Source organism: Lontra canadensis, unplaced genomic scaffold (genome assembly GCF_010015895.1).
Source record: "Lontra canadensis isolate GAN:19392208 unplaced genomic scaffold, GSC_riverotter_1.0 scaffold1, whole genome shotgun sequence".
Classification (NCBI taxonomy): domain Eukaryota; kingdom Metazoa; phylum Chordata; class Mammalia; order Carnivora; family Mustelidae; genus Lontra; species Lontra canadensis.
The window spans coordinates 129,102,676-129,246,854 of NW_022630995.1; positions in this window are offsets into that span (position 1 = coordinate 129,102,676).

Sequence of the window (144,179 nt, forward strand, 5' to 3'; positions counted from 1 at the left end):
TCACCTGAATTTTTTTAAAGATTTTTATTTATTTATTTATTTATTTGACCCAGAGAGAGAGAGATCACAAGTAGGAAGAGAGGTAGGCAGAGAGAGAGAGGGAAGAAGTCTCCCCGCTGAGCAGAGAGCCCAATATGGACCTTGATCCCAGGACCCTGGGATCATGACCTGAGCCGAAGGCAGAGGCATAACCCACTGAGCCACCCAGGTGCCGTGTGCGTCTGAATTTTTTGTAATCATAGAAGTGCATTTTTAGGGGCCACCTAAGTAGCTCAGTTGGGTAAACGCCACACTCTTAATTTTGACTCAAGTCATGATCTCAGGGTCATGGGACTGAGCCCTAAGTCAGGCTCTGCAGTCAGCAGAACCTGCTCATCCGCCTGATGCATGCATTCTCTCACTCAAATAAATAAATCTTTAAAAAAAAAATAAAGAAGTGCACTTTTAGGATATATCACTAGAAGTCACATAAGTTGAAAGTTTGGTGGATATAATTTCATCCACATTTTAAAAGTATTCTATAAAAGACTTTTTTTTTTGTATATCAAGTGTGCTACATTGAAATAAATTAAAGAGCTACTATAATTCTTTTAAAAGCAGTGTTATTTCTATTTGAAAAATTTTGCTAAGTATTTTCAAGAAAATCTTCTTAAGAATGACAATGATTCTAATTTCTAGATATAAAAATTGGTATTTCAACATCAACCAAACAATGATGTGGCTATATTTAGAAATGCATCAGAACTCATAAAACAGGTTTGTTGTTTTGACCATGTACCACACATTTTTTGCTTTCCAAGAAAAAAAAAAATGTGACAATGAATGCTTTTGGCTATTTTAAATCTAAGTGTTATTCCTCTATGCTTCTGCCTCATTAAAACTAGAACATGTTAAAAAGGTGATGACCTCACAGTTTTGCAAGTTATTTTTTATGAGCTTGACTCTTTCTTAGTAGAACAGAAAAGCTATTCATTTCTCATCTATTCATCTTTCTCATTGGAAATATTTTCAGCAAGTTGACAAGGGGGAAAAGTGTAAGGAAAGAGAGGTTTTTAATTTTCTCACCATTCTTCTAATCTAGTACTTCTTCTCAATTCCAATTAGAAAGCTATATTCTCAGTCAAAAAGAATGACACACAAACTCTGAGGTGTAGAATTAATACAGATTAGTAGGAATTAAAGTCTACAATTGTAAAGAAGTTTTAAGAGAAAACCCATTCTTCTAAATTAGTTCAAGTCTATTTCAAAAATTACATCACATTATCCTTAAAAAGAAGGTGCAAATTATATCTATGACTAAATCTGGGTTTATTACTTTTTAGACAAAAGGTAAAAAAATATATATATGAGCAGTAAAGATACTACCAGTTCTTTAAGAAAACATGAGGAGAATTGGTATTGGGGTAAATATAAGTGTTTCAAACTGGAACAAGAAGTTTGAAATTACTTCTGTAGAAATTAAGAACATTACTTTATTGAAAAAGTAAAAGGTCTGTTGAGTGATGAATAAAATGTTAGGTAATTGGGTAATAACATAATTACAAGCATTTGTTAGGTAGTTTGTTTGCTTTTATAACAGTCCAGTTGAGAGAAATAGATATGTGGCTATATATACTTAAGGTTTATGTCACAATAACTAAAGATTCAGATGTCTAGGTTATTGACAAATAGGTGAACATGTAACTTAAAAACAGAGCATATTAGATGCTATTTTAAAGAATTTTTTTTACATTTTTCCATTCCCTGTTTATTCATTTATTTTTAAAAGTTGACATAGAATTGACATATAACTTTGTATTAGTTTCAGGTGTACAACATATATATATATATATATATATATATATATAGTGAAATAATTAACACATTAAGTCTAGGATTATTTTTTAAGATGAATATATAAAGGTCTCTTAAAAAGCATTACCTGATAAAAACAGTATGATACTGACACAAAAAATAGATAAAGACAATGGAACAGAATGGAGAGTCCAGAAGTAGATCCGTGCTTTTATGGTCAATTCATCTACAACAAAGGAGGCAAGAATATACAAAAGGGAAAAAGATAGTTTCTTTGACAAATGCTGGGAACACTGGACAGCTACATGCAAAAGGATGAAACTGGACAACTTTTTTACATTTTACACAAAAATAAACTCAAAATGGATGAAAGACCTAATATGAGACCTAAAACCGTAAAATGCCTAGAAGAAAACACAGGCAGTATTCTCTTTGACATTAGCCATAGAAACATATTTCTAGATGTGTCTCCTTTGGCAAGGGAAACAAAAGCAAAATTAAACTATTGGAACTACATCAAAATAAAAAGCTTTTGCACAGCATAAGAAATGATCAGTAAGACAAAAAAAATCTACTGAATGAGAGAAGGTATCAAGTAAAGGGTTAATATCCAAAATATAGAAAAACTTATACAACTCAAGACCAAAATGGAACATAAACCAATTAAAACAAAGCATAGAACATGAATAGATTTTTTTTTCCAAAAAGATATACAGATGGCCAATAGACACATGAAAAGATGCTCAACATCATTCATCATCAGGGAAATGTGGATTAAAATAACAGTAAGATATCACCTCACACCTGTTAGAATCACTAAAATAATAATTAAAAAAAAAAAAAACAAGGAACAACAGGGGTTGGTGAGAATATGGAGAAAAAGGAACCCTTGTGCATTGTTGGCGCAGATCTAAACTGGTGCAGTCACTGTGAAAAACAGTATGGAGCTTCCTCAAAAAGTGAAAAATAGAACTGCCCTATGATTTGGTAATTGCATTACTGGGTATTTACCCAAAGATTACAAAACCAGCAATTCAAAGGGATAAATGCACCCCTATATTTACTGCAGCATTACTTATAATACCCAAATTATGGAAGTAGACCAAATGTCCATCCATATATGGATGAATAAAGAATAAGTGGTTTATATATAATGGAATATTAGCCAGCCATAAAATAATGAAATCTTGTTATTTGTAGTGACATGGATGGACATAATGGGTATAATGTTAAGTGAAATAAGTCAGTCAGAGAAAGACGAATACCATATGATTTCACTTATATGTGGGATTTAAGAAACAGATGAACAAAGAAAAAAGGAGACAAACAAAAAACCACATTCTTAAATATAGAAAACAAACTGGTGGTTACCAGAAGGGAGGTGGGTGGGAGGATGGGTGAAACAGGTAAAGGGAATTAAAGTACATTTATCATGATGAGCACTGAGTAATGTATAGAATTGTTGAATCACTACATTGTACACCTGATACTAATATACTGTTATATATTAATTATATTTGAATAAAACAAACAAATGAACAAACAAAATAAAAGGATTATCTGATCCTTCAAAGAAATACAACAATCCCTTGGTGCCAATGATTGTTTATTCTTCTGATCCATTATAAAGTATTAACTTATTTTAGCTTTGACATTTTTGAAAAGGGAAATATACAATTTAATAATAATAATTAGATAATTAAGTACCCCACTTTTGATAATAGATAAGCAAGTTAGAAAGAAAGTCATCAAATAAGTGGAAGACTTTAGTAGCACTATAAGCCAGCTAGACTTAAATTTATAGACCACTGGACTTAGAAAAAACAGAAAATAAATTCTTCCCAAATTCACATGAAATATTCTCAAAAATAAACTAGATTGTTAAGCCTTTGAAAGACCACATGAAATTGAAATTATGTACATCATAAAAAGTATGTTCTCTAACCAGAATAGAATTAAATTAGAAACAAATCATAATTTTTTTTTGAGTTTCAAAGTACATGGTCCTAGCTAATCAATGCGTCAAAAAGAAATCACAAAAGAAAATAGAAAATATTTTCACATGAATGTTAAGGACAACATGTCATAAAAAAATTATAGGATGTAACTAAAACAGTGGTTAGAGGGAAATTTGTAGCTGTAAACACTGACATTTAAAAAAAAAAGATAGACCGAAAATCAATAATCTAAGATTTCACCTTAACAAACTAGAAAAAGAGAAACAAATTAAAGGAAGGGGATAGTAAATATTAGAGTAGAAATAAAAGAAAACCAGAAGAGAAAAACGATAAAATTAAACATCATAATTTGCCACCTCCCGATGGCGCATGGGAGAAGAATGAGGCACAAACAAGTCAGCTGCAAGAGATGGGCGGAGAGGGCAACAGTAGAAAAGACTGTCGCCCCAAACAACTCCTCAGTCTCATATTTATTAGAAAGTGAGTAACAATCAACAAAGCCAGGGTAGATTACACATTTACCATGAGTCTTATACATATGTAAGAAGAAAGGCAAAACATGTCTGGTCATATAGTACATGACCTATAGTGAGCAAGCCCAAATGAAAGGATTTTCTGACTAACTGCTGATGCTCTCTGGGGAAGGGGAGATAATGGAAAAATGAAGCAGGTGGCATTCGTACTGAGTGCGCCGGGAATCCCCAGCTGCTGGGCTTTAAGGACGTCTATCGTCCTCTCCTCCAGAGGCGTGTTGCCAGTACATGTTTTTCTTAAGGCTATATCTAAGCATGCTTGGTAACTAGTATAATTTCTCATAGGTTGTATTTTAACCTTAGTTCTGAGGTATGGTTACAACAACTAAAGTTTGTTCTTTGAAAATAAAGAGTTGACAAAGTTTTAACTGGATTCACTGAGAAGAAAACAGAGATTGAGAGAGGGCATTCTCTGTGAAATTAAAAAGGGTTATAAGAGAATACTATGAACAATTAATTGTATGTTTCCATACTAAACAATCCACATGAAATGGACAAATTCCTAGATGATGAAAACTGACAAAGAAGATGTTAAAAAAAATCTGAGATAGAATTAATAATCAAAAAACTTCTCACAAATAAAATCCAGGCCCAGATGGCTTCACTGGTGATTTCTACAAAATATTTAAAGAGGGTCAAGCAAGATAGTATGAGAATGACTGAAGAGAGGAGCAAAGGGAGAAGGACAAGCAGAATCTGAAACCAGGCTCCATCTCATGACCTTGAGATCATGACCTGAGCCAAAACCAAGAGTCAGACACTTAACCAACTGAGCCCCCCAGGTGCCAAAACAATCTTTTAAAGAACAAAATAAGTGGGCCCATAGTTCTTTATATCAAAACTTACTATAAAGCTATGGTAATAAAGCAGAGAGGTTCTGGATTAAGAACAGAAATGTAGAAATATAGGACATAAAACAAATGAACAGGAAAAAAGGAGACAGACCAAAAAACAGACTCTTAACTATAGAGAACAAACTGATGGTTACTAGAGGGGAAGCAAGCAGGAAGATGGGTGAAATAGGTGATGGGAATTATTGAATACTGCATAATGTGTAGAATTGTTGGATCACTATATTGTACACCTGAAATATATACATATGCATTTATATGTGTGTGTATATATATACATATATATATGAATTATGGCTTTAAAATATAAATAAATAAATTAGACTCTTTAAAAGTTGAAGGGGATAAAAAAGAGTAGAAATATACATCAGTGAAGCAGTACTGAAAGCCAAGAGGGAAATGCTTAAAATAACTGTCGTCAATTTTTGACTATCAGGATATCAGGTATCAGGGTGATTTCATTGTGGAAAGAATAGTCTGTTCAATGAATGGTGCTGGACAACTACGTATCAATACACATGACCCCCCACCCCCGACCAAAACAACTAGACCCACACCCACATTTTAGGCCAAATGTAAAACTTAACTCAAAATACATAATATATCTAATTGTAGAAGCTAAACTACTAACTTAGAAGAAAACAGAAATAAGTTATCATGACCTCGGATTGTATAACAGTATCTTAGACAGGAAACCAAACATGCTAGCAACAAATAAATAGGTCAATTCAACTCCTTCAAAATTAAAACTTTTGTAATTCACAGGACAAATGGAAGTGAAAATATAGCAAATTAAATGAGTGAAAGTACTCACAAATCATATCTCTGATAAGGTGCCAGTATCTAAAATATATAATGAATACTTCAAACTCAACAGTAAAAAGCTAAGTCAAACATGGGCAAAAAGTTAAAGTAGACACTTCTTCAAAGAAGACAGACAAATAACTTATACAAACATGAAAGGATGCTCAACGTAATTAGTCATTAGAGAAATGTAAAGCAAAATATCAATGAGATACCACTTAACCACAAATGAAGATTTTTTAAAAAGGAGGGGGCCGAGCAACAAGTGTTGTGGAAGATGTGGACAACTAGAACCCTCATACAGCTGAAAAATAAGCTAACTACAGTATTACCATATAAATATATAATATATAACCAAGAGAATTAAATTATGCACTTAGGCAAAAATTTGTACACAAAATTAAAATCAGCAGTATTTTAATGACCTAAAAATAAAATCAGATAAAATATTAATAACTGATGAATAAATTTAAAAATTTGTATAGCTCTATGAAAAAATATCATTTGACAATAAAAAGAAATTAAGGATGGACTTATTCTAGAACAAGAATGGATATTGAAAATACTGTGCTAAGTGAAAGGAACCTATAATGAAAAACAAAATATTATGCAATTACATTTATAGGTATATCTAGTATACAAAACCCAAGACAAGAAAATAATAGTAATGAGGAGCTAGGAGAAGGGGTAATGGGGACAGGCTGCTCTTATGTACAAGGTTTCTTTGCAGATGGATGACATGTTCTGATATTAGACAGTGAATACATTCAAAACCACTAAATTGTACACTTTACAAAGACAAACTTTATAATATGCAATTGTATCACAATAAAGCTGTTAGAAAAAAAGAAAAGCTATAGTCAAAGAACTTCTGATGTTAGGAAATGAAGTCAATTTGGAAAATAAAGCAAATTTTAACTGCTTATGTGAATAAATTTTTCACAAAGTAGCAAAAATAAAGTTAACACCAGTTTCCTCATTTTGAGCAGAAAATTTGAATCATAGTCATCTATGTAAGACAATGATCAAACTTTTTTCCTTGTTTTCTAATGCCCTTTACTGTTTTATTTAAAGCTGTTTACACGAGGATTTTGTTACTGCTAATGAGTGTTTTGCTCATATTGATCTTTCTGAGATGGTATTTTATTTGACATATTAAAGGCCTTATGCAGTCTTCATGCTCCCAGGGTTGTTGTAATGTAGGCTTGAGAGCCCAAGCAACTTTTATGAATCTCTTTTTGTTTCCTTTTCTTTGTCTGATATAATGTGAATTATGCTTATTAGTGAATTGCATGTATACATGAATTCTTATTAGGCTACAAATTTTGGCATTAGTTATAATTTATTAAAGATTTTTTAAAGGTTATTCAGTTTAAAAGCATAGATGTTTATTTAACCGTTCTGAAGGAATAAAACAAATCAGTGGTACAAATGTATATGCACAAATCACCTAAATTTCTGTGATTAAAAGTTCTTTTTATCTTTAGATATTTTTTAAATGTAATACACTTATTGTTATGTGTTGATGCAATGCTTGAATGGGGATATTTTCTTCAATTCAAAACAGAAAAGTTAATTTTTGGAACCTATTTGATAGTTAATATACAATAAATGCCCATAAAATAAGTGTCCAACAAGAAGTAAAAAATTTCTGCATGCATTGATAATCGTCAAATTTTAGTCTTCATTTGGCACTTCATGTCATTAACACCACCATTTACCTTTGCTACTAGATATGCCCCCAAGATATTGTGCTATAGAAAAATCAAACATTTTTAACTATAAGCAGTGATCATCTTGGCCTGCCCATCTCCCCATGCCTCCTATCCCAAACCATCTGTTCATTCATCTACTCACAAAATAACATATCACGTGTGTTGGCACAAAGGTTCCTAGTCTTTTCTGGGTGATCGTTACATTTGAAAAATAAAAAATTTTATGGAAATTTCTCCAGAAAGAGTAAGTTTATGCATTCACACACACACACACACACGCACACACACACAGGCATACCAGAGTACCTTCATTTGGCTCTTCCATAGACCTAGATTACAAACCATAATCCAATCTTCTGTAATCCCCTCCTTTTTTATTTCCCATATCCATTCTTTTATAAGCCAAATCAATTCTGCCCCTAAAATCTCTCATATTCCCCCATTTTGTGTTGTTTTAGGTCTTGCCTACATTATTAACTTTTTTTATTATTTTGACTATGTACTAATCCCCTAATTGATTTTTTTGCTTTTTATCTCAGTCTTTTCCAATCATTGTTCATATTACAGCCAACTAATATTTTAATGTAATAATCAGAAAACATCACTGCATTTATGCATAAGGCTGCCCATTATGTTTACCTGATTAAAAAAAAAAAAAAACAAGATATTTTTTCAGTCTCCTTATGCACTTTCATTTCCTAAAATTGCCTTCCACAAAGTTCATATTAAACTCCTTAAGCCATTTTATTTTTACCATGTTTGGGCTTTTTTTTTTTTTTTTAAATTCTAATTTCAGCATTAACGTAATGCTGAAAAAAAGTTGGTCATTGTTTAAATGATCATGAGAAATGGTATTAAAGTAGAACTCTTAGTAACCTTAACCTGTTTAGATCTACAATTGTGATTAAAAATTTCAGAGAAGGGGCACCTGGGTGGCTCAGTGGGTTAAAGCCTCTGCCTTCGGCTCAGGTCAGGGTCCCTGGGATTGAACCCCGCGTTGGGCTCTTTGCTCAGCGGGGAGCCTGCTTCCCTTCCTCTCTCTCTGCCTGCTTCTGCCTACTTGTGATCTCTGTCTGTCAAATAAATAAAATCTTTTAAAAAAAATTCAGAGAAAACAGTATGCTACTCACTGTTTTCTTAGAACCCATTTTTATTGAACTTCTACTTTGTGCTTGGCACTGCTTTTGGCACTAGGTGCATCAGTGAAGAGCACAGAAAAAATACCTTCCTCAGTGGAATGTAGATTCTAGTACAAATAAGGAACAAATAAACAAAAGAAATATGTAAAGTCTATAGCAACCCAGGTTGTACAATGTGTTATTAAGAACAAAAATATGACAAGAGAGGGAGATAGAGAATATTTGTAGAGTGAGATTTGTTGTGTTTAAAATACTGTAGCCATGAAAGCAATACTGAGGACATGATGTTTGAACAAAGAACCGAAGAAGGAGAATAAGTAAACTATCTATATGTCCTGAAGTAAATTGTTCCTGGCAGAAGAATATCAAATAAAAAGATAGAGTACACTTGGTTGTTGCAGAAAGAACAAAGAAGCAAGTGTGCATAGAAAGAGTGGCTAAAGTAGCAGAAATAAATTAAGGTGTGGGAGAATTTATTGAAGCCTTGTAGTTCACTGTGATAACACTGTTTTGTTTTTTTTTTTTTTTTTGCCAAAAATGAGTGGATAATGTCCATGGCTCTGAGAAAGTGAAAATCAGTACTACTAGGAATTGATCTTTCCTTTCCTATTGTATCAACAAAGTTTCTAAAAGAACAGAGTCAAGAGCTGATCACAGTTATAAGACAGTTAAGTTTGTGTTAGATGTGATTGCTTTCTTACCAGCCTCAAATAATTTTTCCTGTTTTTGGAACAAAGATTACCAAGATACCCAATTGCTGAATCATGCTGCTTATTAACAGTATCTAAGTTGAAACAGATCCTTGCTTCCCAAATTCTTCCTTAGAATCTTACAAGGTCCTCTCTGTAAACCCTATTTTAGACTCCCCAGACTTCCTCTGATGTGCATTTTATCTTGATGACTCCAAGCTAAGTAAATCTAACACTGACTACAAGTATATTACTGGTGGGATTAGATAGTTTTGAGCACAGAGTGATAGTATTATGATTTAGATTTTACAGATCATCTGGCTGTTGTGTTAAGAAGAGATTGCAGTTGGGGCACTTGGGTGATGCCCTCAGTTAAGTGCCTGAGAATTGGTTTCAGCTCAGGTCATGATCTCAGGGTTATGATCTCAGGGTTGTGAGATTGAGCCCCATGTGGAGCTCTAGGCTGGACATGGAACCTTCTTAAGATTCTCTCTCTTCCCCTTCCTCTGCCCCTTCCTCCCTGCATTCTCTCTTTCTCTCTGTTGAAAATAAATGAATAAATCTCAAAAAATAAAAGAGAGAGAGAGAGAGAGAGTAGACTGCAGTAGTACAAGGCAGACAAAGGTAAACCAATTACAAAGCTAATATAAAAATGCAAAGGAGAGGAAATATGGGTTTGACTATGATGTTAGCATAGACATGATGGAATGTTGTTGCATAGTGAATGTATTTGAGAGAACAGACAGTGTTTCCTGACAGATTGCATATGAACATACAGAAAGAAGACTCAAAGATGACTTCAAAAATTGGGCATAAGTTGCTGGTAAAAAAATATTGTTATTTATATAAATTAAGAAGAGTGAAGGACAAGAAGATTTGGAGGGGAGTTTTGCTTCAGACATGGTAAATTTGAGGTTACCTCCCCTCTGGTAACAATCAGTTTGTTCTCTATATTTGAGGGCCTGTTTCTTGGTTTGCCTCTTTTTTTTTTTTTCCTCCCCCACTGTTTGTTTCTTTTGTTCTTAAATTTCACATATGAGTGAAAGTATATGGTATTTGTCTTTCTCTAACTTATTTTACTTAACATAATACTCCCTAGCTCCATCCACAACTTTGCAAATGGCAAGCTTTCATTCTATTTTATGGCTGAGTAATATTCCATTATATGTATATATGCATACTACAACTTCTTTATCCATTCACCAGTTGATGGACATTTGGGTTCTTTCCATAATTTGGCTATTGTAAGTAATGCTGCTATAAACAGTGCACTTAAGTCCCATCAAATTAGTATTTTTGTATTCTTTGAGTAAATACCTAGTAGTTCAATAGCTAGAAGATAGGCGAGTTTAATTTTTGAGGAATCTCCATAATGTTTTCTAGAGTGGCTTCATCAGTTTGCATTCCCACCAACACTGAAAGGGTTCCCCTTTCTCTGTATCCTTGCCAACATCTCTTCTTTCTTGTGTTGTTAATTTTAGCCATTCTAACAGTTGTGAGGTGATACCTTATTACAGTTTTGATTTGTATTTCTCTGATGATGAGTGATCTTGAGAATCTTTTCCTGTGTCTGTTGGCCATCTGTATGTCTTCTTTGGGGAAATGTCTATCTATCCTTTCCACCCATTTTTAAATTGGATTATCTGTTTCTTTGGGTGTTGAGTCTGGTAAGTTCTTTATAGATTTTGGATACTAATCTTTTATAAGATATGTCATTTGCAAATATCTTCTTCTATTCTGTAGGTTGCCTTTTAGGTTTGTTGATTATTTCCTCTCTGTGCAGAGACTTTTTATTTTGATGTAGTCCCGATAGTTTAATTTTGTTTTTGTTTCCCTTGCCTCAGGAGACATACCTAGTAAAAAGCTGCTATGGCTAATGTCAAAGAGGTTGCTGTCTGTGTTCTCTTTCAGGATGTTAATGGTTTCCTGCCTCAGGTTTAGGTCTTTAATCCATAAATGGTCCATTTTCATTCTCTTGTCTATTGCTGTCCAGTTTTCCCAACATCATTTATTGAAAAGACTCTTTTTTTCCATTGGATATTCTTTCTTCCTTTGTCAAAGATTAATTGACCATATAGTTGTGGTGATGCATACACTTTTAGGATAAAATAAAATAAAATAACATCAAAAAACTTGATTGCATATAGTTTTGCATGGTTATGCAACTTATGTACAAACCTCATACATTATTTAAATATTTTAGAATGTAATCTAAGCTTTAAATTGAGCATATGAAGAAAGGAATTAGTATTCAGTCTCTGCCTCTCATATAGCGGGGTTGTAATTTTTATTCCATTCAAACCTCTAACAACATGGATATAATTATTTGCATTTAATTATTTAAAAATAAGGAATCCAAGTTTCATAAAATGTAAGCTATTTTTTTCAAGGTCAACTTACTAATAAGAGTCAAAACAAAGATTTAAATCAAAATCAGTCCAATTGAAATTCCCTTTACCTTTCATGAAGGGCCTGCTTCAACTTCAATTTTTTAAAGCGTAAGTGTATTGTGAATGGCCAATTCATAAACCTAGGATTTGGGACAGCATAGGGTGGGGGGGAAGGACTGTGGTCCACATCCTTTAAGAAACTGGCTTAAGAACTGGTTCAGTTAGGAGGCATTTAACTGGGTGATTATCCAGTTTGGTTAAATGTGGGTAATATCAAATAAAATAAAACATTGTCCCTGGTCTTAAAGAAAGAACAATCTAGAAGGGAGAAACCTCATAACTCAACAATAGACAATGTGGAACATAGAGATATGAGTAAAATTCTACTCTGGAATAAGAAACAAATAATTAAGTGAATCTCCAAAGCAGTGGTGAGATTCAGAGAATACATGATTTTATTAAATGTTTACAAATCATCCAGATAAGGAAATGGAAACAGAGTCATTACAGTCAGAAGGAATACCATGTGTAAAGACAAGTATGGAAGCATTTGATGGAAGGTCCTACTTGGACAGGTGTGTTTGAAAAGGCTGTAGCATGCATAACTATGAGGACAAGTGGGCCAAGATGCTTGAGATACACATGGGCTGGATAATTAATGGCTAGGGTCCTAAGCAAGAGGCTATAAATACATACTTAAATTTTCTGTGCAATTGAGCTTTGGAGAATGAGAATATGGTATATTTAGAACTACAGGGTTATAAAAAGCTGACTCTTAAGCAAATTCTGCATCAAGAGCAGAGTCTTAAATGATTTATTGAGATGTCATTCTCTAAATTTTTCTGCAACTTCTGCTTGTTATTTCCAAACACATTTATGGAGCAGTTCTTGTACTGAGAACGGGTAAGTTATTCTAGTAAAACAAACTTGGGTTATTGGTTACATTGTGTGTGGATAAGATTTGGTTAACAATCAGATCAATATTTAGAATTACAATTATTATTTCAATTTCAACCAATTCTTACATTTATTTTTATAAAATTTTAGGGACAATGATTTTTTAAAGGAAAAGAATTGCTAGTTTTTTTTTTCAGCTGTTTTCCATATTATTTTGTTCTGAGGAAGAATTTCATATTTTATACATGTATTTAGGTATGATTAGAAGAGAGAATATCATATGTAGTTTTTTATAGAAAATCACATAATACTGATATTAGAGCATTCATTAGATCACCTATAAACCAAACAACTTTTAAATGAAGAAGTGGAGACAAAGTGTTATGGGAAGGGCTCAAGATCCCAAGAAGTTTAGTGAAAAATCCAGGTCTGGAACACAGATTTTCACAACTTTATGGTAATGGTTCTCCCCACTATACCTTAGTTTTTATTCCTGGGTTTCCTATTCCAGATACTGTTTTTCAGGGAATAAGTAAGATTTCAATAGAGTCATAAGTCAAAGACGGGTACTGATGAGGAAAAATTCTATGCTACAGAAAGCAACAAAGTTCAAATGCTTAGAATTTTATTATAGTCAGTTTCAAAGTATTCTTGTTAAAAAGAGGAAAAAATAAGATGAAATCAGAGATTGAGATCAAACCATATGATACTGTTAAGTATAAGAAACAAACTGAGAGTTGCTGGAGGGGAGGTGGCTGGGGGGATTGGGGTAACAAGGTGATGGGCATTAAAGAGGGCATATGATATAATGAGCACTGGGTATCATAATCAATTGATAAATTACTTGAATCTATATCTGAAACCAATAATAAACTATATGTTAACCAAGTGAATTTAAACAAATTAAGCTTATTTAAAAATACTTGAAAAGATACTATGAAATGATAAAATAAGTATGTTTATCTTCTTTCTATATAGAAGACTATTTTAACAGATTTTTATAGACAGAGGGTTGTTATTTGGTTAATTTTGGTAGTGCAATCTCAGAAGATTCAGAGTTTATTTAGTTTGCCCAAAATGTTGACTGATAATCTAAACAAATGAGATACATCAGATTTGCCTAGAGACACCATAAATTGATTTGCATTTCTCAAGATATTTAGAATTTTATTTTTAGTTGCAGAAAACCTTAGAAATATGTGGAAATTTTAATATAAAGGCTATGACCATCTTTAAATTGTTTTTCCTTCTTTAAATATTTGAGAAATGATTTGAATAAATAATATTTAACTAAAATAATTACAAAATCATGTTCATGTGCTCACTTTGGCAGCACATATACAAAATTATTTTCACCCTGTGAAGGAGTTTTAAAATAATACTAAATGAGGGGCGCCTGGGTGGCTCAGAGGGTTAGGCCTCTGCCTTCGGCTCAGGTCATGATCTCAGGGTCCTGGGATCGAGCCCCACATCAGGCTCTCTGCTCACCAGGGAGCCTGCTTCTCCCTCTCTCTGCCTACTTGTGATTTCTGTCAAATAAATAAATAAAATCTTAAAAAAAAATACTAAATGAATATCTTTAAAAGATGGATTAAAATATGTATCTTTTTTTGCCTTTGAAAAGAGCATCATTTTATAATTGCAGTTATTCAAACTTATCATTAACAATGTTTTTATTTTCTTTCTTCAAAAATATGAATCATTTGTACATGTATTTAAGAATTATTCTTATATAATAACAATGAAAATATAGAAAGGGAAATTAGAAAATCAATACCATTTACTATAGCACCAAGAAGCATAAGATACCTGGGAATAAACCTAACCAAAGAGGTAAAGGATCTGTACTTAAGGAACCAAAGAACACTCATGAAATAAATTGAAGAAGACAAAAAAAGATGGAAGACCATTTGATGTTCATGGATCAGAAGAATAAACATTGTTGTCTATACTGCCCAGAACAATCTACACTTTCAATACCATCCCAATCAAAATTCCACCGGCATTTTTCAAGGAGCTGGAGCAAACAATCCTAAAATTTGTATGGAACCAGAAGAGACCCTGAATTGCTATGGAAATACTGAAAAAGCAAAACAAAACTGGGAGCATCACATTGTCTGATTTCAAGGTTTACTACATAGCTGTGATCACCAAGACAACACGGTGCTGGCATAAAAACAGACACATAGACCAGTGGAACAGAGTAGAGAGCCCAGATATGTACCCTCAATTCTATGGTCAACTAATCTTCGACAAAGCAGGAAAAAATATTCAGTGGAAAAAAGATAGTCTCTTCAAAAAATGGTGCTGGGAAAGTTGGACAGCTACATGTAGAAGAATGACCATTCTCTTACACCATACACAAAGATAAACTCAAGATGTACAAAAGACCTCAATGTGAGGCAGGAATTTATCAAAATCCTAGAGGAGAACATAGGCAGTAACCTCTTTGACATTGGCCATAGCAAATTCTTTCAAGGTATGTTTCCAAAGGCAAAGGAAACAAAAGTGAAAATGAACTTTCAGTACTTCATCAAGATCAAAAGCTTCTGCACAGCAAAGGAAATAGTCAACAAAACAAAGAGGCAACCCATGGAATGGGAGAAGATATTTGCAAATGACACTACAGACAAATGGTTGATATTCAAGATCTATAAAGAACTCCTCAAACTCAGCACACACAAAACAGATAAACATGTCAAAAAATGGGCAGAAGACATGAACAGACACTTTTCCAAAGAAGACATACAAATGGCTAATAGACACATGACAAAATGTTCATCATCATTAGCCATCAGGGAGATTCATATCAAAACCACATTGAGATACCACCTTACACTAGTTAGAATGGCCAAAATTAACAAGACAGTAAACAACATGTGTTGGAGATGGTGTGGAGAAAGGGGAACCCTCTTACACTTTAGGTGGGAATGCAAGTTGGTGCAGTCACTTTGGAAAAGTGTGGAGATTCTTCAAAAACTTAAAAATAGAGCTACCCTATGACCCCACATTTGCACTACTGAGAATTTACCCCAAAGATAGAGATGTAGTGAAAAGAAGGGCCACCTGTACCCCAATGCTCAAAGCAGAAATGGGCACAGTTGCCAAACTGTGGAAAGAACCAAGATGCCCTTCAACGGACGAATAGATAAAGAAGATATGGGCCATATAAGCAATGGAGTATTATGCCTCCATCAGAAAGGGTGAATACCCAACTTTTATATCAACATGGATGGGACTAGAAGAGATTATGCTGAGTGAAATAAGTTAGAAATAAGTGCTGAGTGAAATAAGTTAGAAATAAGTGCTGAGTGAAATAAGCAGAAAGAGTCAAGTATCATATGGTTTCACTTACTTGTGGAACATAAGGAATAACATGATGGACATTGGGAGATAGACAGTAGAAGTGAGTTGGGGGAAACTGGAGGGAGAGACAAACCATGAGGGACTGTGGGCTCTGAGAAACAAACTGAGTATTTTGGAGGGGAGGGGGCTTGGGAGAGCCTGGTGGTGGGTATTATGGAGGGCACACATTGCATGGACTACTGGGTGTGGTACATAAACAATGAATTTTGGAACACTGAAAAGAAATAAAATAAAATAAAAATAGAAAAAAATATTTTAAAATATTTTTTGTGAAAATAATATACAAAATTTTATATACAAATATATAAAATGACCTCCCTGAAAAAGATGTGGGTAAAGGGTAAAGGTTAATCTAAGTAACTTTCAGTATGATCAAAATTTCTTAAGACTGAAATAAGCACTATGCTTTAGTTGATATAGTGGTTTTCCACAGGGATTCAGGTTCACAATTCTGCTACTATTATAGATATATACTGGAATTGAAAAACCATGAAAATGGATGCTGAATAGTGGAAGCCAGATTTCTCATTGTTGGATTGCAAAACTTCAAGGGGAAAAAAGGAGTGGAAGATAGAATAATCTAGTTGGTAACAGATTTGAGCTAGAGATATCAACATGAATTTATGTTTAGCTTAATATAGATACAAATGAGTACACATAGACATATTTATAGATAAGCATATACACCCAGGTAAGTATTTGCATACATATTTTTGTTCTATTTTCTGAGAAAGTGTGAAAGCAATAACACTTCTAGAGCAACAAACACATATAGCACACAGAATTGGTTTCTAATACCATTCCCCAACAAAAGGAACTAGGGATCCTTGAGGAATGGCTGATTTTAGGACAAAGTAAAAAATGTACAAGATGATCCAGAAGCCCCTCATAGTACCAGCAAGCAAAAATATGATAAAAAACACACAGTTTAGTCCAACTGATATAATTAGATAAATAAGTAAGTATGGGATAAAAGGCATATGTCTCATACAGAATTCCACAGGATTTATATAGATACTCTGCTCTCAAGATAGAGAAGTATAACTCCCCACTCCCTAATGGTTGACTTTGCATAGTGACTTTCTTCTAAAGTTTCTATAGGGGAAAAAAGAGTGAGTAATTACAATGAAGAAACTTTGTAAACACTGCAAAACTATGTGATCAAAGTCAACATCAACAGTAAAAATCATGTTCAAAGTATGTATCCTTGATATGATGCAATGAAAATGGCACTTTATCTGTGTTCTTTCTCAAACTCTAAAACTTCCCACTGATTAGGAAACCAGATGTTAGGACTGATCCCAGAACCCTGGGATCATGACCTGAGCTGAAGGCAGATGCTCAAGTGACTGAGCCACATAGGCACCTCCATAACTTCAATCTAACCATTAAAAATACATCAGACATTCCACAAAATATCTGACCAGCATACCTCAAGAAGGTCCAGGTCATCAGAAATAGGAAAAGTCTGATAAACTGGCACAGTTAAGAGAAGCCCAGGGAAACATAACTAAAGCAAAAAGATATTAGAGAAGAGCAAGGAAAATATTTTAATTTATAAATTATAATTAATATAATTACAATATTAATTCACACTAAGACAGATATAACATTGTGATGTAAGATTTAATATCAGAAGAGACTGAGAATGAAATATATGGAAACTCTTTATACCATCTTCACATTTTTCTGTAAACTTAAAATAACCCTAACACAAAAGTTTTATTAAAAAATATGATGGTCTAGCAACCTAAAATACTGTTAGACTTATAGATAATAAGCATAGTTTATTTAAATAATAATGATGATTATATTAATGATAGTGTTGAAATATTTTTATGTGCCAGCCACAGTTGTAATTTAAATATCATGTTTCATTTTGTTTAATTCTGTGAAATAGTTTAAGTACAGTTTTATGTAGACATTTATGGTAATGTCTTATTTGATATAGTGTTAAGTTTTTCTCAAGACTTTTGTCTTTACCTCTCTCTACTTTCACCTCAGAAAAACTGAGCAATATCACCGAATCCCCAGGGATTCAATCATCAACTATATCTGATGATATTATTTTAGCATCTAACCCTTTCCTGAATCGCCCATGGAACTTTTCATTACCCCAAATCTCAAGGTTTCCTGGCAAAACAACAACAACAAAACCAACAACCACAAACTAAAATCAAACTAATTTCTTCCTTCCATATCTCCTGCCCCAACTCTTTTTAGAATCTCCTAACATGTATGAACATTGCCTTCCACATAATCTACAAACTTTTGCATCAAGTTTACTTCCTCCATCTTTCTCCCTCCACATAAACCACACTCATTTTATCACTGTTGAGTGTTTAGATAAGCTATTTCATGATACTGCTGTTTCAGCCACCATTTTGTTTAGTCGAGTGGCCTGCAAGGACCATGAACTAATACTAGCCCTTCATGCAAGCATATCCTCTGGATAACACCCCACAGAATCACAAGCAAATGCAAGCTTCTGATAGGACTTCCTCAATAGCCCTTGTGATCAACAGTCTCCCCTGCCTCCCAACGCCTTCTGCTTATGTTCCCCTTGGATAATGGAGCTTATGAAAACGACACTTTTATTGGTTTGAATTGACTAATCTGGCTTTAGCCTGGGAACCCCGAAACACTCCAACCATGGATCCTTATAAAAGCATATGCCCCAAGTTCTGTCTGCCTCCTTCTCTCTCTCTCTCTCTCTGCCTTCTGCCTTGACCATACATGTGGCCCCTTGAAGCATGCAGTGTTCTTTCTCCAGGACCTGTGAGTAATAAACTTCAGTTCCTCTTGTGGTCATTTAATAAACATCTAGCACCATGTTCTCCACTTAGTAAGTGTTAGTTTAACAAATTCATAACAGTAATTAAAGCCCATCTTCAGTTTTATTTTCACCTTTCTCCAGTCTTTGGCAGTCCTTTCTTAGCTCAAGTCTATGCATTCTCACCCTCCATAGGCCCAACATACAGGTTTCTGAAACAAAAATTAGCAACCTAGTGGATATCTTGATTAAAACTTTTTTTATTTCCCCAATGCCTTAAATACAAATGCCTTAGCATGTCTTATTAGCTGCATTCAATTTCTTTAAAAAAAAAAAAAAATCCTTGGTAGGACTCTATTATGGGCTGAATTGTTCCCCACCTCCCAAACATATATTCAAGTCCTAACCCCAGTCCCTATGAATGTGATGAATGTGACATCTTTGCAAATAAGGTCTTTGCAAATGTAATCAAATTAAGATGAAGTCATACTAGGTTAGGTTGGGCCTTAAATCTAATGACTGGTGTCCTTAAAAGGAAAAACAAATTTGAACACAGAAACAGAGTGTTTTTTTTTTTTTTTAAGATTTTATTTATTCATTAGAGAGAGAAAGACAGAGAGAGACCACACAAGCAGGGGGAGGGGCAGAGAGAGCGGTAAGCAGACTCCCCACTGACGTGAGAGCTCAGTGTGGAGCTCTGTCCCAGAACCTGGAGATCATGACCTGAGCCGAAGGCAAACGCTTAACCATCTGAGCCACACAGGCACCCCAAAACAGAGTGTTTTAAGCCATTCAGTTAGTGTCACTTTGTTAAGGCAGCCCTAGGAAGCTAATACAAATTTCTTCCTATTCCCAAGGCATACTATGTGTTTTAATGTCATTGATTCTGGTTCCCTGATAAATGTCACTCTATATTCCCCACAGCATAACTCAGTTTTTAACCCTGGAAAGTTTCTGTGACTTTTTTAGATGGAATTATTTGCTTGTATCTGTGTTTCTTTGAAAGTATTTACAACAGGGCACTTCAGTGGCTCAGTTGGTTAAGCACCTGATTTCAGCTCAGGTCATGAACTCAGGGTCCTGGGATTGAGCACCATATCAGGCTCTCTGCGAGGTAGAGAGTCTGTTTCTCCCTCTTTCTTCACCCCTCCCCCATGATCACCCTCTCTCTCAAATAAATAAAATCTTTAAAAAATAAAATAATCAAAGAACATTTACTTGTTTATATATTTCATTGTTAAACTGTCACCTTCTTAAGGGAATATTTCATTCCTAGCACTTAGCTAAATATCTAGTACAATATAACTATCCAATAAATTGTATTAAATGACTCAATGAATGGCATTTTCCATGTGTTTTCATTAGCATTATCTGAACTGATCATATATATATATATATATAGAGAGAGAGAGAGAGAGATACTTAGCATTTTGAAGTATTCATGTATAATTAAATAATATGTTCTAAAAGATTAAGTGCAATTTTATAAAATAGTATAGTCAACAATATTTATTAAGTATTATTTAATATTTAAGATTCAATATAATATTTAGAACATTCACTACATTCATCTCACTAAAATTGATGGATTTTTATAATAAATTTCTAAATACTTTTCTCTGTTTAAATGTGAAGTGACATATGTTTGTTTCCTTGAATAATATTGTACTTCTTGGAATTATCAAGGGAAGTAAAAAAGCTTTCCAATCTAAATAAGATACATTTACATATAACTGTTAGCAGATGTTAAAGGAAGCCACAGAAAGACAACTGCACTTCGTTACCAATTTAATAATCTTTCCTGCTCTAGCTGAAGGAGGAAATAAATGATCCCATGAGGGAGTTACCTGAAGTATTAATATTTTAAGTGCTTACTTTAAATTATCTAGATATATGCTTGGGGCACGAGGGTGGCTCAGTTGTTAAGCATCTGCCTTTGGCTTAGATACATGCTTTATTCTGTATCACATTAAACAATCATCACAAGTTTAGACAGAATCCAAATATGTTAGGAAAATCACACACAAAAGGAAATATAGTTTACCATTGATATAAAGAGGGAAAAATTATATAAACAATTTAGTTTATGTCATGTTTCTCATCTAAATAATAATGAGAAAAAGAATGAAAGTAATAGAACAGGGACACAATTTGTCAAATATTTCATCAACAAGAATAGAAAGTGATACAAGGACATTCTGTAAGATAATCAACCAAATGTCAGATATGGGAGGAGCATTGCTAGTCTCTGCTGAGATATACAATTGATTGTTCAGGACTCTGCAGGGAACTGCTCAGCACAAGAGGAATACAAATAAGATCTTCCCATAGTTCAGACATGTACAAGTTCCTCTCTCACATAAAAGGAGAAGCTGTGAATTGAAAGAGGTCTTTAAGTTTGTGATTTCATTCTCTGCCTGATAAAACAAAATGGGGAAGTATCCTCAGCATTGGACGGGGTAAACGAAGTGGTAACAGTGGGTGGTGGTTAAAGAATAAATTAGAATGACGAGAGGTGTTGGTAAACAGTGCCCAATAGGGATTACCAGAATTTTAGTAAAATAAAGAGAAATTGGAAGAAAATACAGAGCTCTAATGTGAGTCTGATGTTTACAAAGCCAGTTGTCTTCCTCTAGTCAAAAAGTAGGAAGTGTAAAGAAGAGACCCCCCCCCAAAAAAGAAAAAAATTGGTACTGCCCTGAACATGTGTAAAGCATATGAAGAAATAGGAAGATGGTAATTCTCTTGGTGCATTTAAGATAGCAATGTCCTCTCAATGCCAGGGTAAAACTTATAATGGAAGGTGATTTGGACTGTTGGAAAAGCTCTGTGATGCAGTGAAGCAGCCTGAGTTCATGAATGTCACTAACAAACAACATTCTGCACACACGTGGGAACTTTTATTTCTCTCAACAATGTTAAATAATATTAGAGCAGTTGAGAAAAGTGTATTTTCAACTATAAAGTTTTTGACTCCCATATGCACATTCCCTCTATATATAAGATTTTAGTAGAAAAAAATATTTGGATTAGTCCAGAATTTAAACATTAATTCTATTATTAACTGGCTGTGGCCCTAGTAAATTCTTCTGATTTTGTAAAACTTCATGTCTTCATTTATAAAAGGGCACTACCACAGAAGCCAAAATGTGGAAGGAGCCAAGATGCCCTTCAACAGACAAATGGATAAAGAAGATGTGGTCCATATACACAATGGAATGTTACTCAGCAATCAGAAAGGATGAATACCCAACTTTTGCGTCAATATGGATGGGATTATGTTAAGTGAAATAAGTCAAACAGAGAAAGCCAATTATCATATGGTTTCACTTATTTGTGGAACATAAGGAATAGCACGGAGAACATTAGGAGAAGGGAGAAATGAAAGGGGAGAAATCAGAGTGGGAGATGAACTGTGAGAGACTATGGACTTTAGAAGGGAGGGACGTGGGGAATGTTGTGAGCCTGGTGATGGTACTAAGGAAGGCACGGATTGCATGGAGCACTGGGTGTTATATGCAAACAGTGAATCATAGAACACTACATCATAATCTAATGATCTACTATATGTTGACTAACATAACACATTAAAAATTTTAATAAAAAATAAATAAAAGCACATTAAATCCCTGCTTCATACCTACATTTGCCAGACAGTATCATGCCTGGCCTGTTGCTAGCACTCAAAATATACAAGATTCCTTTACAGGGCTACTTAATTCATGAGGGTGTATAGCTCCATCCTGTGAGCAACAGATCCTTCCAATATTCAGAATTTATTCAGTATATTTGGTCATATTCAAAGATCATTACATAATCTAATAGATGAAAAATAATATATATATATATATATATATGGGTATATGTGTGTGTATATTTAGCTTATATATGCATATGTGTTGAGTGTGTGTGCATGTGTGTGTGTATGAAGAGAAAGGAAAAGAAAGAGACAGAGAGAAAGAAGAGAAGGGTGTTAATACCAAGAGCCCAAACCAGACTCACTGAGGCTAGTTGTAAGGTCACTAGGTTGGGAAAAAGCAAGTTTCACTTAAGTATGGTACTGCTTGGATACTTGAAAATTATGGAGTTTGACCTGGAATGGCTTCACATATATGTAGTTTATCTTGTCAATTTATCTTTTTCTTTCAAGTTCTGCGCATCTGATTTGGATTAAAAAGTTACTTTGGGGGTGCCTGGGTGGCTCAGTGGGTTAAAGCCTCTGCCTTCTGCTGGGGTCATTGTCCCAGGGTCCTGGGATCAAGCCCTGCTTTGGGCTCTCTGCTCAGCAGGGAGCCTGCTTCCTCCTCTCTCTCTGTCTGCTTCTCTGCCTGCTTGTGATCTCCATCTGTCAAATAAATAAAATCTTCAAAAAAAAAAAGTGACTTTGGTTGTTTCTATTTAGAAATAAGCTGTTATTTAATATAGCATCATAGATACTTGTCATGAAAACTGAGGAAAGCAATAAAAGGTAGGTGGGCAAGCCAACATGCTATGGTGGTAAAGACCACAGAACTCAAAGGCAGACAAATCTGGTTTCAAGCAATATCTCTGGTGTTTAAGAACATTATAACCTTGGGTATTTTAACTATCTTCCCTGCAACAGTTTTCTTATTTGTAAAACGTGGAAATTAATAGTAACAATATCAGAGTTGTTGTAAGAATTAAATATGGAAAAGCTTAAATATTAAAAATGATATTTTCTATTCTATACAAGTTTAGCACTGTTGACACATTGCAAGTGTTCCATAATTATAATTAGTATTTCCATTAATAGTTTAGTAATAATGATTCTAATACAGAAAATGCATTATACTTATTAATGACAAGAAAATAAGCAACTTTTCTGAACAAAAGAGTAAGAAAAGAGTCTTTGTATATATTTCAAGAAGCAGTTAGGTATGGATGGTACACAATGTTTAGATATGCATTGATTCTGAATAGGTAGGTGAAAACTTACCTGAAACTTAATTATTTTTAAATATTTTATTGATTTTCAAGAGGAACTTAACATTAACCAAAGTTTATTGTAAAATTATAAGAATTAGTATCTAATTTGCATATTCTTATTTTTTATTTTTAACTGCTAAATAATTACTCTGGAGTGCTATTATTGGAAATTTAGGTCACTACCAATTTTAATTATAAAATCAAATGAAAGAATATATTACATTGACACTATCAACTTCATCAAGTGTAGGCCACCCAGGCTTCATCATTTTATTTTCCTAATTCTATTTTATTAAAATATTGCTGTTTGTGCTTCTTGTCATGATTCTTTACATTAAACTCACAAAGTCTTTATATATTTTGATGGTTTTCATAAAATTAGAATTTAGATGTTTCATTATATTTTATCTTACTGTATGTGTATATTTCTAATTTTATCTTTATCACATTCATATTTTCCTTTGGGTTATTTTCAATTCTACTTGAAAAATCACAGTAGCCCACTATGTTTATTTAATGCTTCTTTTTAAAGATCATTTATAAGTGAATTCGCTCTCAAGAATTCTCACTTTTAGAGTCTCAAACATTGCCACATCACATTTGCATTTATATTATCTTCTAAGTTTTCTGTTTTTGTGCTTTTAATTCCTCCTTTGAGTCAAATGTTATATAAAATAGTATTTTTTATTTTTCTTTTTACTGATTTCTTATTTGGCATAGAGATTAAATACTGTATCTTGAAAAAATTAAAATTTTTGATTTCTTGACTTTCTTTGATTTCTTCCTCATTTTTTGAGGATTTTATAATATATTTTTCTACATAAGTCATAAGATACTGAATGTGTTATTCCTTGAATTGTGATATGAATTATAGACATTGAATGCACCCTACTCATTTCAATTTTAATTTATTCAATTTTATCTATAAAATATGGTTAATGAGGGGCACCTGGGGTCTCAGTGCATTAAGCCTCTGTCTTCAGCTCAGGTCATGATGTCAGGGTCCTGGGATTGAGCCCCGTATCAGGCTCTCTGCTCAGCGGGGAGCCTGCTTCCCCTCCTCTCTCTCTGCCTGCCTCTCTGCCTACTTGTGATCTCTCTGTCAAATAAATAAATAAAATCTTAAAAAAATATATATGTTTAATGAAAAAAAAAAGCCTTTCCATAAAATTTGAATTTTAAATAGTTTTTAAATATTTTTGTGCTGTTGTTATTTATAATTTTTATTAGTACCCCTTATATTCTGGAAACCCTTTGATGTTGAGGACCATGTTAATTTTTTTTTTTTAAGATTTATTTATTTATTTGAGAGAGAGAGAGAGAAGGCACAAGTGGAGGGGAGAGGTAGAGGCAGAGGGAGAAGAGGAATCCCTACCAAGCAGGAAACCCAACATGGGGCTTCATCCAAGGACCCCAGGATCATGACCTAGCTGAAGCAGATGCTTAACCAACTGAGCCACCCAGGCGCTCCAAGGACTATGTTAATTCCTTATTTTTACTTAGCACTGTACTAGACATAAACTCTCATTAAGTGTATGTTGAATAATTGGATATGCATTTTAAGGTTTAAGTAGCATGATTACTTCTTTTTGAATTTTCAAATTTAAATTTAAAGAAAAAAGAGCAAATAACGCCAGTGCAAACACTACATAACAATTTCTAAACTCACATATCTCATAATTAAGAAATTCCTAAATATAATTTATGTTATTTTGTTTACAGAAAAAGCACTAAATAAATAAGGCCATCAATCCAAAATCATGAAAAGGAAATGGGAACTAAAGAAGAAGAAGGAGGAGGAGGAGAAGAAAAATATAATATAGAGTTGGTCAGTTATAATCCTTTTATTTTCCTTTTCTATAAATTTCATAAAAATAAAACCTTTACTTTTAATCTTTCTATGTATTTACATATAAGTGACTCATTTTATTTTTTTAATTTTTTTTAAAGATTTTATTTATTTATTTGACAGACAGAGATCACAAGTAGGCAGAGAGGCAGGCTGAGAGAGAGGGGGGAAGCAGGCTCCCTGCTGAGCAGAGAGCCCGATGCGGGGCTTGATCCAAGGACTCTGAGAATATGATCTGAGCTGAAGGCAGAGGCTTAACCCACTGAGCCACCCAGGTGCCCCATAAGTGACTCATTTGAAATGAGATATTAAGATGATTCCGTTTCATAACTTTATTAAACTTCAAGTTTCATATAGTCCAAATCTCCTCACAGTTCCAAAGATGCAGTTTATTAGGTCCCTGAAAGGAATATATATTGGAAATTTTAAGTGTGCTATCATATGTGCATTCAGCATTATAATTCACTTACTCCTTACCACTAATGTACACATAAATATAATAACCAGCTTATATTTGAATCTAGACTAGCATGCTCCTCTTCTCTAGTTTGACAGCATCTTTATGTGAACTGGAACTTTCTCCTAATACAAGGTGAGAGGTGACTGGGACTTGGAACACTTTTTCTCAGCTTCCTGTATCTCAAAAAATATTATGATGCCAAGTTGTATTCACCATGTCATTTGAGCTTAGAGGTTTTTTTATTTTTATTTTTATTTTTATTTTTTTAAAGATTTTATTTATTTATTTGACAGACAGAGATCACAAGTAGGCAGAGAGGTAGGCAGAGAGAAAGGGAGAAGCAGGCTCCCCGCTGAGCAGAGAGCCTGATGCGGGGCTCCATACCAGGACTCTGGGATCATGACCTGAGCCGAAGGCAGAGGCTTAACCCACTGAGCCACTCAGGCACCCCGAGCTTAGAGGTTTTTTTATAAGAAATTATGGATTGCATGTGTGTGCATTTTGAGAGGTCTGAGTGTATATGTGTGTATTCAGTCTTTATTTCTTTTGTCAGTTTTAGTTATACTTGTTTATCTAGGAATGTGCTCATTACATTTATATTGCTCAAATTTATCCCAGATTGCTTTTTATAGAACTTCTTTATTAATATTATAATAGCTATAGGTTCTATTGTAACTTTTTAAATACTAGTTTCATTTATGAATTAGTTTATGTATACCTTCTCTATACATTTCCTGATGTGTTCCTATGGTTGCATCAATTTTATTAGTCTCAAAAACCAATTTTGGTTTAAAAACTGTAGTATGCTTCTGTCTACAGTATGTCTACCAACTACATACAGTTATTTTTTTCCACACTATTCCCATTTTGCTATTATTTCACTCTTTCCACACTTTTCCTAGTTTGCTCTTTATTTTCAGACCATAAAGACCAAACTTACGATTGCTGGGGAGGGGTATATAGGCACTTAGCCAAAGTGGGTGAAGCATAGATAGGGATACAGGCTGCCAGTTATAGAATGAATAAACCATGAGAATAAAGGCACAATATAAGGAACACAGTTAACAATACTGTAATAGCAATGCAATGGGACAGATGGTAGCTACACTTGTGGTGAACACAGCATAATGTATAAATATGTCAAATTACTAAGTTGTACACCTTAAATTAATGTAATATTGTGAGCCAACTATACTCAAATAAAAAATTTTTAAGAACAAAAAAGAGGTGCCTAGGAGGCTCAGTCATTTCCACGTCAGACTTAATTTCAGATCAGGTCATATTTTCAGGGTCCTAAGAACCAATCCCACATCAGGCTCCATGCTGGGCATGAAGCCTGATTAAGATTCTCTCTCCCTCTCCCTCTGCCCCTCCCCCTGCATATGCACACTCTCTCTCTCTTAAAGAAACAAAACAAAACAAACAAAAAAAACACAAAAAGAAAAATAATATTTTTCTAAATTTTTAAGAAGAATGCTTAGCTCATTGATTTTGTCATATTTTCTATTATATGCTTTAAAGAGATTATCTTTCCAAAGCTTTATTTAGCAACAACAGTCAAGTTTTAACATAAAATATTTTTATCAACATTCACTTCAAAGTATTATTTATTATCCGTAATTTGTTCTTTGACCCATGAAATATGTAGAAGTATATTGCTTAATTTCCAAGTATCATGTTCCCTAGTTTTATTTTTGCTACTCACTTCTAGCTTAATTCTACTTCATAGATCCACTCTGTATGCTTTATGTCCTTTGAAATTGGTTGAGAAAATAAACTTGGGGAAATAAAATTCAAAGGAAACAATATGATTGATTTTGACTTCTTAACAGAAGAAAACATGGTAGAACATTTTTAAAACGCTATAAGAAAATAAGCTATCATCTCAGAACTCTAATTCCAGTGAAACTATCCTTCAGACAAACAAACAAAATTCATCAGTAATAGACCTACATCAGAATAGATCCACCAGTAAATTGTAGAGAAAGCACAGCAGGTAGAAAAAAATACTCAGTGACTTGTAGAGTGCCTGATGCATTTGTAAGGTGCATGTTTTCCAACCCTTCATGGTTGTGCCTTTGTCTGGTATTTGCAAGAATAGTAGCTAGGGCCTCCTTTTCTCTTAGGCAGTCCCTGATCTACTTCTGGCCAAGGGTTGTGAGCAGAAAGCATGTATGTCACTTGCTGGACAAAACACTTATTTGATAGATAATAACACCTTATTAGCATGCATGCATTTATGTATTTATATATGTATGCATATACATATGTATGTATTTTCAAACTATTGAAAAAATTGAGATGGTATCTTGTCCCTCAGCTTATATATGAATGATTTTGCTGAGTAGAACTTTCCATAATGTTGTTTCACAGTTTTGACTATCATATCATTTGCTAAAAATTGCTGATTTTTTTTCTTAAATTAATCTAGAAGATTCACATAAGAAATGTAATCAGTGGTTTCTGGTTTCTGTTTCCTTTAACAACTATCATCAGTGATTTAAATTTTTCTCTGTTTTCAAGATATAGAATTTTTCAGTGATACAAACTTAATAGTCTGCATTTTTCTACGTTCCCTTTCTTTTTAAAAAATGTTGCATTTCTCAGTGATACATGCTTAATAGTCTTTTCTCTACAATTTTTAATGGCCTGTTTCTTTTATTTTGCTGTTCCTAAAAGAATGGATCTCACGGGAGGTGATGTTGAAGACATGTTCAAATCGCTCACTTAATGACTGAGGGAAAACAATTCAGATTTAATGGTTACATAGTGGCTGCATAGAGCTTGAGCTATGCCTTTTGGAATAATGAGACCAGGATATTGAAAAAGACTTTTTGTTGTGCTTATATGCCTGGAACCTCTGGCAGTTCCACAAGTAAACCTAGCTTGTTCTGTAGAATAATTATGATTGTTTTGGAATACGAAACAAATTAAGCTGTATTCCTCATTTCTCTTTTATTTTTTTCCTTTGCTTATATCAGTTAGGCTTTATTCCAAGAAACAAACCTATTCTAGGCATTTTAAACTGAAATACATTTAATCCAGGGATTTAACAAAATCATTGGAAAGGCTAATGGGAATTAGAAGGTCATTGCTGAAGCTATTGATTTAGGGAGAAGAAAACCAGGATCTGCCACAGAACCTGCAGTTGTCTTCCACGTCCACAGAGATGTTGACTAGAATAGGGAGACACCTATGTCCTCATAGGCTTTTCTTGCTAGACAAAAACAAAACACCAGTAAGGTGGCATCAGCTTTCCTTCTGCTTCATCAATCTGTTGAGTTCATAAAATTAGTAAAAATTAGTTTGCATCTAGAACATCCAGCAAGAGAGTGTGGAAAATTCTAGTTTTTAGCATCACCTTTTCTGTAGAGCAAGGCACATAGGAGACACTGAGAGCTAACCAAAAACATCTAACATGATCAAAAGCTTCAGTTTTAATGGGAAATACTTTCATTTTCAAGACTGTTAGTTTTTTTTCCCTGCACTTTAAGGAAAACCCATACTTGAGGGTGATGATTTCTCTATTTTCTTAATATTGACTAATATCTTGCCTGGAGTACACACTGCACTTTGATCTAATTGCTATGTGCATTCTTATTATACCTTGGTTGCAATATCATTGACTATATGCCCCTCTTAAGTCAAAGGTTAAGATTAATTTTATGTTTTGATTTCTACGTAGTACAGTTAACAATCTTCTTACAAACGACCATTATTCTGAGTTTAAATGCAGTTATGAGAATTCAGTCTTATTCTTAATTTGACTAAATAGTCCTCCTTTTCATGGTATTATTGAATTTTCTCTGAAAATCCAAGAGGTATTTTTATGAACACTAAACAGAAGATCTAGGTGCTTCATTGTTTTACTGTACTCTTTTCCTTAAAATTCATTTTGCTGGTTTTGCAGCAACTAGTAGAATAACCCCATGGATTTGATAGCTAAAGATATGGAAAGACAGTACTTCATTTGGGGAAGAAATTAGCCCATCATGCTGGATAAAGATAAAGATCACCTCAAAGAGACTATATTGCTAACTGAGCCCTATGACTTTTCCAGATATTTAGAAAATTTGTCTCTATCCCAGCCTTCTAAGGATTAGTTTTGATCTAAGTAGAAAGCCCTCACTAATAGAAAGTGGCACAGGTTCAGGCTTCAGTTCCCTACATAGTAACACCTCACTTTAGCCTGTAGTCAAAGTTCTATTATTTTTTGCTGTTTTCATGAGTTCTGAGACAAGCACTGTGGTAAGAGGCTAACTTTTAATTTACTTTACTAATTTATAATTGCTGCATGATCATACATTGTTGAATAATATCTCATTAGGATATTTCCCACATGGGTTGTATTATAATATTATTAGAAAGGGAAAAATGAAAGAAATAATCATCTTCCTCATCTTATAGCAGAATATGCAATGAATATTATTGGGAACACTTCATTTTACTTGTTATATTTCATTTATACATTCCTTATCACGTTAGGGTTTTTTTTTTTTTTTGGTTGTTTTTTTTGGCTTTCTATCCTACACTAATGATAAATGTCAAGAAAAGTTAGTAATGGAAGTCTGGTAATGACTATGAATGCACATATCAACCTGAGCAAAAAATAATGTGAAGTGACTGACTTAGGATTGTAATGAGGATGGTATAATTTAATACTATTTTCTCGCCTTGTTAAAAGAGATGGATTTTGTACCATACTTAACTTATTATAATTTTTGTCATAAAAATGATTCACTGAATAGGAGTGCCTAAAATCATACCTTGTTTTTGAATTATTCTTCTATTGCATGCTGTCCCATCTTCAAATTTAAAATAAAATGCCTGGTTGATCTGCAAATAATTCTATGTCATTCTGATAATTGAGAATAAATTTCCCAGGCATATAATTTCAACTTAAATATTTGCCATAAATTTTTTTCATGCTTTTTAAAAATTATATTTGATTTAAATGACCTGAAGTATAGTTTTCTACCTAATTTTCTAAATCTATTCTAAATTACATACATCTAGATAACTATAATTTAGCAGAAGTTGCATATATGTTGTATTATTGTATTATTTATATTTTGCCATTTTTGTGTTTGACAGAGGATGTCTTATGATTTTTGATATTTTGAAAGCTGACAGATTTTATTCATTTACTCATTCAAGATATTACAGAGGAGAATTGGTAAGTACAAGGCTTTGAAAAAAGTACTAGCAAGGCTATGAAGACAATTTTGACATATATCCTGCCCTAAAGGAATTTATAGTTCAGAAAAGAACTTACAGCTGAGTAGAACAGTTTAAGTAAGCTTTATGTATATGGATTGATAAAATACCTTTGCAAGTGGTATGATTACCAAACTATTGTTTAAAAAATTCCCACAGCTTTCCTAATTTTTAATATTTGAATACACGCCCCAAATATATTTCAGAATTATTATAAATTTAATTCAAATGTATAACAAACATAAACTTGAAAATATAAAAATTATAAATTCATAAAAGTCATGACTTTCTCCCTTAGTACATCATTTCTTTTCTTAAGCAAATAATGTGCTTTCTAATAATTTTCAGTCTCACACTCAACCTAATTTTCTCTTTAGTGTTCAAACAAACAAATTTTAATTTTTTATAATGATTTTTTTTTCCTGACTCTGAAAATGACAGTTTGCCAAGTATAAGGAAATATGAAAAGCAGTATGTTCTCTTAAAATGCATTACATTGTCCTCTAATCTATTTTTTTATAGCCTTTAGTGTTCTCCTTCTTGCACCCACATGCACCACAACCACCAATATACAAATTCAAATAAGAGAAAGTAACACGTCAGTGGGATAAAAAGGTTTAGCATCACTAGTCAGGAAGAAAAATCAAGCAACTAAAATAGCTGAATGGGCCTTGATGGCTACGAGAGTAGGCTGAAACTGCACCCTCTAGACCTCTGATCACACAGAACTGCCTGTGCTTGATGCTGAGTGAAGATAAAATATTTCTTCAGAAAGAAATCACCTTGGTCTATTAAATGAATAGTGCTAGTCTTTACCATTTTGATCATAAAAAATCAGGAAAGTGAAGGGAACTAATCTTATGAGCACTGACAGTCCAGCCTTATTAAAAATTTTAAGATTCAAACACTGAGTCCACCGTAATGTCCTTGAAACTGATCAATCCATAGTAACCCTTCTTTGTGGATGGAGAAATGATATGGCAAGAGACATAAAATATCTTTTTTGTCTGGGTACAATTATTCAGCACCCATATTTGTTAGCTTAGCAGAGCAGGCCTATACCAAGTCTTCTAAATCTATTGAGAAAAAGATTTCACATTGTACGAGAAAGTACATTATTGTGAATGCTGTAGGAGAACTGATTTGGAAATAGTGCTGGGTTTTCCATTCCAGTTTAATACCACTATGCTCCTTGTAATGTAGATGCATACTAATTCTTAAAGAGTTGTTAACTGAAGGTAATAATAATAAGGCTAAAATAAAAATTGCGTTTCCAGTTGATGATATTCTTCCAGCAACTTAACACCCTAAGAAGTTTATGTGAATAGTGCTCACTTGTCAGAAATCAGGTATTTCATTTTCCCCTGTCAAAATTTGATTGTCCACTCCAGCATCCATCTCCAAAGACCATTTATTTAGTAACCTTGAACATTTTTAATCTTGTTGAGTACATCACACATTGAAAGTGGAAATCAGGAAGATGAATAATAGGCAAAAACTCACTGAAGCTGATAGGAATCATTTATTTAACAGCATGATATTATATTCACATCCTGATAGGACATATGAGATTCTAGTGGATGACTTTAAGTCAAAGTTTAGGAAAACTGACAATTGCCAAGCCCAAGGACCTTCTCAAACTTGTACATATTTTCTCCAAATAGTTGATCTTTCTTCTTTGGAAATGTATAGACAATCCATTCTTCCCAGTAATGTCAGAGTATGGAGTATTACACAGAAATAACAAACAATAATATGAAGTATTAAAGATTGTGTGTGATAATGTTCTTCCAAAGTAAGCAATGTGGGATATGAGGTTTGTACATATATCCATTTTACAATAGTATTTTCTGCCAAAATTCCACACTATTTTTCTTCTTTTTTCATGTTTTTATTGCTACTTTGTCTAGAGAGCATTATAATTTATATTATAAAATGTGGATTATAAAAAGAAAAATGAGAAAATTTTATATATAATTTACGGTTATTTCCATTGTAAATTTGTTTTGTAACATTTATAGAGTTGAATTATTTAGTCCCATTTATTTAATAATACAGAAGCACATGACGGTCTCATTTAAAATATCAAATTTTGTTTTTATAATCTGAAGAACAAATGAACACAAAATAGGTAAACATTTATAATTGATATGTAGTTAAGTCAAAAGAAATGAACAATTAAAAGATTTAAATATTTGAACTATTTTACACAATTCCTCATAAATTAGCTAGATTTGTGGGGGAAGGTTTATAAGTGCAACTATTTTTTTCCCTTGTTTCAATTGTTTTTAGATTTTCCAATGTCTTTCTTGTTTTTTATTGGTTTTTGTTTGTTTGTTTGTTTGTTTTTTAAAGGATTTTATTTACTTATTTGATAGACAGAGATCACAAGTAGGCAGAGAGGCAGGCAGAGAGAGAGGACGAAGCAGGCTCCCTGCTGAGCAGAGAGCCTGATGTGGGGCTGGATCCAAGGACCCTGGGATCATGAGCTGAACCTAGGGCAGAGGCTTTAACCCACTGAACCACCCAGACACCCCTGTTTATTGTTTTTTATTTTGTACAGTTATAAATTATATAACATGGTAACATGGGTTATTATTTTTAAACATTCTCATTTAAATTTGTATTTTATGTTGAGCACATGATTCATACTTTGTAATCAGAAAGGTTTCTCTCTCTCTCTCTTTTTTCCCTACCCTAATTTTCAAATGCATAAAGTGGAACAAGTTCTTCTTTTTCCCTTGGGTAAAGACTCATGCCCCTTCTCTGACTAGTCATGATTAATACACAAAGTAGTTTATAAAATCTTGAAGACATAAATATGGATCTGATTCAATATCTAGGTCCAGTCACACTTACTATTCAAAATTGCAACCTTATGTAGAACTGGAGCTACTCTTGCTCATGCAACAGGAGTTTGCCTCAGCAAGAAAATTCTAGATGACTTCTTTGGTCTATCTACTTTCTTTCCTGAATCACTCCTCTCAGTGGATTCTCATAGTCTCTCTGAACTCTCTGCAATGAAGCAGGGGAAAATGGAAAGATAAGGGGGAACTAAGATGTTCTTAATTGGTTATTTCATAAACCTACTCATAGTCTTTGGATTTGACAGAAAAACAAAGTTGACACTTTCTTTCAAAAGGTTTGTTTCTAAAGCAAGTCAGCAATCTCTTTCTGTTTGGCTTCCGGCACCACTTCATTGTTTCTTTGGTAATGTACTTCACCCAGAAACTATGTTAAGATTCCAAGGTCACTTAGGGTTAGGGTTAGGGTTAGGTTAGGGTTAGGGTTAGGGAAAAAAAAAAAAAGATTCCAAGGTCACTCTAGTGAACCTCTTTGGTACAATTTTAAACAATTCTACCTAGAATTTCATAGGAAATCTATCTTGTAGAAAATACCCAATTTTTTAAAAAACATTCTTTCTATGGATAAGCTGTAAGAGTGCTGTCCAACACACATAAATTTCATCTAAAAACTACTGAAATAATAGTCACTGGACTTTGATTTTAAGATTTGCGTGGTTGGAGTCTGTGATGCTTAATTTTACATGTCAATTTAGTTAATCCATGGCGCCCAGATTTCTTGTCAAACATCAGGATAGATCATTCAAAGGAGAGGGTTCTGGGAAAATGGATTAAGGAGCACTGGGAATGAATCTGTATGTATCTCCACCTGACAGCAATTGTAAGACAGGATCTACCTGTAGTAACTATATTAGAAATCTCGAGTATAGTCAAGGCTTGCAACTTTCAAGGAAAGGTGTGGAATGAAACCTATAGGTAATTTCAGTTCTGGCATAGTAAAATCCACCAATCTGCTACCCCTCTGTTCTACAGCAGGCAGAACTGTGTGTTCTTAGAGTATCCTGCAATCAGCCTTAGGGAGTCAGGGTGGACTAAAAGGATTCTGTCTTTAAATACTGGGATTTATGCTTTGATTGTTGATTGCTGCTTCTGATCTTGGAGGTGCAAAAACTGCAGATAACCATTGTTGTTGAACCTCACCCAGTGTTGCCATCCCCTCTCCCTCTGGCTGAAGTGACTTCCAAGGGATTTAAAGAATCACCACCCTTTTTGTCAATTCCTCCACTTTTTTTTTTTTTCTTTTGAGAGCCAGACATTAAAGATGTGGACATTCAAAAGCAACTACTTATACAGGAGAAACTAGGAAGTCACCACAAATGACCAGGAAAAGGGGCAGGCTCAGGTTTCCTGACTTGTCACATTATTATAGTCAAATATATACTTCTCAACAAAAATCATAAGGCATAAAAAGAAATAAAGTTTAACCTATTCAAAAATAAGTGAGCAACAGAAAAACAGAAATTGCCTGTAGAAGAATTTATAGCAGATCAATATATAAGACAAAGACTAAAAGAAAGTGCCTGAATAGAGTCTTAAAAGATCAAATAACTAAAGGAAGAAGTGGAAAATTTGAAGAAAATGATCTCTGAAATGGAAATATCAGAAAGAGATAGAAACCCTAAAAAGAATCCCCCCAAATTCCAGATCTTTAAAGTACAATAACTGAAATTAAAAAAAAAAATCATTAGAGGATTCAAAAGCAGATTTTAAATGGCAGAAAAAGAATCAGCAAACTTGAAGATAGGACAGTAAAAAATTGAGCTTGAAAACAGGAAAAGACTGAAGTGAAAATAGTGAATATATCCTAGGGGACTTGTGCATCAAACCAATCAATATATGCATGCATTATAAGAGTCCTAGAAGAAGAAGAGAGGAAAAGACATAGCAAATACTTAATGAATCAATGGCTGAAAACTTTTCTAGTTTGATTAAAAACATGAAAATAAACATTCAACAAACTCAATGAATTCCAAGTAAGATGAACTCAAAGAGACCGACATCAAGACACACTGTAATCAAAATTTTGCAAGCCAAAGAAAGTTTCAAGAGACTCTTGAAAGCACCAAGACAGAATGGACTCATGACATAGAGGAGATCCTCAAAACAACAATTAGCAGTTTGTTCATCAGAAACTTTGGAAGGCAGAAGCAGTCACCTGATATGTGCAGAGTGCTAAAGGAATAAAACTGCCAACTAAGAACCTATATCTGGAAAAACTGTCCTAAAGTGAGGGAGAAAATACATTATCAGATTAAGAAAAAAAAAAAAAAAAGAATAAAAAGAAAGAAAAAAAAAAAAGAAAAGACATTCTCAGATAAACATAAGCTGAGGGAATCTGTTACTATTAGACTCCTTGCAAGAAATGCAAGGAAATTTGCATTAAAGGGAATCCCCCTGGTTGAAATGAAGGGTCATTAGACAGTAACCTGAAGTCTAATGAAGAAATAAAAATCTCAGTAAAGGTATAAGCATGGACAATTATAAAAGCTAGTATTTCATTATAAGGTTTCACTTATTAGTGGAGAACAAGGAATAACACAGAAGACATTGGGAGATGGAGAAGGGAAGTGAGTTGGGGGAAATCGGAGGTGGAGACAAATCACGAGAGTCTGTGGATCTGAGAAACAAGTTGAGAGTTTGGAGGCAGGTAGTGGGGAGTGGGATGAGCCTGGTGGTGGGTATTAAGGAGGGCACAGTATTGCATGGAGCATTGGGTGTGGTGCATAAACAATGAATTTTGGAACACTGAAAAAAATAAAATAAAAAAAATTAAAAAGCTAGTATTATTTATTTAACATTATTTTTTAAATTTAAATCCAATTAATAACATATAGTATATTATTAGTTTCAGAGGTATGGTTCAGTGATTCATCAATATTATATAATATCGAGTGCTCATAATATCATGTTTTCTGTAATCCATCATCCCTTACCCTCCCCTCCAGCAACCCTTAGTTTGTTTCCTATGATTAAGAGTCTCCTATGGTTTGTCTCCTTCTCTGATTTTATCTTATTTTATTTTTCTCTCCTTTCCCTATGATCCTGTTTTGTTTCTTAAATTCCACATATAAGTGAGATCATATGATAATTGTCTTTCTATTTTTGACTTATTTCCCTTAGCAAAATACCCTCTAGTTTCAACCACATCATTGCAAATGGCAAGATTTCATTTTTTGATGGTTGAGTAGTATTCCCTTGTGTATATATACCACATCTTCTTTATCTATTCATCTCTTCATGGACATCTGAGCTCTTTCCATAGTTTCGCTATTGTGGACATTGCTGCTATAAACATTGGAGTGCAAGTGCCCCTTCAGATTACTAAATTTTTATCTTTGGGGTCAATACCTAGTAGTGCAACTGCTGGGTTGTAGTATAGCTCTATTTTTAAGTTTTTGAGGAAACTTCATACTGTTTTTCAGAGTGGCTGAACTAACTTGCCTTCCCACCAACAGTGTAAGAGGGTTCCCCTTTCTTCTAAAAGCTAGTATTATAACAGCTCTGCCACTCTACTTTTTGATTTCTACATTATGTAAGAAACAAACACATTAAAGAATAATTAGTCTAAAAGCTGGTATTACTGCAACTTTGGTTTATAAATTTACATTTTGCTTTCTACATAACTTAAGAGGCTAATGTTTTAAAAGAATCATTACTTTATACTTTAGAACACACAATGTATAAAGGATGGAATTTTGTAATATCAATAACTTGAGGAGTGGAGATGGAGCTATGAAAGAACAGAGTTTTTGCATATTATTGAAATTAAGCTGGTATAAATCTAAAATGGAGTGTTACAACTTGAGAATGTTAAGTGTATTCTCTATGGTAACTACAAAGATAACAGCTATAGAATATACACACAAAGAAATGAGAAACTATATTAAATATAACATTAAAAATCAACAAAGGGAGGAGTGAAGATGGTGGAGAAGTAGCAGGAGATCAGCTAGATAGCTTATCAAACTATTCTGAACATTTACAAATCCAACAGGAGATCAAAGAGAAGAAGAACGGCAATTCTAGAAACAGAAAATTGACCACTTTCTGAAAGGTAGGACCAGAGGAGAAGTGAATCCAAAGTGACAGGAAGATAGACATGGGAGGAGGGACTGGCTCCCGGCAAGTGGTGGAGCAACTGAGCACAAAATCAGAACTTTTAAAAGTCTTCTCCACTGAGGGACATCACACCAGAGGCTAAGTGGGGCTGGAGCTCTCAGAGGGACAGCGTGGTCTCAGGTCCTGTAGGGTCACTGAAGGATCAGGGGTGTCTGAGTATCACAGAGCTCACAGGTATTAGAGCAGGGAAGCCAGCTACAGAGAAGGAGCCAAGGAGTGAGCTCTCAGCTCAGGGTTACCTCAAACTGTGATCTGTGCCACAGTCAGACCAATTCTCTTTGAGCAGGGACCCCACAAGTGGCAGATCAGGGGAGACCTCCCTGGAAGAGCACAGTGATCTGCTGGGTTTGGAGACTCCAGGCAGGGCTGTGTGCCAGAGACAGAGACACTTGGTCAAGGACGGGTGAGCTTGGCATGCAGTCCAAGGCCAGGGAGACAGGAGTGCTTGAGCGCTTTTCTCCGAGGGTGCACTGAGGAATGGGGTGCTGAGTTCTTGGCTCCTCTGGGCCAGATATTGGGAGGCTGCCATTTTCATTCCCATCCTCCAGAATTCTATGGAAAGTGTTCAGGGAACAAAACTCCCAAGGGTGAACCTGAATAGATAACTTAGCCCGGCCCCTGGCAAGGGTGGTGCAATTCCGCCTAGGGCAAAGACACTTGAGAATCACTACAACAGGCCCCTCCATAAGATCAGAAAGAAATCTGGCCCAGACCAAGCTTACTTATCAAGGAAAATGACAGAATTCCAAGGGAGGAGTAGTAAAGCATGGAATTCATGGCATTCTCTCCATGATTCTTCAGTTTTGCAAAGTTAATTACTTTTTAAATTTTATTTTTTTTCTTCTTCTATTTTTTTAACTTTTACTCTTTCCTCTTTTAATGTTTTTTAACTAGTTTATCTTAACAATAACTTTCATAAAAAAATCTTTTAAGCCTTCATTATTATAGTCATATTTTATCCCTCATTGTATCTAACTTTATTTTCTGTATACACATAGGATCTTTTCTTCTAAAAAATTTTGGGATACAACTTCTTCTAATAGATCAAGATATACTCTAAATCTAGCACGGGGCTTTGTTCTACTTCTAGTCTCCAGCCTCAGCAAATTCTCTCCACATTCTTTTTCTTCCTTTTCCCTACCAACTCATCTTATCAACTCCTTTTTAAATTTTTTTTAATTTTCATCTTTATAGTCATATTCCATCTCTTCATTGTGTTTACCCTTATTTTATATGTATAATTAAATATATATTTAGTATTAAATTATTATTATATCATTATATTATAATTATATATATTATATATATTATATTATTATAATTATATCCAATATATATATTATATATACTATATATATAATTATAATTATATTATTATTAAATTATATTGTATTATTGAATTATTATAATTTCCCTAATTTGCAAAGGGAACAAGCATCAAAATCCACGAGGCACAGAGAACCCCCTCAAAATCAATAAGAATAGGTCCACAACCCATCATCTAATGCTAAAATTTCCAAGTCTTAATGACAAAGAGATAATCTTGAAAGCAGCTCAGGAAAAGATGTCTGTAACATACAATGGTAAAAATATAAGATTGGCAGCATACTATTCCACAGAGACCTGGCAGGACAGAAAGAACTGGCATGATATATTCAGAGCACTAAATGAGAAAAACATGCAGCCAAGAATACTATATCCAGCCAGGTTATCACTGAAAATAGAAGGAGAGAGAAAAAGCTTCCAGGACAAACAAAAACTAAAAGAAATTGCAAACACCAAACCAGCTCTATAGGAAATATTGAAAGGAGTCCTCTAAGCAAAGAGAGAGCCTAAAAGTAGTAGACCAGAAAGGAATAGAGACAATATACAGTAACAATAACCTTATAGGCAATACAATGGCACTAAATTCATATCTCTCAATAGTTACCTTGAATGTAAATGGGCTCAATGCCCCAAATGAAAGATACAGGGTATCAGAATGGATAAAAAACCAAATCCATTCAATATGCTGACTATAAAAAACTAATTTTAGACCCAAAGTCACCTCCATATTTAAAGTGAGGGGGTGCAAAACAATTTACCATGCCAGTGGACATTTAAAGAAAGCCAGGGTGGCAATCCTTATATTAGATAAATTGGATATTAAGCCAAAGACTATAAAGAGTCAAAGGGTTTGTCCTACAAGAAGATCTAACAATTTTAAATATCTATGCCCCTAACATGGGAGCAGCCAACTATATAAAACACTTAATAACAAAATCAAAGAAACACATTGACGATAATACAATAATAGTAGGGGAATTTAACACTCCCCTCACTGAAAAGGACAGATCATCTAAGGACAGATCAACAAGGAAATAAAGGCCTTAAATGATACACTGGACCAGACAGACATCACAGATATATTCAGAACATTTCATCCCAAAGCCACAGAACACACGTTATTCTCTAGTGCATATGGAACATTCTCCAGAATAGATCACATCTTGGGTCATAAATCAGGTATCAATTGGTACCAAAATTTTGGGATCATTCCCTGCATATTTTCAGACCACAGTTCTCTGAAGCTAGAACTCAATCACAAGACGAAAGTTGGAAAGAACCCAAATACATGGAGGTTAGAGAGCATCCTAATAAAGAATGAATGAGTCAACCAGGAAATTAAAGAAGAATTGAAAAAATTCGTGGAAACAAATGATAATGAAAACACAACTGTTCAAAATCTGAGGGACACAGCAAAGGCACTCCTGAGAGGAAAATATATGGGGATACAAGCCTTTCTCAAGAAACAAGAAAGGTCTCAAATACACACCCTAACCCTCTACCTAAAGGAGCTGGAGAAAGAACAGCAAAGAAAGCCTCAACTCAGCAGGAGAGGAGAAATCATAAAGATCAGAACAGAAATCAATGAAATAGAAACCAAAAAAAACAGTAGAACAAATCAATGAAACTAGGAGCTGGTCTTTGAAAGAATTAATAAGATTGATAAAGCCCTGGCCAGACATATCAAAAAGAAAAGAGAAAGGGCCTAAATAAATAAAATCATGAATGAAAGAGGAGAGATCACAACTAACACCAAAGAAATACAATTATAAGAACATATTATAAGCAACTATACGCTAGTAAATTTGACAATCTGGAAGAAATGGATGCATTTCTAGAAACATATGAACTGCCAAAACTGAACCAGGAAGAAATAGAAAACCTGAACAGACCCATAACCAGAAAGGAGATTGAAGCAGTCATCTAAAATTTCCTAACAAACAAGAGCTCAGGGCCAGATGGCTTCCCAGAGGAATTCTACCAAACATTTAAAGAAGAACTAATTCCTATTCATCTAAAACTCTTCCAAAAAATAGAAATGGAAGGAAAACTTCGAAACTCATTTTATGGGGCCAGCATTACCTTGATCCCAAAACCAGACAAAAACCCCACCAGAAAAGAGAATTATAGACCAATATCCTTGATGAACACAGATGCGAAAATTCTCACCAAAATACTAGCCAATAGGATCCAACAGCACATTAAAAGGATTATTCACCACGACCAAGTGGGATTTATTCCATGCCTGTAAGTTTGGTTCAACATCTGCAAATCAATCGATGTGATACAATACATTAATAAAAGAAAGAACAAAACCATATGATATTCTCAATAGATGCTGAAAAAGCATTTGACAAAGTATATCATCCTTTCTTGACCAAAACTCTTCAAAGTGTAGGGATAGAGGGTATGTACCTAAATACCATCAAAACCATCTATGAAAAACCCACAGAAATATCATTCTCAATGGAGAAAAACTGAGAGCTTTTCCACTAAGGTCAGGATCACGGCAAGGATGTCCATTTACACGACTGCTATTCAACACAGTACTAGAAGTCCTAGTCTTAGCAATCAAGAAACAAAAATAAATAAAAAGCATCCAAATTAGCAAAGAAGAAGTCAAACTATCATTCTTCACAGGTGATATGATACTTTATGTAGAAAACCGAAAAGACTCCACTCCAAGTCTGCTAGAACTCAAACAGGAATTCAGCAAACTGTCAGGATATGAACTCAATGTACAGAAGTCAGTTGCATTTCTGTACACCAACAGCCAGAAAGAAGAAAGAGAAATTAAGGAGTCAACCCCATTTATAATTGCACCCAAAACCATAAGGTACCTAGGAATAAACCTAGCCAAAGAGGCAAATAATTTGTATTCAGAAAACTATAAAGTACTCATGAAAGAGATTGAGGAAGACACAAAGAAATGGAGAAATGTTCCATGCTCATGGATTGGAAGAACAAATATTGTGAAAATGTTTATGCTACCTAAAGCAATCTACACATTAAGTGCAATCCCTATCAAAATACCATCCTTCTTTTTTTCAAAGAAATGGAATAAATAATCCTAAAATTTATATGGAACCAAAAAAGACCCTGAATAGCCAGAGGAATGTTGAAAAAGAAAGCCAAAGTTGGTGGCATCACAATTCCAGACTTCAAGCTCTATTACAAAGCAACACAGTATGGTACTGGCACAAAAACAGACACATAGATCAATGGAACAGAATAGAAAGCCCAGAAATAGACCTTCAACTCTATGGTCAACTAACCTTTGACAAAGCAGGAAAGAATGTCCATTGGAAAAAAGACAGTCTCTTCAACAAATGGTGCTGGGAAAATTGGACAACCACATATAGAAAAATGCAACTGGACCATTTCCTTACACCACACACAAAAATAGACTCAAAATGAATGAGGGACCTCAATGTGAGAAAGGAATCCATCAAAATCCTTGAGGAGAACACAGGCAGCAACCTCTTTGACCTCAGCCACACCAACTTCTTTCTAGGAACATTGCCAAAGGCAAGGGAAGCAAGGGCAAAAATGATTTATTGGGACTTCATCAAGATCGAAAGCTTTTGCACAGCAAAGGAAACAGTTAACAAAACCAAAAGACAACTGACAGAATGGGAGAAGATATTTGCAAACAACATATCAGATAAAGGGCTAGTATCCAAAATCTATAAAGAACTTAACAAATTCAACCCTCAGAGAATAAATAATCCAATCAAATAGGCAGAAGACATGAACAGACATTTTTGCAAAGAAGACATCCAGATGGCCAACAGACACATGAAAAAGTGCTGAACATCATTTGGCATCAGAGAAATACAAATCAAAACCACAGTGATAAACCACCTTCCACTAGTAAGAATGGCAAAAATTAACAAGTCAGGAAATGACAGATTTTCGTGAGGATGCAGAGAAAGGGGAACCATCGTACACTGTTGGTGGGAATGCATGCTGGTGCAACCACTCTGGAAAATAGCATGGAGTTTGCTCAAAAAGTTGAAAATAGAGCTATCCTATGACCCAGGGATCACCCTACTGTGTATTTACCCTAAAGATACAAATGTAGTGATCTGAAGGGGCACATGCACCCGAATGTTTATTGCAGCAATGTCCATGATAGCCAAATTATGGAAAGAACCTAGACGTCCATGAACAGATGAATGGATAAAGAAGATGTTGTGTATATATACAATGGAATACTATGCAGCCATTAAAGAAATGAAATCTTGCCATTTGTGAGGACATGGATGGAACTAGAGGGTATTATGCTAGTGAAATAGGTTAATCAGAGAAAGAAAATTATATGATTTCCCTGATATGTGGAAGTTGAGAGGCAATGTGGGTGTTTGGGGTGGGGGTAGGAAAGGAATGAATGAATCAAGATGGGATTGGGAGGGAGACAAACCATAAGAGACTCTTAATTTCACAAAACAAACTGAGGCTTGCCAGGAGGAGGAGGGTAGGGAGAGGGTGGCTGGGTTATGAACATTGGGGAAGATATGTGCTATGGTGAGTGCTGTGAAGTGCAAACCTGGTGATTCACAGACCTGTACCCCTGGGGCTAATACATTATATGTTAATAAAAGAAAATCAACTAAGAACAGATGAAGACAGTAATGTCAGATATAAGGGACAAAAATTGTCAAAGACATGTGGAAAACAAGTAACAAAAGGATAGAAGTACCTCCTTATTAGAAGTAACTTTAAATATAAATGGATTAAACTCTCCAATCAAAACAGAATGGATAAAAAAAATATGATCCAATTACATGCTGCCTGTAAGAGACTCACATTAGATACAAACAAAAAATAGAATGAAAGTGAAAGAATGGAAAAAAGATATCCACATAAGTAATAACCAAAAGAGAGCAAGAATGGCTATACCAAAATCAGACAAAATAGACTTCGAATCAAAAAAGTTTATAAGAAAAAGAAGGATATTATATGTTAATAAAATGTTGAATATAGCAAGAAGTTATAATAATTACAAATATTTATGCATCTAATAATAGATCATCAAAATATATGAAGATAGAATTGAAGGGAGAAACAAGCACTATTACAATAACATTTGGAGAATTCAATTCCCCATTCTCAGTAATGGATGCTACAACCAGACAGAAGATAAATAAGGAAACATAGAACTTGATCAACATAATGAACTAGCTGAGTCTAATAGACATATACAGAATATTCTACCCAACAACCACAGCATACACATTATTCTCTAGGGCACATGGGACAGTTTCTAGAATAGACCATATGTTGGGTCACACATCAAGTATCAATAGATTTCAGAAAAAGGTATAAAAAATATCTCCTCTGAGCACAGTGGGATGATGTTAGAAATCAAGAACAAAAAGAAAGCTGGAAAATTCACAAATTTTTTGAACTGAAGCAACACTGCTTCATTGTATGTCCGTGCATCCTATGTCAAGGATCAGTTGACTATGTTTATTAAAATCTACTTAGGAGATCTCTGTTCTGTTCCACTGACCTATTTCTCTATAGTTCTCCAATACCACAGTATCAATTGCTGTAGGTTTATAGTAAATCTTGAATTTGTGTGGCATGAATCCTCCAACTTTGTTTTTCTTCAATATTGTATTAGTTATACTGAGTATTTTACCTCTCAATATAAACTTCAAAATCAGTTGTTAACATCAATAAAACTTTCTGGGATTTGGGAATTGTGTTCAATTACATATCAAACTGAGAGGAGCTGACATCTTAACAATATTGACCCTCTCTCTACATGAACATGGAATATCTCTCCCTTTACTTTGTTACTTAAGTTTGTTCATTAGACTTTTGTAGTTGGGTCTGTACAATCGTATACATGTTTTATTAGGTTTATACCTATATATTTAACCTTCCTGGGTATTAATATAAATGGTATTATGTTTAAATTCAAATTCTACCTCTCCATTATTAAAGTGTAGGAATGCAATTGACTTTTATGTATTAACCTTGTATCCTGTAAACTTGCTGCAACTACTTATTAATTTCAAGAGTTCTTTTGTCATTTTTTTTTCTACATAGATGATCATGTTATCTGCAAACAAAAATATTTTTGGTCTTCCTTCACAATCTATATATTTCTTATTTCCTTTTCTTGCCTCATTGCATTAGCAGGGATTACCACTGATTTTGATTTTGGTTTTTGTTTCATTCACAAGGTTATTGGATTCACAATAATATATGATATTTAATCACTTTTATATTGATAACTGCTTATTTAAAGGGTATATGATTAAAGGGGTTTAACAGTGAGGTATCATCTCAATCTAATGTCAGGTGCATTAGATTCATCCCATGTTTTTCAACCTCAATTCAAAAATAAAGCTGTATCTTTCATCCATCCACCATATTTTAGACTGCATATCTGGGATGTGTGAGCTATCCTTAGCAGATAAATAGCTTTACATTCCTCAAGAAAATGAGAGATACAAACTGACTATTACTGTCTATTTACAAATGATCTCATGAAAGCAGATAAATTTTCAGGAATTTTAAAGCTGATTATTTAACATAACAATTATTAAAATTTGTTTTTAACATTTTAACATTACAATTGTACTGTTTTTTAGGCAATGGGACTATAGCAAAACCTATGGGGTGGAAGATTCTGCATTAAACTTGAAGTAATGTAGAGCCCCATAAATGTTATATTCCTATCCCTAAAAACTTTTGAAAATCTACTTGACATGAAAAAAAAAAAAAAAAAACCCTACATGAACATATAATTAAATGATGTCAAAAAGAAAGAGGAATACTCAAGACTCATCACTTCCTTTTTTAATCATTAATAGCTGTTTACTCTCACTGAAGTAATTGAACTTTAAGTGCTTGAGGTCATGTATACATATATACATATATATTATGTCAGTAAGTTGAAGATAGTATAAAATGGAGTGCCACTGTGTATTATTTCATAACTTCTCATTTGGTAGCTTGAAATTGATTATAGTATGAGTATTTACATCATGGGAAGCACTAAAAATAGGGTTTTGTTGTGTGGTGGGGTAATCTTTAATTTACTAGTACACTAAGCCCATTGTGTTTGTCTTTTACATCTTGCTTATACCTTTTTTTTTTTTCAAATTTTAAGGTGAACTCAGATTTTACAATATACATAAGCCAATTTTAAAAGATAATAGATTGACAGATATAATTAAAATTACTCTTGAAAGTGGAAATTTAAAGTATATGTTAGATATAATTCACCAGTCCTTAAAGCTGGGCTTGCAAAAGCATGAAGGCACATATATATTGTGGTACAGCTGCAAGTAAATTTTTAAAAAATCAATATCTAGATTCTCACCTTTTAAATGTATAATTTCCAACAAGTGATCTGTCAGAAAACATGCCATGATTTATGTCTATTTGCTCCCTCCTCTTTCGCAGTAGGCATTCGCCACTTTTCAGAAGAGATGTGTCCCTCTCTGTCACCTAACTACTTGGTAAAATGCATTTTCCTTGTCAAAACTTCCAGATTACACTAATGGCAATCTCCCTTGTGAAAGAATACTTGAATTTTAAGGAAGGATTTGTGCCAAGAGTGTGATTTATTTATTCAGGCTACCACCTCAAGGTAAGGATTACATTACAATGAGATTACTAAAGTCCTACAGTTGTCTAGAGCATGGCTATTAGCAGGCTTATCTGGAAAGAAAAGGAGTTCTGATTTTTTCCTCATGACAGAAAGTAGACTAACTTGGCTGGTTTGTTTGGCAATGAAGGTTTACTTTGCCAATTAAGTAACTCTGTGATATTATCTATAAATTCAATAAGATAAATCTGCAGCTTCACAATATCAAGGAAAATATATTTAATGTGCATACACAATACAAGGTATGCTAGAAGAAAATCCTTTGCAACTATTTAAATTTATAATGAAAAATAATAGATGTCAATTTAAAAATGTATGAGGTGCTTCATAGCATTACAAAATTATTTTAAGGTGTTAGTAGAAAAACATTTGAAGATCAATATTATAATACACGTTGAACATTGTATAAAAATGAATATTTTGGGGGTGCCTGGGAGGCTCAGTGGGTAAAGCCTCTGCCTTCAGCTCAGATCATCATCTCAGGGCTCTGGGATTGAGCCCCACATCAGACTCTCTGCTCAGCAGAGAGCCTGCTTCCCCCTCTCTCTCTGCCTGCCTCTCTGCCTACTTGTGATCTCTCTCTGTCAAATAAATAAATAAAATCTTTAAAAAATTAATATTTTGATGGTTGATATAATTGTCTCCAAATATAAAATTGTATTATTCATCTCAGATGAAAACGTATATATCCAGAGTATTATCATTATCTACTAGCAATAGTTCTAATTTTCTATGACAGTTCCAAAAAATTAGTTAATACCTCCAATACCACATCTATAAAACTGGTACAATAATATTTATTTACTGACCCAGGATCCTTTGAAAATTACAATTATTTTTTAGACTTTTGATTAATTAATGTATTTGATTTTTCAAAAAATCAAAATGAACTTTCTCTGTGACAGAAATCATACCAGCTTTTGAGATTTGAAAATTAGTCTTTAAAAAAAAAGTCATTTGGTACTCATGGTAGGTCACATTCTCATTAAACATCAGGCTACATGCCTCCTTAATATATTAGGGGTCAAGTCAATTGAAAAACAAAACAAAACAAAACAAAAAAAACCCTCCACCTGGTCTTGCCGTATTTGGGAAATCAGGGTAGTATCATTCCTTCTAAAGACTCACACAAGCTTAGACCCCAGCACTTTTAAAGAGGTTCTGACTGATTAATATTTTTCATTGTGGAGTCTTGCCTTGGAAACATAGAAATGACACCCTCCAGGTTGAATAAGTATACGGTAATTAACAGATATGTTATAAAATAATTCAAACACAAAAACCAATGAGGTCATTTACTTCCCCCAAATTCTCTAAAAATAACTTCTGAATGTCTGAATCTGACAGATACATATTAATATTAAATAAACAACACACAGCTGACAATTACTTAGATCATAACTACTTTTTATGACTCCAAATATGCACATATTCATCAGTTCTCAAATGTACTTTAGAAATTATTACTCCACTTTTCCCCCCAAATCCTAAGGAATTGTGCTCAAAGTAATAAACTAAAAGTGCATATACTGTTTTGCTGATACCCACATGCATTGTTTAATATATATTTCTAAGAAAATATTTATGATCAGTACTTAAAATTAGAACAAATATACATTTATGCAACCAGTGTTTTCATGAGTAGCAATGCATTTACAAATTTTGAAATATATCAGTGACTTAGAGAACTATCTTACTATACAATTTACAATGCTTTCTGAACATTTCTTAGAGAAAGGAGGAACACAGAGAAGAAAGAAAGCTATTGGTAAAAGGTTCCCACATAACATTAAAAGGCTTTACAAAAGAAAACTTCATAAAATTTTTTTCAAAGTTGCTACTTCATTCTGGGTGACTTCACAGCAATAGGTTTCACTAGATTTTATAATGTTTCCCTGGAAATGTCTTTACTTAGATTGAGTGCTATGGATTTCTTTTGCAGATAGGCATTTAATGTTCCATTTAAGACATAAACAGAATACAGTATGCCTTGGGATACTGTATTTGGGATTTGTGAACATTTTGTTTGTTGCTGTTTTTGCAGCGTAGTAACTCCAACTTGTGTATACTAAGTTGTCATTTTAGGGCTGTTGTTTTGTGGGAGATTTTGATATTATATACTTGTAAGATTCTTGTTGCTAAAGAATAAAGAATAGGAAACTTTTGCTTTTACACTCCTTTTTTAGTTTATTAGTAGCATCTTAAAAAGTAATGGAAGAGTCTTATCATGGTCAGAATCATGAAAAATTATCTGTAAATAGCAATTTGTTAAAATATATCTTTTAACCATTCTAGGGGAACGTTATGCTGAGAGATGTAGGATATACTGGTTCTGTTCTTTGAGTAGGAAGAAATAATTCAAAAAGAAAACAAATGTGAAAAAAATACGTTATTTGAATGATTCATTAATTTCCCTTTAAATAATAATACTGCTCTTTGTTGAGCTATAATCTGACATTTTACTATTTTATGCACAGAAATGTGCTCCTATTCATGTCATTAAATAGGAATTTAAATTGCAGCAATATTATTAAGAGGAATATATCCATTATCCATTTTACTATGTTTTATGATATACAAAGACACTGGAGTATACTACTCACTGAGATAATGACAAGATATTTTGCTGTGTGGAATTTTAATGAATAAAATGGCATTTACATTGGTTATTTATCTACTCTTTTATTTAAGGATAGTATGCTTGTAGTAGTGACCAAGGACTAACACTTTAATCACTTTATACAGACCTAGTGAAGGCATTGGCAGGTTAACAGGATAAATCAGAGCTCTTACATCAGTCTCTATCTCACTTCTAAAGAGATTGCTGCAATGTTTGTGACAAATCAAAGATGGGTCCCATACATGCACGTTTGCTTCAGATCTTAAACCACGTCAATACAAAACCTGACACTGACTTTTAATAGCTATGAGTTTTTGAGCATATTACCTGGGCAACTAACTTTATGTAATTGATATTTATAGAATGCGACATCAAATAATCACAGAATGCACATTTTTTCAACTGTATATCAACCATTCTTTAAGATAGAAACCACATGCTATACCATTAGATAAACCTGAATAAATTTTACAAGATTGAGATCTCACAGAGCATATTTTCTGATCACAACATAATTAAATTAAAAATCACAATAAAAGGGCACATGGGTGGCTCAGCCAGTTAAGCATCCAACTCTTGATTTTGGTTCAGGTTATGATCTCAGGGTTGTGAGGCCAAGCCCTGTGTCTAGCTCCACACTGGGCACAGAGCCTGCTTAAGTCTCTCTCTCTGACTCTCCTTCTGTCATTCCTCTCCCCACCACACTACAAATAATTAACTAATTAATTAAAATTTAAAAATAATAATAATCACATTAAGAGATCTAGAAAATCCACAATTATTTGAAAATTAACCACATACTTTATATAAATCAAATGCCAAAGAAGAAAAACACAAGGAAAAATAGAAATCACTTCAAGTTGAACAGAATTTTAAACACAAAGATAAAAATTTATAGAATGCAGTAGAAAAGGAGGAGCAAGATGGTGGAAGAGTAGGAGACTCCTAGTTGTCATCAGGTCCCAGGAGTCCAGCTAGATAGCTACCAAACCATTCTGAATCCTACAAACTCAACAGAAGATTAAAGAGAAGAAGAGCAGCACTTCTAGGAACAGAAAACTGACCACTTTCTGGAAGATAGGACATGAGAGAAGTGAATCTGAGGGAAGATAGATCATGAGGGGATGGGCTGGCTCCCTGCAAGTGGTAGAGCAGCAGAGCACAAAATCAGAACTTTTGGAAGTCTGCTCCACTTAGGGACATCACTCCAGAGGTAAGCCGGGGAAAGAGCCCTTGTGGGGACAGTGTGGTCTCAAGCTCCTTGGGGTCACAGAACGACTGGGGATGGGGTGATTGGGTGGCTCAGTGGGTTAAGCCTCTGCATTCAGCTCAGGTCATGATCTCAGGGTCCTGGGATTAAGCCCTGCGTCAGACTCTGCTCAGCAGGGAGCCTGCTTCCCCCTCTCTTCCTGCCTGCCTCTCTGCTTACTTACGATCTCTCTCTGTCAAATAAAATAAATGAAAATATTAAAGAAAGAAAGACTGAGAGTGTCTGAGCATAGCAGAGATCCCAAGTATTAGAGAAGGGAATCCAGATGCAAGATGGAGCCAAGGAGTGGGCTCTTAGCTTGGGGATGCCATGAACTGTGATCCCCAGCACAGCTGAGCCACTAATCTTTGAATGGGGACCCTACAAGAGGCAGATCCAGGGAGATTTACCTTCCTCCCCGCAAAGGGAGTGGCATGGGAGTGCACAGCAGGTATACACTCGGTTTGGAGACTCCAAACGCACCTGTGTGCCAGAGATAGAAATACTCAGTTATAGGCTTGGAGAGCACAGAGTGCAGCCAGAGATCAGGGAGAGAGGAATGATGGACTCCTTTTCTCTGAGGGTTTATTGAGGAGTGAGGCCCCAAGCTCTCAGCTCCTTTGGGGCTGGAGACTGAGAGGCCTCCATATTCATTCCTGTCCTCCAAAGCTGCACAGAAAGTATTTGGGGAACAAAAGCCCCCAAGAGCAAAACTGGGCAGATTACTTAGCCTGGTCTCTGGCAAGGAAAGAGCAATTCCACCCTGGGCAAAGACATTTGGGAATCACTGCAACAGGTTCCTTCCCCAGAAGATCAATAAGAACATCCAGCCCAAACCAACTACACTGATCAATGAGAATCGCAAACCATCAGAGCTATGGGAATATAGCACATAGAATTTATGTCTTTTACCCCATGATTCTTTAGTCTTTCAAAGTTAAATTTTTTAAACATTATTTTTTCTTATTCTATTTTTAAAATTTTTTTCTTTCCTATTTTAAAGTTTTTAAATATTTTATCAAAACCTTTTTAAAAATTTTTTTAATTTTCATTGTTATAGCCATATTCTATCCCTTCATTGTATTTAACCTTATTTTTTGTATACATACAGGTTTCTCTTTAAAATTTTGGGATACAGTTTCTTCTAACAGATCAAAATATATTCTACGTCTAGCACATGGCTATGTTCTAGTCTCCCCTCTGATCACATTCTTTTCTCATTTTTTTTTTAACTTTTCAACCAACTTCTTATCAATTCCTTTTTTAGAATCTTTTCAAATTTTGATCTTTATGGCCATATTCCATTCTTTCATCATGTTTACAATTCTTTTCATGTGTGTGTGTATATGTATATGTGTGTGTGTGTGTGTGTGTGTGTGTGTGTTTCTTTAAGATTTTGGGAGGTAGTTTCGTCTGACATACCAAAATACACCCCAAATCAAGTGTATGGATCTGTTCTATTCACAGTCTAATATATATACATATATATCTATATATCTCCCCCCTCCTAGTTTTGGGTCTCTTCTGATTTGGTTAGTGTATATTTTTCTGGGGTCATTGCTATGCTTTTAGTATTTAGTTCTCTCATTCATCTATTCTTTTCTGGATAAAATGACAAGGCAGAAAAACTCATCTCAAAAAAAAAAAAAAAGAACAAGAGGTCATAACAATGGCTATGGACCTAATCAATATAGACATTAGTATGAGAGTTCAGAATGATAGTTATCAAGGTTCTAGCTGGGCTGGATAAAATCATGGAAGATACTAGAGAATCTCTTTCTGGAGAAAAAAGAAATCCATCTTTGGGGAAATAAAAGAATTAAAATCTAACCAAGCTGAAATGTTTAAAAAAGCTATTAAAGAGGTGCAATCAAAATTGAGACTCTTACTGCTAGGATAAATGAGGGAGACATGAGAATTAGTGGTACAGAAGATTAAATGATGGAGAATAAAGAAGCTGAGAAAAAGAGAGATAAAGAGTTTCTGGATCATAAGGGTAGAATTTGAGAGATAAATGATACCATAAGACCAAACAATATTAGAATAACTAGGATCCCAGAAGAAGAAGAAAGAGAAAGAGGGGCAGAAGGTATATTGGAACAAATTATAGTAGAGAATTTTACTAATTTGGCGAATGGAACAAACATCAAAATCCAGGAGGCACAGAGAAGCCCCTTCAAAATCAATAAAAATAGCTCAACACCCCATCATCTAATAGTAAAACTTACAAGTCTCAGTGACGAAGAGAAAATCCTGAAAGAAGCTCAGGATGAGAGGTCTGTAACATACAATGGTAGAAATAATTGATTGGCAATAGACCTATCTAGAGATCTGGCAGGCCAGAAAGGACTGATATGATACATTCAGAGCACTAAATGAGGAAAACATACAGCCAAGAATACTATATCCAGCTAGGCTGTCACTGAGATAGAAGGAGAGATAAAAAGCTTCCAGGACAAAAGGAAACTAAAGAATTTGCAAACACCAAGCCATCCCTATGTCATATATTGAAAGGGGCCCACTAAGCAAAGAGAGAGCCTAAAAGTAACAGACCAGAAAGGAACAGAGACAATATACAGTAACAGTCACCTTACAAGCAAAACAATGGCACTAAATTCATATCGTTCAGTAGTTACCCTGAATGTAAATGGGCTAAATGCCCTAATCAAAAGACACAGGGCTTCAGAAAGGATAAAAGAACAGGACCCATCCATTTACTGTCTACAAGAAACTCATTTTAGACCCACAGATACCTCCAGATTTAAAGTGAGGGGGTGGAAAACAATTTGCCATGCCAGTGGACATGAAAAGCAAGCTGGGGTGGCAGTCTTTATACCTGATAAATTAGATGTTAAGCCAAAGACTCTAATAAGAGATGAAGAAGGACACTATATCATACCTAAAGGGTCTGTCCAAAAAGAAGCTCTAACAATTTTAAATATCTATGCCCCTAACATGGGAGCAGTCAATTATATAAACCATTAACAACAAAATCAAAGAAACACATGGCCAATAGTACAATGATAGTAGGGGACTTTAACACCCCCCTTAATGAAATGGACAGATCATCTAAACAAAAGATCAACAAGGAAATAAAGGCTTTATATGCCATCTCAAAGCAACAGAATACATATTCTTCTCTAGTGCACATGGAACATTCTCCAGAATAGATCACATCCTGGGCCACAAATCAGGTCTCAACTGGTACCAAAAGATTGGGATCATTCCCTGCATATTTTCAGACCACAGTGCTTTGAGACTAGAACTCAACCACAAGAGGGAAGTTGGAAAGAAGTCAAATACATGGAGGCTAAAGAGCATCCTACTAACGAATGACTGGGTCAACCAGGAAATTAAAGAAGAATTGAAAAAAATCATAGAAACAAATGAAAATGAAAGGACAACTGTAGAAAATCCTTGGGACACAGCAAAAATGGTCCTGAGAGGAAAGTACCTAGCATTACAGGCTTTTATCAAGAAAACAAGAAAGGTCTCAAGGATGCAACCTAACCCTATAACTAAAGGAGCTAGAGAGAGAACAGCAGAGAAAGCCTAAATCCAGCAGGAGAAGAGAAATCATAAAGATCAGAACAGAAATCAATGAAATAGAAAGCAAAAGAACAGTAGAACAGATCAATGAAACTAGAAGCTGGTTTCTGAAAGAATTAATAAGACTGATAAACTCCTGGCCAGGCTTCTCAAAAAGAGAAGAGAAAGGACCCAAATAAATAAAATCATGAGTGAAAGAGGAAGATCACAACCAACACCAAAAAAATACAAATAATTATAAGAACATATTATGAGCAACAATATGCCAAGAAATTAGACAATCTGGAGGACATGGATGCATTCATAGAGATTTATAAACTACCAAAACTGAACCAGGAAGAAGTAGAAAACCTTAACAGACCCATAACCAGTAAGGAGTTTTAAGCAGTCATCATAAATCTCCAAACAAACAAGAGCCCAGGGCTAGATGGCTTCCCACGGGAATTCTACCACATATTTAAAGAAGAATTAGTACTTATTCTCCTGAAACTGTTCCCCCCCCAAAAAAAAAATAAAAATAGAAATGGCAGGAAAACTTCCAAACTCATTTTATGAGGTCAGCATTACCTTGATCCCAAAACCAGACAAAACCCCATCAAAAAAGAGAATTACAGACCAATATCTTTGATGAACATGGATGCAAAAATTCTCACCAAAATATTAGCCAATAGGATCCAAGAGTACTTTAAAAGGATTGTTCACCATGACCAGGTGGGATTTCCTGGGCTGCAAGGTTGGTTCTACATCCATAAATCAATGTGATACAATACATTAATAAGAGAAAGAAGAAGAACCACATGATACTCTCAATAGATCCTGAAAAAGCATTTGACAAAGTGCAGCATGCTTTCTTGATCAAAACTCTTCACAGTGTAGGGATAAAGGGTACACACTTTAATGTCCTCACAGCCACCTATGAAAAACCCACAGTGAATATTGTTCTCAATGGAAGAAAAACTGAGAGCTTTTCCTCTAAGGTCAGGAACATGTCAGGGATGTCCACTATCTCCACTGATATTCAACATAGTACTAGAAGTCCTAGCCTCAGCAATCAGACAACAAAAAGAAATAAAGGTCATCCAAATTGCAAAGAAGAAGTTAAACTATCACTCTTTCCAGGTGATATGATTCTGTATGTAGAAAACCCAAAAGACTCCACTCCAAAACTGCTAGAACTCATACAGAAATTCAGCAAAATGTCATGATATAAAATTAATGCACAGAAGTCAGTTGCATTTCTATACACCAACAACAAGACAGAAGAAAGAGAAATTAAGGAGTCAATCCCATTTACAATTGCACCCCAAACCACCAAGATACCTAGGGATAAACCTAACCAAAGAGGCAAAGAATCTGAACTCAGAATACTTAAAGGAATCATGAAAGAAATTGAGGAAGACACAAAGAAATGGAAAAATGTCCCATGCTCATGGATTGGAAAAACAAATATTGTGAAAATGTTTATGCTATCTAAAGTAATCTACACATTTAATGCAATTCCTATCAAAATACCATCCTTTTTTTTTTTTCAAAGAAATAGAATAAATAATCCTAAAATTTATATGGAACCAAAAAAGACCCTGAATAGCCAGAGGAATGTTGAGAAAGAAAACCAAAGTTGGTGACATCACAATTTCAGACTTCAAGCTCTGTTACAAAGCAACATAGTATGGTACTGGCACAAAAACAGACACATAGATCAAAGGAACAGAATAGAAAGCCCAGAAATATACCCTCAACTCTATGGTCAACTAATCTTTGACAAAGCAGGAAAGAATGTCCATTGGAAAAAAGACAGTCTCTTCAACAAATGGTGTTGGGAAAATTGGACAACCACATGCAGAAGAATGAAACCAGACCCTTTCCTTACACCACACACAAAAATAGACTCAAAATGGATGAAAGACCTCAATGTGAAACAGGGATCCATCAAAATCCTTGGGGAGAACACAGGCAGCAACCTCTTTGACCTTAGCTGCAGCAACTTCTTCCTAGAAACAGTGCCAGAGGCAAGGGAAGCAAGGGCAAAAATGAACTATTGGGACTTCATCAAGACTAAAAGCTTTTGCACAGTAAAGGAAACAGTCAACCAAACCAAAAGACAACTGACAGAATGGGAGAAGATATTTGCAAATGACATATCAGGTAAAGGGCTAGTATCCAAAATCTATAAAGAACTTAACAAATTCAACCCTCAGAGAACAAATAATCCAATCAAATAGGCAGAAGACATGATCAGATATTTATTTTTATTTTTTTAAGATTTTATTTATTTATTTGACAGAGATCACAAGTAGGCAGAGAGGCAGGCAGAGAGAGAGAAGAGGAAGCAGGCTCCGCCCAGAGCAGAGAACCCAATGTGGGGCCCAATCCCAAGACCCTGGGATCATGACCGGAGCTAAAGGCAGAGGCTTTAACCCACTGAACCACCCAGGCGTCCCTGAACAGACATTTCTGCAAAGACATCCAGATGGCCAACAGACACATGAAAAAGTGTTAAACATCACTTGACATCAGGGAAATACAAATCAAAACCACAGTGAGATACCACCTCACACCAGTCAGAATGGCTAAAATTAACAGGTCAGGAAACCACAAGATGTTGGCGAGGATGCAGAGAAAGGAGAATCCTCCTGTGCTGTTGGTGGGAATGCAAGCTGGTGAAGCTAATCCAGAAAAACAGTATGGAAGTTCCTCAAAAAGTTGAAAATAGAGCTACCCTATGACCCAGCAATCACGCTACTGGATATTTACCCTAAAGAAACAAATGTAGTGATCCAAAAGGGCACATGCACCCAAATGCTTATAGCAACAATGTCTACAATAGCCAAACTATGGAAAGAGCCTAGATGTCCACCAACAGATGAATGGATAAAGAAGATGTTGTATATACATACAATGGAATACTATGTAGGTATCAAAAGAAAAAAAAAGAAATCTTGCCATTTGCAAGCACGTGGATGGAACTAGAGGATATTATGCTGAGCAAAATAAGTCAGTCAGATAAAGACAATTATCATGATCTCTCTGATATGAGGAATTTGAGAGGCAGGGCAGTGGCTTTTGGGGGGTAAGGGTGAAAAAATGAAACAAGATAGGGCCGGGGAGGGAGACAAACCATAAAAGACTCTTAATCTCTGGAAACAAACTGAGGGTTGCTGGGGGTTTTGGGGGAGGGATAGGATGGCTGAATTATGGACATTGGGGAAGATATGGGTTATGGTGAGTGCTGTGAATTGTGTAAGACTGATGATTCACAGACCTGTACCCCTGAAGCAAACAATACATTATATGTTAGTAAAATAAATAAATAAATAAATAAATAAATAAATAAAGCTTTTTAAAAAAAAATGCAGTAGAATAGTGTTCAAAGGAAAATTCTTAGCTACAAATGAAATTCTTATATTAGGAAAAAAATGATTAAAATTAATGAAATAATCCTTGAAAGGAGGGAAAAGGAATAACTTAAGTCCAGAGAAGTTAGAGGAAAGAAAATAAAGATAAGAGCTGAAATCAATGAAATATAAAAGGGAAAAATGATGGGAAAATTAATAAAGCAAAAGGTGGTTCTTTAGAAGAGATGAATACAACTCATAAACTTTAAAAAGACTTATCAAGAAATTAAGAAAAAAACATTTCAATATCAAGAATGAAAAAAGAAATTTTACTAGAGACACTATATGCAAGTCAAGGATAAGAAGAGAACCTAAGAAAAATTTCATTCCAATATAAACCACTTAGATGAAATAGGAAATTTCCTTGAAAGACAAACTTATCAAAACTAACAAAGGAAGAAATTGAACTAGCCATATTTTAAAGAAATTCAATTTGTAAATTAAAAGCAAACAATTGAAAACCAAGCCAGAGAGAAAGGAAGACTTCTTGAAGAAAAGTCAAAGCCCAGATGTCTTCACTGGTCGGTTTTATATATGTATGGAAAAATGAATAATTATTTCCCACAGAATCTTTGAATAATAAAGGAGAAAGAAATAATTTCTTATTTGAAAAGGCTGAACCTGAAAATAGCATGAACTTGACCAGGACACCAAAAGGAACAAACTGCCTGTCAAATTCCTTATAAAGAAAGAGGTCAATGCCTAATAACATATTAGCAAGGGAAATCTGGCAATATATAAGGAGATAGACATCATGAGCCAGTGGGGTTTATCTCTGGATTGAAAGCTTATTTTAGCTTAGGAAGACAGTGTAATTTACCAGTTTAACAAAACTGAAAAATCATGTGATTTTACTACCCAATTAATATGAAGCTATTAGCAAACTAGGAACAAATATTTATCCTCAATCTGATTTAAAAAATCTATTAAAAAATTAAACTGAAATAAATCAAAGCTAATAGTAAGATGTTAAAATATAGAATGCTTTCTCCCTAAAAGGCAAAGGAATATTATCACCACTTCTATTACACATTGCACTGGAATCCAACCAATAAAATATGATGAAACAAACAAACAGAAATATATTTAAAATGTTTTTTTTATGGGTGTCTGCATGGCTCATTTGATTGAGCAGAGCCCCACTCAGCAAGAAGTCTGCTTATCCCTCTGCCCCTCCCCCCTCTGAAATAAATTAACTCTTAAAAAAATAAAATGCATTTTTTTTTTTCATAGAGACTATAAACTATAGAGTACAAACAGAGGGTTGCTGGAGGGGAGGTGGGTGGGGGGTATGGGCTCAATATGTGAAGGGTATTAAGGAAAGCACTTGTAAGAAGCACTGGGTGTTATATATAAGTGATGCATCACTAAATTCCGCTCCTGAACCAATATTACAGTATATTATAACTAACTAGAATTTAAATAAAAACTTGAAACAAAAAGAGCTTCCAAGACTGGCAAGGTTTACAACAATATGTGACCACCACGCCTGCACTACAAGAAATATTAAGTGGGGTTCTATAAAAGAAGAAAGAACCCAAGAGTGTCACAGAACAGAAATTTTCAGAGACAATCTATAGAAACAAGGACTTCACAGGCAACATGATGTTAATACAAACGTATCTTTCAATAACCACACTCAATGTGAATGGCCTAAATGCTCCCATAAAATGGCACAGGGTTGCAGATTTGATAAAACAATAGGACCCATCCATATGTTGTCTACAAGAGACCCATTTTGAACCTAAGGATATATCCAGACTGAAAGTAAAAGGATGTGAAAGTGAAGCATCTTTTTATGCCAATGGACCTCAAAATAAAGCTGGGGTAGAAATTCTCATATCAGATAAATTAGATTTTAAACTAAAGACTGTAGTCAGAGATAAAGAAGGACACTACATCATTCTTAAAGGGTCTATCAACTAAGAAGATCTAACAATTGTACATATTTATGCCCCCCAAACAGGAGCAGCCAACTACATTAGACAACATGTTTTTTAAAGATTTTATTTATTTATTTGACAGAGAGAGATCACAAGTATGTAGAGAGACAGGCAGAGAGAGAGAGAGAGAGGAGGAAGCAGGCTCCCTGCTGAGCAGAAAGCCTGATGCGGGACTCGATCCCAGGACCCTGAAATTATGAACTGAGCTGAAGGCTTGACCCACTGAGCCACCCAGACGCCCCCTATAAGACAACTTTGAATGAAGATAAAGAGTCATATTGATATGAGTACATTAATAATAGGGGATCTTAACATGCCACTGTCAGTAATAGATCATCCAAGCAGAAAATCAATAAAGAAACATAGAGCACTTAATGACACATTGGATCAGAAGGACCTCATAGATTATATACAGAACATTCCACCCTAAAACAACAGAATACTCATTCTTCTCAAATGCACATGGAACTTTCTCTAGAATAGACCACATACTGGGTCACACATCAGGGCTCAGCTGATACCAAAAGACTGAGATTATTCCCTGCATGTTTTCAGACCACAGTGCTTTAAAACTGGAACTCCACCACAAGAAAAAGTTTGGAAGGAATTCAAACACTTGGAAGCTAAAGACCACCCTGGTTAAGAATGTTTGGATCAACCCAAAATTCAAAGAAGGACTTAAACAACTCATGGAAACCAATGAGAATTGAAGACACTTCGGTCCAAAACCTATGGGATACAGCAAAGGCGGTCCTAAAGGGGAAATACTTAGCCACCCAAGCCTCCGTCAAAAAAATTGAAAAATCCAAAATACACCAACTCTCTTAACACCTTAAAGAACTGGAGAATCAACAACAAATTAAGCCAACCCCACACACAAGAAGGGAAATAATCAAGATTAGAGCAGAGATCAATGAGATAGAAGCTAGAGATACATTAGAACACATTAACGAAACTAGAAGTTGGTTCTTGAAAGAATCAATAAGATCGATAAACTACTGGCCAAACTAATCCAAAAGAAAAGATAGATGTCCCAAATTAATAAAATTATAAATGAAAAGGGAGAAACACAACTAACACCAAGGAAATAGAAACAATCATCAGAAACTATTATCAACAGTTATATGCCAATAAGTTAAGCAACCTAGATGAAATGGATATATTCCTGGAAACCTATAAACTTTCAAAACTGAATTCAGGAAGAAACTGAAAACCTGAATGGACCAATATTTAGTAATGAGATTGAAACAGTGATCAAAAACGTCCCAAAAAACAAGAGCCCAGGACCTGATGGATTCCCTGGAGAATTCTACCAAACATTCAAAGAAGAAATAATACCTATTCTCCTGAAGCTGTTTCAAAAAATAGAAACAGAAGGAAAAGTTCCAGACTCTTTTTTTTTTTTTTTTTTCTGACAGAGATCACAAGAGGCAGGCAGAGAGAGAGGGGAAGCAGTCTCCCCGATGAGCAGCTTAGGGCTCCTATGCGGGGCTCGATCCTAGGACCCTGAGATCATGACCTGAGCCAAAGGCAGAGGCTTAACCCACTGAGCCACCCAGGGGCCCTGAAGCTTTTGATCTTGATGAAGTCCCAAAAGTTCATTTTCACTTTTGTTTCATTGTCTTTGGAGACATACCTTAAAAGAAATTTCTGTGGCCAGTGTCGAAGAGATTATTGCCTATATTATCCTCTAGGATTTTAATAGATTCCTGCCTCACGTTGAGGTCTTTTATCCATCTTGAGTTTGTCTTTCTGTATGGTGTAAGAGAATGGTCGAGTTTCATTCTTCTACATGTAGCTGTCCAATTTTCCAAGCACTATTTATTGAAGAGACTGTATTTTTTCCACTGTATATTTTTTCCTGCTTTGTCGAAGATTATTTGACCATAGAGTTGAGAGTCCATATCTGGGCTCTCTACTCTGTTCCACTGGTCTATGTGTCTGTTTTTGTGCCAGTACCATGCTGTCTTGATGATCACAGCTTTGTAGTAATCACACAACATGATGCCCCCAATTTTGTTTTACTTTTTCAACATTTCCTTAGCAATTTAAAGTCTCTTCTGGTTCCATACAAATTTTAGGATTGTTGGTTGTAGCTCTTTGAAAAGTTCCAGTGGAATTTTAATGAGAATGACATTGAAAGTATAGATTGCTCTAGGCAGTATAAACATTTTAACAATGTTAATTCTTCTGATCCATGAGCATGGAATGGTCTTCCATCTTTTTGTGTCTTCTTCAATTTCTTTTATGAATGTTCTCTAGTTCCTCGAGTACAGATCCTTTACCTCTTTGGTTAGGTTTATTCCCAGGTACCTTATAGTTCTTGGTGCTATAGTAAATGGAATTGATTCTCTAATTTCCCTTCAGGTATTCTCATTGTTACCATATAAGAAAGCAACTGATTTCTGCACATTGATTTTGTATCCTGCCACATTATTGAATTGCTATATGAGTTCTAACAGTTTGGGCGTGGAGTCTTTTGGGTTTTCCATATAAAGTATCAGGTACCTGTGAAGAGAGAGAGTTTGACTTCTTCTTTGCCAATTTGGATACCTTTTATTTCTCTTTGTTATCTGACTGTTGTTGCTAGGACTTCTAGTACTATGTTGAACAACAGTGGTGAGAGTGGACATCCTTGTCATGTTCCTGATCTCAAAGGGAAGGCTGTCAGCTTTTCCCCACTGAGGATGATATTCACTCTGGGTTTTTCATAGATAGATTTTATGAAGTTGAGAAATGTTCCTTCTATCCCTATACTTTGAATCATTTTAATCAGAAATGGATGCTGTATCTTGTCAAATGCTTTTCTCCATCAATAGAGAGGACCATGTGGTTCTTTTCTCTTCTCTTATTGATTTGTTCTATCACCTTGATTGATTTGCAAACGTTGAACCACTCTTAAATCCCATGGGTAAATCCCACCTGGTCATGGTGCATAATCTTTTAATGTACTGTTGGATCCTATTAGCTGGAATATTGTTGAGAATTTTAGCATCCATATTCATCAGGGATATTGCTCTGAAATTTCCTTTTTGTTGGGGTCTTTGCCTGGTTTGGGATCAGGATAAATCTGGCTTCATAAAAAGAGTCTGGGGGCACCGGGGTGGCTCAGTGGGTTAAAGCCTCTGCCTTCAGCTCAGGTCATGATCTCAGGGTCCTGAGATCAAGACCAACATTGGGCTCTCCACTCAAAAGGGAGCCTGCTTCCCCCTCTCTCTCTGCCTGCCTCTCTGCCGCTTATGATCTCTCTCTCTCTCTCTGTCAAATTAAAAAAAAAAAATCAAAACTTCTGCACTGCAAAGGAAACAATCAACAAAACAAAGAGGCAACCCATGGAATGGGAGAAGATATTTGCAAATGACAATACAGACAAACTGCTGATATCCAAGATCTATACAGAACTCCTCAAACTCAACAAACACAGAACAGATAATCATGTCAAAAAAAAAAAAATGGGCAGAAGATATGAACAGACATTTCTCCAAAGAAGACATACAAATGGTTAAGAGACACATGAAAAAATGTTCATCATCATTAGCCATCAGGGAGATTCAAATCAAAACCACATTGAGATACCAGCTTACACCAGTTAGAATGGTCAAAATCAACAAAACAATGAACAATAAGTGTTGGAGAGAATGTGGAGAAAGGGAAACTCTCTTACACTGTTGGTGGGAATGCAAGTTGGTGTAGTCACTTTGGAAAACAGTGTGGAATTCTTCAAAAAGTTAAAAATGGAGCTACCCTATGACCCTGCAATTGCACTACTGAGAATTTACCTCAAAGATACAGATGTAGGGAAAAGAAGGGCCATCTATACCGCAATGTTCAAAGCAGAAGTGGTCACAGTTGCCAAACTGTGGATAGAACAAGATGCCCTTCAATGGACGAATGGATAAAGGAGATATGGTCCATATATACAACGGAGTATTATGTCCCCATCAGAAAAGATGAATACCCAACTTTTATATCAACATGAATGGGACCAGAAGAGATTATGCTGAGTGAAATAAGTCAAGCAGAGAGAATCAATTGTCATATGGTTTCACTTGCTTGTGGAGCATAAGGAATAACACGGAGGACATTGGGAGATGGAGAGAAGTGAGTTGGTGGAAATTGGAGGGGGAGACAAATCATGAGAGACTGTGGACTCTGAGAAACAAATTGAGGTTTTGGAAGGGAGAAGGGTGGGGGGTTGGGTGAGCCTGGTGGTGGGTATTATGGAGGGCACGTATTGCATGGAGCAGTGGGTGTGGTGCATAAACAATGAATTTTGGAACACTGAAAAATTTTAAATAAAATAAAATTAAAGAAAAAGAAATGGTATTATAATAAAACAAAAAACACTGAAACAAAAAATAAAAATAAAAATATGAAAAGATAATTCTAAAAATTAAAGAAAATTTACCTAAATTAAATAATTTTTCTAGGCAGCAGAACATAAGATCAATATACAAACATCAACAAAAATATGACAATAATATAAATTTTGTGTGTATAAACAACAAATCTTAAATTCAATTTAAAATAATGCTATTTATTACAGCAATCAATATAACATAATATGGGGGTGTCTGGGTGGCTCAGTAGGTTAATCATCTGCCTTGGGCTTGGGTCATGATCCCAGGGTGCTGGGATGGAGTCCTCCATGGAGCTCCCTGCTCAGTGGGGAGCCTGCTTCTCCCTCTTCCTCTATGGATCCTCCTGCTTGTGTGCCATCTGTCATTAAATAAATAAAAACTCTTTAAAAAAATCACACATAAGGGGCACTTGGGTGGCTCAGTGGGTTAAAGCCTCTGCCTTCGGCTCAGGTCATGATCCCAGGGTCCTGGGATCGAGCCCCACATTGGGCTCCCTGCTCAGCAGGGAACCTGCTTCCTTCTCTCTCTCTCTGCCTGCCTCTCTGACTACTTGTGATCTCTGTCAAACAAATAAATAAAAAATCTTTAAGAGAAAAAAAAAAAATCACACATAAAACACATAATATAATTATGAATAAATGTATCAAAATATGTTGTTACAGACCTCTACATTGAACACTGTTGAGATTCTGAACACTGTTGAGAAAAATATAAGACCTTAAAAAGTTATATATACTCATAAATAAGACTGTGAAGTCTAGTTAAGATGTTAATTCCCCCAAAATTTATCTATAGATTCAACAAAACCCTGACCATATCCCCACAGATTTTTTTTTTTCTTTTCCGGAGGTAGAAATTAATAAGATGACTATAAAATTTATAACATAATACAAATACCTAATATAATCACAAAGGAAGAAAAAAATTGAATAAAACATAAATACAATATAACTGTAAAGGTAGATAAACTTATTAAGAAATTACAATAAATAAAACAGTGTAATTTAGCAAAAACATAGACATATAGGTCAATAGAACAAAACAGAATGGCCAAAATAACATTACATATTGAAAGCCAAAGATTTTTGTTAAAAGTTACAAGACCAGGGGCGCCTGGGTGGCTCAGTGGGTTAAAGCCTCTGCCTTCAGCTCAGGTCATGATCCCAGGGTCCTGGGATCGAGCCCCGCATCGAGCCCCGCATCGGGCTCCCTGCTCAGCAGGGAGCCTGCTTCCTCCTCTCTCTCTACCTGCCTCTCTGCCTACTTGTGATCTCTGTCTGTCAAATAAATAAATAAAATCTTAAAAAAAAAAAAAAAAACCCTTCAGATTTAAAAAAAAAAAAGTTACAAGACCATTAAACAACAATAAAAATGGAAATCAAACACAACAACAACAGCAAAAATCTGTTGGAGAAAAAGGATGAGTGTGTGAAACATATACTGTAATTTTTACCTTTTGTTATACACAAAATTGATTCAAGATGGATCATCAAATTAATAATAAAACCAAAACTATAAAGATTCTAGTACAAGACTTAAAAAATACTTTTCTGGGTGCCTGGGTGGCTCAGTCAATTTATCATCTGCCTTTGGTCAGGTCATGATCCCAGAGTCCCAAGATAGAGTCCAAGGATTGAATCCCAGGATCGAGTCCATCACCGGTGTCCCTAACCAGCTTCAAATCTGCTTCTCCCTCTGACCTTCCCCCTTCTTGAGCTCTCTCTCTCTCTCAGTCTCTCAAATAAATAAAATCTTTTAAAAAATAAAAGAAAATACTTTTCTAACTTTGGGGTAAGGTTAAAAATTTTTTAGATTTTTTAGGGTGAACATGAAAAGCACTACCATAAAATAAAGAATATTACAAAATTTACTTTATTTTAACTAAAAACTTCTTGTCATCAGAAGACATTAAGTAAAAATATTTATAATTTTATATTTATAAGAAATATGTATTTGGTCTGTCTCTATTCCTGGCAAAGAGCTGCTAAAATCTTGGAATTTCCTCTGATTAGAGCAATAAAATTTACTTTTGCTATGTTAATGAGGTGACTCCTGGTAATGGCCTATGGAGAGGGGAACCAACTGAATAATTAGAATAATTAGATGGGGCACCTGGGTGGTTCAGTTGGTTAAGCATCTGCCTTGGGCTTAGGTCATGATCTTAAAGTCCTGGGATTGAGTCCCACCTCAGGCTCCCTGCTCAGTGGGGAGTCTGCTTCTCCCTATCTCTCTGCCCCTCCCCTCTGCTTGTGTGCACTTATTCTCTCTCAAATAAATAAACAAAATCTTTAAAAATATAGAATAATTACAATATTGGAACTTTAAGGGGCACCTGGGTGGCTCAGTCAGATAGGTGTACAACTCTTGATTTTGGCTCAGATCATGATCTCAGGGCCCTGGATCAAGCCCTGCATCCAGCTCCCCACTCAGCTGGAAGTGTGCTTGAGATTCTCCCTCTTCCTCTCCCTCTGTAATAAATAAATAATAAATATTATTATTATTATTATTATTATTTATAATAAATAAATATTTTTATAAATTTTTTTTCAAAAAGAATATTGAAACATTCTTTTTTTTTTTAAAGATTTATTTATTTATTTATTTATTTGATAGAGAGATCACAAGCAGGCAGAGAGGCAGGCAGAGAGAGAGGAGGAAGCAGGCTCCCTGCTGAGCAGAGAGCCCGATGCGGGGCTTGATCCCAGGACTCCGAGATCATGACCTGAGCCGAAGGCAGCGGCTTAACCCACTGAGCCACCCAGGCGCCCCAAGAATATTGAAACTTTCAATCCCACATCCAACCTCCTGGGAGGGGAAAGGAGCTAGAATTGAGCTCAATTACCAATGGCCAGTGATTTAACCAATCATGCCTATGTAATGAAGTTTCCATCAAAACCCAAGAGGATGATGTCTAGAGGGCTTCCAGGTTAGTGAACATGTGAAAGTTCAGGGTAAGTGGCACAGGCTCAGAGAGCATGGAAGCTCTGCACTCTTTCCCTATACCTTACCCTATGCATCTCTTCTATCTTGCTGTTCCTAAGTTTTATCCTTTTGTGATAAACCAGTAATATAGTAAGTAAAACGTCTCTCTGCATTCTGTGAGCCACTGTCACAAATTAATGGAACTCAAGAAGGGGGTCACTGGAACCTCTAATCTATAGTCAGTTGGTCAGAAGCACAGGTGACAACCTGGACTTGCAATTGGGATCTGAAGTTTCAAGGTGGGTTAGTCTTGTAGGATTGAACACTTAACCTGTGGGATCTAACACTATATCTCCAGGTAGATAATATCAGAATTGAGTTGAATTGTAGGACACCTATCTGATATCAGAAGAGTTATGAATGTGGTAGTAGTGTGAGAGAGTAAAGAAACACATATAGGAGGAGGATCAAGTTTTTCTAAATAATATATAATCAAAATATACAAAATTTTTAGATATTATTTGTATAATAAAAATAGAAGATAATATTTTAAAATGGAAAAAAGTAGATAATTTATGAAAGATTTGATAAAGACATATTGAAAGTGATAAATATCATTGATCATTGGGCAAATGACTACTAAAATTTTAAGTATAAAATCACTCCAACTAGTGTGGCTAAAATTAGAAATACTGACATCAGGAGTTGGTGGTAGGCATGTAGAGAAACTGAACTCTGATACACTGTAAAGAAATATCAAGTGGTCCAATCACTTTGGAAAACTGTTAGGTACATTCTCATACAATAAAACTTGAACCTTCCCTATACTCTAGCAATTCTACTCCTAGGTATTTACTGCAGAGAAATGAAAATATATGTCCACAAAAGACTCATAGAAAAATGTTTACAGCAGCTTAATTCCTAAAAGCCCCAATCTGGAAACAACTCTAATGCTTTTAAAGAGGAAAATGGATAAGTAAATTTTAGTATATTCATATAATGAAATTCTACACAGAATCAAAAGGAATGAACTACTAATAAATAAAATGCAGGGGCAAGTCTCAAAAATATTATACTGAATGAAAGAAACTAGACCTAAAGAATACATATTGTAGGGGTGCCTGGGTGGCTCAGTGGGTTAGGCCTCTGCCGTCAGCTCGGTCACGATCTCAGAGTCCTGGGATCGAGTCCTGCATCTGGCTCTCTGCTAGGCAGGGAGCCTGCTTCCTCCTCCCTCTCTCTCTCTCTGCCTGCCGCTCTGCCTACTTGTGATCTCTCTCTGTCAAATAAATAAAATCTTAAAAAAAAAAAGAATATATATTGTATTATTTCTATTTATAAGGAATAACAGGTAAAATTATTTGCAGTAATAGAAATCAGACTAATGATTTTCCATGGAAGATGGGGATTGATTAGAAGGGGGTGCAAGTGAGTGATGTAAGTTGATAGACATGTTATACATGTTGACTGGAGTATTATTTATTCATAGACCCAAACTTACCGAATTATTCACTTAATATCTGTGCCTTTCATTATATGCAAATTATACCTCAAAAAAAAAATAGGAAAGGGTGCAAATACTTGGAGAAAAAGATAGGAATTCAGTCAAAATAGATCTCCATGGCTATATACACTATACTGTTATGCAAATTTAATAATTTTATCCTACTACATTGATAAATTACAATTGATACCCCTTCCCAAGTTATTAGATAAAAATAGTCCCCTTGCATAGACTTAATAGAGAAGATTCTTCTTTTTAGGTGACATAACTAATTCTAAGGTGCACTTTGACCCTGCTAGTACTTCTTCAAACATGATTTTATGCAGAAAATGATCTGTACAGTTTTATGCTGTAGCCCTGGACCAAGAAAAGGTCAAGTTCTCATTAGAGATGAGTTTAGGGCCAAGAAAGATTATTGAGCAGAGGTGTAGCCTAACAATATTGTAGAGGAGATGGGCAGCTTGGAATAAGGGAGGTGATTTGGGGACTAAAGTAGGATATTGGCAGTGGGAAGGGAAAATGAGATACAAATGCATTATGAAATGTGCTAGAACTTAGAGAATGGTGCTACATGGTCAGGGTGGGGATGGGGACAGCACGAACAAACACGACAGGTTAAGGCTTACTCTAGGGCTGTCACGAAGAGTAGCACTTCTAAGGCATTAGTGTATGTTCAAGCATCACAGGAAATCTGTTCTCTGTCTTGATGAGTATCTTTTCTCTGTTGGATGTTCTTTGAAAGTTGGGAAATAAAGAATATAGCTGGTGTCTGCCTTGAAGTATTAATAGTCTAGTGAAGTGATAATTAGATAACTCTCCAAATAAATGTTATTATATAATAAAACTTTATAGGAAATTATCTTAGAAGCCCAGATAAAGAGCTGGTTAACCTGACTACTAGGACACAATCATTGACTTCAGTCTTAATACATTAAAGGGAATTCTGCCAGGAGGAATACATTGTAGACAAAAAAAAAAAAAAATCAACACATATTAAATCATGTATACACAAATAAGTATGAGAACAGGTAAAGATTCAGTTTAATTTTAGTGTTGAATATATATGTTAGGGAATGATGCAAGAGGTTTTGTAAGTGTAGATTGAAGTTGCAAGAATAAGGCCACTTTATTCTGCATGCTGGATTTTGACAACTGGTTACTCTAGGGCTGAATTTTAACTGCAGATATTTTAATGTATTACAAAATGTGTTTAACAATTTCTGATTTAGTTATCAACAGACATTGAGGAATTTCTCACAAAAACCAAAACACCAATCTTATCTTGAAAAATCAAAAGATCTAGCAACACTATTCTTTTCACAGTTTTGCATCAGGAGCTGAATAATGCTTACTCTTTTAAGGTAAAGTGTGCATTCCTTGCTCTCTATTACATTTATGTTACTAGCTGGGCATTTATCTGTATTTATGTCAGTTTTCCTCTCTGCACCTGATAGGTAGTTAAGCACGTTAGATAGATTGCTTAGTAAACAGATGCATTAAAGTAGATTAGTGACAATATCATGAGTGCAATAACCTAGTTAAGATCCAATGCAGTCTTGTGATAAGGCCATGACAAATGGAATGGATGGAGCAAGGGGACCCCAGAGATATATGTGATGCAGAATAAATAGAATATGGTATCTGATGAGTAAAGAGAGATTGCTGAGCAAGGGCTCATTCACAGTATCTAGAGTAGAAAGGATAACTTTGGTTAGGTTGATGCTACAAATAAACATACTTTCCATGTAAATTAGACATTCTGCCATTAAATATATGCTATAAGTCTTAACAATCCTGGGAGAAGAGAATAGATAGCATCAGAAAGTAAAGAGGAAATAACAGTATCACAAAAATGAAAGATGTGAGGTTCTTACCACCAAAAACCTACCTCTTAGATTCTCCTTTAGGGCACAAACTTGGAAATGGTGATTTTAGAAATGGAAAAATATTCGGGGACTACAAGTCTGCTTCCTCCCCCATAGCTAGAAGAGATTACAAAGCCTATGGAGGAGCACTAGTGTTGGCCGTGCTAAAAATCCTATATTAGATAAACATAAGTATAATATTGATTAAGGTTTTCCATGACCTGTATCTGTAAGATCCAGGTTGCCTTTCTGTGAGGATGTAAAGATGGTGTCTTGCAAATGTCTTGGTGGCCTTGTAAATGTCTGGGACAGAAAGAAGAAGCTTCAATGAGGGGGTCTACTTTGACTAAGGAAGGCATAATGGTCTTCTACCATGGGTGTAACATAGAACCCCAAAGCTGTTACATGGAACAAGTTATATCTAGCAACTCTCAGTTCAAAGATGATCACAGACAAAACACCTCTTAGACAACACAAATTCCTCTACAATCAGCACAGATGTCTTCTTCTTTCCCTTGCCACAAGAATAAATACCTCATATACTCTTTTGACATTTTGGGAATAGGGGAGATGGAAGGGGGATAGTAAGCAAACTGACATTTAAAAGACCCTGAGCTACATCAGTGAAGTCTATTTATTTATTTTTAAATTAAAAAAAATTTGTTTAAAGATTTTAGTTATTTATTTGAGAAAGTGCAAGAGAGCATGTGATGGGGGAAAGCAGAGGGAAAAGGAGAAGCAGACTTCCTGCTGAGCAGGGAGGCCATTGTAGGCTCAATTTCAGGCCATGGGACCATAAAGACCTGAGCCAAAGGCAGACACTAAACCAACTGAGCCACCCAGGTGCCCGTAAGTCAGTCTATTTAAAATAAGAAATGCAAAAGAAAGAATTGACACTTAAAATTAATTAAAAAGCAACAAATATTTATGTATTATTTTTGTTTTTTCTACAATTACCTAGGTGGGGGATTGGAAGGGTGACGTGTAAGAGAAAACATTAGTTGCAGAAATGAACAAAGCTGTAATTTTTCGTACATCTCTAAGATAGAATGTACATCTTTAATCCACAGGCAAATAGGTTGATAATAATGCTACATATTTACTGGATGCTTACTATATTCCAGAAACAGCCTAAGTAAATTATATTTATAAACTAATTTACTCCTTTTAGGAGGAAAAAACATTTGAAATACATCTTGTCATTAACATTGTTTATGAATAAAACAACAAAGCAAAAAGAAAGTGAGTAACTTGTTAACACATAGCTATTAAATAGCAGAGCTAAGGTCTTAACTATTAGCAACTGAAATTGAATGCCTTCCTTATTATTCACTAGTAGTTTATTCCTCTAAGACAGTGAACATAATAGGAATACCAATTTATAAGGTACAAGAAATGGGTCTGGTTTTTACTGATTGTACAAAAGGGAATGTATATCAAACCCTGAAGAAAAAACCATAGAAAATGGATTTGAAAAATATTTTCTTCATTAGACTATAAATGTGTCTGAGCAATAAAGATATAAATATAGGAAAGCAGAAGGATTTCCTTTCCTTGCCTCTGTTTTGGATGACAGACAATCTCCTATTAAGAGTTATCAGATCATATAGAATAATACTCATGAATAACTAACAACAACACTCATGTAAAGCAGTAATATGTTTGCATGTTTGTTCTAAAAGAAATTACATAAATAAATAATATCCCTTCAAAAAATTAATGAGCAACATTAATGAGCAACAGGTTTTATAGGAAAACACTGATTTAGACATTGGGAAAATATGGTATCTTTTACAGTCATATGTATTGTTTTGTTACCCAATAGATAAAGTAATATAAAAACTTAGAATCATGAAATGTTAGTACTAGGATAGACTTTAGAGAGCATGGAGTCCCATTTTACTATTCATTCTAAGACAAGATAAGTTTAGGCCTTAAAAATGAAAAAAGTAAACCTGACTCAGAATACTCAGAGGGAATTTGGCCAAGTAATTAAAAACTAAACAAGGAACTGAGAGACATCCAAATGTAGTAAGAAAAATGCATTCTCACTCAGATTTACAGTGTATGGAGGAAGAGGTAGGTTTTGTTTTGGTTGCTTGGTTTGTTTTAGGAATGAAATATGAGATCTATTTGCCTTATCTTTTAAGGCAGAACAATGGCCTGAAACACTCCCCAATTAGTCAGCATTCTCAATTCACATAACCCAGCATAACCTCAAACATCCAAGACAAAAATATGAGTGAGTTAAAACCTGAAACTTTCTATCCCTGGTTGTATATGTGCATGTGTGTGTTCCTAAAAATCTGATAAGTTTTCAATAGGTTTCCAAGACACACAGCACTAAACTGAGAAACCCTTAAGGACCACAAAAAAATATTTCAAAGAGAATTTCGGGACAAAGTACTAAGCATTGTACTCTAATTATTTTTACTTTGACTTTCATAATTCTGCTTTCTTTCTTTCTTTCTTTCTTTCTTTCTTTCTTTCTTTCTTTCTTTTCTTTCTTTCTTTTTAAGATTTTATTTATTTATTGACAGAGAGAGAGCAGCAGAGGTAGAGGGGCAAGCAGGCTCCCAGCCTGAGTAGAGAGCTCAAGGTGGGACTTGACCCAAGGACCCTGGGATCATGACCCAACCTGAAGGCAGAGACTCAACTGACTGAACCACCCAGGCATCCCTCATTCTGCTTTCTTAACTCAGTTTTCTGTCAGTTAAGCATCATGTTTTCTGTTTGCACATGTTTTTTGTTGGGGAAAGAGCAGAAAGTGTGAGTAGATGACAGAAAGTTTTGTATCCTCACTGCCACCCCTACCTGAAATCACAGCAGTTTCAAGTTTGTGTAATTTTACGTTTATGCTTTTCTATAATATTTAATTAAAAAAAAAGATTTCATAGAGTTAAAAATTTCAGAAAAAATCTAATTGAGACAGTGGCATTCAACCAGCAACTTGAATTTTCATCACTATTTACCCAATGCTTTATATCTGCCTATTTGGTTTTTATAGAACCAAATCTGTCTTACATCTCAAGTAAGTGTCTTAAAAATAAGACACACGAGTGCCCTGGTGGCTCAGTTGGCTGAGCGACTGCCTTCAGATCAGGTCATGATCTTGGAGTCCCAGGGTCAAATCCCACATCTGGCTCCCTGCTCAGTGGGGAGCCTGCTTCTCCCTCTGACCCTTCCCCTTCTCATGCTCTCTCTCTCTCTCTCTCATTCTCTCTCTCAAATACATAAATAAAATCTTTAAAAAAAAAAAGAAAGGAAGAAAAAAAAAAGACACATATGCTCTCTCTGTCTCTCTCTGTCTCTCTCTCACACACATACATACACACACACAAACACTAAGCACATTTTACCATTCAGGGACGTCTGAAGATTTCCAATTTCTACTTCTATGAAATACAAAGGAAATGTTTTTCTTTCATTATTCTACTCTGTAGTTTTTTCCTACTTCATACTTCAAATTTAATATTACCTTTCAGTATGGGAAGTCTTTTAAAAATTAGTGAAGGGGCACCTGGCTGGCTCAATCATTAGAGCATGCCACTCTTGATCTCAAGGTTGTGAGTTTGAACCCTACACTGGGTATAGAGATTACTTTAAAAAAATACAGAGTTTTAGTTTGTTTGTTTATTTTGCTAGCACTTTAAAGTTAGGTAAGTGATTCTTAGGATAATTATTTACAAAAATATATGGTAAAATTAAGCTCATGTGTGAGCTCCAGTGAATTCAAAGGCACAGAATATGTCAGTCCAAGTGGTTGCCTGGAAAATTATTGATTTACTGTGAAATAAGCAGGTATTTTCCTAGCTGACAAATCACTTCAGAGTTGCAACAAGTGTTATTATATGCCATGGCATTGTGTTGTCTTTTACAAACATTATACAATTAAAGAAAAACAGAAAAATCTTAGAAGGTAGATGCATCTATATCATATTCATTCTGTATAGGAGAAAACTGAAGCCCAGGAAAGTTAAATAAATTGTCTAAGTCCTCTAGTTAGGGAAGGCAGGGCCAGAATTCCAAATGGATCTAATTCCAGTATAGTAGAATATAATATAACTTATGCTCTCTCTGCCACCCAATCAGTTTTCAAAAGAAATGCACACTAGTTCCAAAAACCAAAAGAAGTGAGTAAGAAGGAAAGTCTTTCTGCTCATGATGTTGTAATTCTTCATTATGGGTTCTTTTCAACCAGCTATTGCATGCTCTGCTTTTATGGTAAATAACATTTCTTTAAACAGAGGAGATACCTCATTCTGTTTATATCTAAAATTAAAATTAATCTAAAATTAATCAAGAAAAATTAGGAAGCATTCAGGAAAAAATCTGAGCAAATGACTTTGAATGCACTCTAAAAAACTTAAGAAACAGAAATTGACAGATTTTTGTCACTATTTGTAAAGGAATGCACAAAAAATGGCCTAATCATTATAATGCATAATTGTTTTATTAATAAATTTGTAATGTTGCAGTTAAGCATAAACAGTCCATGAATTATGGAAGATTTCCTAGGCATATTGGTCAGAGAGGAAAATAAATTTAGAAGATGCTGAAAATAATATTGATTAGAAAAAAGTGTTGTGGCAGAGGAGAAGAATGTAAAAAGAAGATAGTGACCCCAAAGTAAATGAATTAGTATTACGCTTCTTCCTTGCAACTTTGGAGAAAGGTGTGAGGGCATGTATGTTTATGGAAGAACAAACGTAAGACACTGTCTATGTTGACAAAACTTGAGCTACAAGAAACAAAGCAGTGAGGGTGATTTTTATAAAGCTAAAATTTATTGGGCATTTAGTGTGTGCCAAGGTCTATGTCAGGCTCCTTATTTGGCTCTTTATTGATTAAGAGGACTAGAGTTCAAAATAAATGAAAGACACTGTTTGGGGGATCAAAACTGCTATCATTTGAATTCAAGAGAAAAATCAGTTGTTAAAAAATATTATATTTATATTATGTTAATATCTAAAAATAATACATTTAATCTATACTTAATATCTAATATTATGTCATGTGAGAAATATATTTGTCTATTACATGTAACATTATATAAGTATAATATATAAAATATCCTAATAATAGCAACCTACCTGTGCAGAAGTTTTGTGTGCTTATTCTACACCAGGCATGGAATTTAAAGCCTCAGAACTATAAATACATTATTTAACACTTAAGAATTACTCCACGAAGATGGGTTTTACTTATTTCTCTGTTACCTATGAGTCAAATAAAGCCTATTAGAAAACTTAAGTAATTCACCCAGCTCATTGCCATGTCTCCAACTAACCTATAAACACAGCTAAGTGAATGATCATCTATTTTACTTTGGGACCATTTCTGCAAGGTACTTTTTTTTTCTTCAAAGAATTTCATGTCCCTCAGTTCTCAGTCACCTGAATACATTTTTAAAGAACCTAACAGTTTTAAAGCAACCGTAATTAAGTTTCAATTTTTAATTAGAAAATAACCAATGCCTATTACACAGAGTAATATTTATCTAACAATCACTATCACATTACAACAAAGCAGTACCTCCGTATGCAAGTTATAGTCTTCCCATGACAGAAATGAAAGTAACTCTGGTAGATTATGAACAAGAAATGTTTGGAAAGTGGGAGGGAGGGGGATTATCAATGACAGTGAAAAATGGGGTGTAGGTTTGATTTAATGTTCTATTCTTACATGAGATTCTAATTTTAAGCTAAGGAGCTAATTATTTGTACAGCACAGTAAAATAAAACAATTTTTCTTTTAACAATTTTTCAAACCAATAGCAAAAGGTAGCAATTAGAATTATTTTAAAGATTTTCTTTTTAATTTATTCACTTTAGAGATAGAAAGAGAGAGGGCAAGAGAGCGCATGAGAGAGCAGAAAGAGCACAAGGAAAAGAAGAGAGAGAGGGACAAGCAGACTCTGTGCTGAGCACAGAGCCTGATACAGGGCTCAGTCCCATGACCCTGATATCATGACCTGAGTCGAAACCAAGTGTTAGATGCTTTACTGACTGAGCTGCCCAGGTGCCCCAGTAATTAGAATCTTGATAAATAAAGGGGTCATTTACAAAGCCTCACTTTTTATGCCACCTAGGTATTCAATTCAATGAATGATAATGTGACATTTATAACTAATTAATTATATTTTATACATAACTAATATATAATTTGTAGAAAAATATTCCAAATAATGGTATATGTTATAGAATGTTACATATATCTTCCAGAGTTTTATAGTTATCATTTAAAGGGTTAAGTTATAGTTTTTCAATTTTCTAAAAGAAAAGTTTTAGTCATTACTAGGAGAACTGTAAAGCAAAACATGCTCACAAGACATGAAGGGAAATTGAATTTCAATCATTATTGCATAAAGTACAAACCCCTATAGAATACTGGACTAGAAAAATAAAGCTGAATGAATTCTCCCTACAGCACAACTTCTCTAAAATATAATGTATCAAGGTATACCATCAACAAATCTTTTGTCCTCTGGCATCTTAGTCTGGAGTTGATGTTGTATTATTCCTAAAGTTGCCAAATACTATAAAGTAAATGAGGCTTAAGGGAAATTAATTTTTCTTCTTCCATCCTGTCTCCAATTTCTCAGACCTTTTTTCTTATTGACATAATCATCGCTTATTACAGAAACAACTAAAATGCAAACAGAATGATACCAAGATTAGCCTACATTTTCAGTTGATGAAAATGAAAAATTGCCCATTTTAAGGTTTTCCAGAGAACAAAGATAAGAAAGATTGAAGAAGATGATGATGATATATAGAGAGATCTATTGATAGATAACTGGGTACAGCAGCCAACGCATAAATGGCAGGTGTAATCAACTCTACCCCTGTGACATAGCCCATTCATTGTGTTGGAAAATGAACATGATGACTGAAGTCAGCCGATCTATCTAGAAAGAAAAAAGAAGAAACAACACAGATCACTGCTATATTTTTCATGGCATTTTCTTTCATTTTTCTAAATCTGCTCTCTGGGAAATTTTTTCTTATACACAATATTTCATGACCAGATAGAAGCTGGAAATAGATGACTCTTGGAGAATCTGCATTTTGTGCTCTACTTTCTTTACATCTGATTAGGGATGTCTGGACTTGTCTTAGGACTTGCAAACTTATGGAGCATTACTGACAGGCCATTATTTTTTAAGTAAAAATTTATACAAACACATACACACACAATCAGAGAGAATCTTAATGAAGGGTACAATAAGTAGCCAATAGATCATGAAGAGATTTAGCCAATAGATTATATCTAGATTTCATCTTTAAGTCTGCTATGGCTGTGATCTTGGTAGACACACTTTTTGACTTCCAAGATATATTAAAGTTTAACATCCATTTGTATCCTAGAATAAGGATTTCTAATTCTCAGAAATGTTCTCCACCATATCTCTCACTCAGCCAATGCCACAGATGGGGGGATGGTGTGGGGGTTGGGGGATACTCTCACTTGCAACACCCTATATCATGGTAGTGATTTGTTTCAGTTAGAAGGTTTAAGATTGCAAGATTCAAAACAAACAAACCACAAAGCTTGCATCATGTTTTAGATGAAATAACAAATATTTTCACTAAAGATTTAAAAAAAATAATAACTCCTGTTTTGAGGCAAATTGCCCCAGAAGTAGTCCCCGAAACTGGGATTGAAAAGTAAGTAGTTTATTTGGCAGGTAATCCTGGGAAGTATTAGTAATGCAGAGTGGAAATATAACTGCAATAGGAAGGAAGCCAATGGAGAGAGAGCAAATGACAAGCTTATACAATGACACTGATAGGAGATAATCTGCAAGCCTCAGAGCTGTCTTGCAAAAAGGGAGAGTATATTCCTTCCTATTGCTGCCATAATTAATTACTATAAATGTAGCAACTTTAAACAACACAAAATTATTATTTTACAGTTTTAAAAGTCAGTTGTCCAAAATGGATTTTGCCGGACTAGAATCAAGGTATTGGCTCTGTTTCCAAGTCTGGCAGCTGAGGGGAGAATTTTTTCCTTGCTTTTTCCAACTTCTGAAGTTCTCTCCATTCCTTTGCTGTGCCCTCCCATCCTCAAAGGCAGCAATGGCTGATCTTTCTTGTATCACATCATTTTGACACTTTTTCCTCTCTCTTCCACATTTAAAGGATTCTTGTCATTAAAATGAGCCTATCTGGATAATCCAGGATAACCTCTGAGGTCAGCTGATTAGTAACCTTCATTTCATGGGCAAACAATTTCTCCCTGCCGTGTACCAAAACATTCATCATTTCCAGGGACTAGGTTAGGTATATTTTGGGATGGGAGCAAGGGATTAATCTTCCTACCACAGTAAGGAAGTTGGGGTATTTATATACCAATTCTTATCTGCCATTAGTTGGGGGCTTCTTATAAGCACAGTAAGTCTTTAGCAATTGTATCCCGGCCCATCTGTGGATGAGCATGATCCTATAGCAAGGTGAATATTTAGTCCATATAAAGTCTCAGATGATTATATTAGGAAGTATGTATGTGACTATTTAGTTCTGATAATGCTTTTACATTCCATTCTTTGCACATCTGAGATCCATTCATGTCCCCACAATACATTTATTCCATTCTATCATTTATTTATCAAGGTAGCAGCCAGTAAGAAATTTTTAATTAAAAAAAAACTTACAAAGGAATTAGAGATAGAAGCTATACCTATAGATATCATTGCTCTAGTTGGCTCCAGATTTGGAATTTATAAACATAATCTCCCTCTTCTATTACACATTCTATATTTCCCCTCACACTCTGCCAGTGCTTAGTCTGGTTGTTCTTCTCATGTAGTAACCTTGACTTTTATTCCTGAAGAGTTTAGCCTCTGGCTGCTGTGTCCCTGTCAGGACATGGTTCCTGCATTTGTCTGTTAATGATTAATTCTGGACTTGAAACAATAGGAGGCATCTGCTCAGTGGGTGCCCTGATTTTTAGACATAATTCTTCCTGCCCCCCACTCTAAAGAATCAAACCCTATCTCCTTATAAGACCCACAATGAACTATTACTGCCTGAACAGAAACTTGCTTTTTTGCTTGTTGGTCCAGAGGCATGAGGACTGCAAAATGATCAGGTGGCAGTCTCCGCTTCAGGTTTAGTGGAAACTTCACTGTGAACCAATGGTGTGTCAAGGAGAAAGGTTTTGGAATTGTCCTTTCCTAGGTTCAGACAGTAAGAGGGTGCATTGTATAGAACTCAAAAACAATAATTAAGTAATTAATTTTTTTAATTTTTTATTATCAACAATCACCAGCAATTCTAAACAATTTCAGTGATAAAAAAAAAATATACCTGTCAGGAATGAACCAGTCACGTGTTCCCCTCACTTTCTACCCTTGCTATGCCACTGCTACTGCCTAGTTGCAGCATCTATCCTCTAAGAACTGGAACCTCTTATTCTGGAAACCTGATTCCTATATATATTTTCTAAAATGGTATCACTGGGATCAATGGTTAGAGGAGGCAGACATAATACTATCTTCTAATTTTTTTTTTATGGATCAGTATAATTTAGTTGTTGAAATCATAGCAACATAAAATGGCCATTGGCTCAGAATATATATGGCTTGCTCAGTTATGCAAAGTGTCACCCCTTAAGTAATGCTCCTTTGAGAATAAATTAGAATATTCTTTCAGGCTGCCATATTCCATATAAAGTTATAAAGAAAATATTCTAATGTTTAAATGGAAAAAATGGATACCAAAAACAATAAGCCAACTGCTGCATCTTCTTTCTTACAATGTAGTCTCTTTGTCCAAGGTACTCTTATGTTACACTCTATGTCAATAACTCAGATACTTTTAGAGTTTCACAAAGCTCTGCTATCATGTCAGGTAAGAAGGCAAAGCTAAAACCAGAATGTCTATCAAGCCCAGTAAAGGTGAATTACCTCTCTCTCTAAGATAATAGACGGCTAATAAAATCAACCTGATACCAAGAGCTGGTTGGTCTCCTAAGGAACAGAATCATATCAAAGGCTCAACAGTAGATTCTGTTCTTCACATACATGGTGGACCTACCATGTCTCTCTAGCATAGAAGTCCATTTACCTGCTACTACAGCTGAAAGGCTCATAGCTGATGAGCCCTGATAAGAGACCCTAAGATCTTTACATTGTGTCCTAAATTCCATGGGTCTATCATCAAACCTTCCAGACCTCTGCACTTTTAGGACTCTAAAAATCCAATCAGGCAATTTCCTGGTATTTGGGAGTCAATGCATATACTTATCTTTGGCCACTTCTCTCTCTTTATTGAGTTGGTGACCAGTTGAAATATTTGGAATTCCTCTTATATTGCATTTTGAGGCCACTACTATGTGGAGCTGTGTTGGAGTCACAGTCTGTTTTCAGTTCACTTTAGTACACAGAGAAGCAGCTTTGGGTTTTTCCTCCTCTGTTTGTAGGAAATTCTACCTGATGTCTATAGGTATTAGCTAGAATAGAAGCATTAGGTAACAAGGATAGGTGTCAGGATGGCCAGCTCTTCTTATTTCTGAAAATGAATTATTCTTCTGAATCTGCTTGCACCTTATCCTGATCCAGAATCTTATAAAATTCCATTTTATAAGAGACTATTTCTGTTCCTACTCAAACTTATGAAATGATGGAACTTACAATGTGCAGCTCATGGTGCCCAACTCTGGACACAATCAAATCACGTGTGAAGGTCACGCAGAGTATCTACCAGGGCCAAATAGCTTATCAGGATCTGATTTTCAACTGATGAATGTTTTTTTCCTGCAGCAGCTTGACTTTGAATTACACTCCAGGGTATATTCATACCCCTGCAACTCTCCTATTTAGGCTGGCCAGAGAGTGCACACACTGCCCTTATATTCCTTTTATACTTCTGGCATCTGTGGGTCATATGGACTAAAATGCAGTCATTTGAACATCATCCTGAATGTGCAGCAGAACACTCTCTTGCTAGTCCCCATTCAAAATTTGTAGCTTTATGATTCACCTAATAAATGGGCTGAAGTGGTATGACTAAGTGAGTTATATATTACCTTCAAAATGCCAAGAGGCTGAGAGAGCTTTGTGTTCTTTTTAATGGACTTGCAAGATGAAATAATTTCTCATTACCTTAGAGAGGATGTTCCAGCATATACTAGAAAAGAGGAAACAAACTGTCTTTGAAAAAAGCCAGACAGTATACTTTGGACTGTAAGGGTTTGGTGGTTTTTTTTTGTTGTTTGTTTGTTTGTTTTTGCAACTATCCAGATTCATAGCAGAGTAGGAGAGTTACCATAACCTAGGGAAAAATCATAAATGTATATATTTTAAACTATTTTTATTAGGGTATAATTAACATACAACATTATATTAGAGTTAGGTGTACAATATAATGATTCTACCATTCTATACATTACTCAGTGCTCATCACAGTAAGTGTACTCTTAACCCCCTTTATCTATTTCAACCATTTTCCACCCACTGCCCCTCTGGCAGCCACCAGGTGGTTCTCTATATTTAAGAGTTTATTTTTTTGTTTGCTTGTTTTTCTACATATCTCAGGTGAAAACTCTTTCTGATTCTCTTTTTCTTATGGAAATTATAAAGAGAACCTTTGCTAGATTAATAGCAAATTCCAGAGTCTGAGTTGATTTTTATTTGTTTATTTATTTAAAAAGTAAAAAGGTGTGGGGCGCCTGGCTGAGTCAGTGGGTTAAGCCTCTGCCTTTGGCTCAGGTCATGATCTCAGGGTCCTGGGATTGAGCCTCGAATCAGGTTCTCTGCTTAGCAGGGAGCCTGCTTCCCCCTCTCTTTGTGCCTGCCTCTCTTCCTACTTGTGATCTCTTTCACTATCAAATAAATAATATCTTTAAAAAATAAAAAAAAAATTTAAAAAGGTGTGGAGTGCCTGTGTGGCTCAGTTAAACATCTGACTCTTGATTTCAGCTCAGGTCATGAACTCAAGATCCTGAGTTCTGCATGTCGGGCTTCTGCTGACTATGGAACCTACTTAAGATTCTCCCTCTGCCCTTCCCCCAGTGTCACCCCCACCCACTCATCTACTCTTTCTCTCTCTCTAAAAAAAGATTAATTAATTAATTAATTAATTAATAATAAATGCTAAGTTTAGACAGCAGCTACCATCAGAATTATCACTTAGTTAAAATTAAATATAGGTCCACTTTATCTGCATACAATTCTTTCAGTTTCCATAGATATTAAAACTATAAATTAGTTTTATAAATTAGATGACATGATGGTGACTACCACCCTAATATCCTTTAATTCTCTGAACATGGTACTGATCCTTGCTATGCAAATAGGAATGAAGACTTGCTTCTGATTTATCATTTTGTATCAGTCTAGGGTGAAGGAAAGGACACAGTTTCAGGAATTTCTCATTGGCCTTTTTTATTATAATAGGTTTTACTTCATGAGTCAGAGAACCTGTGTGAAGGTTCTGTGGTTGAGTAAAATCAGGTCTGGGGAAAAAACGGATCAGATTCTTCAGTAGACCCATTGGACCTATGATAAGATGGTTTTAGCCCTTTTATTCTATCACCTGGATTTTTTTGGGAAAGAGCATAGTTTTATTTTGGTTTCCCTGATATTAATGTCAACTCATTTCTTTCATACAACAGTGTATGAGAGTTCGATGTTTTCTTTTCCTAATGGATAGATACTCTCACAAATAGGTGTAGGTCCCTTGAGAGAAGAGTTAGAGCAGTGATTGTATATCCTTGTTATGACCTTTTGATACTTCCTCAGTAGTACCCGGCCTCCAGTTCAATCAATGGACTCTAGGCTGAGAAATAAAGTCTAGAAATCTTTCAAATGGCAGTGCTTATTCATTATCACATTTAATATCTCCTTCATATTCATTCATTCTTAGTCTTTTCTGGTTATTTACATCAAGCAACAATGTAATTGACCATCTATTTTGTCTCTAGTAAGCAGCAATATGGTCTCCCATCACTGTCAGTGATGCCTATAGTTAAGGTCCACATGGATTATCATTCTGGTCTTTCTGCTTATTATTTTATTAAGGTCATCTTGCATCTAATGGTTATATGTTGCCACCTGGCTTCTGCTATTCCAGAATCCTAGTGTTCCTACCTAGTGTTCCTAGTGTTTTGTAGACAAATTCAAAGCTGTTATCTTATAATCACTACTTGCCCACAGAGAACAGTCACCACTAAATTTTTCAGATAACGTTAATGCCTTCCTCACTAGTACATTTCTTATTTTTTTGTGCAGGAGTGCTTTCCCGCTAATCTTGGGAATTCTTCTCAGCCACCAGGTTTTTTGGCTTTTAGATAACAAAATCATCTCAAAGCCATATGAATTGATAATCTCTACTCTGCTGAGGATGGCAGCTCCAAATCATTTACTGTAAACATCATCATTTCCAAGTTTCAAATAGTTGTTCCAGATGCATATTATAACTTCAGGAATCCTTGCCAATATGTTCAACTTTGAGTCATGAGAGAATGCCCCCTTACTGATAAACTTCTCCTTCCATTCTTATATTTTTCCCTCACTAGTCCAGCCTCATTAAGATCTACTCCCAGGCATTATCTTGCAGTTCCCGCCAGTATATTAACCACATGCATTAGTACTGTGGTGAGTAGTTCTCCTCTCGTAGCAGGGGCAGTGTGTTATGGCCAGTTGATGCTGAGGCTTCATTCTTGCTATTTAATGTAGAAACCACAAAGACAGCAGGAAATCATGAAGGGAATAAGCATAATCATGCAAGGTGTCTTTCTCAGATGAGAGCTTTGCAAAGTTCCAGGCAATGAAACACCTTTCCTTTAAAAAAGGAGAAGGGGCCATTTCTGCCAATCCAGAACATTTTGAAGATTTGTGAATTCAAGGTTCTCAAGCCTTTCCTTCAATACCAATCCCAGGTCTCTAAGTTCTCTTTTCCATAAGGTTTTAGTACAGGAGCAGGAGACTTAAATTTAGCTTCCTTCATAATTCCACCACATTTACTTTCAAATCCTGAATCTGTTTTCTATCATAGTGTGCCACCTGCCTGTAGGAGATGAGTGTCTCTTTCAACAGAGCAATGAGAGCCTTTCAGCTTTCACACTGTGCCCTGGATTGATAGTCTACTGATGTCAGAACTGTTATTTTCTTCATTCAAAGTATTTATTGCCATTAACAACTGGCAAACAACCTCTCAATCCTTATAATTACCACTCTTCCCTTTACTTTCAAGTTCCCCATCTACTACATGAAAATGCATCCCTTCCATCTTTATATCTCATGCTCTGATAAAAATCTTTATAATTGGTGATGTTTATATTTATTACACACAATCATCACCCCAGTTACAATAGATTATTAATTCCTTGTTACCATCTGACCAGTGAGTAATCTTGTTCTAGAATTCTATTACAAGACTCTATCTTCTAAGGTCACGTATGCTACTAATTGTTTCAGGTAAGCCTTTCATCCCAACAAAGGGGGAAAAAAAGATTTTAGACATAGATTTGAGAACACTGAGAGAATGAATGGGTGCAATCGAAGTTCAGTCCTACTTGTAACCTGTGATGATAATGAAGACCAGATCTTCAAGTTGTACTATCCAAGGAGAAGGGAAGCTGGAATACATCTTTCTTCTAGGAAGAGTAATACTCCTTCCAAGAAGTCCATAACCTAATCCTCAAATCTGTGAATATCGTAGGTAACATGGCAAAGAGAATTAACATTGCAGATGGAATTGAAGTTGCTAATCAACTGGTCTTAAAATAAGATTACCCTCCGTTGTACATCTGGGTCCAAAGTAATCACAAGAGACTTAAAGTCAGTAGAGGGAGGCAGAAGAAGTCAGGTCAAAGTGATCTGAAGTGAGAAGGGCAAGACCAACTTTTGCTAACTTTAGAGCAAAGAGGACATGAGCCCAAGTTGTAGGCAGCCTCTACAAGCTGGAAATGCAAGGAAATCCTTCTTGCTCCAGAGACTCTAGAGATGAACACAATCTTGCCAATACATTGCTTTCAAGCCCAGTGTGTCTGTTTCAGATTTTGACCTAGATAACTGTAAGATAATACATTTGTATTGGTGAAGCCACTAAGTTTGGGGTAATTTGCTATAGCAGCAAGAGGAAAGTAATAATAATCCTCAACATTTATGCCAGGCCCTGTGTAATGACGGCAGTCTTCCTACAGCTGTTAAAGCTCTCAGGCTGTGAGTTTTGGGAGTTCACTATAAAAGACTGACATAGAGAGGGTTCAAGAGAGCATCTAGTATGAGAATGTCTGCAATTACTTTTATAAGGTAAAATTATTTTGTAATAATAGTTAAAAATGAACAAGACAAAAAAATCTTAAATGGAAAAGAAAAGGCAAATTCACTCTTATTTTCAGATGTTATGCTTGTTTTTCTGAAAAACTAAAGAACAAAAACTGATTTTTCCCCCTTTAGTTAATTATGAGGTGATTAAATGAAGTGATCTGGCAGAAAAATAAAGAAAATGAGTAACAAATAACAGCCCTTTAGAAGATAAATTGGATATACATGCCTGTATTTGTTTTCTATTGAAGTATAACAAATTAACACAAAGTTAGTGGCTTATAAAGCACTACTTATTAGCACATAGTTCTGTTTGCCAGTCTGGCACAGCACAGCTGGATTTTCTGCTCAGACTGCAATCAAGATGTCAACTTGCTGAATTCTCATTTGAATCTCAGGATACTTGTCTGAGCTCATATCTGTTATTCATATAGTTCTGTTCCTTGTGGTTATCTTAATGAAGTCCCTGTTTTCTTCCTGGCTGTAGGCCAGGGACCACTCTCAGTCCCTTAAGGTGACCCATGAGTCATTACTTGCTGACCCTGTTCATCTTCAAGCCAGCAACAGAGTGTCAAATCCTTCTGGTGCTGCAAATATCTGACTTTCTCTTCTATGACCAGTTAGAGGAGGTTCCGTTTCTAAAGGGCTCATCTGATAAATCAAGTCCACCCAAGGATAATCTCCCTTCTGCCATGTAATGTAATATACTCATGGTATTGATAGCGCAACATATTCACAGGTTCACTGCAAGGGGCAGAAGTTAACTGTGGGTCATCTTAGAATTCTACTTACAACATTGCTTTTTTAAAAGCAGAATAATATCCAAGCATAAACATATCACATATGTGACAGAGGTATAAAGAAACTTTAAAATGGGGATGTGTGAAACAGAAAGAATATTTAAACAAAAAGGGTCTACCATATTGTTGGAAAAAATAAAGACCTACAATAAATATAATTAAATTAATATTTAAATTAACAATTATAAATTAAATTAGTATATACATTAAGAGATCCCAATAAAAACACCTATGCTTTCTCTTACCTAGAGAACAAATTAGTTGATTTCAAACTTTATAAATAATACAAACTAGAAAATATAAATTATGACAATAATAAATGACAAATAGTAATAGATGATGTAGGATGACACTTGCTAGATAATAAATATCATATAATACTATTCAAATAATTAAAGCATCATGGTGGTATCATAACATGAAAAAGAAGCAAGAAATGGATGAGAAAATGTAGAATATATCAAAGTGTGATTTCATAGCCATGGGGTACAAGCAGAAAATTCTTAAAATAATGCTAATTACTCAATAGTCTTCTGGAAAAATAAGTTGATCTATATATCCTACCTTTTATCAAATTTATTATCAGGTATATCAAGGATAAATTTTAAAAAAGGAAACAAAAATTAATTTCATATGTTTTTTTTAGTAATTTAGAATGGAAAAGGCTTTCAAAATATATTATAAATTACAACACACACAAAAGACGAAACAAATGAAAATTTAAACTTAGCTTGAAATGAATCCAAATTTTAAAATCTTTATGGAGAAAAACTTCATATACAAAATGAAGAAACAAACAAAACAGTGGTGCAAATTTGCAACTTATGACAAAAGGGTGATTTCCACAATCTGTTCTTAAAAATATAAGAAAAACTAATAAAGATTAACTATCTAATAAAATTTGGCAAATAATATATAGTTAGTTTACAAACCAAGAAATTCAAATGACCTGAAGATAGGAAAATTTTATGTTATTCAAAATAAAAAAAAAATTTCAATTAGTGGTTTAATTTCTCAGATGATCAAAGTTTCAAAAGGTTGGTAAAACACTGTGTTGGAGAGGAAAACTAGTATTTTCATAAGTTGTTGGTAAAAGAACAAATTAGTATAATCACTATGGAAGATAATTTATGTGTGTGTATGTATATAAATGGCAAGTATGTGTAAAAATGACACAAGATAATACACATACATACACACATATCTATGAATATTTTCAACTGCACAAAACAATGTATATATGAGGCTATTCACTGCATCATTATATATAGTAGCAAAAGATTAGATCAGTTAACTATACTTTTCTAGAGAATTAGTTATATAAGTCACAAATTCATTACACAAATGAGACAATCTTTTTTATAATATGGATGAATTTCTAAGATACTTTTTTTTGGTGAAAGAATTTGAAAGAAAAAGAGTGTAGAACATGTTACTATTTGTGTAATAAATAAAATATAAACATATTTGTTTGTATATACATAGAATATTTTTGAATGCATACACAATGTCTTAAAAATTTTTGCCCCTGCGAGGAGAACTGAGTTAAAAAAAAAACAAAAAACAAAAAACAAAAAAAACAGGGTTAGAAAACTATTTACTTTGCATTCTGATTGCATTTTTACCCTTTAAATTTTTACCCTGTGTATATACTACTTTGCAAGTATTAAACTTTTAAACATAAATTATAGAAAAAAAAGAAAAAACTAACTGATGACAGAAAGGAATGTACTGACTTATATAAGTTACCAGTAGTCCATTCCATGTTTCTAGTAGATTACCAAACATAACATTAGAGCCCATGGTGCCTTTGTCCTACATTAGGAGGGAGTCATTCTCACATGCCATATGGTGGTAATGAAAATTAGTGGCAATATGTCAAAAAGATACACATCTAAATTTGTTTTAAAAAGGAAAATATATAATTCTGTCACAAAATCTTAGCAAGCATCATAATTTCTCACAGGCTTTGCTCAGGAAGCATGCCTCTTCCTTGAATCTCTCTTTTTAGCTACAAGTACGTAAGAGTTACCTGCTTTGGACCAATTACTGTCCTCCAGAATATTGTCAGGATGGGAAATATTATCCAAATAACATGAGTGCTTTCTGAAAGGTAATTTGGGGAACTATTTAACTAAAATAAATTCAGAAAATTAATAAATTATTGTGAATAAATTCATATATAATATAAAATATTTGAGAAATAATAGTATGTATGAAGAAATGAGAGAAAGAGGGGTGCCTGGGTAGCTCAGTCTGCTAAGCATCTGCCTTTGGCTCAGGTCATGATCCCAGGGTCCTGGGATGTAGCCCTGCTTCAGGCTTTCTGCTCAGTGGGGAGTCTGCTTCTCCCACTCAGTCTCCCTCTGGGCTCTTTCTTTCTTTCTCTCTCTCTCTCAAATAAACAAATAATGTAAAAAAAAATGAAATGATAGAAAGATATTTGGTAAGCTTCTACAAAAAAATTTAACCCAGCCAGCAGAGAGCTTGATTTTGCCTTATATGGCTGCCCCTTGGGTTAATGTTTTTGTTTAATGTAATGGGAATTTCATTAACATTTTTTGAGGGAAGTTAGAAGACAAATTTTAATGTTAATTATAATCCTGCTGTTAAAGGCATTGCTAATTACAGTGATATTCTTTTTACAGGTAACTTCAAGAAAAAAAATAATTTTCACCTTAAGATGAATAATTGGTTTCTTTATATTTTTCTGTCATTGTGCATTACCAATCTGTTCAATTTCTCATTTCATTTTAATTTCCAAAAGTTAGAGCCAAATTTAAGTTCTATTATTTGTTTATATTGGATTTACATTATGGACCTTTATTGTCCTAACTGATGCCCCATTTTAAAACCCCACTACTCTTTTTATGGTTACCTTACCTTACTTTTATTTTCCATAATTTTATGATCAACTTTATAGGGAAATGCAAAATGTAAAGTGCATAGTTAAAGTATAGGCTGTTTAAAATCTAAATTATTTTGTTGAATTAGGGATCAGTTTTATGGTGTATTTTAATAAATACATTATCCTGGGTCAATTGCATCTTCCATCATAACTCAAAAGGCTGGATTATTACTCACAGTCTCTGTGACTAGCCCAAGATAATGCAACTTCAATAGAGTAAGAACGATGTTTTCTCACAAGTGTTCTAAAAGCCCTACAGTACATTCTTTCCATAAGAATTATACAAAACACAAAGGCTAAGAATAATTAAAAAGCTAGGGCCTTCAAATTTATTTTCAAACTAACATTATTTGCTCCCCACAGATTTGTTGCTATATGGGATATATAAGGTATACTTTCAAACAGGCAATAAGTGCATAGATAATATATATGCACACACATACACACACACAATAGAAATTTCAATTTGAATGTTTCAGTATGCATCCTAAAATTAGATTTGTAAGTAACTGAATTTAAAGTATTTCTGTACAAATTATACAAATTCTATCTTATTTCTACAAATAGTAGTAGTAAGCTGACATATAAATGCACAAATTCACATTTAATTAGCTGTCAAAACACCTATGGCTGCCTTTATCCAATTTGCAAGTGTAAAGGGAAAGCAAAGCATATGAGAAAGATTGCACACCACACTTGTAGAATACATGCTGTGTCTGCTTTTGCCATTTTGTATTCAGGTTCTTAACAATAAAGCTAAGATATATGATGCTTATTACTGGGTCATTCTGAAATGTAAATAATTTGCTATATGTAATTGCTAGAGACTGTGAGGAGAATAACATTCAAAATGGAGCAATAATAGATGCATTGTTGCTTTTATTTTTAAATGGAGTTGCTTATGTATGCCATAAAAGGACCACAAAGAAAAAAGAGAGACAGAGAGACAAAGAGAAAATAAGGAAAATAAAATGAAAAGGAGGTAGGATAAAGAACACAGTGAGTAATGGTTAGATCCTTAAGCAGAACTATTTCAATCTTGGAATTAATGTACTTTGGTCTTTCCTTACTGCTTCTTAACTATTCCCTAAATGGCAGCTTCTAAAAAATTTAAATAAATACAAAGGCACATATGTAGTAAAGTAAAAGAAAAAAGAAGTGTTCTCATATGATAATAATAAGCATTGTAAAATGAAGTATTTTTATTAAAATATTTCTTATTAAAATTCAACTGAATGAATGACTTCATTGTATGCATATTAAAGTTGTTTTTATAATCTAAGTGTATATAAGTGAGATATTACTTTGTATGGATCACAATTTATATGATTATTTAATTACTTATGCAACTTTCTCAGTTCATTGTCTCCTTGACAGTTTCTAATGAAATGTCCTGTTTTAAATTATTTTATTATGTTTTTATTTTTTGATTATTTCATTACTGTAGAGAAAGCCCTCAAATATAGTGTTTATATTTTCTCATGTTTAAGAAAAAGGGTAAAAAAAAAGAAGAAAAAGTATATAATTTTGAAGAAATATTTGACAGTGAACTAGAACATTATATTTGTAAAAAACTTTCTCAAACTACTCTACTGTAATTTTTAAATTTTCATATAGTGTGTGTGTGTGTGTGTGTGTGTGTGTGTGTAAAGCAAAAAGCATGAAGTTTTAGAATGTTTTGAACCGGAAGAGACTTTAGAGATCATATAATGATTTTTCAATTGATTACTAGATACTCATCTAGAACAAATCTCCAAGTCATACCATGCTGCAAAATGATGTATTTTAATGAAATAAGCCAGAAACTGCAAACTTAGAAACATAATACCTCTCTTTTTTTCTCATTCATCTGTGTCCACACAGAGTGTTTGTTTATAAAATTCTTTGGTGCCAGTAGACTAGTTGGCCAGCCATTTGCCTTCTTCTCCTTCATGCAGGGGGGAAAAAAAAAGTGGTTGCAGCTCCTTGACCTCCCGAGCAAAGACACAGCTGCTGTCTGCACATCAGATTAGCAATTTATAGACTATAATCATATTGCCAAGAGGTTTTATTAACTTTTCTTTCTCTATGGATATTAATACCCTTAAATATTTCAACATTATGAATATGACCTCTAATTTCTGCTTTACCCACACAATAACTCTATGAAATGTTCTCCTTATGTTTATAGCAACTTCTATATCTAATTTCTTCTAATTGTATTGCTATCATGTGCAAAACTGCCCCAACCACCATAGTGATTAGCATTAAATTGTATTTTAGTACAATTTAGAAATCAACTACAAGAAAAAATTGGAAAAAAGAAACACAAACATATGAAGGCTAAATAACGTGCTACCAAAAAACAATGGGTCAATGAAGAAATTGTAAAGGAAATCAAAAATTCCTTGAGACAAATGAAAATGGCCATGCAGCATTTCAGAATTTATAGAATACAGCAAAAACAGTTCTAACAGTGTAGTTCAGAACAACACAAGTTTACCTCAAGAAGCAAGAAATAAGAAATAGAAAACATGCCCAGAGCTATTAAGAGTAATAAAATTGAATCGGCAATCAAGTAACTCCCAACAAACAAAAGCCCAGGAACAGAGGGCTTCACAGGTTAACCCTACCAAACATTTAAAGAAGAGTTAATATCTATTCTTCTCAAACTATTCCAAAAAATTGAAGAAAAAGGAATTATACCAAAATCAGACAAATGACATTGCAAACAAAGAAAATTACAGACCAGTATCCCGGATGAACATAGAGGCAAAAAAAAAAAAAAAAAAGGTAATAAAATATTACCAAAAAAAAAAATCAACAATACACTGAAAGGATCATACACCATGATCCAGTGGGATTTATGACAAGGAAGAAGGAATGTTTAACATACATGAATCAGTACGATCCACCACATGAGCAAAATAAAGTATAAAAATCAATAATCATCTCAGTAGATGAAAAAAAAGCATTTGACAAAGTACAATAGCTACTCATGATAATAAATAAATAAACAAACAAACAAACAAACAAATAAATAAACCAACCAACCAACCAATCAATCTAACTTTCCACAGGGATGCCTGGGTGGCTCAGTCAGTTAAGTGGCTGTCTTCAGCTGAAGTCATGATCCCAGCATTCTGGGATCAAGTCCTACATAGGGCTCCTTGACCAGCAGGAAGCCTGTTTCTCTCTGCTTGCTGCTCCCCCTGCTTGTGCGCTCTCTCTCTCTCACAAATAAATAAATAAAATATTTAAAAAGAACTGTCAACAAAGTGGGTATAGAGGCATCATACCTCAACAAAATAAAAGCTACATATGACAAAACAACAACTAATATCATACTCAATGGTGAAAAGCATCTCCTCTAAGATCCAAAACAAGAGAATTTCCACTCTCAGCATTTTTAATCTGAGCCACAGCAGTCAGACAAGAAAGAGAAATAAAAAGCATCCAAATTGATAAAGAAAAAGTGAAAGTGTCACATTTGCAGATGACATGATAGTATATATAGAACATCTTAAAGATGCCACCAAACTACTATTAGAACTAATATAAATTCAGCAAAATTGCAGGATACAAAATTAATATACAAAAATCTGTTACATTTTTATATATTAATAATGAACTATGTTAAGTGCCCATTTACAATTACATTAAAAAAAAAAAAACCCTAGTAATAAACTTAACTAAGGAGATGAAAAACCTCTACTCTGAAAACTCTGATGCATTGTGATGAAAGAAACTGAAGACAACAGGGGTGCCTAGGTGGTTCAGTCAGTTGAGTGTCTTACTCTTGGGTTCAGCTCGGGTCATGATCTCATGGGTTGTGAGATTGAGCCCAATGTCCATGTCTGTGTTCAGTGGGGAATTTCCTTGAAGATTCTTTCCTTCTGTCCTTCACCTTACTTTTGTGAACATTCTTTCTTTCTTTCTCTAAAATAAAGAAATCTTTAAAAAAATTAAAGACAACAAAAATAAATAGAAAGATATACCATATTCATGGATTGGAAGAATTAACATTGTTTAAATGACCATGCTACCCAAAGCAATCTGCAGATTCAGTGCAACTCCTATCAAAATACCAATGGCATTTTTCACATAGTTAGAAAAAAAAAAAAAAAATCCAGAAATTGGTATGGAACCAATGAAGACTCAGAACAGCCAATGTAATCTTGAGAAAGAAGGACAAAACTGAAGGTATCATGATCCCAGATTTCAAACTATACTACAAAGCTGTAATAATTGAAACAATAATGAAAAAAAAAAGCAGATATATAGATCAATAGAATGGAACAGAAAATCCAAGGAAAAAACACATGCTTGTATGGCTTATAATATATGACAAAGAGGCAAGAATATACAAAAAAGGAAAAGAAAGTCTCTTCAATAAATGGTGCAGATAAAATTAGATAGCTACATGAAAAAGAATATAAGTAAATCACTTTCTATACATATATCCCATATACAAAAATTAACTAAAAAAAGATTAAAGACCTGAAATCATAAGGTTTCTAAGGAAAACTTAAGCAGTAATCTCCTGGACATTGGTCTTGGCAGGACTTTTTTTTTTTTTTTTTTTTTTGTATCTATGCCCTCAGGGAAGGGCAAAAACATGAGTACATCAAACTAAAAATGTTTTGTACAGTGAAGAAAACCATCAACAACATGAAAAAGCCATATACTACATGAGAGAAAATACTGGCAAATGATATAACTGATATCAGGTATTATCCAAAAAATATAAAGAACTCATATATCTGAACACCAAAAACAAATGTAAATAAGTAAGTAAACAAACAATCTGATTTAAAAATGGGCTGAAGACCTGAATGGACATTTTTCCAAAGCCATAAAGATGGTCAGCAGACACATGAAAAGATGTTCATCCCTAGTCATCAAGGAAATGTAAATCAAAACCACAATGAGATATTACCTCACACCTGTCAAAATATCTACAATAAATAACAAATGTTGGCAAGAATGTGGAGAAAGGAGAACACTCATGAACTTTTGGTGGGAATGTAAATTGGTGCAACCACCATGAAAAATGTTATGGAGATTCTTCAAAATATTTAGAATAAAAATATCATATGATCTAGCAATTCTACTTCTACGTATTTATCCAGAGAAGATAAAAACTCCCCTATTTATACAAAGCAAATATATGTACCCTTATGTTTATTGCAGAACTATTTACATTAGCCAAGATACAGAACTGACCTAAGATGTCCATTAAGAGGTAAATGGATAAAGAAGATGTGGTGCATGTGCACGCGCACACACACACACACACACACACACACAGAAATATTACTCAGAAATAAAAAAGAAGGTAATCTTGCCATTTGCAACAACCTGGATGGACTAAGTTAGAGAGAAATACTGTACAATTTAATTTATATACAGAATCGAAAAACAAAACAATGGGCACATGAAACAAAACAGAAACAGACTCAGAAATACAGAGATACATTTCAAAATGGGTGGTTGCCAGAGGATTAGGGTTTAGGGAGTGGAAGAAATAAGTCAATGGGATTCAGAAGTACAATTTCCAGTTATAACATAAATAAATTTTAAGAATATAAGGTAGAGCATAGGGAATAATAGTAATATTGCAACAGCTATGTATGATGACAGATGATAACTTAGTTTACTCTGTAGATCATTTTGTAATGTATATAAATGTTGAATCATTATGTTGTATAACTAAAATAATATTGTATATCAACTCTACTTCAATTTTAAAAAATTGTTTTATATGGTGTCAACATATACTTAAAATTATGTGGCCAATATATATCTTTATAAAACTGAATGGAGTTTTTGCTGAACTGACTTAATATAAATAAACTTATTGTATATGAATATATGTAAAATAAAGAGTTGAAAAGAACATAGAGAGCAGTTTGAATTTGAGGCCAAGTTACAGATTGCATCAGAGGAAGAGATTAGTAAAAAGTAAGCAAAAGTTATTGTTTTAAAGAACAAGTGTATCAAATAAGCAAACATGGAAAGTAAAGGATATGAAGGATCTTATGTAAATCATGCTTCACATTTAATATTGATAAACTGGGGAAAACTCCCCTCTGTTTATCTAGCTGACAGGATGTGTGATTGCTTTTATGTACCACCCCAGAACAGTCTCATCCCATATAAGAGATTTTATTATGCTCCAGATTTTACAGCAAATTGGTATGTAATAAATGAAAGCCCTATGTTCAAAATAATGAAAGATATATGGTAAGTGGTTAAAATATTCTTGATTTCTTTTTGTATCGAGTGCTATAAAACTCATTTCACAATCTCTTCATGAAAAATATTTAATATTGCTTAAATTACTGTTTTTATTTATATATGTTATGTAAATCCTACATAGAACTGTACATAACAATAATTTTGTGGTACTGAAAATAACACTTTTTCTGTTTTAAAGAGAAAATACTGAACACAGAAAATGAATGAACTTTGGTTTGCATTCTACAAGTCTTCATTCAAAAAATTAAGGTAATATAAACCTTGCTTAGATCTTATAAATCATTTTATTTAGTCAGATTAATGAGAGTCTATGTTTGCATTATTATATTTGAAAATATATTTTAAATTATATGTTGTCAGTTACATTTAATGGTTGTAAAAGATTAATAGTTTCCATAATATTTTGGTACAAGTATATCGCCAACACCCTGTTTATTACTTATCACTTGTCTTCCCTTTCTGTATATGTTTGACGCACTTGACATAGTAAACAATGCTGTATGTAAATTAAAATAATTGTTCCCAAATTATTTACCACCATAATTTCATTCTTTCTTCACATAGAAGACATTAGGTACCTAAGAGTATCTTTGATTAAACAATAGCATGTGTCAAGTAGTAATTTACTAACTTTTCTATTAGTCAAAACATATATCATTTGAAATGCTAAACACTAGAGAAACGCTGTCACAACAGGGAGTTAACATAATTGTATCTAAAAGTACATAAACATATAAAATGTAAAAGTCCTTATAACAGAATTATGATTTATAATATCCTTACTGAAATAGCAAAAGTTGGGATGGCTGGGTGACTCAATCGGTTAAGCAACTGCCTTTAGCTTTGGTTATGATCCTAGGGTCCTGGGATGAAGCCCTACATCAGGCTCCCTGCTCACTGGGGAGCCTCATTCTCCCAGTCCCTCTGTCCCCCAACTTGTGTTTCCTCCCTGTCTCTCTCAAGTAAATAAATAAAATCTTAAAAAAAGAGAAAAAATAGCAAAAGTTGTTTGAGATTACCTATTACTCTTTTAAATGAATTATAGGAACCTGAGGTCCAGGCTGGTACAGACAGATTAAAGTATTTAAGCTCTGTTATTAATTCCCTGTTGCTCTTCTGTAATTCCCCAATCTATTCTACAATTACACCATACATATAAAAATGGAATATGTGTTTTTAATAATTAAAAAGAAAACCTGGAAGTATATCCAGGGTAAAAATAAATATTCTGGATTTATAGATCCTTTTTTTCCCCAATGCCATCACTCCTGTTTATATTCTCAAGGGCCACCACTCTTTCATTTAATTTCTTCCTTCACTATTCTTCACAGTATCTTTTCTTTCTTTTTATTTAATAGAACTTTATTGAGGTATAAAATACATACCATAACATTTACTTCTATAGATATGCAATTCAGTAATTATTAGTAAATTTAGAAGTTCTAGAAATTATAATTAGTAAATTATAGAAATTAGTAAATTTGCAGAGTTGTACAATCATCAGAATAATTCAATTTGAAAACTTTCCATCATCTCAAAGATATCCTTTCTGCTTATTTGCAGACAATCCTGCCTCTCACCCATATCTCCAGAAAACTGTTAATCTATTTTCTGCTTTTATAGGCAGACATTTCATATAACTGAAATCATGCAGTATGTGATTTTTGAGTTTGATTTCTTTCTATTAGCATAGTATTTTGAAATTCATCCATGCTTTATTATATGTCAGTAGTGTATTCTGTTTTATGCCTGGAGGTGTTTCACTGTAGCACATTCCATTAGTTTTTTAGGGCTATAGTAACAAAGTACCACAGACTTGGTGGCTTAAAACAGCAGACATTAACTCTCTCACAGTTCTAGAAGGTATAGGCCTAAAATAGAGGTGGCAGAGCCATGCTCTGTCTTTAAGGTTCTAGAAGATCCTTCTTTGCCTCTTTCTAGCTTCTGGTGGTTGCCAGCAATCACTGGTATTCAGGGGCTTGCAAGGCATCCACCCAATCTCTGCCTTGATTGTCACATGAACAACTTTCACAGGTCTGGACAAGTTGAGACAGGTTTATATGTAGAATGCATTAGAAAAAGGAAACAAAGACAGCTCTGATTCAAGCAAAGTGAATGTGTCATACTCTAAAAAGATCCACAGCCCAGTTCATTTTCAAATGACCTCCCATGAAAAGCTAGCTGCTGATTAAGATAGGCTTGAGAAGTAAGAGAAGGTTCTTACATTATTTGTCATATTTCCTAGTGATAAGCAAGAAAATTAATAATAATAGAAACTTGGCTATGTATAGGTATAGTCTAGGACCATAGGAAGTAGTGCAGGTACCTGATTCACAATACCTTTTGTTCTAACACCTTATGTCTATCCTCTTGCTATGCAAAATAATCAATATTATATCAGATGGTGCACTTTTCTGTTGAAGTTCTAAGATTTCCATTCCCCACCTACCATTTTAGCATCCTGATTTCTTATCTACATACATATATTACCTTCATGATGAAAATTATTGTTAGGAGACAAATGCAAATAAAGAATTTAAGTCTATATATTGAAAATCACAAACTCACTGTGGTTTAGATTTCTCTTATACTAATAAATTATTTTATTCTCAAGGTCAATATGCTAGACAGTTTAATTAACATTACACTTTGCATGGTAAGAGAGATTCCTCTCCTTTTATTAGGGAAAAAAGATAAACAGCAATATGCATTTTAAAAAAAATTTAAAAATTACAGTAGTGTCCAGTAATAGCATTTTTTTTTCTTTTCTTTTCTTTTCTTTTCTTTTTTCTTTTCTTTTCTTTTTTCTTTTCTTTCCTTTTCTTTTCTTTTCTTTTCTTTTCTAAGACTCTATTTATTTATTTGAGAGAGAGAATGAGTTCATGAGCTAGGGGAGGAGCAAAGGGGGAGGGAAAGGGACAGCAGACTCCATGCCAGGTGTGTAGCCTTACACTGGGCTCCATCCCAGGACCCTGAGATCATGATCTGAGTCTGAGCTGAAACCCAGAGCCCAAGGCTTAACTGACTGAGCACCCAGGCACCCCCAATAACCTCTTTTCTAAGTTTTCATAGCTTCCCTAGAGTCATAAAAGTAGGTTACTTTGATTAATCTGATGGAAAAATTAAGTAATGTTTTACTTTAAAATACTGATTTCAAGTTAACCAGTGTTAAAAATAAAACAAAACAAAACAAAAATTCATGTCTGGCTGGGCTTCTTTATTCCAATACCTACAACTTATAGATCCTCTTTTTTTTTTTTTCCAGGTGCATGATTCTGACCTACACCATGACCAATATCTGACCTCTGAGCTCCAATAACCCCAGCCTCCTTTCTCCAATAGGACTGTACCCAAGGACCCAGTGTTTTTTCACTTGGCAGTTGTATTTGACTAAGCTTCATTTCTACTCTCAAATTATGAATTGGTTTTATATTATAAAATCCCTTTTTTTCATTCTCTGTACTTATAGATAGCTTTTACATGAACACCTTTTAAATTATTCCACAGAATTCTCCCCCCACTCACATATACTTCTTAAGCCAATATGCTACCTGTTAACTGTTAGTGCAAGGAACGCTAAAATGAAACTAAACATAAGCACTTTCTTACAGACCAAAGTCAATTAATGTTCAATTGTAGACATATATAAGGGCTAATATATGGTCTTTATCTCCTGGAAAATTATGTATAAAAGAACTCCACAAATCAAAATAATCAATTTTTTCATTGGTTGTAAAAATAAATAGAATAGTAATGGTGTTTTCCATGAGGCAGAAAATCTACTGAATGAAGCCAATGACATTTGGTTCCACTTCAACACATTCTGGAAAATTATATTACAGAGCTGTCAAACACAAATTCCAACCAAAATGTCATGTTTGTACAAAAGCAACAATCTGAAGGACAAAGTGAATCTTGTCTTACCCTAGAACCTCCAAGGCCGAGTTTCATATTATTTAATTGTAGTCTTTTATGGATGAATTAGCTTTCATAGTAATTTTAGCCTGCGTTGACATAAGGCAGAAATAAATGCTAATTCCATATCTTTGATAACAGAAAAACAAAGTTGGCATATTTTATAATTTTCTATATTGATAATTAAAAGAAAATAAAAAATTTATTATCTTAAATAAGAAAGTAAATGATCCAGAACAATCAATTTTTAGAAGATAGGTTGAAGGAAGAAAGTGTATATATATTTTTTTCCCACTTTTAAGCATGCCAAGTTGATTCTGTCCCCTTGCCATACAGCTGCTTCAGTCATGGAGGAAGCTTAGTGGTAAGCTTTGCTTCACTGTGAATTTTCATTCACTGACAGGAATAAGACTGAAGCATAAGCAATCTAGCACTTGTTATTTTCCACCAGGTAATTACTCCTTATTTGTACAGCATTCATTTTCCTTTTATCCTGCTCCATTATTTTTAGCCTTTGGAAGTTGATCTTGTGTATTTGCCTGAGTTGGACTTTTGTCTGTCCCTTCCTGAATGAATCCAGTTCCATAAGATTGGTTTAAATCACCTACAAACTGCTGAAGGTTCTATCTCCAACATTCTCATTTCCTATTACTTAGCAACCTGGATTCATAAAACAACAAAAATAAAATATCCTTAAGGGAGGGAATTGTGTGTATGTTTGTATGTGTGTATTTCATTCACTGTTTTTATCTCCAGCGTATAGAAAAGTGCCTGACACATGGACACCTGTCTATAAATATATGTTTAATAAATGTATTAATTCTTTTTCCATATTTAATTATTGTCTATACTTAAACACATTTCTGACAAATATGATTATCTAACATGTACCCCATAATATTCAATTCTTGCCTCTTTTACACTTATCTTATTCTACCTACTAGACCAACGTCATCTGTTATGGACATAGTAGAAGAAAATTATTTTCTATAGGTAAAATATTAGCTTAAAATGGATGAAAGAAACTAAAATTCCAAAACTTTGACCCTAAAACTTATAAATGCAGTAAATTACATAAATTACACAAGAGCAATTATTGGCTAAAACTTAAGGTATGTACTTCTAGCAAACAGTATATATTTCCCTATTAGCATTTTATCAGAAGGCTTACATTGAGTCATTATTTTTTTAAGATTTTATTTATTTATTTGACAAAGAGAGAGAGAACAAGCAAAGGGAGCAGGAGAGGGAAAGGAAGAAGAAGGCTCTCCACTGCACAGGGAGTCTGTTGCAGAACTCAACCCCAGGACCCTGGGATCATGACCTGAGTAGAAAGCAGATGCTTAACCAACTGAGCCACCTAAGTGGCCCTGAAACATTACTTTGAAAATAACTGTAATTTAATATATTAATATAAATATATTAATATATTTATATATAATATAATAATTAAATTATAAATTAATAATAATTTAATATAGTAAAAACTGAAATAAATGTGAATTGTTTTTACCAAGAAATAAAATTATGACTTATCGGTAGATTTGAACTATCCATCCTTTCTTTATCACCTATGATCATGTGTTTCCAAAGAGAAGAGAGGGTATTTTTTCGGGGGAGAGTAGTTAAAAACAGTCTCTGGTAATTAACTTTTATATTTAAGGTAATGAATGCTAAGTAGTTTGAAAGTTTTAATAGATAAACCCTTGTTTAGCTTAAGTTAATATTTTGTTAGCTCAACTTAATAAAGCCTTCATTTTATGTATCCAGGGAATTTTTGTGATTCCTCTCTTCAATGCTTACAAGTTTACCTCTAAATATAATTAATTATATATCTGAGAAATTACACAAAACAAAACTAACAAAATGCTTACCAAGGCAATTTAAACTGACTCCCCCAAACTCTTTCAGAAATTTCAAGAATGTATTTTTAAAGGCCAAGTGGTGTTCTAATTCTTCATATTTGCTCAATGTCTCCTAATTCTGCATGTATTTTGAAATCATCCATACTTTTCTCTCATTTATCGTCCTTACTTGTCTCTCATTTATTGTTTTTTTTTTCTCTTTACCTATACTGATCATCATTATCATCATTTTAAAAACTCAGTGTACTAAGAAAAACAGGTATTGCCAACAATTATTCATATTAATATTTGTGAGTTGCCCATTCTCATACTAACTCATTTACTTTTCAGCAGATCTATGTATACTTTCTATCTTAGAAAAAAAAATCATTGAAGATCAGATTTTCTTTCCAGATCATTCATTTAGTAAGTGAAACTGGACTTGAAACCACCGAGGTTTTGAATTTTTTTATTTCTTTACATGTCGCCAATGTTTAGCACAGAGCCCTGTAAACAAGAAGAGATTAAATATATTGTTGGGCAAATGTTTATATGGATGCATAGCTAAGTAAATATTTCTGAAATTAGTACTTTTCCCACTAAAACATGCTTGTATATCTTTGTACTGCTAATATTTGCAGATATTCATTATGTGTGTTAGTGGCCAATTTAGTCAGTAGTATAGTGGAACAGGAATTGTAAGTCAACAGAAACTCTGAAAAGCACTTTCAACTCAAAAAACTTTGTCATTTTTACCACTATTCATCCACTTACCTGTATCTAATGCTGACATTCTCTAGGTTACCCTTTAGTATGCTTGGGGAAAACTGTTCTATGTAATGAAATATATGCTTACCATAATTCTATTTTGTTTGTTATCATGTAAGTTAGTTGTATATATAATTGTATCATATAGTTTAAATAAATAGTACTTAAACCAATGGAAGGAAGTTAAAAAAAAAAGAAAATTACAATTTTCTTGAAGTCTTCTATGTTCTGTAAATGTTACTGTCTTTGTATTTACAGTATAAAGGCAAGTTACTAAAAATATAACTAAATTTAACAGAAAGACAAAAATTATAAAATACTACAGAAAAATAATAGAAATGAAGAATGACTCTGAATTCAGATTACTTTATTTTTGTCTTTAGAATTATGCTGTGCTTTAAACAACCCAAGTGAATATTTTAGATGACATCCTATGGATGTACTTTGGAAATGGTAAAGCATATTAGGCAACATTAGGAGAGATTATTGAAAGGATGTACTTTTTTATTTTTTAAATTTTAAAACAATGTTCATAACTTTGTTAAGTATCTCCTGCTAGAGCCAATGTTTTCCCTTAACCAGTCAAATATTGATCCCAATTAACATGAGGTAATGTTGTCTAATAACATACATAAATTGAAATATGAAAGTCTAGGTTTAAAATAAAAGAGAGTAATGGAACTAGGAAGCCCGTTTAGGAACTTGATAAAGAACTAGTGTTGTGCTTGAAAATTTTAATGGAATCAGGTAGATAATATAGGGTCATGAGATTACATTAAATGATCTCTTGAGGACAGGATTCTGTAGCTATAGGAAAGCAAACAACTTCTCTACTTTAGTATGTAAAATAATGTGTAACAGAATGTGTCTTTTTTCTCCATGGAAAGTAATATTAAAAACTAGAAATATAAGGATCCCTATAAGAATGAAATCAGCTATACCTAAAAAAAACTAGAAAGCATTTGTGCATAAATTTGAAAATCAGATGTCAAATGTCCATCTGTTATGTTCATGGAAATACAATAAATAAAGAATTAAGATAAGCTGTTCATAAATTAAGATAAAATTCCCATGTAAAATGAAATTAGACGTGTATTGTTTATTCACAATTGGTATACTGCTCTATTGTCTTTATCTGCTGTCCAAAGTAATGAAGTAAGGATATTCTTACCATCAGATATTATTCCACATGCTCCTGTTACTACCTATCCCTGTAAAGCTATTCCTATCTTCCTCAGATTTCTCTTTATCCAAGGAGCCATTTTACTAACTAATTAATAGTCCAATTCCTTATTAATAGTTAATTAATCTGTAATTTTTAAAATTAGCTAGTGATTTGTTTCTGGAATGTACTCTGATTGTTACAAAAATTGACCTTTTTTATTAAAAATGAAATCAATACAGAACCCTAGTCTCAAAATTGTAGCAGGCCAGATTTTATCTCACAAGAACTTATTGGACTGTTACTCGTCAAAATTTCTTTCAAATATTAGAACAGAATGAACCACAAAAACAGTTCTCTATATTGCATCCACTTATGTTATGAACATCTTCCCAAATTAAGTTGACTTGTAAATAATGTATCTTTTCATGTAACTTTCATTGTATGAACTTTATTAAGATATAAACTATATATAGCAAACTGCATCCATTTAAAATTAAAAATGTGGTGAGTGTTAAAAATTGTATACTACTATAAAACCACCACTAGATTCAAGATACAAACCATTCCCATTACCTTTAAAAGATCCCTTATGCCTCATCACTCTCTACTCTTTCCTCCATCCCCAGCCATAAGGAACTACTAGTTGTCTTTTAGTCACTGTAAATTAGATTGAACTTTCTAAAATTTTATATATATCTGACTTCTTTTCAGCAGCATAGCGATTTTTAAAATTTTATTTTTATTTTTTCAAGTTTTTATTTAAATTCTAGTTAGTTAAAATAAAATGTAATATTGGTCTCAGGAGTAGAATTAGTGATTCACCACTCATTCATGTAACATCTACCAGACAGCATAATGATTTTGACGTTTCATCTCTGCCTTTGCTTGTTTCGGAAACTGGTCACTTTTGATCACTATTGTTCCATTACATGGTTATCCCATAGTCATTCCATCCATTCATCAGTTGAAGAAGCCGGATTTTTTCAGGTTTGGCTACTATGGATCAATCTCCTGTCAATACTCATTTACAAGTCCTTGTGTAGACAAAACTTTTTATGTCGCTTGTGTAAATAACTAGGGGTAAAATTGCTGGCTTATTTGATAGGTATTTTCTTAGCATTTTAAGAAATTACTAAACCATTTTAAGAAATTAACCAAACCATTTCCAAACTGGTGTGTAATTTACATTTTCATGATCGATTAAATCATTGTACTGACAGTCTTTTTTAAAATTTCACTCAAAACAAAATTTTTTAACAAATACTTCAGGGCACCTGGGGGGCTCAGTCAGTTAAGCGTCTTCCTTCAGCTCAGGTCATGATCCCAGGGTTCTGGGATTGAGCCCCACATTGGGATCCTTGCTCAGGGGGAAAATGAACAACAACAACAAAAAGGCACAAAGCATAATAGACCCTTACCTATAAAGAACAGACGGATGGTTATCAGCGAGTAGGTGGGTATGGAAAGGAATGAAATAGATGAAGGGGATTAAGAGTACACTTATCATGATGAGCACTGAGTAATGAAAGTAATTGTTGAATCACTACATGGTACATCTGAAACTACTACAACACTGTATGCTAACTATACTGGAATTAAATACTTAAAAAAATCTAACTGTTACTCTTTTTTAAAAGTGTGCTTTTATTTTCATTGGTATAGTTTCATATATACATTTGTTTATATATGTTTATATTTATATTTACATAGATATTTACCATTTATTATTTTCATTATTCATTCCTGAAGATTAGAATTTACCTTTGGAATCATTATTTCAGCCTTAAGAAATGTATTCAGCATTTCTCATCTGTAGGGTGGATCGGGCATCAACAGTTTCTCTTAGATTTACTCTGTTAAAATTTATTTCACTTTTGTTTTTTAATTTTAGCATTACAATTTTTTTTTTACTCTTTTCTGCCTCCATGGTCTTTGTACTGAAGTCAGAGATCATTAGAATCATTGTTCCTACACACACACACACACAAACACGGAATTATCGTTCCTTCATATTTAATGTGTAATTCTTTTTCTAATTGATTTCGAGAAATTTTCTTAATGTTGGTATTTAGTAGTCTAACTGTAATGAACTTGGGATTTGTGTGTGTGTGTGTGTGTGTGTGTGTGTGTGTATGTAATTCATTCTGCTTGGATTTTGCAAAGTTTCTTGAATCTATAAATTTATGTTTTCTCCAAATTTAGGGATATTAAGCAATTATTCATACAAACATTTTATCTGCTCAATTCTCTCATGTTTTTTTTTCTTTTGGCACTTCAATTACTCATATGCAGATAAATAAATGACTAAAATGGTCAAAGCCTATGGGGAAAAAATACTCCACCTGTGCCAGGGGCTCTGACCATTTTATTCATTAATTTTTCTCTCTCTTTTTCAGATTGGCTGTTATTTTCACTACCAATCTTTCTTCAAACTTGTTGAACCTTTCCTCTGACATTTTCTTCCTGCTATTAAGCTCTGTCTCTAAATACATTGAGACTCCATTTTTCCATTCTAATTTTTCCATTTAAAAGAATATTTTCTATTTCTTTGATGTAATGTTCTAAATTTAGTTTACTTTCCTCAGTAACAAATATTGAGAGCTGCTTTAAAGTTTTTTTCTAATAATGTCAACATCTGAGTCATTTTCAGTGTATGCTCCTTTTCTTTCCTTGAGAAAATTATTCCATTAACCTGGCTTTTTATATGTCAAGTAATTTGGGATTGTATTTGAACATTGTGAACATTGTATTGTGGGTATCTGTAATTATTTTATTTTGTTCTGAAGAGAGTTAATGTTTTTGTCCAGCAAAATCTAAGCTGGACCAAAAATCTGTGGAACCTTTGGTATAGAGGAGCTCCGATCTCAAATAAGACTACTTTCATTTTTCTCTGCAAATATGTATAATGTTGGCAAACTCCTACACAGAATTTATAGTTTCTTTCCTTCCAGATCTCCTGGTCCCTCTTTGGCAACCCTGATTCCCAGACTCCTGTGTGTGTGTGTGTGTGTGCGTGTGTGTGTGTTACAGGGAGAGGGGTATCTGGGTTCTTCCATCAAAAAATGCAGCTAGGGGCACCTCAGTGGCTCAGTGGGTTAAGCCTCTGCCTTCGGCTCAGGTCATGATCTCAGGATCCTGGGATAGAGCTCCACATCGGGCTCTCTGCTCAGAGGGGGGCCTGCTTCTCCCTTCTCTCTGCCTGCCTCTCTGTCTACTTGTGATCTCTCTCTCTCTCTCTCTGTCAAATAAATAAGTAAAAATTAAAAAAAATATTTAAATGCAGCTATACTTTCTATCGGTGTTTTAGCTACCTGCTCTGTAAAATAGGAAACATAGTCATGTGGTCACTTCCTTTAAAACTGTACTCCTTTCCAAATTCTCCCTATATTTATTTACTCAGCAGAGTCCTCAGGTAGTCTTATTTTATATTTTGTCCAAATTTTATAATTATTCTTTTATTCTCCAAAATCATTGTGACATTTTAAATGTCGGAAAAATACATGAAAATTCTTTATAGTAACACAGCTGAAGTTTAAAATAGGTAATAATCACTGACTTTCAAAATATCAATAAGGGATATTAACATCTAAATTAGTAGCCTTTTTAATATTAGTAACCTAAGGAATGTTCACAATGACAAAATATTAGATATAAAATGTCTCTTTTGGAGCCATGGGAGACTTTGGACTCTGGAGAAACAAACGGAGGGTTTTAGAGGGGAGAAGAGTGGGGGAAGGGGTAAGCCTGGTAGTGGGTATTAAGGAGGGCACATATTGCATGGAGCACTGGGTGTTATACATAAACAATGAATCTTGAAACACTGCATCAAAAACTAATGAGGTATTTTATGGTGAATAACATAACACAATAAAAAAAAGCAGAAAAATAAAGAAGGACTATTTTGGCATATTCCTATTAAAATCATGTGTGAATTTATTGCAAGTCGGAATCTTGAATGTTTAATATTCATTCAAGGTTTCCATATTTTTAGGTCTAAATTTTATTTTTCTTGCTATGATAAAAGTTATTTATTAATAGTCTTTATAATTTAATACAGTTGATCTTTGAACAACACAAGACTGAATTACATGAGTCCACTTTTATGTGGATTTTTGTTGATACTGTACAGTATTGCAAAATATACTTTATCTTCCTTATCATTTTCTTAATAATATCATATTTTGTCTAGCTTCTTTTATTATAAGAATACAGTACATAGGGGCGCCTGGGTGGGTTAAAGTGGGTTAAAGTCTCTGCCTTTGGCTCAGGTCATGATCTCAGGGTCCTGAGATCAAGCCCAGAATTGGGCTCTCTGCTCAGCAGGGAGCCTGCTTCCCTTCCTCTCTCTCTGCCTATCTCTCTGCCTACTTGTGATCTCTGTCTGTCAAATGAATAAATAAAATCTTAGGGCGCCTGGGTGGCTCAGTGGGTTAAGCCGCTGCCTTCGGCTCGGGTCATGATCTCAGGGTCCTGGGATCGAGTCCCACATCGGGCTCTCTGCTCAGCAGGGAGCCTGCTTCTCTCTCTCTGCCTGCCTGCCTCTCTGTCTACTTGTGATCTCTCTCTCTGTCAAATAAATAAATAAAATCTTTAAAAAAAAAAAATAAAAAAATAAAATAAAATAAAATCTTAAAAAAAAAGAATACAGTACATAATACACATACAGAATATATGCTAATTGACTTCATGTTATCAGTAAGGCTGCCAGTAAGCTATTAGTAGTTAATTTTTAGGGAGTTGAAAGTTACATGTATGATATATATATATATATTATATGTATGACAGTAGGTCAGTGCCCCTAACGCCCATGTTGTTCAGGGTCAACTGCACATAATTCACATTAAGTTATGAAAATAAATGTTACTGAAAGTAATTCAGTTACAAATTAAATATGCACCTACCTTTATTTTGAGAATTCCAACTTGGTATTAAACTACTGCCATAATACAACATATATTGAATGGTATAAAGAACATATATTTTCACTTCAAGGCTTTTCCCTGAAAGAATATAAAAATAGGAAATTGCCCCATTTATTACATGTTACCTTTTTTTTTTAAAGGGAAAGACCTTTAAGACTTGTTCTTGATACTGCTTCTAAACAGTACACTCATTTCCATAGTCTTTGATATTTTATTGTAACTCTCAAATTATAACCTTTGCCAAATACCAAGCTCCGTTCAACATCTCTCAGTGGTTAATACTAAACTCTCTTCCTAATTCTTTAAACTGTCACCTAATATCCTTATTGTCTTGCTTACTTGCACCTGTTGGTAATTCCCAAACATTCAAATGTCAGGTAATTGGGTTTGCTAGCTGTGAGGGCTTTCATCTTACTGTGGGTAGTGTTTTACCCATTACTAGGTATGCTTCTTTTTATGAGCAGGATAATGATATTCATGGGAAACTGCCTGCTAGAGAACTAGGCTGAATACTGCAGCAAATCTGCATCACAATGTACTGCCCTCTTTTTACCACTGTGAGATAGGAATAGAACTTTAAGGACATTTTCTATGACCTTCACTGTGTAGTTCATGTAGAAAATTGGTTTGGGATCTGATTATTTAGGAGAATATCTCACAAGAATTAATCAAGTAATAACATGCACAATTTGAGACTTGCTTTTTTATTCCTTCTGAACTCTTAAGCTTCTTTTTTTAAACAAAATATTTCCATTTTGAAAATTAAATGGAAGAAACATATCAAGTGCAGAGTGATAACTTTTACAGGACATATGGTTCTATCCTGACATAAAGAGGATAAAGCAGTGATTTCAGGAAAAAGCAATATGAAAGAAAAGAGAAAACCACTTGATTATATTCTGACTGGTACAATCACAGGTGAGTAATCTAATAATGTTAATTCTGTAGGTTGCTGGGATCCACAGACCCAATCTCAGAACCACAGTCACTAATATCTTGGATATCATGGTGTGTGGGTAGCTGTGAATAGGTATTAAAGCAATAAAAGTTCAAGACTATTGTTCTGGCAAAAAACTTATCAGTCAACTTATATTTGTTGATTTCAGGCAATCACGTGTGTCCAAAAATTCAATCATGGAAAAAAAAAAAATATGACTCTAGGTCATATAAAACTTAGTAGTGTAGTAAACAGAGAGTATTTACATAATGACAAACTTTAAATTGTAAACTATGGTAAGTGCTTTGAAAGAAAATTGCAAGAAACTATATGGCCATATAACCAGGGAATAAAGTTTAGTCTTAGGCTTAATGAAGTCTCTTTTGAGAAAGTAACATTGAGCCGTAAACTAAAGGTCAAGTAGGAATTAACCAAGAGGAAAGAGCAAAAGTAGCCATGTAGGGGGAGAATAGAGCAGTATTTCAAGGACTTGAAGTGGCACTGGTTTCAACATTTTTGAGAAACTGCTAAGAGGTTGTTGAGGTTAAAACAAAAAGATCACATGGAAAATAAATTGGCTCAATGAAATAGAATTTTGAAACCATATAAAGTCTGAATTTTTATACTCTGAACTATAAGAAAGCTCTGGGGTAGGAAGAAGAGCACTGACATGTTCAGATTTGCAGTTTTGATGTAATCTCTCTGGTATGAGTTCAGTGACAATATTGGATGAGACATGTAGACATGAGAAAACTAATTGGAGACTTATCTTTAGGAAGAGATCTGCTCTGATGAAACATTGAACTAGTGTAGTGGTATCATAAGTGGTAAGAAGCTGATTACTTGAGAGAGATTTGGAAAATCAAATAGAGTGGACTTGGTAACAGACAACTTGTTCTATAAGCAGACCATCATCAAGATTATAAGGTTTCTGACTTGAACAACAGTTGATTAAGGATTCTTTCACTGAAATGAAAAATACTTTCTCAATGTCTCTTATTCATGGGGAAAGTTTTATCTATAGTGAATGCGAGGTACTGTTGAGATATTCTAGAGGTAAGTTGGAAGAATCTATTGGCTATATAAGTATGAGACTCAAAAGAGAAATCTGGAATAGAGATGTAAATTCTTCTTTCATGATTAGGTGGTAAATGAAATAATGACCATGAATGTAATCTGCCTCAGTATCCTGTCTCAAATGAAAAAATAAACCAGACCTGAAAAATAATGTAAAGAAAGAAAATGACAAAGAAAAATGAGGCCCATAATATCCTATAAATACCTTCATTTTTTTGCAACTATATGTAGGACGCTGAAGGAGCTATTACTAGGAATATAAGACTCAATAATAATTCTTCCTCTCAAAATACTGTAGTCTAGTGTAAATGTAAGGTTTTCATCAAGTATTTTCTTCTGTTTTATTAAAAATTATTTTCTTTCAAAATGTTGAGTACATTTAAAAACTTTTGAGTTTACATATATTGAATTTTGAAATAGTTTCCAAAGGACAAATATATAAACAGCAAAAACTCTGAATCTTTTTTAGACCTAAGTTTAATAAATTGCTTACAAATAACATTTTTAAAAATTTAGGTACAAAATCCAAGAGGCAAACATAGGCAGTAACCTCTTCAACATCAGCCACAGCAACTTCTTTCAAGGTATGTCTCCAAAGGCAAAGGAAACAAAGTGAAAATGATCTTTTGGGACTTCATCAAGATCAAAGCTTCTGCACAGCAAAGAAAACAGTCAACAAAACAAAAAGGCAATGCACAGAATGGGAGAAGATATTCACAAGTGACACTACAGACAAAGGGCTGATATCCAAGATCTATAAAGAACTCCTCAAACTCAACACACACAAAACAGATAATAACGTCAAAAAATAGGAGAAGACATGAACAGACACTTCTCCAATGAAGACATACAAATGGCTAACAGACACATGAAAAAAAATGTTCATCATCATTAGCCATCAGGGAGATTCAAATCAAAACCACATTGAGATACTACCTTACACCAGTTAGAATGGCCAAAGTCAACAAGACAGTAAACAACAAGTGTTGGAGAGGATGTGGAGAAAGGGGAACCCTCTTACACTGTTGGTGGGAATGCAGGTTGGTGCAGTCACTTTGGAAAACAGTGGGAAGATTCTTCAAAAAATTAAAAATAGAACTACCTTATGACCCTGCAATTGCACTGCTGGGTATTTACCCCAAGATACAGATGTAGTGAAAAGAAGGGCCATCTGTACACCCCAATGTGCAAAGCAGCAATGGCCACACTCGCCAAACTGTGGAAAGAACCAAGATGCCCTTCAACAGACAAACGGATAAAGAAGATATGGTCCATATATACATTGAAGTATTATGCCTCCATCAGAAAGGATGGATACCCAACTTTTGTATCAACATAGATGGGACAGGAAGAGATTGTGCTGAGTGAAATAAGTCAAGCAGAGAGAGTCAATTACTATATGGTTTTGTTTATTTGTGGAGCATAAGGAATAAGATTAACATGGAAGACATTGGGAGAGGGACAGGAGAAGTGAATTGGGAGAAATTGGAGGGGGAGATGAACCATGAGAGACTGTGGACTCTGAGAAACACACAGAGGGTTTTGGGGGGGGGGGGTTGGGTGAGGCTGATGGTGGGTATTATGGAGGGCATGTATTGCATGGAGCACTGGGTATGGTGCATAAAGAATGAATTTTGGAACATTGAAAAAAAATTAAATAATTTTTTTTAAAAAAAGATGTGTTGTTCAAATTTTGCATGCAACCACAAATTCCCCAAGGGCATACAGCTATGATATTGTCAAAAGAATCCCAAGAAACAGCTCTAGTCTAAGCAATAGTGTCTTTCCGTGAGGGCTAGTTTTCACAAGTAGAGAAGTTGAGATTGATTTAAAAATGTTGTATCACACACATTGCATTTAGTATCTTATCTATCATTACCATACTTCAGGAATTGCAGATCGGTTTATTTGCTCTCAGAAATATCTATATTTAGAGGCCACTATACGGGTTCAATAAACAATCCAAAAATAATGTTTTATGTGAATGCAACCCTGTTCAACTTCAAACAAACTAGATATGTCACAAAATGTAAGGCAAAAACAGCAATATCTAATTATAGATATGGATCTCTGCCTAAACACAGACCTGATTAAACGGATTACCACCTTATTAGAATATCAGGAAATCAATTTAAACCTAAAACTGTTCTAACTTGGATGTACATAAAGTGCATAGAAATATATGATCCAATCTTAACAGCTTTATATATGTCTCATTCAAATGCAGTTTCCTACTTTGCCACGAGATATACACTCCCTTGGAATTTGGATTTAATATATTAATTAACAATGAAAAGGAAAAAATATTAAGATCCTACCTTCATTGTTATTATCAACATCAGCTGTAATGGGATATCGTTTGCTGACCAATTTTAAGATACAAGAACAAACTGGAAATTAAACTGTAGACTATAAACCATTAAAAAAAGCTACACTTTACAAAAATAAAAATAATTGCCAGGGTTTTTTTTCCCCTTTCTTTTAGGTATGTGCATAACACTATAAGAAGAGCAAACAAGAAGTGACATTCCTGAAAATAAAGTAGACAAGATTTTAATCAGGTTAGCTTCCTCCTCAGGAAGGAGTAAAATATGCAGCTCAGATAGTCTTTTTATCTCACATCACAAAATAAAACCACCTAGAAAGTAAAAGACCAAATATCTCTGCAGGAATAAATATAAATAGATAGATATAGATGACGATGATAGATAGAAAGATGATAGATAGATGGATGAATAAATAAATAAATAAATAAATAAATGGATAGATAGTTAAAATGCTGACATTACTAACACCTCCAGAGTAATTTTAGGAATATTTGAATTGAGGGGTTGGATTCCTGTTATGACTTGACACATTCAAGCCTGTTAAACTAAAGTACTTTTAGTAGTACTTTTAGTACTTGTAGATTAAATGCTTATGCTGGTAATTGGTAAAAATAGTTTCTGCATTTTGTTCAAACTCTCCATAAGCCCATTACTTCATATTCTTTTTCTGCTTGGACATGGGTAATAGCCATTATAAAATGAGAATAAAATTTTATGATAAATGAATAAATCAATGACCAGAAATTCAATTCGTGGTATTCACTGTCTTTACCAAAATGTTCCCATTATTCCCTCTGTATATAAGTTAAGTATCATCAAATCTAATCCATATTATTAAAATTCAAGCTGGTATATTATCTATGTCGAAGTTTTTAAGCAGACCTGTGTTATGCCACATAAATCAAGTAAAAAGTACAACTTGATTATTTTTCTCAATTGTATCTAATTAACTGCAGTAATTAAGTTACACAAATACTTCTGATTACAAATACAGAAATTTTGAACTATTTTTAAATATTAAGATATATTTGCCATAAATATTTGACTTCATTATAAAAAAAAGAACAAATTTCGGGACACCTGGATGGCACAGTGTGTTAAAAGCCTCTGCCTTCAGCTCAGGTCATGATCTCAGGGTCCTGGGATCTAGCCCCCGCATCGGGCTCTCTGCTCAGCAGGGAGTCTGCTTCCCTCTCTCTCTCTGCCTGCCTCTCTGTCTACTTGTAATCTCTCTATTTCTGTCAAATAAATAAATAAAATCTTTTAAAAAAAAAAGAAAAAAAAGAACAACTTTCATGCTAAGCAAATATTTCACAATTCTCAAATTATTAAACATTTATTAGGAAAAATAACATGATCATCCTCAATGATATGTTACAGAAAACCAGATACAGGGTCATGTCCTTTACTAATGTAAAATTTCTTTATAATTTTGGCCCTTTTCCAAATACATGGACCCATTAATGTTAATAATGTGCTTCTGATAACCAGACACACAACACCAGCCATAGCTATTTGCCATTATTTTCAGAAGGGGAAGACTATAAAACATGCTATGCCTTAACTTTCAAACAATTTACTAAACTTGAGTGAAAAATAGTAAATACCTGTATATAACATCTATCATGCTAGGATGCAAAACATTCTTTAAAACATTAGCATTTTCTGTTCATTAACCGTTTGGTGTGATTGTTAACAATTGCTTTTTATGCTGTAACACTGATGGTTTTCTGCTGACAATGTCAGACAATAAGCAAGTAAATTGTATAAGCTAGATAATTAAAGAAATAATTGCTTTAAGAAACCAGAATTGGCCAATGAATGAAGAAAAGATTGAGATACAGCCAAAGGGCTATGAGAGAATTTACCATTTAACAAGGAGTACATTTTAGACTTTTAATCAGAACCATTCTCTGGGACTTATGGTACAGCTTTACACATGCTATCTTATTTAGGTCATAAATATTTGGGGAAAAGAGCATTATGTTGCAGATGAGGAAACTAAGGTACAGATAGTTATGAAAACTTCATGTAGACATCTCTCTCAAATTACAGGTTTGTTGTGAATAACATATTAAAAGAGATGACACAATAACAGAACATGTTTAGAGTTTAAGGTTCTAAAGGAGGGAACAGCAAAAAATTAAAATTAATAATAATAATAATGTTCACAATGGAAACTTTGACATAAGTAGTTGAAGTAAAATGGAAGCAAAAATTATTGATACTGAAAAAAAGTCAATGGACACTTTCTTAGTATTTTGGATGGGTTGTCCCAAATATTTTAAAATTTTGTAATTATGAAAGAGTTGGTTTTAAGATGAAGCAGGTGAACCAGATAGCTACATATCATTAGTCTTGGGAAAAAAATAGAATGTGGGGGAGTAAAACCCATAGAACAATTATGATCAGAGGCTCTGAAAACAGATTTCCTAGATTCAAGTCTTGACTTTATCATTAATTTTCTTGACATTATTTACTGACTCCATACCTTAGATTCTTTGTGAAATGGAAACAGTAATAGTGATTATTACCTATATTAAGTGAATCAGTATGTGCAAGGTGCTTAGAATTTTACCTAGATTAATATTAGATACACTAATACACTATTATTATTAGTGTTGTTGTTGTTGTTACTACTAATACAACTAATACTAATACTATCACTATGTTGACTCGGTCAGATGGGTTCCAAGTAGGGAACTTTGTTAGGAGTTTGTAAGATTAGTGGCTGGGAAGCAGGTTAGAAGAACAGATGAATGAAAAATGTTTACATTAATTAATTTATTTATTTATTGAGATGGGGGAGAGGCAGAGGGAGAGAGAGAATCTCAAGCAGACTCCGTGCTGAGCAGAGAGCCCGACACAGGGCTCAGTCTCCAACCTTGAGAACATGACCTGAGCCAGAATCAAGAATCAGACACTCAACCGACTGAGCCACCCAGGTGCTCCAAGAACAGGTGGATGAAAATTCTCCTCCTGACTCTATGTTGGGATACATAAGAATAAGTAAAAATTCCTACTGGACTGAGCTTAAAGAGAAGTGGATTCCTTAAGAGATAGAGACTCAGGTAATAGCTACAGATATACACAATTTAAAAACTACTAAAAACATTTAGCAAACATTTTCTTAAATAGTTGGAGAATTTTTAAAGAAGTAAAGTTCCCAGGAACCAAAAATAAAGAGTATGCTAAAAGTTACAGAGCTAAGCCCCTGAAGATACTTCAGCTCCTCATGGGGATTTTGCTGATAGTTTAACGGCCATGCAAGTATGGAAGATAATGCTTTGGGGCCACCTGAGCCAAAGCAGGATACGCAGCATCTACAGGACAAATTAGAAGGACATTACAAAATAAACCTACCTATAGGAAAAGGGAAGTGAGATTAAAGCAGGTCTATCTTGACCTGAGATCTTGATAAGAAAAAAAAAAAATAGTTCTCCTCTAAGAACTCAAAATCACAGGGCTGTCTTCAGATTCAGAGTTTCAAACTACCACCTATGTGATCACTCAAATAAGAATCTAGAATGTTGGCAACAAAATGTACTATTGTACCACCTAATTCCTAAATCACTGGCTAGAAGCAAGAAAGCATAACAATTGCAAGGGTATACTTTTTTTAAGATGTTATTTATTTATTTATTCACTTATTCATTCATTCATTTTAGAGAGAGATAAAGAGCAAGCCTGAGTGAGGGGAGGAGCAGAGGGGGAGGGAGATGGAGATGGAGAGCATCTCAGGCAGATTCTGTGCTGAGCATGGAGCCCCACCTGGGGCTCCATCTCACAACCCTGAAATCATGACTCAAGCCAAAACCAACAATTCCAGGCTCCACCATGATAAACTCTTCAAACTGGATTTCACAGGATTTCCACTGATGGAAGCAACAAAATACAAAGTCACAATTCTAAATCACAAAATGCCCAAAAAGACAAACCCCCATGAAAAAGAGTCAGGGGAAACAACAAATAGCTGAATTAGAACTTTGTCAAACTCTAGAAAATAAAAACATTGGCTATAGATGAAAAATGTAAATTATAAATTATAAAATATTATGGGAAACTGAAAACATGATAAAGTAATATACCATTAAGTGATAGAATTTAAAGAGAAATATAATTTCCAGGTATGAAACATGCAATAATTAAATTTAAAAAATAAAAGGGGTTAAGCATCTGTTTAGATATAACTGATGTAGTAATACATTAGGAAATAGATCTGTACATTTCTTCACAATAGATTGCAGATAAATAGGAGTAGGAAAAATATAAGAATTTAAAAATAATGAAATGGAAGAAATGAAAAAATTCAGAAGAAAGACTAACAAAACAGAAACAAGGAGGATGTGGGGGATGGAAATATTTAAGAGAAAAATAACATAAATCACCAGATTCAGGAAGCTTCACAAATTCCAAGCATAATAAAGAAGGAAATCACTCCTAAACACAGGAAATTAAACTGGTAAACACCCAGAAGAAAGAAAAATAAAATTAAATTAAAGGTGGGGAGCACACAAATAATTGTAATTATAGAGAGAAAACTTTAAAAGAGGAAAAACTGAATCTACAGTTAAGTAAGGTTCTTCAAAGACATGAGCAAATTTGCCAACAAGAATTTTGAATATAAGTATCATTCAAGAGCAAGAAATTAGATGAACAAGAGATTCTTGGACAAATAATACTTAAAGAATTGTCACCAATATCTCCACTGAAATAACTTCTAAAGAATCCTCTCCTCGAAGAAAAAAATGAACACAGATAAGATAAAAAATAATAATGACTAAGTCAAAAGAAAAACTTAAATGTGGAATTAAGATCCTGGAAAATAATAGCATTAAATAACTACCACAGTGATCTCATGTAATTGATTCTAAGATCTATATGTTACTCAGGTGGAGGAAAAAAAAAGTGATTAACTTTCACTTAATGTAATCCATCTTTAAGTGATCCATCAAATAAACTGAAAGGCAAATAATAAAAAAAGTTCAAAAAATTAAACAAACCTGATCTCCCAAAAGTCAAACATAGAAAATTACACCCTCAAATTTGAGAATGCACAGTTACATGTAACTTTAACAAATACCAACCATGTACTAAGACTGAAAACATATTAAATACTTGGTGATTTTCAGACTAAGATTGTTTTAGAATCATGCAGTTAAACTAGAATTTCCCGAAAGATGACAAATAGCCAATACAAAAGCAAGTAGATTCCACACTGGAAAATGTAGGTTTGGGGAGGAATAATAACAAGCAGGCAATAAAACACCAGAAAGCCAGAAAGGGAACCACGTAATGTCTGCCGTTAGGATGTAAAAAAGATAATGGAGTGAGAGATACAGCTGGAACTGTCTAGTCTCAAACATCTCAGTTCAGCACAAGGTATTTGGTATCAGAAGTGACTGTTGGATCTGAACAATTTCTAGGATTATCTTTGGGAGATGGTTTGGTAGTGTAGTGATGGGTGACAGTCTCAGGAGGATGAGAACTCATCTGAAATGTGCATTTCAAAGTGTGAATTGTAAATGTGTGAATGAGTGAGCCCAGAAAGAAAAAAAAGGAAGCTATATTTTAGGGTGCATAGATTGTGAGTATTAGGGTCTCAACAGTCTCTCTTTGTAGCTGAAATTGTCCTAAGGTCATTTTTCTATTCATTATCAAAGGATGACGAGTTCTGGGTTTTCAGAAGAGTTAGGATTTTTTTTTTCTCCCAAGTATATTATTCTGCACTAAAAATATGATAAGCTTCATATATGCCCCAGAGTGTGTAAATAAATTCAGAATCAATTTTATACTTCCTTTGGCCATCATTTATTTGTTTTTAGTCTTATGCCTTCTTGTTATTTTTTAAGACTACACTTTTACCATATCTGGTTTTGATGCACCATATAAAAAGAAGGCATGTGGGATATACTACTAAAGCTCCCTACTACCTTGGCAAGCACAAACTAACACTGAAAGCATTTTTTTGTAGCAGACCAGATTCATCATCAGACTTTACATTTGTTAGAAATAAGGCAAAGATTTAATAAACAGAACTTCAAATAAAATAGTCTTCTTTTACTGCAGAGAATAATATATGTCATAATGCAACTTTCCTACATTATTCTGTCATACAGCATTCCTTAAAAAAACAACAAAACAAAAATATCAGTCCTGGGCACAGAAAATACATATAGTTTTAAAATTACAGTGGAATATCTAAACATAAACATATAGCACAGCAGCTGTACATGTTCAAATACAATATATACAATATTGAAGGCTCAACTTACAGTCTAGTCCTTGGGAAAAAAAACATTTAATTTTATATTTTCTTTAGAGTGGGAATTGGCTTAGATATGCTGTTTCCAATAGATGGCAAGGATATATTTGAAATTATATATTTTAACATCCCTATATTAAATTACAAAGTAATGTATTTATAAGTAAAGGTGAAATAACTTCTATTAATTAGCTTATTAGAGAACATAAAGCTTCATTTAATTGTCCAGTTTATAATTATTTCCATCATTTTTGGACCTTGAGGAGATGGTTGGGCTTTTACTGAACAACTCCATATTTGTGTTTTCTAAGTTGATTTTCAGGTTTAAAATATCATAAATAAAAACTTTAAAACCTAACAAAGACTTTATATTAACATTTTTGCAAATAACTGCTTAAAAGAATATTTTTAGGGGCACCTGGGTGGCTCGGTGGGTTAAAGCCTCTGCCTTCGGTTCAGGTCATGATCCCAGCGTCCTGGGATCAAGCCCACTTGGGCTCTCTGCTCAGCAGGGAGCCTGCCTCCCTTCCTCTCTGCCTGTCTCTCTGCCTACTTGTGATCTCTGTCTGTCAAATGAATAAATAAAATCTTTAAAAAAAAAAAAAAGAAAGAATATTTTTAAAAATTGGTATGTGATTTGTGATTGAAGACAGGGTCCAAAATAAGGGAATAGCTTACCAATAATAATAAAAATATGTTTAATTTGAAATTAATAAAACATCCAGAAAAGTTTAAAGATGAATAAATAGGAAAAATGACTTTTTTCTTTGAAAGATTCTTTATTTGAAGAGGCAGCATAGATTTCAAAGGATAAGAAATTAGGACCTCATATACTCTGACAATTTTTTTTAAAGATTTATCCATCCATTTGACACAGAAGGAGTGAGAAGGAGCACACACATGCACAAGCGGTGGGAGGGGCAGAGGGAGTGGGAGAGAATCTTAAGCAGACCCCCCCCCCCCCCCCGCAACCGACCCTGAAATCACACCCTGAGCTAAATCAAGAGGTGGCTATTTAACACAGTGAGCCACCCAGCTGTCCCACTCTGACAATTTATATAGCAATCTTCTCATCTGTGAAATGTGGATAATAATGGTATCTACTTCATGGGGTTCTTATGTGGATTAAGAGTTAATGCTTGAGGTGCATGGGGGGGCTCAAGCTGTTGTAGCAGACTCTTGAGTTTTGGCTCAGGTCATGATCTTGGGGTCCTGATACAGAGGTGCCATCTCCGGCTCCACTCTGTGTTAGGCATGAAATCTGCTTGAGACGCTCCCTCTCCCTCTGCCCCTTCCCCCACTCACACACACTCTCTCTCTCTTTCTATAATAAATACATCTTTAAAATAAAATAAAACCAAAACCAAGTATCTATCAGGACATAAAGACATAAAGGGCAGAACACCTCCATTGTGCTATAAAACTTACATGATATTTTTATAAATAGTCACCAAATCAGCTTTGCCAGCAGCACTACTGCAGTTGGGTCCATTTTACCACCAAGGCGAAACTGAAAGACAAAGAGCAGGGTGGTTGCAGTCCCTTTGAAAGTTGTGAACACCTTACACAGTAACAGATTTAGATAGCAAATATTTGACAATATTTTTAAAAAGTGATAAGGTGGCAATCAAGCCTCTTCTACGTGTCGTCTTCTTTGGTCTTTCTCCTCACCTTGCTTATTCTTCCATCTTGAAATAGACTGACCTCAGATGTCTCTGATCTTACACTCATTCCCGCTGTAGTCAACAAGTGCTCTTCAACAGCTTGTTCAGTTATCTGACCCAACACCCAACATCAGCTGTTTAAAATGATAAGTATTTAAAATACTTTAGATAGGTATACCCAGCTTGGAATTTCCCTACTTCTGAGACATACATGCAAGCCAAGAATTTAAGCGAACATATTTCAAGTAGCATTACTAGAAAAAGCAGACTGTGAAAAGTGCGAAAATAGTTAACTCCCACTCAAACTCCCCCCCCCCCCAGCAGCAATGAATTTCAAGTCCACTCCAGAAGTATCCTTTTTAAAGATATAAACTTCATACCACCACACAGGACTTAATGAAATGTCAGAGGCATATAAATGAATATACAATTACTTAACTAATTTACAATGTTCAGTTCGCTGTGAAATTTACTATAAGACTAAATAACTTTGAACATCATCTAAGAGATATTTAGTTCCAGAAGCGTCAAAAAGAGCTTGTGTTTGGGATGCCTGGGTGGCTCAGTGGGTTAAAACCTCTGCCTTCAGCTCAGGTCATGATCCCAGGGTCCTGGGATGGAGCCCCACATCAGGCTCTCTGCTCTGCGGGGAGCCTGCTTCCTCCTCTTGCTCTCTGCCTACTTGTGACCTCTGTCAATCAAATAAATAAATAAAATCTTTAAAAAAAAAAAAGAACTTGTGTTTATGCAGTCTAAAGACAACTTATTAACAGGCTGAAGTATATAAAATTATAAAAAATTATAAAATTATAAATATAAAAGTATTATTATAAATATAAAATTATATTATATAATTATATATTATTATAAATATAAAATTATAAATTATAAATTTATAAATTATAATTATAAATTATATATTATATATTATAAAATTATAAAATTTCACATCTATAAGTGCTTATTTAGTAAATACATAATGCATATAGGAGATATCAATAATATCTTAAAATTATTCATCTTTATCTAATTTCCTTGAAATGGGCCTAAATTTTGATGTTTATTAAATTATATAAATAACTTGCTTATTTCATAATGTTTAATATTCCCTTCTAAAATGACCTCCTACAACCACTCATCTATTCACATTAATTTAAACACTAATAGAAAAATTTTGTCAACTACCTTACACTGTAAAAAAAATGACAGAAAATTTATTTATATTTTTGTAAAAGTGTCGTGTGTGTGTGTGTGTACTAACTGGGCTTTTCATAAAGTGGCATTTATAGCAACATTGTTTAAGAGGAAACAAGTGGATCTGAATCTGGTCCATTTAAATGCACAGTCAATAAACTACATAAAAAATAACTAGATGTACTGAAAGTATATATTGTATTCATTCTTGCTTGTTAATGAACATATAAATTTATTTTCACCATTTTGACCACTATAGCTTTCCTTTTAAATACACCATGATTAATTTAACCAGTCTTCTATTGAAAACCACTTTTAAGTTCCAATTTTTCAGTAGTATAAGCTGCCCCAATACATCTTTATAACCACACATTTTCACACTTGCCCATTATTAGCTGAAAATAAACTGCTAGAAGTGGATTGCTAGGGGAGAAAAGCCATGAATTTTGAAGGCTTTTGATGATAAATGGGATTAAAGAAAGTTTATGCTTTGGCACTGCAATCTTTGATAGTGTTCCACAGCATTTATAATAGAAATTTTGCAGGTAAAAATTATATATTATATTTTTCTCTGATTTGCTTGTGTTTGTTACAAGTGTGGTTAAGCATACTACATATGTTTGTCTTTATATGCTTTCTTTTCTAATTAATCTATTTCATACCTATGTCATTTTCCTTTATCATGCATAAATTTTTCTTAACTATTTATAAAGTCTCCTTACTTATTCAATACACTGACCTCATCATTCACCTGTGATACTTACTGGCTGTGATGCACTTCCTTTCTTTAGTTTTTCTTATCTTACCTTTGACTTTCTCTCTTGTATTTTGATGATAGTAGCTTTTGCTGTCAAATCCACCACTTTTATTCTTTATGTATTTTAATTCTTTGTGCTTTGCTTAGAAAGTAATTCTGTAGCATAGTAATAATAAAAAATACATAAAGAACTTTTTCTAATAATTGTGATGTTTTATTTTACATTTTACAAATACCTTTATTTTTTGGAATATTTTTTTAAGTAGGCTCCATGCTGTGGAACCCAACTTCATGCTGTGTAGCCTGATGAGGGCCTTAAACTCCTGGCCCTTAGATCAAAACCTGAACTGAGGATCAAGAGCTGGATGCTTAACCAACTGAGCCACCCAGGTACTCCTAAATAATGTTGTTTTAACTTTGATTCATTTTGAACTCATTTTGATAAAGTTGAAAAAAAGAGTGTATAACTTTGGTTTAGATCCAAGTATCTAAAAATTGCCGCAGTTTCATTTTTGAATATTTAATTATTTTACTATTAATGTCAGATTTGTGGTTTGTAGATTCTTATCTCTCTTTCTTTGATCTCTGCTTTTATTCAGGGGCCAACATCACACTGGTTTAATATTATCAGGCAAGCTTCTTCTCCTTTCTCTAATCACACAAAACAAGCTGGAATAGTCCTGTTGGCAGGAAAGTCTCTTTTTGTTCAGTGTATCTTCTGAGAGGTGAAAATATCAGATTTAAGAGACTCTTTTAATCAGAGCAATTTTAAAATTCTAATCATGTGGGACTCAATATTATAATAACACAAACTCTTCCTAAGTTGATTTCTAATTTAAACACACTTCTGATCAATATGAAATGGATTATTTACGTAAAAGTGTAATTCTAACATTCATGTGAAAAATAAGTTAATGGGAGTATTTACTCTATATTTTACAAAATGTATTGAGTTTAGTGCAGTTAACTGTAGAAAAATGACATTTAGAAAAATGCTCTGATCTCTGATCATGGATGACAATAAATTATATCAAGAACTCAGACTCAGATTTGAATCATAAAAAGAAACAACTCAGTAGTAAGGAGCATCTGGGTGGCTCAGTTGATTAACCATCTGACTCTTGATTTTGGCTCAGGTCATGATCTCAGGATCCTGAGATCAAGCCCTGTTTCAGGCTCCACACGCAGCCTGGAGTCTGCTTAAGATTCTCTCTCTTTCTCTCTCTGCCCTTTCCCCTGCTCACGCTCTCTCTCCCCTCTCTCAAATAAGTAAATAAATAAAATCTTAAACTTATCTAGTATGTGGAATTAATTCATGTAAATTTTACCTGGTTTCAGATAGATCACTTGGAAACAAGATTACATCAATTGAGTCATTTATTCCCTTTAAAGATAAATTAAAATTTTCAGAGAAAAAAATTACTATTTAAGATAAATTATCAGAGGAGGAGTCAGAGTTCTAGAAAATTTAAGTGACTTTCCCCAGGGCACAAAACTATTTAAGTACTCAACAGGGAGTAGGAACCAATCCCCTAAAACCAGGTGCAATTTCTATTGCTCTTTCCAGGTCCTTTCTACTTGATTTTTTATATTACTTTTTTTTTTCAGTAGTTTTATTGCAGTCATGCTGAGAATAAGAATTTTTTTTCCTCACAATGATAATTCAGATATAGTTTGGGAAAAAGGGTAGAATCATGTGTGATTAAATGCCTCGGGTACTATGATAGTGCTATTATAATTGCTTGCTAGATATTAAAACATTTCCCAGTAAAAAATAGAACCTCAGGGAACTAGAAGTCCAATCATAAAGAAGGCTGATGAATTCTCTTGAGGAATATATTAAGAAGTCATCCCACTGTGCTCATATATCAACAATGAATTTCCTTAACGTATATTCCAGTGTCTTAAATGGTCAGTTTTCATTAATTATACTGTCAACAACAGGAAAATAAATTAAGAGTAGCATGTATATTTTCAAAAATGCTTTGCAGTTTCCAAAATTATGTTTTGAAAAAATATTTACTAGTACAGGGAAACATTTCTGATAAAAACCTTAAATGATATAAAATTATATAGTATGATTTTATTTTTCAAAATCATGTGTTTATATATTTGTGTATATATATATATATATGTATGTATTTGTACATATTTATGGATATAAGCAGAAACATACAGGAGATTGTTAACCTTGGAAATTTCTAAGTATTTTCTTGTTGAGTTCCTTTTTCATGTTCTCTCAGTTTTATAATTAGCATGTACCTTCCAATCATAAGAAAAATAATGAAAACAGTATTTCCTTAAGTGTGTTATAGCAGGGTTGGAATACTTTGACAGTGCTTTTATATTTGAATAATATTTTGAAGTTAATACAAGTTTTCATATATGAAATGTATATTTGATAATTGAAAAATAGATTAACCTTCTTACAAATGGCACTGTCATTGCTCTATGTAAATCAGCTAAGTCTTGGGCAATTAATTGAAAACAATAAATAAATAAATAAGTTAATTAATTAATTTAGTCTAAATAGGAGAAACCAAATCTGAATTAAGAGAAATGGTTTACCAATACATGGTTCAAACACTAGAAAAGTAAATTTCGGGGCGCCTGGGTGGCTTAGTGGGTTAAGCTTCTGCCTTTGGCTCTGGTCGTGGTCTCAGGGTTCTGGAATCAAGCCCCGCATCGGGCTCTCTGCTCAGCAGGGAGCCTGCTTCCCTTCCTCTCTCTCTCTGCCTGCTTCTCTGCCTACTTGTGATCTCTGTCTGTCAAATAAAAAAAAAATTAAAAAATAAAAAGTAAATTTCTTCTTCTCATTGTGTAAAAATTTTGCATAATTGTTTTATTTCTGTCTAAAATGATAATAATCATTGTTTTTTAAAGAGCAGATTCAGTGAGTGCAAAAACTAGATAATTCTTAATCATCATCATCATAATCACTAGACCTTAAATCAATTAAAATATTAATAATAAATAGAAAATAAATATAAAAAACAGTACTAAGACAAACTTCAGGGGATTTGGAGTCTTATCAATGTATATTAACATAGTCCAGAAAGTAATTCTCCTAAGGAAAATAATTGCTTCCTTGTTGCATCAATCTCATGTGATTTGGGGGATAATTAAATGAGGCAATGAATATAAATTGCTTATCAGAGTACCTAGCACATAAGTATTCAGCTCAATACGTTAGGCTATCTCTAGAATTATCATCAGTATTATTATTCCTGTGCACGAGTAGCCACTGTACTATTTTTGCTCAAGCCACAATAATCTTAGCTGTTTCACTGTTCGTATGAAACTTTTGGGAGCAATGAATCATGTAGGATAGACTATATCAAAATACACATTATTTATCCCAACAGATTTTGGTTCTTAAGTATCATTTTCTGTCTGTTTTAGCTTTATTCTTTTTTTTTTTTTTCTGTGTGTTTGTTTTCTATTCAATGATGCTCTTGAGCTCAAGAGAAATCTAAGATAGAAAAAACTTGTGTTCCTTTCCACCATGAGCTGAATATTCCCTAAAGCAAGCAAACTGAAATAATCTCAGGAATTTGCCATCCTTTTAAGGATTTGAGCTAAAAGAAATAATATTTATTATTATTTAATGCCCATTTTAATTGCCTCCCAGAAAAAAACCTGTCTTATCTAGTTTCCAAGTCCCCAAATACGGCACCTCCCAATCTAGGTAAACTCCTGCTGTATGTTCATATCCCTCTATCCAGATGTACCCCTGACATTCCTGCCATAGCATTCAACTTACATATATATATAAAATCTACCTTCTGCCTTGTAGTTGTTTTAAAATATGTCCACAAATTATTTGACTCTCTTTCCATCAATAGGTACAGCTTAACTTTGACTCTTTCCATTAATAGGTGGAGCTTCACCCTCATCCCTTCAATGAGGACACTGACTCAGTGATTGGTTTCTAATGAATAAAATATGGTGGAAATAACAGTGCATCACTTTGGAGACTGAGTCATGAAAGACACTGTGGGATGCTCCTTTCTCTCTCGGATCACTACTCTGTGGGAAACTAGCTATCATTTTGTGAGGTCAACCAATCAGCCCTATGAGAGGAACAATTGGAGATGGCCAGCACGGAACTCATATTTCCTGGCAAGTCCCATGTAAGTGAGCTTGGAAGAGGATCCTCTACTCCCAGTCAATCCTTGAGATGACTGCAGCCCTGATTAACAGCTTAACTGCAACCGAATGTAAGACCCTGGGTCAGAATCACTCAGTCAAGCTTCTGAATTTTTGACCTACAGAAATCTTAGCTAATCCAGGTTTTCTGTTTTAAGTCACTATGTTTTAAGGCAACTGCTTTAAAAACTATACACAATGAACACCTGGTTCTGTGGTGGGAGTGGGTGTTATAGCAGCATAACAAAATCCTAAACTATTGGAGTGGATTGAGAAGCTAAAAAATGTTTGAGGAAAGTGTTTGTGAAAGCATCAAGACCCTTGAAGCAGCTGTATAATTTTATAAACTTTGAGAAGGTTGAAGCAGGGGCTTATAAGGAAGTGTGAAAACTCTTACTGGAAACCTGAGGAAGGAGGATCTCTGTTATGCAGTTAACAGAATATTTAGTAACAGTTTCATCTGCAATAATATAGAAAATAGAAATGTACTTACTGAACTGAGTGAGCTACCTAATGGGGTTTCTAGGCACAGTGTTAAGGTGCCATCTGGTTTGTCTCTATGTGTATAATAAAGTATGAGAGAACTGAGATCATCTAAAGAAGGAAAGGAACTGAACAGAGATGAACTCAAAAAATAGACCTACATGTATTTGGCTAATTGATTTTTGATATACATACTTAAGCAATTTAATGGATAAAAGAATGACTTTCTTTAAATAGTGCTGAAACATGTAGGTATAGATATGGAAAATAATGAAAATGCATTTGTCTTACATAATATTCAAAAATTAATATTGTCATAGGCCTAAACATTAGACCTATAACTATTTTAAAAAATAATATTTTTGCAACTTATGGTTTGGCAAAAAATCTTAGGATGTAAAATATATGAATCATAAAAGAAAATGTGATAGATTGGATTTTATCAAAATTAAAATTCATGGAAATGTACACCTAAAAAAGTGGATTTTACTGTATGTAATTATACCATATATCTTAGTCTGTTTGGGATGCTATAACAAAAACATCATACGCTACATAGCTTATAAACCACAAACACTTACTTCTCACAATTCTGGAGGCTGGGAAGTCCAACTTCGTGGTTTGGCAGATTTAGTAGATGGCAAGGACCTACTTTCTGGTTCTTAGATGGCACCTTTTTGTTGTGTCCTGAAGGTGGTAGGAGGGTCAGGGGGCCTCTGTAGGGCTTATTTTATAAAGGAACTAATCCCATTTACAAGGGTCTGCTCTCATGGTCTAAGCACCTCTCCATGGATCTACCTTCTAATACCATCACCTTGGGGGCTAGGGTTTCTACATATAAATTTTAGGGGGAAGAGTACACATTTAGACCATAGACTCATGATAAACCTAACCGAACAAAAAAAATATATAAATTCCAGGTTAAGGATCTTTTCAATTTTGTTACTGATCTCTAGTCTTATTAAATCCTGATTGAAAAGTGTTGTTTATAATGATTTCATTATGTTAATAATGTTTTCAACATTATGATACATTTACTAGATGTTCTGTTTGTTTTTTTACATAGAGAGTTATTATTAGGATATAATATTTGATATTTTCCACATTATCCATCCTTTTGATATTGGTTAGACCTTTTCTATGCTTACTTATTTGCCTACTTGAGGTATTTTAACACAAACTTGAAATAACTGAAACATCGCTAAAGTTTTTCTTCAATTTCTCCCTGAATATGTTTTAGAAAAAAAATAGTAACTGTGTTACTTGGTACATACAAATAATGCCTGTTACACCTTTGTTGGTTTTCCACTTTATTGTCAATTGCATCATTTTGTATCATAAAGATCTTCTTTGTCTACTTTAATGTGTTGAGACCCGAATCCTAAAAATCTGCTTAGTATTTCCATTTCTCTTCTATATCTTTGCGTCTCTCTCAATCTCTTTCTCTCATCTATTTCTATCTATATATCTCTCTCCTTTTATGTCACTTCTGAAGCATATTTTTAAAACAGGTGTTTCCCATGTTTCATAACAAAGTTGCATTTTTTTCTGGAAAAAAAATCTTTCACCAATCTTTTATTAACTTTTCCTATCTTTTCCTTTTCACAGGTGTTTAAATCCATTTGTAGTTATTGACATGTCTGATATGACCATACTCAACACTGGATTATTTTCTTATATTATACTTTCTATTTCCATTATTTTATGATTAATACTGGGGGAATAGAAATAGAGGCAGAGGAGAAGGTGAGGGATATATGTGCTCCTTTCTCAAGGTGGTGTATTTCATCACTAATTTTTTTATTTATTTTGAAACAATGAAACTTTTATTATGGCCTTTGGAGTTACTTTCTTATCAACATATTATATCTTTAATTCTTTTTTCCCCTTTAGTTAAGCTTCTATTAGTTTATTTCTACTTTAGAATATATGAACTATCTCTCACTTATTAACTCTTTTTATTCTTTTTTACTAAGCTTCTATTAGTTGAGTTGACTTTCACCAATTCAACAATGAGTTTTTCTACTTTCCCATTTTCTTTTTTCCTTCTACTTCCACTTTTTGGCATAGATGACATTTGTAGTTTTTTTGTCACAACCTTGTTTTTGTCTCATTGACAGTTCTTTAACTAATGTTTACTAATCACTTCTAGGTTAGATGATACTCATCCTTTAGTATATTATGCAAAGAATATTCATGCTTACATTATTGCAAGAGTTTTTATAGGTATTAAACTGTATTTTTATATCCTTTATAGCCTACCTATAAAATTATTGACTCATACTTCCTGTCCTTGAATTTATTGAACCACACTCCACCGTTGTCTTAATTTTTCCATTATTTTCTAGATGCCTGATCCCAACATGTGTTGTTTTTTTTTTTCTCCTCAGTAAGTAACTTGCTTCTTTTTTTCATGGAGGCACCATAAATATTTTTCTTCATTTATTTAATGTCTGAAAGTTCACTAGAATATCACAGAGTTGATTGTTCAATGTCAGCTTCTCTGGGAAAACACCAATTAGTAGTTTCAGGACTTTAATTTTCAGAAATTTTCTTGAATCATAGTTAAAATACTAATTTCTTTCATGTTCTTTTTTTTTTCTATTTTTCATCTCTGCTTTATTTTTTTTACATTTTATTTTATTTTATTTTGTTTTATTTCTTTTCAGTGTTCCAGCATTCATTGTTTAGGTACTACACCCAGTGCTGCATGCACTACGTGTCCTCCATAATACCCACCACCAGGCTCACACAAGGCCACCCACTCCAAAACATGTTCTATTTTTGTTCGAGATTCTAATTATGTACATGTAAGAATCTGCTTATCTTTTATATCTATATCTTCTGATCCTTTTACTTTCATTTTATTTTTGTTTTCTTAATGTTTTTATTTCTTAATGTCTCTTGCTATACATTCATTAAACTTTATTTTCCTTTGGGCATTCTAATTTAATCACCATTTATAAAATGGTATTGTATTTCAGCTGTCATTCTTTACTGAGTTCTGCCAATAATTTGTATTCAAATTTTTCTGTTTATTTTTTTAATATTTTATTTATTTATTTGACAGAGATCACAAGTAGGCAGAGAGGCAGGTAGGCATGGGTTGGGGGTAAGCAGGCTCCTGCTCAGCGGGGCCCAATCCCTGAACCCTGAGATCATGACCTGAGCTGAAGGCAGAGGCTTAACCAACTGAGCCACCCAGGTGCCCCAAGTTTTCTGGTTTTGTCCACTTTGTATACAATTTTGACTTAAGGAGTTATCTCATTTCTTCGAAGGATGTCCAGTATTATTTAATTCATATCGAATACTCTAAATTATAGTGTATAGTACATTTTTCTTTGCTTTTTGACTGATTTATCATTAGCACTTTAATCAGATATAGCATTTTGATTCTGCCTATTCTATTCTCATAATAGTTATTTTGGGGGGATTCCTGATATTTGTGCTCATTATACAAAGCTTTGAATTTTTCTAAACTGACTGCAACAGATCTGTCTCTATTGGGAGGAGGCTTGAAGGTTCTGAGTTCCTTTCTAGGATCTTCATTCAAAAGGATCCTCTTTTAAAATAAACAAACAAACAAAAAGAACCTCTTTTGTTGGTATAGTGAAATGAGGCTTCATTGAGAGAAAATGTCATTTTAAAAAAAAAGAGAGTCGATTTCTGATTCTGTACTCTCTCTTGTTTCTGCAGGACTCACAATTTTCTCTACTTACCATGTCCCATTCCAAATGATTTCTTATATTAATGCCTTCCTGAGACTGTTACCTCTGGTCAACGGCAATTTCAAACCTATTTCAAGGAAGTGTCCAGAAAACAGCACATGGATGTGCCATTTTTCATTTCCGTTTTAAGTATTACTGCCTTCACAGTGGACTATGGTGAGTTAACATTGTTCTGTCCTAGCTAGGCACCTGATATTCTGGATTTTTTTTTTTTTTTTAAATAATCACTGTCTGACTCTACAAACTAATGTGATTTCCAGACAGGCTCTACTTATCTTGGAGGTTAACATCCCTACTTACATGTACATCAACATTTGTATCATTCTTTTTTGTCCTGGTTATGTTTGAGACATGAGTTATTGTAGTTTAGATCCCCTCTCCCAAAAGTTCATTTTTACTTTTGTTTCCTTTGCCGTTAGAGTTGTGTCTTGAAAGAAGTTGCTTTGGCTGATGTTGAAGAGGTTACTACCTATGTTCTCCTCTAGGATTTTTTTTTTTTTAATTATGTTATGTTAGTCACCACACAGTACATCATTAGTTTTTGATGTAATGTTACATGATTCACTATTTGTGTATAACACTCAGTGCTCCATGCAATACGTGCCCTCCTTAACACCCATCACCGGGTTCACTCATGCCTCCACCACCACCCCTTCTAAAATGGAAAATTACGCAGCCATCAGAAAGGATGAATTCCCAACTTTTGCATCACCATGGATGAGACTGGGGGAGATTATGCTAAGTGAAATAAGTCAAACAGAGAAAGTCAGTTATCATATGGTTTCACTTATTTGTGAAACATAAGGAATAGCATGAAGGGCATTAGAAGAAGGGAAAAATGAAGGGGGAGAAATTAGAGTAGGAGATGAACTGTGAGAGACTATGGACTCCTCTAGGAGTATGATGGATTCTTGTCTCACATTGAGCTCGTTCATCAATTTTGAGTTTATCTCTGTGTATGGTGTAAGAGAATGGTTCAGTTTAATTCTTCTGCATGTGACTGTCCTGTATTTCCATCACCATTTATTGAAGAGACTCTTTTTTCCATTGAATGTTCTTTCCTGCTTCATCGTAGATTAGTTGTCCATAGAGTTAGGGTCCATTTCTGGGGTCTCTATTCTGTTCCACTGATTTATGTGTCTGTTTTTTGCCAAGACCATGCTGCCTTGATGATCACAGCTTTGTAATCAAGTTGAAGTCAGGCATTGTGATGCCCTCATCTTTGGTTTTCTTTTTCAACATTCCCTTGGCAGTTCAGGGTCTTTTTCCATACAAATTTTAGGATTATTTGTTCCAGCTCTGTGAAAAATGCCAATGGTATTTTGATAGGGATGCATTGAAAGCGTAGATTGCTCTGGGCAGCACAGATATTTTAACAATGTTTATTCTTCCAATCCATGAGCATGGAATGTTTTTCCGTCTCTTTGTGTCTTCCTCAATTTCTTTCATAACTGTTCTGTAGTGGAACATAAGGAATAGAGTGGAGGACCATAGAGGAAGGGATGGAAAACTAAATGGGAAGAAATCAGAGAGGCACATAAACCATGAGAGACTGTGGACTCTAAGAATCAAACTGAGGGTTACAGAAGGTAGGCAATGAGTAATGGAGTAGCCAGGTGATGGGTATTAAGGAGAGCACATGTTATGATGAACACTGGGTGTTATATGCTACTAATGAGTCACTGAACACTACATCAAAAACTAATGATGCATTATATGTTGCCTAACTGACAATAAATAAATAAATAAATAAATCCTCTCTCCCTTTTTAGAATTTTAGAAATGTGTGGACACATTTAGATTTAGTGTGCCTTGGGTTTTTTTTTTAATTTATTTTTATTTTCCTTATATCTTCCAATTACTTTAATATTCATTTATTTTACTTTCAGTCTCTTATATAAAATATTGGTTATGAATAACATTTTCCCTGAGCACATTTTTTTTTCCTGAACAATATATGCTGGGTTATGACTGGGTTTTTTGTTTACCGTTATTTTCTGTATAACTATTAATTTTCATGCCATAAGAGGCAGATTTTAAAATATCTTACTAGCTTTCTACTTGTCCTCAGATGAAGAGGTGTCTTGACTTAACAAGTTAACTAGCTATGGAAATAGAAATTTTAAGCTAAAAGTTTTATCAATTCTTTATAGGTGAAAATTTTTAGTAACAACCAAAACAACCTTATAGTTGTATTATGTCCAATTTGCCATTTTTATTCATTCTATTTATTCATTTATTTCAAAAAGATCTGATTTCAATAAACAAATTCTGTGAGAGCCACGGTACCAAATCTTAAGCAAACTGAAAGGAATGATTTCAATAACTCTATTGCTATGAAATAAATTGAATTCATAATTTAAAAAACCCAAAAATAAATATATAGGCCTAGATAATTCCACTGGAAAATTCTACCAAATACCTGTAGAAGAATTAGCAACAATTACACAAAATGTTTCAGTGTATAAGAAAATATTCCTTAACAATTCATTATATGGGATCTGATACACAACCCAACAAAGTTATCACAAGAAAAGAAAGCTACAGCTTTCTTTTCAACAACTCTTTTGAACTCAGATATAAAAATCATCAACAAAACACTAGCAAACCAAATCTAGCAACATATACAATGACCAAGTGAAATTTATTCCAAACATGGGAGGCTGGTCCAGTATTTCAAAATCAAACAATGCAAAACAAACAAACAAAACAAAACAAAAAACCCCACCAAAAAAAAAATATAAACAATTTGAAAAAGAAAAACCATATGACCCTGTCAATTGACATAGTAAATCAATTGACAAAATCCAATACCCATTTATGATTAAAAAATAAAATCATCAAGTTGGGAATAGAAATGAATGACAGCAAACTGATAAATTACATCTACAAAAAAATGTTATAAATACTATCATTTTTAATGGTGAAAGACTGAATAGTTTCCCCCTAAAATCAGAAACAGACAAAGATGGCTGTTCTCTCCACTCTTACTCAGCATAGTTCTGGAAGATTTAGCCACTGAAATAGGGCAATGAAAATAAATTTTAAAAATACAGATTGGAAAGAAATAAACAAAACTACATATGCAGATGATATGACTATCTATGTAGAGCAAACCAAAAAAATCTACCAGACCAAATGGAAAAAAAAGACTGGAAAAAAAGCAAGAGGTTTTCAGCAGGTTTCAGGATACAAGATCAACATAAAACCAGTCATATATCTTTATGTTAAGAATGAATATGCAGAACCTAAAATGAAAAATGTAATTAACAAAGGCACCAAAGGAATGAAATGCTTAGTTATATACTTAACAACAGATATATAAGGGTCTACATACTATACTTACATACTAATCATAAACTAGTAGTTATAAAAAGCTGATGAAGGAAATCAAAGATCTAAATAAATGGAGAGGCATACAGTGTTCAAAAATGTCAAATTGCTTTTTTAGGGTTAATACAGTTCCTATCGATATCCTAATATGGATTGTTATGAACATAGATGAGCTTATTCTAGACCAGCTATATAATAATAGTCTTCATCGTAACAATAACAACAACAACAAAAGTAAATCACTGTATTTTAAAGAAACCTGATAATAAAACCTGCTACGTAGGTGTAGTAATAAAGACTGTGTGGTAGTGTTAAAGGGAAAGAAACATAGATTCCTGGAACACAATAGAGAATCCAGAAATACACCCTAACAGATATACTCAACTGATGTTTGACAAAAATGCAGACTTGGCAAAGATGTCCAATAAAGGAAGGATAGCCTCTTCAAAAGGAGTTGGAGCAGCTGGATACCCAAAGTGAAAAAAATTTGAACAAGTATCTCAATCTAAATCTCACAACTTGTACAATAAGTAACCCAAAAGATATCTTGGACTTAAAAGGAAGATGTAAAGGTATAAAACGTTTATGAAAAAACACAAAAGAAAATTTTTAATGTCTAGCCCTATGCAAAGCATTTTCACATGATAAAAGAAACATGATGCACAAAATAAAAAGTTGATTAATTGAGGCTCTTCAAAATTAAAATGTTTCAGGAAATTTTATGAGAAAAGGATAAAAAGACAAGCCTCAGATTGAGAGAAAATATAAGCAAACCACACATTCAAAAAAACACTAGTATCTAGACGATATATTAAAAACTCAAAACTCAACAGTTAAGAGGAAAAAAAATAAAAAACTAGAAAGCAGGCAAAAAAAATATATGAAGGGACATTTCACAGAAAAGAATATACAAATAGCAAATAAGCCCATGAAAAGATTTTCAACATCAGTTGCCATCAGGTAATTGCATACCAAACCCACAAGGAGATAATCATTATGAACCCATTAGAATGGTTTAAAAAAAAAAAAAAGTGAAAAATCTTTAAGACCAGAAAGGATGAGGGAAGAATGGATCACTCATACATTACTATTGGGAATGTAAAATGGTACACCCAGTCTGGGAAACAGTTTCAAAAGTTGTGCAATTACTATATGATCCTGAATCTGTACTCTTTGGCATTTATCCCAAAGAAATGAGAATTATGTTCTCACAAACATCAATACATCAATGTACATAGTAGTAGCCTTATTTCTTATTGAAAAACGTGAACACTTGAGGCATCCTTCAACAGGTGAATAGACTGATCTTTAAGCAAACTTGTGCTGTATGTATACCAAAAAATTAACAAAATTTTTTTTAAAAAAAGGAAAGGCATTGATAACATACAACACCTTGGATGAATCATCAGGTGGGGATGGGGAACCAACACAAAATTTTGCACACTATGTAATTGCACTTATATAGCATTTGCAATGACACAATCTGAGAAATAATGAACAGATTTGTGGATTTCAGTAGTTAGAGACAAAAAGTGGGTGTCAGGGTAGGTGTGGTCATTTAAGGACAAAATGAGGGATCCTTTTGATGATGAAATTTTCAGTGTCCTGACTGAGGATATATGGACCTAGATATATGGTAAAATTGTATAGGTCTTAGACACACACACACACGCACACGTACAAGTAAAAAGGGGGAAATTTGAATAAGGTCAGTAAAATGTATCAATGTCAATAACTTGTTTGTGATATTACAGGTTTGCAAATTTCATTGGTGGAAACTGGGTGAGACATACTCAGGATCTCTTCATTCAACCTCTAAAAATAAATTCTTAAAACTGCATGCAGCTATACAATTGTCTCAATAAAGATTTCATTTAAATGTATATTATATTGACTTAATATATCAAAATATTTAAAAAGCTGCTGGTTCTTTGACCAAAAAACCATCTATTCATTAGAGCACAGAAATGATAAATTTCTTTATGAAGTTTCCCAAGGAAGCCACCCTTTAATAAACAACAACAAAAAGATAAAACCACATTTTCTTAATGAAAAAAAAAATATATATATACTCACATTGCTCAATTTACAGAAATTATTTTTTTTTAATTCCACTACTACATGAATCTTGACTACTATAGACAATAGAAAAGTAAACGAATCAGTGGTCTTGTTACCATCTTTTTTATTAACAGTAAAAACTCTTAATAATAAGCAATTGTCTTCATTTAACAACCTTCTTGCCTATGCAGTAGTTTACAAAAACTTCTTTAAAAGAAAGGACTTATTCTAGATTGAAAGGTAAGAAAAAGATTCTAATTTTTCATCCAGGTTATACAATCATATCAGTTTTTCCATGCACTTTTGGACACAATCCAACTCTCCAGTTGTTTCTATGAGTAAGTTACCTAATAACTATTATAAATTCTTCCTAGCCTTTATGCAAGAAGTATGTGATGGCCTGATTGTTCTAAATTGCATTTGAGAGCATAAAGAAAATGACAGCCTCAAAGTGCATATTGTCCAAAAGAAAGTGCTTTTAACATCTTTTACTTTCATTTTTTTTTTCTCATAAATGCTCAGGGATTGAAAGTTTGTTTCACACCAAAAATTTGATATGTTGGCCCCCTAATCCCCAATGTGATGGTGTTTGGGTGGCAGTAAGGGTTAGATTAGGTCATGAGTGTAGAGCCCTCCTGATGGGATTGATGCTCTTATACAGAGAGGGAGAGATAAAAGAGCTTTTTCTCTTTCTTTCCAAGCACTTCTTCAAGCACCAAGAAAGGCCGTGGGGAAACAAACAGAAGATGGCCAACTGCAGACCAGAAAGCGAGTCCTCATGAGACACTACATCACCAGGCACCTTGATCTTGAACTTCTTAACCTCCAGAACTGTGAGAATGAACGTTTGTTGTTTAAAGTAGCCAGTTTGTTGTCTTTTTGTGATAACAACAGTATATTGGACTGTATCTATGGCTAACTAATGAATAAAAGAAACTTTGAATTCTTAAATGGTTTGGTATTCACTTGTCTGGGTAAGTAGCACTTGGACTTCATGTTGACCTATATGGTAAAATTGAGTTTGGGTGCTAAAAGCTAATTTGTATTATGTAATGGAAATAACAAAAGGAGCTAAAAATGTTAGAGGAGTTGAATCAGGTGAATCCCATTTAATCATAGCCCACCATGTCCCCCAAGAATCCTCTAAGGCTACCTCTTTAAAAACTGTATTAATGAGATGAATAGCAATATGACAAAACACACTTTAAGTAGTTGTTATGTGTAGTCTGAGGATGTTGGTGGAAGGTTATGTCACTAAACAGAGTTTCCAAATCACTGAAAATAATAAGATCCTCATATGGCATGGGTAGTTCATCAGAGGCAGTGAAGAACAGAAAAATAGCAACAAAAGTGATCTAATCATAGGAAACTTCTAAGAGAGTGCATTTGTAGGACAGTTACTGCTAGATTTATAAACCAAGACAACTAATAGTCTGGGGATTATAGTTTTGACTAAGGGTTCTAGATAACTAGAAACCTTCTCTTTCCCAAATGTGAAACCCCAACACTGTGCGCTCTTTGAGGGAAGTGGAGTCTACAGACTCTTGAGGATGTTCTTGCTACCAAGTATTACATATACATCATGGCATGTTAATAAAAGGACTTGGGGCTTGAGTCTGCCTTTAGTGTAGCAGAACCCCAAGTTAACCCCCCAAACAATGGAGAACCTTCGACTTGTGAGCATGTAATTGGGATAGATATTTGGAACAAATGTAGAATTAATTTATCCTTTATCCATGATCCTTGGTATAAAGAATTTTCTTTTGTTTTGTTTGAAAGAGCCAAGATATGCTCAGAAATTATCTTCCCTATCAAACAGAGTAAGAAAAAGCAGTGCCATATCCTAAGGTCACCATAGTGTTAGAACCACATCAAAGATTTATAATTTTCAAAGGTGATTATGCCTATATCACCATATAACTTACCTGAAGTACTCTGAAAAAGACAGATGGGTCTTAAAAGTAAAGGTAGATCACTATTATCTTAAGGTAGGTTTCAAATTGCAATTTTTTTTTTCAGACATGGCATCTTTATTGAAGCAGGGAACATATGCCCTCACACCTGATAAACAGCTCTCTATGGGAAAACACTAAGCAGCAACAAAAGAAACCATTTGATTTCTCCTGGAAAGAATAGTCATGCGCCCTTTCATCCATGCCTCAGCATTATGTCAATATCATTAGCCTCAGGGATATGTGCAACACAATCCAGTCTAAGTACATACTTATTTTTATCAATCCACTAGTGTGTCATTACATAGAGTATATACGAAAATGCAGTTAGGGATGCATAGTAACAATACTTGATCATTAAGATAAAAGTGGTAAAGACAAGGATTATCTTCATATAGGTCTTAAAGGAACACATAAATTGCATGCCTATTCTCTCACAACTATAGTTCCCTCTTTTCCCTTCTAGGGTCTTGTAAAGAAGTTACCTATGATCTGTTGACTGACAAATAAAAACGATGATAATTTCAGGTGGCTCTGCACAATATGCTGGCAAAAGCTGGAAAGAACTGCTAGACCATCTCCGCCCCTTTCAGTGATGACTTGAAGAGAAGTGGAAAAGATAAATTATTTCATGGATTAAATGCTTTTCAAGGTCTACTTTGTTTGCAATTTTGAGCATTTATCTGGATATTAAGCTCTACTCCTATTGGGAATTTTCCTAAGTATATTGATGTGGACATTTCATCTTCAAAAAATGTAGATGAAAACAATCCTAAATATATTTAATTTATGTATTGGTTTAACACTATAAAGTTTTATATCAGAGGCAATTAATGATGAAGAGTTGGCTTTACTTACTTTTTATTAATCCAACAGCTATCTTAATCTTGGTATTTACTAAAAAACACAAATTACGTTTAATTTTAGCTATTTTATTTAGCATACGTGTGAATAAAATGTCATCTAAAATTCTTACATTCACCTATGTAATTAAAGGTACATGGAAAAATATTAAGCATTATTTATAGCTCAACTATTTTGTAATATGTGATGTTATTTATAGTATAAAGGACAGGGATAAAAGAAAAATAAGGCCCAGATAATGCAAGTTGACAAAGGCATAATTTCACCTAATAAGAATACTGTAGGTTTAAAAGATTATCGGAGAATAAGTGTTTTAAAAAGATGATCCAGGATAGGGAAAAGAATACATTAATTCATTACTCAGCTTTAATATCATTCACTCTTGTCCAATATTGAAAACAATTTTTAGAATTTTATATCAAAGGACATCCTTTCAATTCTCAATGTGAAAAAGAGAATTATTTATTCTTATTAAATTCTGGTTGTTAAGACAGAATTATTCATAGTACATTATTATAAAGGCACCTAGGGAGCATCTCTGACATACACGCAACAGGGTAAACTTATTTTGCTTGCTTCTCGCTTCTCTGTCGTGTTTCCATAGCAGCAAATAAAAAGCTTTCAAATCACTTCTTTTTCCTAATTCATTCAGCCTATTTTCATAAATCACATGTAAGAGGCCAGATACTTTTAAAGTCATGAAGGAAAATCCTTTCGCAGGTTTACACAGGGCCCAGAAGGAGGCAATCTATTTGTACCCAAAATGAACAAACGAGTCCTTTCACATAACTATTCTTACACCCATGACATGGAATAAGCTACAAGACTAAATGTGGGCTTTAATCACTGGCATGCAACCTGATAGTTTCATGTTTAAGTTCTATGTTAAGTCAAGGTGTACCCTCAATTTAAACAAAAAATATAGGAAGTCTCAGAAAAGGCAGTAGAGCATACTTGTGAGCCAGCTCTGGAGACAGCATTCCTGATGCCCATCTGCCCCCATTCCCATCTAGCTTCATTGGTTAAGGCAAGTCACTTATCCTCTCAGCCTTAATCTCCTCCTCTGCAAAGTAGGAGAAATAACAGCCCCTACTTCAAAAAGTTGTGAGGGTTGTATGAGATAATATATAGCAACAACCTGAGACAAAGTTGAATTACTATTAGAATCTGCTTGGTCTTCCATTACATTCTATAGAATGGGATAAAAAGAAGAAACCACACTATCTTCTTTTAAAAAAAAAAAAAAGATTTTATTTATTTATTTGACAGAGAGAGAGAGCACAAGCAGGGAAAGCAGCAGGCAGAGGGAGGAGCAAGCTCCCCACAGAGCAGGGAGGAGGATGCAGGAGTTGAACCCAGGACCTGCTAAAGGCAGACGCTTAACTGACTGAGCCACCCAGGCACCCCTACATTATCTTCTTAAAATTAGTATATTTATCTGCACGCTACCTGAGAATCCTGATACAAATATAGTAAACTGCCATTCTCTTAATTATGAGATTTTCTGCAAAAACTAGCAAAGTCCTTTTACTGTTTATGAGCATGCTTAGTTAAAAACATGCTGAATTATTCATGGTAATTTAAATGTTGAAGCTTTGTTAAAATAAGTCAAGCAGAGTGTCAATTATCATATGGTTTCGCTTATTTGTGGAGCATAAGGAATAACACGGAGGACATGGGGAGCTGGAGAGGAGAAGGGAGTTGGGGGAAATTGGAGGGGGAGATGAACTGTGAGAGACTGTGGACTCTGAGAAACGATCTGAGGGCTTTGGATGGGGGGCGGGGTGGGAGGGTAGGTGAGCCTGGTGGTGAGTATTACAGAGGGCACGTATTGCATGGAGCACTGGGTGTGGTGCATAAACAATAAATTCTGGAACACTGAAAAGAAATTAAAAAAAAAAAAGAAAGAAAGAAAAAAAAAAAAGATTGCTTCAGCTATTTAGGATCTTGGTTGTTCCAGGCCAATTTTAACATTGTTTTATTTTGATTTAAAAATGCTGCTTGATACTTGATAGGAATTTCATTTAATCTACAGATAGCTTAAGGTAATATAGACAGTTAACAAATCTTAATTATTTCAATCTATGAGCACAGAGTGTCTTTCAAATTAATTCCAATTTCTTTATCAACTGTATACACATTTTAGGAGACAGATCTTTCACTTCCTTGGTTAAATTTATTCCTAGATACTTTATTCCTTGATACAATTATAAATGGAATTATTTTCTTCATTTTTTTGGTAGGTTGTTAAAAATGGAGAGAAACAGTATAGATTTTTGTATATTGATTTTATGCTCTGCAATTTTACTGAATTTATTAATTTATAAGTTCTCACTTTTTTTGGTAAAGTCTTTAGGGTTTTCTAAATATAAAATCATAGGTTCTGCAAAAAATAAATAAATAAAATAAAATAAAATCTGAATACATCATATTTTACAGTAATAAGTAAAGTGTTGTTATTTATTAATCAAACTTTGCAAAATAACAAAGTTTTTGTCTGACAGAGCAAATGAACCAAAATAAAGAAAATTAAATAACAGATTTAATACACATTTCATGATCCTCAAGACTGTGTCACAATTACCAAAATCTCATTATGTAGATGACAATAATTTTTTTTTAACGATTTTATTTATTTATTTGGCAGAGAGAGATCACAAGTAGATGGAGAGGCAGGCAGAGAGAGAGAGGGAGAGAGGGAAGCAGGCTCTCTGCTGAGCAGAGAGCCCGATGTAGGACTCGATCCCAGGACCCTGAGATCATGACCTGAGCCGAAGGCAGCGGCTTAACCCACTGAGCCACCCAGGCGCCCTGTAGATGACAATAATTTTAAATAGGTCTACATTTATCTTCTGAATATACTTCTCACTGGTATCTTTGTTGTTTGTAGATCTCTGATTATATATGGATATACATATATATAGAGAGAGAAAAATAGAGAGACCTCAATATATAATCAGAGATCTACGGAACAGTAAAGATCTAAAAAGTATATTTGTCTAATCAGGTTCTCCTTACTAAGTTTGTTTTTATGGGTAGGGAAATGGCAGTGTCATTTCAGTGGGAGGAAAGGGGGAAAAAAGAACTCATGTTCACCAATAATCATTGATAAACAGTATCCTATAGTGGATAACCTCAAGAATATTCTTCTCTTCTCAACCACCATCTGTGTGACAGTTCAGCAAAGCTCACAAAATCAACCCTTTGCAAGACTTGGTATAAACTCTGGGAGTGTTAGCATTCTATAAATGTCTACCTTTTTAGAAAAATGACCAAAATAGGTTAGGTGTTACTATAGAGATTATATAAAACCATACTAGTAAGGAGGCAAAGTGTTCTTGAGTCATAGAATCTGATGTACTCAGCAAGTAGGGAAATAACCGAAGGATGGGTTTGAGGACTAACTGGGCTCAGTATGAATTGTGACAGTGCTCGTTCCATCTGTTTTCATAAACTCCCACTGGGATTTGTGAGATTACCTTTTACTAGTCCCTTGATATAAAAATTAGCATAGAACCATAACCAAATTTACTTTTTTCTACTTTGCCTACTTCCTTGGCTAAGAGCAACATGTGCTCTATGTACTGTGGTCTCTTTCCTTTTACTACTTCTGCTTTGCTATTTATTTTTTATATACCTAGAGACAGACACACTGTGACGGCAAACCGTTTTCATGAACACCTTGTTATAGGTCTTCTCAAGTCCTCTGAGCATTTATTTTTTCCTTTGGGAACACATTATTCAGGATTAGGATCACTAAATCTTAAAGGTTATACATGCTTAATTTCCCTAGATACTGTCAAGGATTCCCTTTCTTCACAGCCTTGTCACCAGTAGATTTGTATCCACATCTAAGCATTTTCAATTTGCTTTAATTTGCTTTTTTTCCTGACTACTTAGGAAGTTTACACAGCCGCTGGGCTACAACTTTTGTAAACTCACTGTTCATTTCTATGTCAGTTTTATTCGTGAAATACACTTTCTTTTTATTGTCCTATATTTACAGTTCTTTCTTATCTATATTATTAATATTTTGTTTTCATTTTAAATATTTGGAAGATATTTAGAAATATTGTTCATTGGTTTCTTATTGGTTATTATCTATAACTTTGGTTATAGGAAATGTCAGTGAAAATAATTTAAAACATTTGTGTGTGTATTATCAAATCTGTTTTCTCATGATCTTGTCTGCTGTGCTTTTTAGGCCTTACTTAGGAAGTTCTTTTCACCCCTTGGTAATATTACAAGCTCTTCCTAGTTATTTTCTATTATCTTTCCACTTTTTTTTCCTTGTACTTGAGGACATTAATACACTTCAAGTGCAACATCATTTGGAATAAAATAGTGATACAGCTGCACTCTTCTCCATAGAATGAGTCATTAGTTTTCTCAACACTACCTAATAAATAACTCATCCTTACCCCATCTGTAATAAACCATATCTCATATAAACATATATGTTCCTCATATACACATATGTTTCTGTGTTTTCCATTTTGTTCTTCTAGTAAATTCCTTGTTTTTGTACTAATTTACTACTATGGTTTCTCAATACACATCAATATTTGTCAGCAAGAGTATCTTTCCTTATCTTGTTTATCAATGTTGACCTGCAACAGGGTACTTTCATATCCATTTTAGAATAAGACTGTCAAATGTCTCAGGATATCAGTTGCTCAACCTGAAATCTTACTTTGATTGTACTGATAATGTGTGTTATTCTGAAAGGAACTGACATATTAGGTACATAATTGTAGCTATTCATCCCTGTGCATAGTATACTTTTCTATTTATTTAAATCCATTGTTATGACTTTTTGCATT